The 112,681-nt window shown below is 37.0% G+C and overlaps 7 protein-coding genes and 1 long non-coding RNA gene across 8 annotated transcripts; 3 read left to right on the plus strand and 5 right to left on the minus strand.

Annotated features, from left to right (window-relative positions):
- Window positions 1-3,188: 3,188 nt before the first annotated feature.
- LOC100889645 (zinc finger protein 420) lies at window positions 3,189-18,127 on the plus strand. The gene is made up of 3 exons (XM_030991553.1): window positions 3,189-5,546; window positions 13,201-13,276; window positions 15,111-18,127. Exons 1-3 carry the CDS (start codon window positions 3,349-3,351, stop codon window positions 15,285-15,287), a joined length of 2,451 nt encoding a protein of 816 aa, XP_030847413.1. The 5' UTR covers window positions 3,189-3,348; the 3' UTR covers window positions 15,288-18,127.
- A 5,826-nt stretch (window positions 18,128-23,953) lies between these two features.
- LOC581513 (derlin-2) lies at window positions 23,954-30,475 on the minus strand. Its single transcript, XM_030991554.1, has 7 exons — window positions 30,365-30,475; window positions 29,095-29,213; window positions 28,323-28,388; window positions 27,728-27,895; window positions 26,923-27,118; window positions 25,915-26,005; window positions 23,954-25,407 (listed from the first exon to the last, which is right to left on the minus strand). The coding sequence occupies exons 2-7, from the start codon at window positions 29,185-29,187 to the stop codon at window positions 25,263-25,265; spliced, it is 759 nt and encodes a 252-aa protein (XP_030847414.1). The 5' UTR covers window positions 29,188-29,213; window positions 30,365-30,475; the 3' UTR covers window positions 23,954-25,262.
- Window positions 30,476-31,681: 1,206 nt separating this feature from the next.
- Window positions 31,682-52,087, plus strand: LOC755586 (probable ATP-dependent RNA helicase DHX37). Its single transcript, XM_030991555.1, has 29 exons — window positions 31,682-32,066; window positions 33,069-33,169; window positions 33,498-33,891; window positions 34,549-34,697; window positions 35,163-35,252; window positions 35,715-35,811; window positions 36,167-36,280; window positions 36,945-37,046; window positions 37,510-37,593; window positions 37,972-38,071; window positions 38,220-38,385; window positions 38,979-39,093; window positions 39,563-39,763; window positions 40,341-40,465; window positions 40,856-40,952; window positions 42,072-42,137; window positions 42,586-42,664; window positions 43,075-43,220; window positions 43,793-43,837; window positions 44,237-44,299; window positions 45,300-45,456; window positions 45,971-46,038; window positions 46,532-46,584; window positions 47,073-47,233; window positions 47,989-48,126; window positions 48,559-48,653; window positions 49,193-49,266; window positions 50,128-50,225; window positions 50,793-52,087. Exons 1-29 carry the CDS (start codon window positions 31,755-31,757, stop codon window positions 50,879-50,881), a joined length of 3,579 nt encoding a protein of 1,192 aa, XP_030847415.1. The 5' UTR covers window positions 31,682-31,754; the 3' UTR covers window positions 50,882-52,087.
- A 7-nt stretch (window positions 52,088-52,094) lies between these two features.
- LOC585493 (integrator complex subunit 2) lies at window positions 52,095-68,735 on the minus strand. Its single transcript, XM_030991556.1, has 22 exons — window positions 68,333-68,735; window positions 67,566-67,698; window positions 65,896-65,995; window positions 65,280-65,393; window positions 64,737-64,867; window positions 63,830-64,003; window positions 62,857-63,026; window positions 62,098-62,223; window positions 61,552-61,620; window positions 60,887-61,001; window positions 60,307-60,375; window positions 59,592-59,726; window positions 58,668-58,986; window positions 58,026-58,304; window positions 57,234-57,435; window positions 56,525-56,641; window positions 55,950-56,196; window positions 55,297-55,407; window positions 54,724-54,831; window positions 54,116-54,221; window positions 53,533-53,703; window positions 52,095-53,102 (listed from the first exon to the last, which is right to left on the minus strand). The coding sequence occupies exons 1-22, from the start codon at window positions 68,614-68,616 to the stop codon at window positions 52,939-52,941; spliced, it is 3,444 nt and encodes a 1,147-aa protein (XP_030847416.1). The 5' UTR covers window positions 68,617-68,735; the 3' UTR covers window positions 52,095-52,938.
- A 3,249-nt stretch (window positions 68,736-71,984) lies between these two features.
- Window positions 71,985-80,361, plus strand: LOC582278 (probable thiopurine S-methyltransferase). The gene is made up of 9 exons (XM_030991557.1): window positions 71,985-72,172; window positions 74,990-75,081; window positions 75,949-76,038; window positions 77,178-77,310; window positions 77,468-77,520; window positions 77,823-77,897; window positions 78,363-78,454; window positions 78,878-78,922; window positions 79,931-80,361. Exons 2-9 carry the CDS (start codon window positions 75,008-75,010, stop codon window positions 80,047-80,049), a joined length of 681 nt encoding a protein of 226 aa, XP_030847417.1. The 5' UTR covers window positions 71,985-72,172; window positions 74,990-75,007; the 3' UTR covers window positions 80,050-80,361.
- An 8,207-nt stretch (window positions 80,362-88,568) lies between these two features.
- LOC753964 (probable thiopurine S-methyltransferase) lies at window positions 88,569-98,819 on the minus strand. Its single transcript, XM_030991560.1, has 9 exons — window positions 98,698-98,819; window positions 97,066-97,157; window positions 95,257-95,346; window positions 92,814-92,946; window positions 92,516-92,568; window positions 92,139-92,213; window positions 91,573-91,664; window positions 90,498-90,542; window positions 88,569-88,723 (listed from the first exon to the last, which is right to left on the minus strand). The coding sequence occupies exons 2-9, from the start codon at window positions 97,137-97,139 to the stop codon at window positions 88,605-88,607; spliced, it is 681 nt and encodes a 226-aa protein (XP_030847420.1). The 5' UTR covers window positions 97,140-97,157; window positions 98,698-98,819; the 3' UTR covers window positions 88,569-88,604.
- Window positions 98,820-105,492: 6,673 nt separating this feature from the next.
- On the minus strand, window positions 105,493-107,690 carry LOC105443478. Its single transcript, XR_004065181.1, has 2 exons — window positions 107,560-107,690; window positions 105,493-106,754 (listed from the first exon to the last, which is right to left on the minus strand). It is a non-coding gene; the product is annotated as an uncharacterized LOC105443478 (long non-coding RNA).
- Window positions 107,691-107,703: 13 nt separating this feature from the next.
- Window positions 107,704-112,195, minus strand: LOC105443477. Its single transcript, XM_030990972.1, has 8 exons — window positions 111,894-112,195; window positions 110,547-110,636; window positions 110,002-110,088; window positions 109,714-109,811; window positions 109,200-109,320; window positions 108,885-108,914; window positions 107,920-107,991; window positions 107,704-107,738 (listed from the first exon to the last, which is right to left on the minus strand). The coding sequence occupies exons 1-8, from the start codon at window positions 112,093-112,095 to the stop codon at window positions 107,704-107,706; spliced, it is 735 nt and encodes a 244-aa protein (XP_030846832.1). The 5' UTR covers window positions 112,096-112,195.
- Window positions 112,196-112,681: the final 486 nt, after the last annotated feature.

The following is a 112,681-nucleotide window of genomic DNA, read 5'->3' on the forward strand; positions in this document are numbered from 1 at the left end:
CTTAGGCATTTTAATTGATAATTTTAAAAGAAAAGTTTATCATTCACCTTTTAGAGAACCCTTGTTGTCTTTTATGATACACAAAGGTATGTATTAAAAACTAGAGACTTGTGTGACCTGCAACTTTTAGGGCAAAAAAAGGTCATGAAACCTTTTTAAAATAGATTCACTATTTTATAAAGGTTTCATGACCCTTTTTGCCCTAAAAGTTGCAGGTCACACAAGTCTCTTGTTTTTAATACATACCTTGTGTATCATTTGTTAAAGTTTCATGCATGCGGCAGTTTCTGATTTTATAGACTACCGGTAGTAGTTATTGTTTCAAATTATGGAAGTATAGTCTTGACTTAAGACTAAAGTGGATGAGGATAGAGAGATGTGAGATTGACATGTTTTGCATTCTGTGTGTGTAGTTATAAGATATCATATTCCACCCTTCAATTTATCATACCTGAAATACCAAGTGGTAAATTTCACTTGTTGTTGACAGCCTTGGCTCCTAAGTACAAGTCAGAACCATAGGGAAAGCGAGAGATGAGAATGGGAAAGGGAAAGGGGAAGGGGAAAGGGGAAAGGAGAAAGGAGAAAGGAGAAGGAGAAGGAGAAGGAGAAGGTGAAAATCAGGGAAGGGGTAGGAGAAAGAGAGTGGGAAAGGGAGTGGTAGGAAAAGAGAGAAAGAGAGAGAGAGAGAGGGGGGGGGGGGTGAAAAGGAGAATGTCGTAGAAAAAGATAGAAGGGTAAAGGAAGGATTAAAGAGAGGAGACTTTGAGGAAGGGATACAAAGGGTAAAAGATAAAATAAGGGTGTAGTGCAGTGGAAATATGGTATGGCTCAGTAGAGAGAGAAAGAGAGGAGGAAGGTGAGAAAGGTGGAAAGAATTGGGAGATAGTGAGATATTGAGAGAGGGAGAGAGAGAGAGAGAGAGAGAGAGAGAAAGAGAGAGAGAAGGGAGATAGTTGATATCGAAGATGTTGAAAGCAATGGGTTTAGAGATATGAAGAAGGTGAAATATGGTGAGTGACAGAAGGAGAGAGAGAGAGAGAGAGAGAGAGAGGGGAAAATACTGATGGGAAGGGACTAATGGCTTTGTTACCAATATCTTGAAATATTGTCATATCATTTGACTGATTTGTCAGCATCTCAGTACCAAGTTGTCTCGCAAAGTACAACTCGACAAGAAATTAATATATGTTGCTAAATATTATAATACATAAAGTTGTTTAAATCACCAGAGACTACCCAGTATGCCTAATAATCTTGTTAATCATGCATTATCTTGGAGTAGATAAATGTCCTCCAGGAATTCTGAAGAAATGTCTAGAGGTGAATTATTGAATACTGGCATTACGCACACCGGTATAGAAATTGAAACCACATTATCCTTAAATTATGCAATTATTGAAAGTACTTTTGAATGGCGGAAGCCAGCGCACTGAGTCATAGATCACTTTGAATGGGAGTGAACTGTAAAATGTTAAGAACTTCATCTTGTCTCATTGGTAAAGTATAATTAATGCTTCTGAAAGTGGTTTGTACAACAGCTATTTTGTAAATCGTACATGAAGTAACGAGCGATATGGAAGTGTGTCTCTCTTTTGGGGAATGAGACTTTCAAGTGACTTTTTTGTTGTTAGTAACAGTGAAGCATTGAGTCAGTAAGGACTTTTCAAAGGGGATAAAATTAAAAGTTACAAATCTATGTACTCTCCTTCTTTCTTTCAACCTGTAAAAGTCACTATATTTCATTTCTTCTGTCATTTTAGAAGCAAAAAAAGTGGATGCTTTGCATTTGAATTCTTGACAGTGAATTAAGCTTTCATAAGTGCATAATTAAATCAGTCATAAAGTGGATGGAAGGAGTTCAGATTTATCGTTCTAAAGTGCAATGTAAGACCTTGAAGACATTTGAGAAGCAGCTTAGAAACGTATGTAACACCGAGTGTGCATGCAACATGTGTCTGGTCGCGGATGTGGGTGTGTTCACACGTCGTCACCTGCTGGTTGACAGCCACTGGGGATCAACCCGTTGCCCAGAGGGATACAATCCCTTGTAATAACTCCAGAGCCGTATTTTGGTACACGGTTAGCCCACAATTGGGCGTGAATAGCGCAACCGTATCCCCATCCCGAGGGTGGTCGAAGTGGGATTCAATAAAACAAGCTGCTGTCACAATGCTCCACAGATGATGATGATGATGATGCTATCCTTTCTTTTTCTCTCCTCCTTCTTCTCTGGTAAATGCTCTTACATGACATGACTCGTCCACTCTCTCCTCCATCGGCTTGAGAGTGGCTCGTTGATAGTGAACGTGACACGCGGCCGGGCTATTATCCAGAGGGGTTTTACGAATATTACCTCTGCCTTCGATGTTTCCTTTTAAGCGAGATAATATTGTAAAATGCCACTTAGATGTCAAGGAAATCAAGGGGAGTTGGAGGGAAAGGCTGCAGTGTTTGATCGCAACCGTTGATATAAATTCTAGCTGAATGTTTCACCTGGGGTGGTGCAATAAAGACGGCTGCATCCTTTGTCTCTCTGTCCGTTTCTGTTTCGGTAAATGCGCAAACGGAGAGGCATTAATCCATGTGTGGGCATGGAAATATCTCTAAGTATTTGACATGCAATATGAAGTCCCTGCTGTAGTGGTGTCATGCATCCCCATGGAAGAGATAAAAGAGGGAAAAGAGAGAGATGGACTTGTTGGGTTGCAAATTATCAACAATCTGGTGATGATTTTCCAAATGCCATTAGATGACCACTGTTATTTGTTCCCTTAGTGCAGCTGGATTTCTGTCTTATTGAAACACTTCTTTTATTCTCTGCAAATCTGTCATGTTTACTGTGTGTTGTAGGGTTTTCATGTTTTCATGTTTTCTTCTAAAAATGACACTCCTTCTTGTCCTGGATGCTCTGTGTATGTTTGGAAAGCAACAGATTTATTTTCACTTGACTAAAAAAGAAATATCATTACAATCGAAACATCTTCATCGTCAACACTTTTGCAAGTATAGGATATATAGCCTTTAGGCCATATGGATGTTTATCTACATTTACATGTAATAGGATCGTTTTTTTCTTAAATATGATTAGATGAACATATAAATATTAAGTCAGTTATCAATACATCTGTAGAGAAATTAGTTATTTTAAGTGAATGGAATGAAAAGTAACATTTGACTTGAGGAATTTACTCTTACTTTTCATCCTTTTTCTTTTCAGAATCAAAGAATGAGAGTATAGAAGGAGAGACATCCTCATCTTCGTCTCTGGTTGACTCCGGCAGCTTCCTGGACGACTTCAGGAAATGCATCGAAGGCTTTGACCCAGCTGACGCAGCTGTGCTTAAGATGCAGGCCGCCCAGCAGGCCACCACTGAAGCAACGGAAGAAATCCCCAAGGGCAGTACAAATGGACATACGGGTACACACTTTGGGCATATGCCCAAGGTCCTGGAATACTTGAAACTGAAAGAGAATGACCTGAAGGAGGAAGGGAAGAAGTTTGTAAGTAGGATGGGTCCGGTGGATGATGATGATGATGCAGCAATGTTTAAGGAAGTGACGAGATATAACATCGTGGACGGCACCATCATGCACTGTAGAGAGCTGGAAAGACAGGCTGCGGAAGATAGCCAGGATGGTGATGATGATTCCGAAGACAAGCTGTACGACGAAGAGACAGGATCAATGAGTAGCCCAAGCCAACCCATGGAAGAGGAATCAGGAGAGAACTTCTACCCCTGTAAAGTATGCAAGAAGAGATATATTTCCAAGTCAAGTTTACGAAAGCACATATGTCGGGCTGGACCCGAAGCAGAGAAAGGCCAGCCAGCCGAGGAGATAAAGACAGATGATGAAGCCACTGTCACGCTACACCATCCCATCCCACTGCAGATACCCATTCCCATTCCAATCGACTTGAGGAGAGACACAGAGAGCAATGACAGTGAGGTCTTGGATATGAGGTACCACATCCCCATGGCGCAATCCTTGGGCAATGGTCACCCAATAATAAGTCCTGTGACTGGCACCATGTTACCTACCAATGGAGAGTTTTACACGCTAACAGGAGAAGCCCTTGTCATCAATGAGAATGGGAACCTGGTGCCAGAGATCCATGCTTGTCCCATATGCAACATGACGTTCCAGCATGCAAGCCAGCTGATGAGGCATAGAAGAACGCACAGCAACGAGCGTCCCTTTGAGTGTGCAGAATGCCACCAGGCGTTCAGAAGGAAGTGCCACTTAAAGAGGCATTGGCAGCGCATCCACAGTGGGGAGAAGCCTTTCAAGTGTGGTATCTGTGGGAAGGCCTTCAGTGACCGGGACCACCAGAGACAGCACGAAACCATTCATGGACCAGAGACCTACCCTTGCCTCAAATGCCGCAGCGTGTTTCCAACAGAAGCATACCTCGTTGCCCATGTAGCAGAGCATCCTGATTGCAAGGCAGCCTTTGCGAAAGGAGAGGACGGGTCTCCAAAGAGGGTACGCGGGAAGCGTAAGGGATCCCCCGGTTCCTACAGGTGTGGCCTGTGTGGAGACTTCTTCAAGAAGTTACGGCAGATCCAGACCCATCAACGTGTGAGGCATCATGATGTATTTGAAAAGAAGTACAAATGCAATATCTGTGGGAAAGGTTTTGATTTGATATCGGACTTGACACATCACCGCCACACGCATGCAGCCAGAGGAAGTAAATACGATGTGGATAAAGAATCAGAGAGGCCAACCATGCTGAAGCAGATGCTAACAAATGCTGCAGAAAAGAATGTGCAGAATAAACAAGAGCTGATGGGCATGCTGCAACTGTTGGAGCGTCGCATCCAGCAACAACAGAAGCAAGTCAGGAAGATGGAAGACCAACAAGACCGTATCTCCCAGGAGCTCGTTGACAGTACTACCACAGTGGCAACCAACAACAACAACGCTATGGCAGAATCAATACTCAACAACAGCAAGTTAAGGACGCTCCTGGAGAGGAGACCACTCAGCGAATTAACAGTACTTAAGAGAGAATGTGATCTGCAGCAGGGTGGCCCAGATCCTAAGATGCTTCGGACCAACAGGATGGTTCTGGATCTCTCTAACCCCAAATCACCAAAGACACCAACTTCCTTGTCATCTCAACCACGCCCCTCTAATCCTGGTAAATCCGATGTCACCTTCATCGGGGAACAAGCCCCGGAAGAAGCCAACCTCCTCCAATCTTCTGCCATCATGGACTTGATGACAGGGAACAGGCACAAGTGCGAAGAGTGTGGGCTGTCCTTTCTCCTCTACTCAGACTTCCGGACGCATCGTAAGCGGCACGAGAGGGCACGTTTAGCCATGGGGAAAGAGGATGCAGTAGGGGGCACGACAACAGACATGGTCTGTGGCAACCCAGAAGGAGACCGCTCTATGTGTCGGGACTGCTGCAACCAGAACGATTCCTCAGGGACCAAACCAACAATGACAGTGCATCACAAGCACGCTGAAGACACAGGGAGACAACTCCACAAGATGGGACACAAGATATGGAATGGCAAACATAGCTCAACAAGGTGAGTTATCTCTTCTCTATTCTTCATACATTATCTTAGACCTTAGATCTTAGGAAGATCTTAGACCCTGGTCTTACTTCCTCCATTAGTACTGACTTTAGACCAAGGTTAAACCCACAATCTGGTGTCAATTTGAGTAGAATACAGACCAATGTGTAGCCATACTGGTTGATCTTGTCAAGATGGAGGGTATATAGCAATCAATGGAGTGTTTTTTGTGTAAATCAGCAACTTTAAAAAAAAAATTTCTTGTGATGTACCGAAAAATCTAGAGGATTTCTTCCCCTTTTTATTCAAAACATTTATCAAATCATGAGTGAATACTGAATAACTACAGCAGAATAAATTAATAAAAGTCATTTTCCATATGGAAAGTTCTTGTAAATTGAGAATGATCAAGTTTGATACCGTATTTACTGAGTTTTAAATGGAGGAGTTTCTCTTGAATAGAACCCAAGCTGACTTGTGCCTGAACAGAGCTCGAGACATAAAGAATTTAAGCTGACCTTATTTGCCGTTAATAGCTTTAAATACTAATTGTTTTATGATATGGTTTCTATCCTTCAAATTTTATAATCATTGACCATAATAATAAAGGTGTACATCATTCAGGAACTAATCATGTAATTGTTTGGGGATTTATTGTTTGGGGAGTTGATTAAAATTCCAATTTTCCGTTCAGTCAGGGGAATCTTTTTTTTTTCTTCACCTGTAAATCACACTTTAAAGTGAACTCTTATTTGAATGAATATTGCTGTGTTCGATTGAAATTTAAGGTTATTAGGAGGTAATTATGAACTACTCCATCCTCTCGCTCTCTAGTCCTATCAGATCATCTTTCTAGTTTGACTCCATCCTAGTCCTGCGGCGAGATCCATCTCTACGACAATCACACCCTCTGAAATAATTCTCTCTTTAAAGTCTTTGATTTTTTCAAAGCCAGAATCCCCTTCTACGACAGTCTCGGTTGCAAGAAAAGAAACTGAGCCTAAGATTAGTAAAGGATCCGTTGTTTGTGGGATTCGAAGGTGGATTTTGGAGCTCTTCCCGAGCCTTTTACGCTCTTTTCCGAAAGAGATCAGATCATTTTTCTAGTGTAGATTCAATTTAAGCCATTGTTGTTATTGTACAGGCAGATTATTCTACAGTTTTAGCCTATGTATAGAGAGAGCCTTTGAAAACCATAGAGCCAAAAATAATCGCAAGATCTTTAGAAGATATAAGATACCAATTCCTTGAAGTATGCTCTTACTCTCACTCTCAAGTCATTTTTGGGTTTCTTTAAACTGCTTTTCCTTTACTTTTCTTTTCTTTGTTAATTATAATTCTAGACTACCGGTAGTACCCTTTTCCCTAAATCTCTGGAAACTAATTCTTCCCTATAATAAGTTAATACTTCTGAGTGGGTTGGATAGTAACAATATCTAATTTCTCAAATTCGCTTACCTTCGATGAAAAAGAAATCAGGTGTACTGTTTGTCCTTTTATTTATTCAGATTAATCAAAGTTAACCTATTGTTTATTTTACTAAAAGTAAAATATAACTTTTTCATTGATTTTATAGGGCAGCCTTTCTTTTAAGATGAGATGAAGCTCCCATGTACACGTACATGCTCTCTTACCTCTTCCCAGTCATGATAAATATCTTTGCAAATATTGTTAGTCAAGTGTACATGTATATTGGTATGCCTAAAAAATGAAGGCATGAAATGAGTTTGTAGCATTCTACCTTCTTTCTCATAATAAGATCAAATTAATTTCAGTTTGAAGAAAAAAGCTTCAAAATCTAGAATTGCATACTGGCAGTTCCCCACTCATTTTGTGATCTGATTCAGTATGTTCATTGTATGGTTGTGGCACGGAAGGAGAGGGGGGGGGGGGGGGGGGTTAGAAATCCTTGACAGCCTCCTTTTATTAAATGCCCCCCATTTTATGGCACCCCAGCCGATGTTCACCTACATCCGCTCCAGAGCTTCCATGATACCATACTGCAACAATGACCAAATCCTGAAATAGGTCAGTTGGCAATTATTTATGCTCATCCGACACGTTTGATAGTCTGCAACGGATTATGTCGTCTCATCAGCGAAGAAAACCGATCGGGAGCCTTCAATAAAACTGCGATTAAAACAGGGATTTTGGGAAAGCGATCCGGCTCAAAAACGGATGATTTTACCAGAAGTTGCCACGGAGGGTCAGGGAGGATTGATTTTCGCACAGACTGGATGGACACGATCGCTAACGGTTATTGACTGGTGCCGCAGAAACTAAGAGAAAATAAGCAGATATGCGACAAGGAATGGAATATTGCCATGACGCATCTATCACATTTGTTTTTATGACAACCGAAGACAACTAGGAGATTATTGAATTAGGAAGACAAGTTTCAATTTGTTTTTGCCATCCACTGAGGCTCTGAAATCAACTTCAGGGTAGCCTAAAAGTAGAAACTTTCTCTCCGCTTGGGGTTGATCATCCTTATCGGGTCATTTGGGGTATTTATTGTATTCCTTTATTTCCGAGAACCTGACTTGGAAAAAGTTTACTTGAACCAGTGAAGTAACCATCTCTTTTGTATTAGATAGATAATGTAAGCTTAATAGTTAGGTCACAACATTTGATGCACAGAAATAAACTCCAGTTTAAAAACTCAACAATTTCTCTCTTTCATCTCTCTCTCTCACTCTCTCTCTCTCTCTCTCTCTCTCTTTCTCCCTCTCCACCCCCCTCTCCACCCCCTCTCCTCTCTCTCTCTCTCTTTCTTCCTCTCCACCTCTCTCTCTCTCTCTCTCTTTCTTCCTCTCACATGTATGACTTATTTTCTACCTCTTTAACATGTCACAGCTCCAAAATTTCTCAGGTTTACTCTTTCTTCTCTCTCTTTCATTTCTGTTATTCCTGCTTTACTCTCATTTCCCCATCTTTCACCCATCCCCCCCCCCCTCTCTCTCTCTTAAACTAAATTTTTCAACATCTTTTCCAAACATAATTTTTTTGCTTTCTCTCTATCCATTACTTCTTTTTCTCATTTTTCTGTTTCATGTTGTATTCTCCCTCTCCCCCCTACCATTTTCCCTATCTGTCCTTCTACCAACCCCCCCTCTCTCTTCCACTCCTTTCCCTCTATTCTCTCCTATATCCTCTCTCCATCTCTCTCTCGTGATGCATACTCTACCTCTATATTTCTCTCTCTCACCCCTCCCCAATCTATCTTTCAATCCCTCCTCCTCTCCCTTCTCCCCTTCCCTCTTCTCCCCTTCCCTCTTCTATTCCGTCTCCATTTCTCTTTTTTTTATAGGTTCTCCCCTTTTCCTCGACCCACTCCCTCTTTTCTCTCCTCTCTCATCTATCCTCTCACCATCTCTCTCTCGTTATGCATACTCTACCTCTATATATTCTCTCTCACCCCTCCCCAATCTATCTTCCAATCCCTCCCCCTCTCCCCGTCTCCCATTCTCTCTCCCTCTCTCTCTCCCCCTCTCCCACCCTCTCCCCCTCTCCCACCCTCTCCCTCTTCTTCTCCCTCTCTTTCCTGGTAGATGATTAATACATGCACAGGCATAAACAAGATTGGGTTTAAAACATTAGCTGGAGCCTGGCGAAGGTTTGTGAGAAATCAGATCTGCGGCCGGCCAGATCAGTTTCCTTTTCCAATATGATGAAAGTTATCATGTTGCAGGCCCAGTCTGTTTTGCTAATATGCAGTTTGAAAGCTTGCATTACAACATGCAAGAGAGAAAACCAGCAGTGCGGGGCCAGGTGACATGCATGTAAAGCATTGAATTCAAACGCTGAATTGATGGGATATAGATCTCTCCTATTCAGTTTTCGCAATTTGTATTCTTTTTGAAATTCCTTCTTGTGCGTTTCCTCATTTCCAGATTTCCAGATTTTTAAGGGATATGCAGTAGGCATGGGGGTGCAATTTATGTTACAAGTATTCTTCCCACTTTCAGTCAAATTAGTGTGTGCCTGGCTGGTGATTGGTTTTCAAATGCCTTTTAGAAAAGTTCTTTCGAGCATAATTTTTATATTATGGAGTTTAAGATTTGATGAGATATAGATGTGAATCTACAAGTTTAAATCATTATTTCTACTTAAATTTTTAAGCTCAATATTTATGGCTAGTAGAAATGGGTAGGCCTATATATGAAAAGACATCTACTGGTATTCAAAATTTGTTCCCTTCTTGTTTGGATCTGTATTTTTGTATGTCATGGTAAAAAGGAAATTCAATCTAATTTCTCAATTTATATGTATGCTTACTAAATGCTTGGATTAAAATGAAAATGATAATTCATTTTTCTGAAAGACAGAAGAGATACATATAGGCCTAGATGTCAAATTAATTTCCATCAAAGATACTTTTTGAGAATTGAACGAAGAAACAGAACTGAAACTTAAACATATTGACCCTTTTTAGTGCATTTTGATGATTGTTTGTAAACTTATAGCGGCATTGTACAGTGAAGATTAGAATTACCTCACAAATGCCCCCCCCCCCCTGTCCAAGGCCCCCATGCCCCTTGCTGTCTAGACCTAGTAGAAACCTTCCATTCATGACTGTCTGTCATTATAATATAATGCATGCCATTCCTATAGTGCAAATCACTGTTGTCTAATGGCATTCATATTTTGTTGAATACATCAGACTTTGATGATACTTCGTCAACAGGTATGCAATTTTCTTTTCCAATCCCTTTTCCCCTCCTTTTTCTAACTCGAGTTACCTACCCATTACCCCAAAATGCATTTGCGTCCTTCAAAATAAACATTGTTGCGTTTCATAGAGGAAAACTCCAATTTCAGGCTCCATGCTTGGATTCATTTGAATGATCCTTCTGCCAAATTTGATTCGATTCAGCAATTTATTTTTCTTTCTATACCCCTCTGCGGGCACCCCTTCCTCAAGCACAATTACATGTACATACATGCAGCTGTGTGTATTGTGTTGTGGAATTCTTTGTGGGTAGATTTCAAAACAACAAATCAAACAAACACAAAGTTCAATCTAATTCTTCTTCATTTTTTCCTTCCATTTTCAATGCTTTCCCCTTCAATTTCTTGAATAATCTTCTGTTTGTGAGGTATTTTCAAATTGGGGTGGGTGGAATGGGGTAGGGGTAGTCTATGGTTGAGTTTATCTAGCAAATTTTTGGCTAGAATCAGGTTTCTCAAACGTCTTTCAGGCAAATTTAGAAGTAGATAAACGCAAAGCCTTTTTCAAACGTCTTTAGATATGGGCATATCTAAAGACGCAAAAAGGTGCGTTTTGAATGTGACATACAGCCAGAATCACGTTTCTGAGAGATCGATAAACGCAAAGCTGTTTTGAACCTCACATACAAATATGATCACCAAGGTGTTGTGTACAAGCATACGTGTGAAGTTGACCTCCGAGAAACTGTCTGCTTCCCGGGTCAAAACAGCTGGGCAGACACAAGGCCTTTATTTTGAATCATGAAGGGTCGATAAACGCGACATCCCGCAAATCACGATCGTATAGTGGGGTACGATAGTGGGGTTCGATAGTGGGGTACGATATGTACATATCTAGTGGCAAGCCTAGATAAACGCGCTCTATCATTTGTCAATATAAAATGATGTTTCATTCTATTCCACTGCTTTTATAAACATTAAACTTCTAAAAGACATAATACTTTTGTAATACTGGCTCTTTGTATGAATAAATAGTAGGACATTGAGTATCTCTTGCTCAATGAAACTTCCTGTAGAGCATTTCTTGAAGACTAGGGGACAAAGGCCTACCCTAATCTTAGTCAAAACATAATTTTCTTTTAAGTGAAAATCCTTGAAATCAATGCTGAATTACATGGGTACCAGAAGGGTCATATTTCTCGAACAAAAAACAACAATGCAGACTTGATTGACCAGACAACTCTAAAGACATTGATTTTTTTTACACCAAGCACAAATGCATTATGTTCCAACTCAAATTTGTTCCATTCCTTTTCTGTACATAAGAATTACCATTAAGAGGAGTATTTGTTTATGTTTTTCAACCTTTCATGAAAATTTGACTATTAAGGGGGAGTTTTTTCAGATCTGTTTTCGTTATAGTTCCCTGTTCGTGATCTACGACTTGTTGCCCCCATTCAATTGATGGAATGTTGAAACGTTTTTATCTCATCTCGCCCACTCTTTCCTGTTGGAATCATGTGATCGTCCTTTGCATTGTAAAGGAGGAAGCAGGCAGTGTGGGAAGGGGAGGGGATTTAGGGTCTGTTTACACTTGCTAAACCCAATTCTGATCTGATAGATAAAGTTGTGCTCTGTAATATTACACTTTATAGAATGAAAGCAAAAGCTTATAAAGCAGCTAGTAGTAAGTAGGCTTGTGTTGTAAAAGAGGTAATGGGCCCTTTGGGAAGGGGAGATAAAAAGAATGGGAGATGGTCTTTTTATCCTGGTGAAAAACCTTTCCTGATAGACTACCCTTTTTGGTGTAGCATTCAGGGTAGATTTCTGTGATTTGAATAGGAAGAATTATGCCTTGTTATCATGTAAAGAGGGAAACGTTCAGTCTGGGAAGGGGAGATAGAAAAAAAGGTAGGGACTCTAGGGAGTCTATTTACACTAATTGGTAAAAACCTATTTCAGATGCCATAGATAAATTGGTGTTCCGTAATCTACTTTATAGTGTATAGAAGGAAGTCATGGGCTTCCAAAGGAGCTAGTTGACCTGTACTGTAAATGATGAAATGACCAGTGTGGGAAGGAGAGGGGACAATGTGTAGAGGGTCTGTTCAAACCGGTAAAACCCATTTCAGGTTTGATAGATACATTGATGCTTTGAAATGGTTTTTGGCCATCGGCTACTGTGTAACGTAAGAAGAAACCAGTGTTACTGAAAATGGAATGTGGAAAGCTTAGAGAACATGTTTACACTGATCTCAATTCTGGTTCCTTAGAAACTTTTGATTCCTAATCTGAAGACAGTCAATGCTTGCAATACCTGAATGTAATTCAACACAATTAAAATTATTTTGTAGTCTATTTTGTATTTCTCCTTTCTTACTTCTTTATTTCATAATGTGTCTCCGAATAGTTTCACTGTATAGATGGTGCAATTTACGTGTGTTATATTATTATTATATATGTGTACAAGCCTATATACCGGTATGTCATGTATACATCTGCATGTAGGAGTATATAGACAATGTCTTTTTTCACAAAAATTATGAAGAAGTCAACAGTATGCATATTGAGAAAAAGAACAATAGACAAGTTCATACATAGGTCTTTCTGTGTCAAAGTTACAATTTTGTTGGCTGAGTAAACAAAAAACAGGCTGTATTATATACAGTATAAAACAACATTGAAATAGGTATTGACACACTGCTAGTAAATGGAAGTTAATGTTGGCGTTGTTGTTGGAACAATTGTAAAGTAGCTTTACTAGATCAAGACCTTGAATTAACAAAGTTTTGTTTGTTTTTTGTTTTAATGATCTTTATTGATTATCTTTCTCATTATCTCCCTTCTCTCTCTTTCTCTCTCTCTCTCTCTCTCTCTCTCTCTCTTTCTACCTCTCTCTCTTTCTTCCTCTCTCTATTAATGTATGTATGTCTGTCTCTCTGTCTGTCTCTGTCTCTCTCTGTCTCTCTGTCTCTCTCTCTCTCTCTCTCTACAGTAGACATTGTGAAAGGAAGTCAGAAGATGGCAAAGATTGTACTCAATGTACATCACTCAGGGACCAACTCAGCAAGGTGAGAAGATATTTCCTATTTTTATTTCAAAAACTTGTTCATTTAATCATTATGTGGGCATAAAATTTGCAAAAACATGCTCCCGATCTAATGCGTACATCTTCAGTATAAGTATATAGTATACAGGACAGCAATTACGTATAGAGGATAATTCATCTGGAGCCACAAGGGCATTAGTCATACCCCCTGTCCACACACAACATTTTCCGTGATTAGCTATACCGTTTCGCGATCGTGATACCGTTTCGCGATAGTTTTATGATGAAATTGTGTGTGTGGAAGCTCACTAACGATACGTCGTATAACGAAACTAGTCTAACGAAACGCAGGTTTGGGCATCGTTTCGAACTGAAACTCAATAAAGAATCACGCCTAATCACGGAAAATGTTGTGTGTGGACAGGGGGAGTGTAACTAGTGTAACTAATTGGGCGGGGCTTAGCGTGACCTCGAGCGAAAGGAGACCAGACTGTAGAGTTTCAGGATTACTTTCTGCTGTTTATGGACATCCTTGAATTTATACGATGATTATTTATATGACGTTTCTTGTGTGTGGACACTTTGAAATTTATACTATGATTCTTTATACGACGTTTCGTTATAGAGTTTCGGGATAAATTGTTTTGTGTGTGGACACGCTGATATACTGCTATACAGAGTTAATGCCCTTCTGGCTCCAAACAAACAGGTGACCGTATAGTATACTATTATTGAAAAAGAATATCTTCAACTTCCTTGAAAGATTGAGCCAGACGTAGGCATCGATATGAAGGATATCTCTCTTCATCTCTTTCCCAGAAGCTGACAAGATAAGATCATATTCCTTGTTGGAAACATTGCTTTTGTTTTGGGAGTAAAGAAGGAGATCATCTGTTGGGAGCCAGAGAGTGTTAACTCACAGCACTTGGCGTAGAGTTAATGTCCTTTTGGCTTTCAGCGGACAAGATAGAATGAACATGGTGGTGACGCGAATGTCATTGAGCACACAGATCTCACTCAGCATGTAGTCTGGTCTCGGGATCAAATTCTTCGCTCAAACAATAATGTAATTTGTGGAACTAAAGCAACTATGAAATCTAATCAAGCCAAAATATGGCAGCAAAAATTGAGACAGAGTTGCTCACTTTCATCAGCTACTGCTGCGACATGCAAATTTTGGAACGGTTTATTGTCAAGGGATTTCTTGAGTGTTATTGTTCCTGTGTTTTTCAATGCTGTATTTGAATATTGCACGTCCAGAGCCAGAAGGGCATTAAAGCTTTTTATACGAGATGAGTTAATTCATATCTAGCTCCCAGTCAAGTATATTATGTTTGAAACCAAAAGCTTTAAGATAATAACTGATATGAATGAGAAATATCAGTGAGAAGAGATAAGAATAGAAGAGAGAGGAAGAGAGAGAGAGGGAGAGAGAGGGAGAGAGAGGAAGAGAGAGAGGGAGAGAGAGGAAGAGAGGGAGAGAGGAAGAGAGAGAGAAAGAGAGAGAGAGAGAGAGAAAGAGAGAGAGAAAGAGAGAGAGAAGGATTGATAGAGAGGGTGACAGAAGGGAAGATTGACATGAGGAATTAATCAAGATTTACAGACGCAATGACAGGCAGAAATACTGCTTGCCTTTGACATATTGTTCTTACACTTAACCCGAAAGTATTCTTTAAAGGTGGATAATTTTGTCTGCGATTTTTTTCAAGGAATATTTTCAAACATATATCAAATAACCTCAGTTCATTTGAAGATCCCAAGCAAGTTTCATTACAGCATAGTCTTTTAAACCAGGCCTTTCTTGTTGAATCCACTGTGATTTTTAAACGATACATACTTTTTTTCTCTCTCATCAGGAACGGGAGGAGAAAGGTGTGTTGAAGGAGGAGGTGGATCGTCTCCGGGAAGCCCTTGTCAACTTTGCCAAGATGGCATCCACGCACCCTACCCTGGGCGCCAATATAGGCCAGGAGCTCACTGCTCTCTTCAACCGCACAGTCACCATCAAGCAGGAGATACAGGAACTCGTCTAGCGCCCTCTCTTGATGGCGGCCAATTTCCATACGTGTTCACACTTGTGAAAGGCAATGTTTGTTATCTGTTCCTGATCAGTGTTCCTATTGTCAAGCTATGCATACTGTTGTTATGATCATTGTGATGTCAGGCAATATATTGGGCTTGCTTTAATATTTGCTATTAAACAGCATAGACTGCCTGTCTGCACAAGTACAAAGTTCTATGTCTTGAAATATTCTCTTCTATAATTTCTTTTTATTGGTGCTTAGTTGGATCTTGTGTAGATTATATTTTGGGCATTTCGTAAAGCAAAAAAAAGAATTTGGAGGTACGCAAATTATGTGAATTTGGTACTTCTTTCCAGGAAAGTGCAAATGAAGAACACGATTGTAATTTTCCAAAAATATGTTTTGAAATGAAATCTGCTTTTGGAGGATTAGCTTCATATGAGTGATTGCTGATTGAACATGGAAAATAAAGCCCATAAGTATCTTTTTGTGAGGCTCAGCTAAAAGAAGGAATAAGTTCATGAAAATTACAGCTTTTCATTGATTTATGTTCTGTTTTTCTTGTTTTATTCCCCTGCATTCCTAATAGTTTGTATTGTAACTATTCTCAACTCCAAATGGCAAAGAAAGGAGAAAGAAAATAAAATCTAGAGATGGCAGAAGAAATGTCATCTTTTAAAGGAAAAACTATAAAGGATGCTTTAACTTGTGAGGTCATATTATTACAGGCAGAATTGTCATCAAAAGTACAATGTACATTTAAACTTCAAGACATGTGTACTCTTGAAATATGTACTAGAGAATTAATACCAAATATACAGTGTACTCAGTACTTTTGCTTGCTACTATTTTATTGTTTTTGTATCACAATTTGAAAAATACTACTATTGCCATTAGTTTGATGATTATCATCATTTTTATCATCACAGATGTGTGTTTTTATGCATATATTATGCTTCTTTTATCAACCTTTATGAAAAGGTACGACTTATTGCCTCATGTTTATCTCAACATTCTATAGAAATATACAGTACCAAATTTTTTAGTCAGAAGAATACCTATATTGATGATATATATATATCTATATTATGTATACAATGCTTTATTGATATTTGTGTTGCCAGAAAGTACATAGCAAAGACAGTACTAGAATGCGTCAGATGATTTAGTTTGTTTTGTTTTATTTCATTTTGATTTTAATAATGAGAGATTTACTTGAGAGAAAAGAGATGAAGTTATTTGAATTAATTGAAAAAGAATTTGTATGTTAGGACAGAAATAAAAGTAGAAAATCACTTTGAAAACAATGTCCTATATTTATCCATTTCCGCTAGTTTTGTTGCTTAATGAAGACAAACGTTTATAAGTGAATAAGGCTCCTTATGAAAATTGAGAAAAGCAGATTTATTAAATATTTTTTGTAAGCTTAAGTTCAAGATTTGACTCAAATAATCCCGTTTTCTTTTAGATGTAATTGCTTGTAATCTGTTTTCAGACATTCTAACAGAACTTTTTAAAATGTGGACCAAAGTATGATGGGATCCATGGCTTGTGTTTCTTTTTTACAAAAAACTCGCCCATCTTAGCAACATTTTCTTTTTTCCATCGTCTCTAAACTCCATATCAGGAAGAGTCGGTACGGAACAGCTAATTGCTATATTTACCAGCTAATGAAAGCGCCAAGATAAAAACAGGTTTGTCCTTCATTCATGATTGTCTTGTTTTGGATTTTAATTTTACTCTTTGTAATGGTTTTGCTACGAAGATGAAAATAGTGAAACCATACAAAGGAGGACCACCTCCAACAATTTGTTAATACTTTTTAATAAAGTGAATATTTTAAGAAGGAGAAAAACATCAGAAAATAGATTTGGAGTCATTAGTGAGTGTAAAAACAAACTAATAATAATGCAAAAGGGAGCCATGTATAAATAAAGAGATCTGTTTTAAAGAAGATAACAGAATAGGTATAGTTATTTGATTTTTGTTGTTCTTTCTGATGTAAAAGCAACCATATTTGTTATGAGTAGACCCTCATTGATATCATTCCTTTGTCATCTCTTCTGTGTTTCTCTATCTTGAGATTTATGCCTTGCTTCTGAGAGGGGTTCAATTAAAATGTTTTTTGTGGGCAAACAACTCTCTCACACTCTCTCTCTCTCTTTCTCTCTGAGAACAATTTTGCATGTTATTTAGAAAGCTGTCTCTCTCAATTTATATGTTTTACAAATCTATATATCAATGCAAATATTATCTATTGTACTGTCTGCATATTATTTACTTTATCTCTGTATTTTCTTGTCTATAATATTTTATGCATGTTCAGAATTATATTGCAATAGCTATTACTAGAAATTGGTGGAAGGGAAATGAATTCTCCCATAGATGTAATAGACTGTTCCTATTTCTTTGTTGGTGTTTGCATGTGAGCCAATCCACTTCAAAAAATGGGGAGGTGTTTGTATCTTAGGGAAGTATTTGATGGACCAAATGAAAATTCTTTCCAATGAGTTTGTCAAGGAATATATTTCTGCACCAAATATGTTTACCTATCCATGAAATATCAAGCCAATTCGTACTTACAATTAATTATGCTAATATTTTTAAATGATATTTTGAAATGGTATTTTGTTGCATATATACTAACTCAATGAGATACTTTGTCTAGCTTGCCACTTCAAACAGCTCAAACATTTATTTTGATTTCATTTAATTTAATTTGATATTTTGATTTAATTTAATTCAATTCAAAATGAGATATATTGCTGTGTGTAAGCAAGGTACTATTGTTATAAATGTATGGATAGTAAATGTGCATCAAAGAATGCTATTTGTGTTTAAAACGTAAATGAAATTTACACCCTCAGACATGTTGTATGCCAAACACAAAAGTCTTCGAAAAAATGCATCTCAAAATGATCTGCATCTATCAAAAATAATGATACACCCTCCAATTGTCTTAATTGGAGTACTCTTGGTGAAATCTAGAAATTGTAAAGGCAAATACAATATTGAGCTCAGTATTTAGTCCAAATATCTATAAGCATTTGTTCTTTTAAGAGTTAGGAGACCGATTGTACAAAAAATAGACATATTATAATGTTTGTTATATTTTTTGTTTAATTGTTTTTCACACTTTGCAATGAAAGAATCTTGGTTGCAGAAGAAGCTGTACTGTTTATTTTTTATCAATCCCACAACTCAGTTTTTGCTCTGAAACCCTTCAATATTGAAACAACTTTTCAAACAAATGAGGTGCCATTAAAATGTTCAATTATTAATTGTTGTAGTGCTTCTCGGCAATTAAAAAATATCAAAAGGTTAAAGTTCTAAATATAACTCATACTAAGGTGATTTCTGTCTAATCTTTCAAAGAATTAAGACAAGGAAAAAATATTGAAAACTACTCGAGATAAAAATCAATGTTGTTGTGATGGAAACCTGACGATTTGATGCGAGGTAATATTGATTTTGAAATTATATCACAGTGGGCTACTTTGAGATGTTTTTTATTGGTTAATTTGTCTTTGATGAAGAAAATTCAGAGGAAAACTTGGCCAATGTAAAACATTAATCAATCTACTGTCATTGATTTGTTGTTGTTGTAATTCTAATTATTTACACATAAAGTTATCCCTTAGATTTGTGATGTAAATGTGCAAAGAAGAAGAAGTAGTGATTATATTATGGATGAACATAACAAGGTAATGCAAGCACTAACTGGAAGATATAACATAATTCTGAATAGTTCAAATAAAATGCTTTGAAACAGTAGCAGACATTCTAGAAGATTATATCGCGAACAAATCAGTTGTGTACATGTGAACAAATAAAATTAGTTTCATCTCTAATGCTCAGAGTTTACTTGATAAACAAATTGGAACCTGTCATTTGTAAAGAGACATATTATTTTATATTTTGACACCTACATGGAAGCAACTTGTAGAAAGAACCAAGAAAGCTTCAAAAAGAAAAGAAGACTTTCCGATAAGATGTATCTAAACAGCAAATAGCTAGAAATGAAAAGGATAATGTAAAGAAAAAATGGTTTCAGGGTTACTTAAATTAATTTGTAAGAAGGGCATTTGAGCTTTGTTCTTGCCTCCTAGATTAATGTCATGCCGCCTGTCTTGGGAGGATGAAAATAATGGCTGTTTTTTAAAATTTATTTAAAGAATGGATGTATGTTATTTATTCATTAATTCATTAATTTGAACTGATTTTTAGAAATGTACAAATGGAAACACCATCTACTTAATTTCACAGCTTTTGGTAACTTTCCAGTTTAGTTTCCTTTCTTCCTCTTTCATTCTAAAGGATGAGGGTTTAAGCATCTGATTTTTTTGCCACAGTCTGTGGTTAAAATTTTGTTGCAGTTATCATAATACCAAACTGATCAAAAGTCTAGTATTTGCAAATGAAAAAGCAAATTTAGGGGTTGATTTAGCAAAACTTGATAACAAAGTGGATTCAAAGTTGGAGTATGAAATACAGAGCTTGTTGGTATAAAAATTGATATATAATTAATTATATTAGAAATGCATTATTTGTGTGAAATATGAAAATTGACAAAAATATGTCAAGAAAAGACAGCTCATCGAGAGAGAATATTATGATTTATTTGTAAATGTAGGAAATATATATATATCAGTGTAATAGTTTATCTTGTATGCAAAGATATTTAGTAGTGGTGCAAATCTTATCCAGCAAACTTGTTCTGAAAATGATACCGGTATTTCATTTGTCGCTGTGCCTATTTTATTTTAATTATTTTTATTTTGTTTTATCTGTGTACTATGGGCAGAGAATGTGGTATGTCTTGTCATCATGCAACCAAAGATGTGTGTCCTCTGTTAATGTGCATCTCAACATGTTTTTATTTAAATTTTATTTGTTATAGCCATATGATGGCAATGAAACAGTTTTGATCATATGGGAAATATATAACCAAAATTTCTTCTTAAAGCACATTCTGGATTCAAGTGGTTCAAAAAGGGGATGTTTTTTTTTTAAATATTGATTTTTACTCGACAATGTATTTTGAATTCCATATTATAACAAGTTTCAGGGATTATGGAACATGGTTACCATAAAAAGTTTCCTCTCCCCTGGTAATTCATCTGATCCAAGCTACAGTAGGGCAACCAACTTAACCTGTTACCTGCTGGAACCTGGCAGTCTCTGTGTTCAACCTATGGGGGATATGAATATGGAGTAGTCATTGGGTTAATTGAATCATCAGGTATACCTAGTAGTAAAATCTTTGATGAGCTTGGTAACTTGTAAGACAAAATAGTTTGGACTTACTTGCCCATGTTATGTCACAGGTCTGTATACCATTTTGATGAAGTGTATACACTTTGTGGAAAAGACACTAACACACACAAATTTAATTTTTTTTTCAAAACCTTGTTGTCATTTTCTTTTTATGACATTCCCACATTTTATTGAAGTCTGCACTTTTGCAAAACAAACATTTTGGAATTGATGTATTTTAGATGTTTAGTTTTTCACTTTTCTTTGAAAAATATGGTCTGATTTTTAAGAATATACCTTTTATGTGGAAGTACTTTAAAAAAAAAATCTTTATTGTTTTAAAGTCCTGTTGGGTGAGTTTTGTTTTTGACCAAATTCTAGTTCTATTCCAGATTTTTTAGAAGTTCATGTTAGAACATTTCCTAACAATTTTGTTTTAATTCATCATTAGAAAGAGTTGGATTATCATACCAATTTGTGATTGGTCATAATTGCTTTGAAAAAGGAAAAAGCAAGACGTTACTGTTCATTTATGTGAAAACATGTTATTTCATGATTTAATAATTCCTCTTGTTGCAGAAAATCAACGATGATGATTTGTTTGTAACTTGCTTGTGTTAAAAAAATCAACCTTGCCAGGAATTCCATTAAAACATCTGCTTAATTTGTTTGAAAATTATTAAGAAGGGGACTAAGCAGTTGAAATTAATTTGTATACAGCTAGTTTGTATGAATCGACTTTAAAAACTATGGTTATGGATTGTGAAAAAATGAAAACCTCAAATATGGAACCAAAGTCAATCTTAGGTTTCCTTATGTGCCCTTGTGAATGCATGTAGAAATGGGCATGCAATAGGGGTTCCTTACACAGGATTTATGTTAGTGTGTTTATTTATAATCCTTTACAATTAACATATTGAATGGAGGGTTAAGAATTTTGGAATTTATTTTGTACAGACAAGCCATAAATAAAATATTTGTTAGCTTTATAGTCCCCTATAGATTGGCCTCTGCTAATTTCAGTCACTAGTTCAAGATATGTTATTGTTACAACTATAACAAAAACAACTCCTTTAATTTCATTGAATTTCATTCTTCAAATTTGATTGCATTCTCATACATGTCATACGTACTTAATACCTCATCTTTGTCTTGTAATAATGGTGAAAATTTCAACTGTATGTATTGAACAAACTTGCACACGTCTACAGCAATTTCTTTTTTTCATGAAGCTAAAAATCGCTTTTATTTTTGCCATGTTATAATTACATTTTGAAATCTATATGCTTAATAGCTGAAATGTCTTGCTCTATATATTTGTCATGCATTGTAGTAAAACTAATTGTAGAATCTATACAAAGAATAACATATTATTACATTATGAAAATAGATTATTATGTTTGTACTATTAAGTGTTACGTAAAAGTTATTGTTTTTATATGTTCATGTCATGTGTACACTATATATGCCAGTCTAATGCAAAGTACATATATGTATATAACTTGCGATGTTAATCTACTTTTTTAAGGTCACAAAACATAAAAATGACAAAAATATTGTACTATGAAAAGTTACTCCACCTCATCTACGTAGCCATTTTATACTTGAAAGCGTGCATTTTGGAAAGACTGGTTGTTTATCTTGCAATGACCGCTTCTAGCGTCTTATGATTATTTATTATGTTTAGGTCTTTTATTCTTTGATATATAGATGATATAATGCAAAAAAGAGGGATTACTAGTTAAGAACAGGTTAGGCCACATTATGTACTATACTACGACAACTATTATGTAGCGTCAACTCAGTGCTCAGAATATCTATTATATATATTATATATTACCAAATGATCGAATAAAAAAGTACTGTACGGAAGTATATAAGGAACGATTAATTGAAGATGTCTTTCTTTGATTTTTGTGGGTTTTGATATTTCCTTGTGTAGGGGGAAGATAGTGAGGGGAAAAGAGAGAAAGAAAGGAAAAATGAAAGGGAGAGAGAGAGAGAGAAGAAAAGAAGCAAAGGAGAGAAGAGAAAGATACCGTAGAAAGGGACAAAGGGAGAGAGAGAGAGAGAAAGAGACACAAACACGGACGAGAGAGAGAGGAGAGAAGATAGTGATGGGGAATGAGCAAAAGAAAGGAAAATGAGAGGGAGAGAAAGAAAAGGAAAAATCAAAGGAGAGAAAGAGAGAGAAAAGAAAAAGAAGCAAATGAGAGAAGAGAAAGATACTGTAGAAAGAGACAAAGGGATAGAGAGAGAAAGAGACACAAGAAGGACAAGAGAGAGAGAGAGAGAGAGAAGGGGAGGAGAGGAGATGAGAGGAGAGAGGGAGACAGAGGTATGAGAGATGGGGAGAGAGAGGGGAGAAAGAGAGGGAGGACAGTTGCAATGACTACAAGAGACGAACAGCCTTTCAAACAAGATTGTAAATAAATATCTTTCTTCCTAACAGAGACAGAGAAAATACAGGTAAATACCAAGTTGACTGTATTTTAAGTCAAATGCACTGCAGTTAAAAAGAATGAAGACAACACAATTTTGTCTTTCTCATTCAGTCGCAGGGCGGCAGTTTGTCTATCACCTATACATATCTTTTGAGTACCAGTAGGTCCTATACAGCAAATTTGTGTGTGAATATTATTGTATTTTAACTACGCTCAGCTAATTTTAGAGGCCTGTAATGATCGATTCCATTACCAAGACCAGTCCCTTTTTGCCAAACTTGTCAAAGATCATGCACAGATGTTAATTTAAATAATATGCTTTATATTACTGTACTATATGTATAATAGACAAGATTTAATTCTAAACTTTTGAGAATGTGTCACAAACATTTTATTCACCCTTATATGGTGATAGAGGGAGCACTTTCAAAATTTACGGAGGACGTATTGTGCATGATCGAATCTCTTTGAATCCTTGTGTGAATTTATGCCTGTTTTATACATTGGAATGTGCATTCAGGAAAAAGTATGTAATTTGTCCTTGACGTTCAAGTATGACAAGAGTGTGTTTATGGCGAGGTGGTGTCATCCCAATTACAGGGGTTGAGGGGGGTGAGGACCTGAAAGAGAGAAAGAAGGGAAGTAAAGAATATGAAACAATGAAACCAACATTGTATCACTTTTTAATACTGCATACCTGTAGGTATTTTCTTCTTATCAGTATCTTTCTTATTTTTCACTCTCATTCTCTCTCTCTCTTTCTTTCTTTCTCTCACTCAATCTCTCCCTTTTCCTCCATCTCTCTTTATCCCCTCTCTCTGATCTGATGTATACTCTGATGTTGGTCACAAGTTACCTTCCCAGGGTATCGGTACAACTTTCTCCTCTCACTACTCTCTTTCTTAGGCCCACTTTCTTTATTATCCTCTTACCAAAGAAACTTAACAAAAAATAGCTTGGTGATAACAAAAGATATGCTTTTAAACTTGTGTTTTTGCACATTATAGTTTATTTATTCTGAAATTCATTTCAGTTCATAGAGATCTGATGCATTGTTAGCTTTCTTTCCTATATAGCCCCAATACTGGTATTCTACAGTCGTGATATGTCCTATTGGTCCTACCACTTAAAAATTAAAAAACATATTGTAAATCTATAGCTTGATTATTAAACAGTATTTGCAGAAACATCCTACCTACACGTAGATGTGAATATACTAGAAGCTGTCTTACCCAAAGAAATTTTGTATAAATGTTGATAAATCATTATAGGACTACTTCTGTAAAATGGAGAATTACTTCCACTAGTATACATGCAGTAATGCTGAAAGAAAATGAAGCACATGATTTTATAATGCCCTTTTGGATTTGGCATAGAAATAATATAACAATTCATTTGTGACATATACCCATCCACCTTGAACCATATGGTCCTATTCTAATAATTCAGTTAAACTAACTCTGGGTCTAAGCTCACGTTTTACAAAGGCAAAATTAGACCTCAGACTAACTTCCCTTTTCAAACCAAATTTTGAACAAAAGGTTTAATTTTTAAAATAGAATATGGGCCTAAAATTTCTATATCGTTTATTTAGTACTATTAACTCAAAGTTATTCCTTGGTTCATATAAGACGGCAAATTGGCAACCATAATGGTCTCCTATCCTGCGATCTCCCTTCATTTTTTTCTCCACCACTCTTTATTACATCCCTAATCCAACATCAAACCGTGAAGTCCTTCTTCATCAACAATGTGATCATGCCTGAAGTCTTTGAAGTTGTGGAGCTGTGTTTCAGTCTGCGATTATGTTATCATGGACATGGACACTTTTCTATCCATCTGTCTCTCCTCTGTCTTTCTCCTTCTTTGCGAATGTCTGAAATTCGTCTCAAACTCTCTGTGAGGATTTTCTTAAACATCCTTCTCTCTTTTTCTAAACCCTTTTCCCCTTTCTACCTGTCTTTCTTTACATCAATGGTTTTCTCCTTCTCTACATCTTTAAATCTGTCTGCATCTATCTTTCTGTCTTTCTGTCTGTCCATCACTTAATGCAGGCTGCATGAAGGTAGTTGGACATATGAGGCAAGATCTCCAGTACAGACTACATGCAGGTACATCCAGATCCACATTTCCTATTTCAATCTCTATCCATTCTACATCCTGGTCAATTTCCAATCTCCTTCCATCTGTGGTGTCTTTGATAGTCCTTCCAAGATAAGCAGCAATGCAGTCCTAAATCACCACTAGTCCACCAAGCTTCCATCAGAGCTAGTCCAGGCCTTCATCAGTGCTGGTCCTGGTTCTCTTGTGGTTGGTCCTCATCATTCTGTGGTCTCTGATCCTCACCCCAGTCATACCCTCCTGGTCGCTCTTCTTCAGGGAGGGGGTTGTAGTTGGGGTCCTCGGGTGCAGTATCCAATAGCGTTTTTCTGCAAGTTATACAACCAAGAGAAATATGCAGGTAAATCTTGCATGCTTTTAACATGATACCAGATATAATATTCTCTATTTTCATGATCCCTTACAACAACATTTCAAAATTCTCCTTGCAAAAAGAATAAATTTTCGTATTTTGGTATTTACTTCCAATAAAATCTTACAGATTCAAAAACATTCAAATCACAACACAACCAAAGACAATTTATTTTCCAGAATGAAAATGGGATTAAAAAACAAATAAGAAAAATGCAAAATCTTTATTTACAAATTTCTAACATTTTGTTTGAAGAACACAAACATATAAATTAAAAGATCAATGTAATAAGTTTGAGGATAATGCTGATTCAGAAAGACCTCAATATCTTTTTATTTTTCAAGTATGAGTAACAGGAATTTAAGCAATAGTCTGTTAGTCATATCCTATCTTCTACTTCATGATCAGAGCTTTGGAAATGACAGGTTACAGAATTCTTGCTAGTAATGCTACAAGTACTTACAGTATACCAGGTGTTTTGATGAGTTTGAAACCTCCCCTCTGAGTTGGGAATACATCTTCTAGGAAGTAGTATATATGACCAACAACCATACCTGGTGATAAAAGGAACAACATTAAAGATATTTTAATATTTTTACATGTATATTGCATGGATAAAGGTACCTTTTAACATTTTTCCGTACCCGGTATTCAAAGTCATTCTTTTGTGATGTTGTTTTGTCTGCACAATACCTGCACCGTTCCACTTGCAATAGAAGAATTTATACCATAAGGTCACAGTGAGGGCATACTGTCAATGTTCTCAAAATGGCTTATGGCCCTCTCCTACCCCCCGTCCCCCATTAAAAAAAAAATAATCTCCTGGGTATGGAGTGGCAAATAAACATATTAAAGTTTGGCCACATAGATGAGGGTGCAAATGCTTATGGAGTTCCTGAGAGGTAGACAACATGACACAGGCCCAACAGTAAAGGCGGATGTACAGGATAATTTAAGAGACCCAAAACTAACAAACATTGCTGAATTTCCAAAGAAAAACATGTCAATCCATAGAAGGATCCCTCCAAAGCATTGTTAATCAGTTCTTGAATGGGAAAACATCAACAGGCTGATCCACACACATCAATGCTTACCTATTATATCAACAATGATGGATCGTTTCAACCTGAAGAACCCAGAGTAGCTAAGGTTATGAGACCAAAGAATAACAATATAATCCACAGAAGCATCTCCCAGAAAGGCAATTCTAATCTATGATAGTTTCCTTAAAGCCCCACTGCACTACTTATAGCTACTTGCGCCCTCTATATAGCAAACAATGCCTAATCTGTGCATGTTGGTCCCCCATGATCCCCTTTTTATTATGTTAATTGAGAGTTGATTTGATGAGACAACCACCTGTCAGTGACCTTGAAGGGAGGTCAATCCCCTCTGGCCAAACTAGTGCAGACAGGCTTTAAAAGGCAATGAAAGTTCAAGTCAGGCCCCCAAAACAGAGACCAATGCTTACCTATTAGATCAACAATGATGGAGTTTCCAAGCAGCACAGAAAACCCTAGAAGAACCCACGGTAGGTAAGGTGCGGGAAAGTTCATGAGACCAAAGAAGTTCATCCTGATGTAAGGATTCCTCCTGCTCCAGACGTAGACCAGCATGATGGTGAAGGCCTGGCCCAGGAACACCAGGTTGACAAACAGGGCTATAATCTGGACTAAGAGTCAAGGAACGTACTGTATGTATGTCTACAGAATATAACTGATCCACCCTCTGGATAAGGGTATAAAGCAGAGGTTTAAATTATTTAGTAATCCTTTACATAGAATGATTTCTGTCAAAATTTCTGTCACCCCGAAATGGCTAATAATGTCTACCCAAGATATCATTTTCGTCATCACCATTCCCCCCTTCTTATTAAGTACTAGCGATATTATTTTCGATACTATCATGTTTTCAGTCCAGAGTATGCAATATCAAGTCCAGTCCTTATCCCGTCTAAGTAATATCCAAACCTGCCGACCTTCCACAGTAAAAGAAAGGAATCTTTGAAAGCCCACTTCGGAATACCATGTATTGTTACAATTTTCATTCAAACAGAGAATTTTATCAACAGAGAGAGGAATGTAGGGTTCATGGCATTACTTTGAAGATTCCAAAATTGAAATCATTCCTCCATACTAGCACTGGTTGGCAGCTATGACAACCCCATTAATTAGAGCAATTAGATCATGACTGAACCACACATACAAAAAGCAGTGCAAAGGTGTAAGATATGTTTACAGAGTCATAACAATTATCAAGTATTATTGAAAGGATACAGTCATAAGGGTGCCGCCGAAAAAAAACATGAAGAAGAAGTCAGCAGTGCGCCCTCTGAACGATCCCTCCTCCAGCATGCGACAGTATCGGTAGGTGAAGATCATGTTGAAGAGGAAATTGAAGCCTATCGCTCCAAAGTACATGAAGTTTGTTATTAACCGCCATACCTGACAAAGAAAAACAATTTTAAAAGAATGAAGAAAGAAATAAATGAAGAAAGACTTCTTATTCCTATTTTGTTGTATACTTTCAAGCATTTAATGAAGTGGTAAATTACAAATTTGAACCAACTGTCCTAAAACATAAAAAAATAAGTGCCAATTCAACATTACATCTTCAGGTTTTTATAATGGTGCACAATAAATCTTTGTCATATTCTCGGTTCTGCTATAATTCTGTACAGGATAGGTCATTTTTTGTTGAACTTTGTCCAGCAGATGAAACAAGGCAATGTATTACCTTACTGAACAGAAAGAATCTAGAACAGAATGCACAAAGATTTATTTTTCAAGAGAAAAATCGAAGGGATGGTGAATTATGATGTAACATAGTACTTTCTGACAGATAGTAAATAAAGATGAACATTTATCTTACCTCAAAGTGGTTGAAAATAAGATCAGGGTTGAAGTATAACTGGAATGGTGACAAAATATCTAGTTGCTGCAATGAAAGAAACAGAGAAAAACACTTGGTTAGGGCAAAAATATCTGCTTACATAACTTTAAATTATCAATAAGAGATTACCTGGTATTATATTTTCAAACAATAATCTTCTCTCTCAAATCCACTTATAAAGCCTCTTATATTTTTTTCCCCTTCAAAATTGACTCTGTTATTACTTTTCTTCTCTCTTCAAATGATTGTAATCCAATAGAAGACAGCAGCTTTAATTCACCCTTTCCCCCATGCTAAAAGTGGATTGGTTACTCTTTCTAAACGTGTCAGGGGCACAATACAGGCAGACATGCAATATCTACTGGTAGAGAGTAACTATGAATAATCATTTCACACTATCAGTAGAAAAGGTATGTGTCTCTACATCATTGGTTCTCATAATCTCCTACATTTACCTGTAAGATTCTCAACAGTGTACATCCAGCTTAAAAGGCGTTACCTTCAAGCTTGGATGATTTCAAAAGAAAATCACAAAAGGTATCTTGTAGGTAAAATCCGAAAACCGGAAAGGATACTGAAAAGGATAATAAAAACGGTTTATGCACACTGTCAAACTGCACATGTCTTCCCATATGATCCCACTAGAACGTTGCAAGGCCAGTTTACTAAAATGTTGAAGGGGGGGGGGGGGGGGGGTGAGGGGAGAAGGGGTAAACAATTTATTTGTCTTTTTGCCATGAACACTGCTTACCACAGCTAGTGTTGTGAGTACACATGATGTACAATACAGCCTGGTAATGGGTGGAGTCTGCATGTACTCCTGCTGAACAGTTTGCATTGCCATGATGCCTCCTCCTTCTTCCTCTTCACCTGAAAAACAAACAGATGAAGAGCTTATTCAATTACATCATTGAGACAGATTACTGTCAGTACAAGTGCACAACCAATAAGGAAGACTACTTTCTATTTGGGAGATTGTCTCTATTTTCAGATACTTAAGTTTTAAAAAACTTGGTAGCCTATTTGGGAGAGATCGAGTCTCCCATTCTGGATACCTATTTACATTTGGGGCGAAGGGATTATCTCAGATAAAAATAAATGAGGAGATTTCTCAAGACATAGTAAGACCACACTTGGAGTACATGGTAATATCCTATGGCACTCACGCTTGTGTAATCCGTTATTATTGTGTCGGTGGTGGCGAGGGTCACCAATCTGTAATCAAGACCATTACATTTTTTTTACACATTTTCAAATTGTCTTCATTTTAGGAAAAATACTCAAAAAAAGATAATAAAATTGACACGAAACAGGCAAGAAACATGATATAAAACAAATTCTAAATCGTGTCCATTATTTGAACAAATGATGAAGATTTAGTTGATTTCTTCTTCTTCTTCTTCTTCCAGTTAAGTACAGACCGCCGTTGGCGTATTATCGTACTTGTGCTTGTCGAGTGCCCAGATGAATAGTGCAAGTAAAAATCTCACTACAAGTTGATACTATGATATGTGCGGCTAAAAAACAGGAGAGGCTTAACGAAGCCTCATTTGTTGCACCCCCTGCTTGATTTGTATGGTACCTCCACGCCGGAGTTACGGGTCAATGTCTGGATATGATTCTGAACTAGTGCCGAAAATCACAACGCTAAATGGAGGTTGTAAAAAAAGTTAACACTCGGACTCGAGTCTTGACAAGTTGATCATCGATCTGCCGTTAGCGTTGTATTGCTCGTACACACACTTATCACATGCATGATAATCTCTCCCTCTTTCAATTTCAATAACGTCTTTTTTCTTTCATTCTTTTTAATTTGTTTTAAAACTTCATCATCATCATCACTCATCAGGCCAGGTTCAATTCATCACGACATCACAGTCATCAGACAAAAGTTATTTTTCATGTTTTGATTTTTTTTTTTTTTTTTTCCCCAGACCATGCAGACATGTCAATTTCTCTGATTGCTGAAAAATCACTCTTTGATTTGATTGCTTTTTATCTCTTATTCTTGAGTTACTTACGAAATGCCTGTAAACCTTGATAAAGTGGAAGCACTCAGCTCAGCAAATTTCTCAATCTCGTTAGAGTCTCGGCTTCGTATGTACACGCAGACAGACTATGCACGGCAGCTCAGTGCAGTGCATGCAGTGTACCGGTTACTGTGAAACACGTCAGCGCTGCTTTAGCTGTGAAGCTAGCAACCTAATCAATCGTGATGACCGAAGGTATATGTGGCGGGTATAGTAGTCATTCTAGTAATCATATATCTCACCCCAAAATAATTCTAGGTCTTTTCAAATCTTCACTTTTTTTTTATTTCAAATAGAATAATCATGCATCAAACACAAGAGAGCGAGAGAAAACTTGAAGTTCGACTGACATGGTGAGATACCACATGACGAACAAGAATAGATAGAAAGAGAGAGAGAGAGAGAGAGAGAGAGAGAGAGAGAGAGAGAGAATTATTGTGATTTGTTTTCTTCTTTTCTATAAAGGGGGGGGGGGGGGGGGGAAGGGGTATATGGCTATGGGCTAAATACTCATAGAGATTTAAATATATATCTATACTCTGAATCCGCCACAAGATCCAAGACAAGTTGCAGTGATATTAACTTAAACAGCAATTACACTTTCAACCAATCAGATATTCAGTAGTTTGATTGGGTTTGAAATTTTTTGAGGTATTTGTCTATATGACAGCTTCAATATGTTATAATCTGATGGCGAACACATAATATTACCTGACGTCTTATTAGAAAGTTTATACATGAACAATGTGATTTTTTTTACAGCTTAAAAAACAGGGGTGATAGTATATATGAGCCCTAAAAAAAAAAAAAATAGGTGTTTTGTTTTCCCCTCAACCACGCCCCCCTTGAGTAAAAAAAAAAGAAGAGGATTTGCGGGGAAAAAATGGCATCTAACAACATTCCCCCCTTTCGAGTAAAAAAATTGGGGGGAAAATAGGGCAAAATAGGAAAGAATAAAGAAAATAAAGAGGGGAATCGGGAAAATCTGGATGAAATAGGGAATTAAAAAAAATCTGGTAAAAAAAAAAAATTTAAAAAAATTAATTCAAATTTTTTAAATCTGGAAAAAAATCGGGGAAAAAAATAAATCGGGAAACCGATTTAAATCGGGTTTTTATCAGGCCTGGAAAAAATGGTATAAAATAAAGGAAGTACGAATAATTCAAACGACCCATCATACTAAATTGAGGGATACGTTAACATAATGTTCGTTGCCTTAAACCTCTCTCCAGCTCTATAAACAAGGCGACAACTTCAGTTTGATTTAAAGGTCTTATTCACGTGTGCTGTCGCCTACCACGTCCACGATTCTTATTAAATAGAAAGTTGTTTAATATGTATTTGTAATAATTCATGAACAAAAATCGAGCACAAGACTAATATGGGGAAAAGGAAACGCTTTTTCAACGCTAGGGCACGTCAAGTTGTCGATGATTCAGAGGTCAGGAAAGCACATCAAACTCCATGCGTGGCCGTAGACATCGCGGCGGAGGGCCATCAGCTGTCTGCCCCGGAACTTCGGGGTACAAGTCATGGCAGTGAGTTGGACAGCAATGCGCTCATGCTGCCGGGCAAGAAGGCGAATATAGAGACGAAAAAATGGAAGGGAGAGCAAAGTCAGCCTAGGCAACTCAGCAAGAAACAACGGAAAAAACTACAGAAAGTACTGGAGCAGAAAGAAAAGAAAGGGAAGGTAAATAAAATAAATTAAGTGTTCATTCTGCTGTTCAACTTCAGAATTCGGCAGTCTTTTGATTAAGAATAAGATAGTCTTCACGTTCTTCATGTTCTTGTCTTCGCTTCTCCCCTCTCCTCCTCTCCTCCTCTCCCCTCTCCCCTCCCCTCTCCCCTCTCCCCTCCCCTCTCCTCCTCCCCTCTCCTCTCCTCCTCCCCTCCACTCCTCCTCCTCCTCTCCTCCTCCTCTCCTCTCCTCTTCCTCTCCTCTTCCTCTCCTCCTCCCCCCTCTCCTCTCCCTCCCCCTCCCCCTCAATCATCCTTGATCATCCTCCTTTTCCTTATCCTTCTCTTCCTTGTCCTTCTCCCCTTCCTCTCTGACCTGAGTGACCTCTATTTTAAGCTATCTTGCTCTCTGTGTCTGGCTTTGGCTCTTGTAGTTGTATCTATCGAAAGCATTGCCATTGGTGCAGACTGCACTGGTGACTTAAATAGGTTCTTCATAATTTCTAATATATATTTTTTTTAATTGAAAATAATAAATTTAGAAGATGATAAGGCTCATTACTGTGACATTAGACTTTGCTTTCTAACAAGTGGAAAATAATACATTTGATACATGTGGGTTTTTAACATGATAGATGTCTCTTGCCAAAGGACATTTGAGGCTGCAGTGGGACTCCACAGTCCGATGATGTATCCACTTGACCACGACACCTTGAAAATTACTCAGAAAATATCTGGAATGTAACTCTCTTGTTGCACTTTTATGCTTTTTTTCATTTAAAATGTTGAGTCTCATACTATAATCTCGCTTGCAAAGGATTCCTTTTAAAATCATTTCCTTAGTAATCTTTTCTTCACTTAATTAATGAAACTGACCTTGTTGTTCTAAGATTATTAAAATGGGAATCATTTTCCATTTAGCAGCTTCAGGTTTTTGTTCACAGCCACAATCATTTCACAGTTTCTGATATATCATACATATTCATTTTTCATCTTCCTTCCAACCAAATATCAGCGAGCTGGGATTCTTGCTTCTTTGGCTGAGCATCAAGCCTCTACTGAAGAGATGGCAAGGTTTACTTCATTTGCACATATTGGCCAGAAGATCAATAAAAGGTAAAGCAAGATAAACTCCTTGGAAGTTAAAAGATTCTGAATTTGGCAGGGCTCTTTTATTACTGAATCATATATAGAGAAAATAATGATAATATTCACATTTGTTTAGCACTTAATACAATGTTCTGAAGCACTCTAGTCTCTACATTGTAATTATTACTAGATAAGTGCAATAATTTCTAAGTTTGTTTTCTAGTAAGATAGCTCATGCTTAATTTATAGTGGAAACTTGAATTACAGTGGAGAATATTATTCTTAGATCTTATGAAGATGTGGATATATTTTTATTTGGCTCGGATTAATGGCAATTTATCTTTCTCTCTTACAGGAAACTAGATAACACTGGACCAGTGAAAATCAACAGTATCAGTGGCAGTAACAAGAAAAGGAAAATGGGAAAGCAGGATGATGGCAGTGATGGTGATGAAGATGATGCATCATCGTCATCTGAGGAGGAGGAGGAGGAAGTGGAGGAGGAGGAGGGAGACAAAGGAGAAGAAATGCAGGAACAAGGAAGTGATTTAGATGATGGAGAATCGAGCCTTCATGAAGACAAGAACAGTGCATCTGTTTATAGGACTATTGATAAAGAGCAACATTCTGCTAGTGCTTCAGATGATAACAAAGCAAGAACTAAAAGTGAAAGTGATAACGTAGTGAAAGACAATGTCAAAAGCGAGCCAGCTATGTATGTTCAAGTGAAGAGATCACCAGAGATTCAGGTAAGTGGGCCTGAGCAATCACCAATTATTGTATTATTATGGGTCGTTGTATAGCGCTCATGTCTGTCAAACTTGACACTCCTGGTGCTCCACAACAATTACCCCAGCTTTAGTGTGTGTAGTACTTCATGTACATCTTTCTTTTGTTATACGTGGGAGCATACTGAGCTTCAGTAGTTTAAAACTTTTTGCTTTGTGGCTGTAATATACTTGGATGATGGAGGTAATATTAGATCATCTGAAGAATATATCATAATCATTGCTATACTTATGGGCAGCTCAAGGACCAAATACAGGCTTCAAGAGATAGGGGGCCCAACATTCAGTCTGAAATCACTAGTTTTTAATTTGTGTTGTATGTTGAGGTCATCTCCTTCAATGTCAATTAATGTGAAGTAAAATCTGGGAAATCTGCTTTTAAATATATTTGTTGGTTTTATTTAGTTGAGCACTGTATATTGCATCAAGAAGGAGGTACAGTTGACTCTATTCAAAGTTTCAAACTCAGTCCAAAATACCAAAAGTGGATTGAATACAGCTCTTGAATTCTGTGGAAGGTAATCTTGAAAAGGATATGCATGAAAGAGGAAATTGAAGTACTAGATATTTTGGATATCAACTAAAAACATTTGTGTTGTTATTTTTTTCTCATTGCAGGAGGCAAGGCTTAGATTGCCAATTCTTGCTGAGGAGCAGATGGTGATGGAGGGTATCCATGATAACCCAGTAGTTATCATCTGTGGTGAGACAGGGAGTGGAAAGACAACTCAAGTTCCTCAGTTCTTATATGAAGCGGGTTATGCGATGTAAGTACCCTTTGTTTACTCTTGATATGGTCAACTGTCTAAAAATAAATGCTGTGGCAAAATAAATTGGCATGATAATATAGTGCTAGTCACATTTTTATGTATCTAATAATGAACCTTTGCTATCCTTTGTTAGAATGAATGTGTTAATAATAATAATAATAATAATAGTGGGTTCTTGTATAGAGCTCATGTCAGTCAGATTTGACCCTCCTGGCGCTCTCGATTATTACCCTGGCTTTAGCACGGCTGCCATACGGCGCTCTAGCATTTCAAGGAATATATTCCTACCAGGTTCAACAACATTTCAGTCATATACATCCATTTTCCCTCTGTTTCGGATACAACCCTTTAGTGTCCTTTTATTTTTCATAGTAAACTATTGGTTGCAAGCTAAAATTGCAAGCATGGATTTTGAATAACTAAATTGCTGTTATTTACGAATGTTCTCTTGTGATTTTGCAGGAAAGGTTTGATAGGTGTAACTGAACCGAGGCGTGTAGCAGCAGTCAGTATGTCACAACGTGTTGCCAAGGAGATGAACTTACCAACCAGGTAATAATATTGTCTCTTAATTGTGCTCAATAGTTAGGAGTCAATGCTACAAATTGCATTCTTCTTTGATTATACATGTATTCTTTGATCACAAAAAAGTGTGTGAAGATCAACTGTAATCACATTTGAGAGAGGTGAAAAGCTGTTTACAACTTAAAAAACATGCATGTTTTGTGTGTGTGTGTGTGTGTTTGAGAGGGGGGGGGGGGAGGGGGGCTGGAAAGGTACTGGGGATTAACATTTTTAATGAAATTTGCCAACATTACATTTCATCTACATTTTTTTTTTTTTTTGTTGCAATTTATAGATGCCTACTGCTAGATTATCAAGCTATCATTTGTTGTCATAATTAATTGATATTAGTTCTACAATAAGGACAAACAATTGGATGTCTTGGTGTCTTGCCTGTGGTCTTGTGTGTGAAAGTTACAGGGCTGTACTGTGTGTTTCTTTCATTCACAGTGTGGTTTCGTACCAGATCCGTTATGCTGGCAGTGTTTCAGATGAGACTAAGATCAAGTTCATGACGGATGGTGTGTTAATGAAGGAGGTACAGAAGGTAAGTGATCTATTCCAGATCATTAATTATTCTAGAACCCTTATGTCAGTAGGAGTGACTAAATATGAGTATTATTTGTTTTTGGATTTAAACAAATGTTTGACCAACTGCAAAATATCCCATTACATAAGTTACCCCCAATCCTTACACTGATCCTGGAGCCTAAGCTAACCCTAACCTTTATTCAACCCTAATCCAAACCTTATCATAAAGTTAAGCCTATGCTAAAGCCTAACCCTGACCTTTATCCTAATGCTAACCTTATACTAATACCTGGAATGAAATGAGCTAAATTGAACAGTTTTAATTTGTTGTCAACTTCTCTTTTTTAATTTTTTTTTATTCCCTCTTCTAGGATTTCTTACTCACCAAGTACTCAGTCATCATTATTGACGAGGCTCATGAGAGGAGTGTCTATACAGACATTCTGATTGGTCTACTCTCTAGGATTGTACCACTCAGACACAAGGTAGGATATCTTATGAGATGCTTTCATTTTGTGATCAAAGTAAGAGTAATGTGTAGTTCTTGATGTTCCATACAAATGGGAGTGAGACTTGTTATAAAGCAAAGCTGATTGGTTTAAATATCTACAAAATACTTGGAAAGGTCAAGTTGCCATATAAAGGAGACATTTATCTTTTTTTGTATCGGCTACCAGCAGGGCTGAGTTTCCAATTTTGCTTGATTCTCATATTTATCAGATTTTCTTAAACTTTCATCCTATCATGTCTTCTGTTTCTATGTTGCTTTAGTAGAAAGTAACCTTATACATGTAATATGAGGATGGCAGTCCGCTTTAAGAAATACTTTCATCCTCTCTTCCATCTATTATGCAACTCTCTTTTGAAACATATGCCTATCTACAGCTAGGAGGCGCGAGCTCCCGGGTTCCAAACCAAGTCAATGCGCTCATGCCCTTTGGTTAGGCATTAATTATCATTACCAAGTCCCTCAGAGAGGACTTTAAGCCGTCTGTCCCCTGGTTGGTTACTTACTTACAAGCATACACATGCTTTCTTAGCAGTCAGGTAATACAAACAAACAAACAAGTTTTTCACTTCAAGGTTCAACTGATTTTCACTATTATTTATTCACCAAGTATGTTGTATTTGTCTATTGTTCCATTCCAGAAAGGAAACCCTCTGAGGCTTGTTATCATGTCGGCTACCCTGAGAGTTGAAGACTTCACAGAGAACAAGAGACTTTTCAAGGTCACCCCTCCGGTCATTAAGGTACTAAACTTTTCATTTACCTACACTGCTTCTCTCCACCCAGGTGTAGGATGGGTGCCTGGTAGGATGCAAATGTCATTGTCCTTGGAGTAGTATGTGCGTGCCTGTAAAATATGGTGGTTTTTCTAGTGCATTGATGAGTGTTCACTGTATAGTGTAGAATTAAAATTGAATCCACTTTACCAGGATTATAATACACTGGAAGCGCTTTGGTTAGTCATTATCTGGTTAGGTGTTGTATAAGAGCAGTTAGTTTAATTTATATCATTAAAATTGTTCCATAAGTATCACAGTTTGAAAGTTCCCCCTTTTTTTGGGGGGGGGGGGGGGGAGAGTAAAATTGCACAGGTTTTTTTGCATGGGTTGCAATGGAATCAGCCCTCAGCTCTAGAGTTTTGTTAGGAGTTTTCAAATCCAATAAAAAGGCTAAATATATCATACTGTCCTTTTTCTTCTTCTAAAGGTTGAATCTCGACAGTTTCCAGTGACTATTCATTTCAACAAGCGCACACCTGTAGAAGACTACATCACTGAAGTACATCGAAAGGTAAGGATCCATAAAGAAATTAAACTTTGCAAAAAGTCATCAAGTTTACCGCAAACTCATTATGGATTGTCCAGTTATGTTATTAGAATTATTAGGTTTACCTAGTTACTGTAATGTGTTTTTCTTTTGTATCATTTGGGATTTGACGACAATGACTTGACAGCATGACCCCAATATTTGGAATAGAAATATTCAGTGATGAAAATTACAAGAGAAAAAAAGACATATTACCAAGAGGCATGTTTTCAGTGAGATATAAATACAAAAGTCTATAGAAGTTTGGAAGGATGGAAATCAATGATTTAACCAGCAACATATTCTACCATTGGGTATGGAGCAATCGACAATTATCTCTCTCCCTTTCTCTCTTCTTTTCAGGTCTTAAAAATTCACCGGACGTTGCCACCAGGGGGCATCCTTGTCTTTGTTACCGGTCAGCATGAGGTCAACACACTTTGCCGTAAATTCAAGGCTGTGGGTAAGAGAAACATTTCGCATACAAGAATCCATTTCAATCATCAAATTAGTTACATACCGGTACTTATTTTTAATTTAATCAGTGATTATTTTGACTAATTACAAATTAAAGTTTATTTTACATACCTCTCTGTTATATCGTTTTATAGGGAAGAGAGCAGGTCCGAAGAGAGAGCCCGATACATCAGGTACAGGTCCTAATAAAGACCAGGACCCAGATGAAGACCAGGAACCAGTTCACGAAGATCTCAAGAAGGCGGAAGAAGAGAAGAAGGCTTTCAAGAAATGGAAACTACCCAAGATCAGTTTGGACAGGTTCGTCAGTCTTCTCCTATTAAATCTGTTCAAGACAAGAATGTTAAAAGGGATAAATGGATCAGTGGCAATGCTTCAAATTGGCAACACTGGTATTTTATCCTTATTTGTATCTCTCTCTCTAAAAAAAAAAAGGTGCATATATGGACAGATTTTAAATTATTACAAAATTTGAATTCGTATAGAACAAGCAGCAATTTTGGACTTCACAAGATTTTATTTTTTTCCTCTTTCACATGAAGTTTTCTAGGGTAATAATGTTCAACAAAAGTGGGCGCAGGTTATACAACAATTTATATCTCCTGCTCATGCTTCTGCTATTCATTTATTTTTGGCTTAAAAATAAAGTTAATGAACCAACCCAATAAAAGATTATTCAACTGGAATATAGTTAGTTTGATTTTGAGCATTTACACACTATTTCTATGTAACCCAACAAATGATTATTCAACTGGATATAGTTAGTTTGATTTTGAGCATTTACACACTATTTCTATGTAACCCAACAAAACATTATTCAACTGGAATATAGTTAGTTTGATTTTAAGCATTTACACACTATTTCTATTTGTTGTTCAACGCTACTTTTACAGTTACTCAGCCCAGCCCCGTGATGTGGAGAATGATGTCGATGATGAAGTGGATGGTGATGTCGACAGTGACGACCAGTCAGAGGAAGAACTTGAAGATGAAGTTAAAGATGAAGAGGTAGGTGCAAACAATATAATCCTTTTTCTTAATATTTACAATTTCGTATGCACAGTTTAACTGCTCTTATTTTGTATTTTGGCTCAAACTGTACATAAAGCCCTAACTATAGTCCTTATACACAAGCAGACAGTGATGAAAGTTTGCTGCCTTAAGTGAGTCCACTTTTTGTTAAGTTACCATGTGCCTTCTTTCAGTGATTTTAAAAGGAAAATAAAACAGTCAATCTTTTAAATGACAACATGTTGAATAGTTCAAAATTACTGTTTTCTATACACCAATTGGCTACTTTTTAACATATTCTTTACAGCTTCAGTCCATGTACATTTTTAGTTGCATGATTATTTGCAAGAAGAATGTAACAATATAAAAAAAGTTAACATTTAAACAAAAAAAATAAAGCTTTTCAATTTAGTCTTGTAACAGAAGTGATAGCTTGTCCTTTGCCTCTATTTTTCCTCAACAACAGGAGAAGGTCCTGGACTCAGAGGCTGCCGAGGACCAGGTCCCGATGCACGTCCTTCCCATGTACTCCTTGCTGGCCCCTCACAGACAGGCCCAGGTCTTCCAACCACCCCCAGAGGGCAGCAGAATGGTCGTTGTGGCAACCAACGTGGCAGAGACCTCCCTCACTATCCCAGGCATCAAATATGTCGTAGACACTGGCAGGGTATGTCAAGTTATATTTGTATGATGGTATATGATTATGATGATATTGGTGGTTATTTTACCTGACTGCTAAGAAATTATATAGCTTTTAGGTAAGCAACCAGATGGCTAACGGCTTTAGGTCCTCTCCGAGTGACCTGGTAATGTGGATTAATGCCTTACCAAAGGGCACTAGCGCATCGCCTTGGTTTCGAACCCGGGTCACCGGATTATGAGAGCACTGCTCTACCTTGTTATATAATTATGATGATATTGGTGGATCTTTCTTGACAATGTATGTATGCATTTAGAAATGTGTTTAAATTTCATGATAGACATCATGATTTACTGTGTAAGCCAATATTTTCACCTACAGAATTTTTCATGCATGTCACTGACATAGACTTTTTGTGTGAATTGTTGTTTTTGCAATAAATAACACAGACTACTCAGCAATTAAGAAATTCACAAAAAGAAAACCTTTGTGAAAGTAAAGGCTTATTCAGCAGAACCCTGCCTTTATAACTATTTTTTCAGTGTATGTATGCTTTACAGATCGTTATTCCTTATTTTGTCCTTTTGCTGAACTTGTCTTATAGGTCAAAAGGCGTTTCTATGACAAGGTCACAGGTGTGTCCTCCTTCAAGGTTGACTGGACATCTAAGGCCTCGGGCAATCAGAGAGCAGGGCGAGCTGGTAGGACGGAACCTGGACACTGCTACAGGTAACAGTGATCATGACAATGACAAGGATGGGGTCGAGGGTCATCCTGAATAGGGAAAATGTAATCTAAATGAGTTCATACACAATTCATAGGTTGTATACTAGATACATCTTTATTAGAAAATAGAGAGAATGATTATAATTCAATAATGATGTGAAATTTGATACTCAGAAATTATATTTGTATACTGAGCGCTTTTGCCTCTTGGCAGTTTACGTCTTGGTCTGCATTAGGTGTTTGTTCCTGAATGCTTTATGAGAGGTGTTATTTCTAGGACATTTTGATATTTGTGTTGTTATGTATCAATCTTGATTACATTTGAATGCTTAAAACCTCAAACTGATTAACTGATCTATTTGTTGGTCTTGTTTATCTGTTCTTTTTGATCAGGTTGTTTTCATCCGCTGTCTTTGGGAATGACTTTGAGACCTTTGACCCCCCTGAGATCACCAGGCGACCTGTTGAAGACCTCATCCTGCAGATGAAAGTAAGTGCAGCACTTCATTTTCATTCATTTACATTTGTTTTGCCGGATGTACATCATCCCACTGACAAAGATAGTTTCCAAGTTTTATTTTAATTGTTTGAATGATTTGGAATTGAAAATGATTTGAATTGAATTGTATTAAAGTGAAATTACAAATTTTCAGTGCAAGGATATGCACAGAATTATATCAGTGGATTATATATTGTCGACTCGAAAGGATCTTCAGGTAATTCAGAATGACTTTTAAAGAGGTTTTCTAGACCTATTATTACATTTTCAGAAGTCCAGATTAGCTTTACATGAATGTAAGACACTCCAGTCTGTAATTAAAATTTGAGCATAAGTAAGTATCAGTAAAGGTCATTTCATTGTTTGAACTAAACTCGTTGTGAAATATTGTTTTCATGATAGAAACAATCATGGAGCACATCCATTTCTTTCAGAGCAGTTATCAAAAGTTTAAAGAGATCTCCCTGCTTTGCTGACAATTTTATTCAAACAAGCATCATTTCAAAATATGCTTTCCATGAACTGGTCTATCCAGAGTACACTGTGTTGTATTGAGTAAAACCCAAGTTCATATTGGTCTGTTTTAATTGTTTGAATGATTTGGAATTGAAAATGATTTGAATTGAATTGTATTAAAGTGAAATTACAAATTTTCAGTGCAAGGATATGCACAGAATTATATCAGTGGATTATATATTGTCGACTCGAAAGGATCTTCAGGTAATTCAGAATGACTTTTAAAGAGGTTTTCTAGACCTATTATTACATTTTCAGAAGTCCAGATTAGCTTTACATGAATGTAAGACACTCCAGTCTGTAATTAAAATTTGAGCATAAGTAAGTATCAGTAAAGGTCATTTCATTGTTTGAACTAAACTCGTTGTGAAATATTGTTTTCATGATAGAAACAATCATGGAGCACATCCATTTCTTTCAGAGCAGTTATCAAAAGTTTAAAGAGATCTCCCTGCTTTGCTGACAATTTTATTCAAACAAGCATCATTTCAAAATATGCTTTCCATGAACTGGTCTATCCAGAGTACACTGTGTTGTATTGAGTAAAACCCAAGTTCATATTGGTCATATGTTTCCTTTTTGTTTTAATTTTAGGATATGGGCATAGACAAGGTCGTGAACTTTCCTTTCCCAACATGTCCAGATGAAGAGAGTTTGAAGGTAAGCTAGGAAAAATTAAGCATCTTAACCACAAATCCTACTCAAGAATCTGAGTGTTCAACCATGTCAGAAAGTTACATTTATCTAGACGGTTATACCCAAATAATATATTTCAAGTCAATTTATAAATTAATGATAGTGTTGAAAGTAATAAAAAAGTTCATTAATGACAATTATCAAAAAATGTGTTGGCTCATTAAGGTCTGAATTCCATATTTTGTTGGCGATTGTCATTTTCTTAAAAAATGAGTGTATATCAAGATTGTAAAACTGATTGTAAAGATTCGAATTGTTCCATGCAATGTGATTATGAATCATGTGATATTTTAAGTCTAATGATCCCTTTTCCATGTGGCACAGAGTGCACTGAAATGCTGATACCTCTTGATATCTTTGTAAAATTCAACATGTGTCTGATATCTTATATGCAATACTTTTTATTTAATAGGCTGCAGAAAGGTTGCTGATCGCCCTAGGTGCATTAGAACAACCTCCCAAGCCAAAGAGATTCAGAGATATGAAGAAAGGTAAACAACACTTTGATTTTGAAATTTATTGGTTTTTCCTCTCTTTATGATAACGGTATGATTTTTCTGGGAGTACCAATGACGGTTGGAGTAACTTGTAAAGGAATGCAATTTAGCTTGTTTTAGGCCGGAAAAGAAAATACTGTTAGATTGATTAAGTTATGATGATGAGTTTGTGGTTGTATATTTACATGTACATCCGAATTGCAGCGTCAGATACATTAACATCAACATTCCAATTTACTTTCTCCATTTATTGTCATGTTAAGTTGTATATTACATATATTTTCTATTATAAACAGCTTTTGTGGTGTTATGTTTCATCCGCTATGGATATGAAATATGTTAGTAGTGTAAATTGCTGCCGATATCTGTTTATTGATATCTCTTTTTGATATGGCACATAACAGAATTCTTCAGTACAAGGATCACAGATGTTGGTCGAGCTATGGCGTGTTTGCCTGTAGCCCCCTGCTATGCTAAGATGATCTCACTCGGTCAGCAGGAGGGATGTCTGCCCTATGTCATAGCTCTAGTATCAGCCCTCACAGTCAGGGTAAGTACCAGCATGCAGAGTCACAGTCAAAGTTTTGGTATGGGGTCATGAATTCGGTTCAAATGAACATATTGGAAGCATATGCGATCCTATAATAATCAGTGATCGTTGTCTCAGTAGAAATCGAGTCTAAAGTGATGAAATTGTAAATAATAAACTCTTTATGTTGTATAGCTTCCTCTCAAGGTCAATATATTATTTCAGCTATAAAACGATGTTTCTTGACTAAAATCGACTGATTGGCTATTCCCGTTTGGAAATTATATATCACAACTGCATATTCTGACATTTTCATGGTCGCAGCTACCATTGTATGGCCGTAGGCGCTATTTGAAATTTATCATAAGTTACTTTACCGGGAGCACCGGTAAATTTTGATATTCAATTTTTGTTGAAAGCAGAAGTGTTTTAGGGGATCAATTTTCTAGTGCTTATATTACATCCACAGGGGCATCCAAATGTAAAATGTAAAAAATCACTATCCTCCCAATTTTCAAAATTTCCCAAAAATTTGCATAACCTTTAAATGTATCAGTGATTGCATTGTTTGTGTGTATGTTTGACTAATTCAGGAAATCTTTGAGGAGAGCTCAATGCAAGGACACACAGATGCAGAGGTAAGTGGTATCTCAACATTGATGAAAATTCTTTTTTGTGTTTTATGATTAGTTGATCATTATAAGTCTACAGTAATAGAAAATAAATATTAAAAAAACTGTTATAGATCTCTATCATGTTGATTTCTTTACATTTTCCCCAAGTGGTCTCTGAAATTTGATATACAAGCCATTTGTTTTCATTTTAATTATAAGATGTATAAAATAAACTTATATTATTAATCTATTAATATTATTAGTCATATGAAAAAAAATATATAGAGACAATGATTCGTTTTAAAATGAAATTCCTTTTTTATAAAATGTCAGTAAACATTCAGTTAAAGTGTGTAAATAACACAAATCAAAATTAAAGCAGTATGATTTTGTGAGATATGTGTATTTCTTGTATCCTTTCAGAGAGAAGCACACAAGAAGCTTCAAGCAAGAGTGGCACACAACAAAAAGATCTGGGCTGGAAAGGTATGTGATGGATCTTTACTCTCTTTTCAACATTATTCTTCTATGAACATATATAAAAGCAAATACATGAAGTGATTGTGAACAGTTTTACTCACAGCTTGATGGAGACTTCCAAGATGTTACAATTTTTACTTAAATGTTATAATTCCATTTTGCTAGATGGCTAAAAGGGGTCATTTAATGAAGCTTCAGATGCTGCAATTACATTTGCTCTTGGCTTTATGTCACCAGAGATGTAGGGTTAGAGTGAGAGTTGTGATAGGGTTTTTAAAGCCCCACTGCACTACTTATAGCTACTTGCGCCCTCTATATAGCAAACACTGCCTAATCGGTGCCTGTTGGTCCCCTGTGACGATCCCCTTTTTCTCATGTTAATTGAGAGCTGATTTGATGAGATATCCACCTGTCATTGACCTTGCAGGGAGGTCTAATCCCCCCTGGTCAAACTAGTACAGATGGGCTTTAAGGGATAATTAGGTGTAGGGTTAGTTTTAGGTTTATCATTAAAGAAGCGGGCAGTGGAGCAATAATCGCAAGTGTTGTATAACCTTTACATTCGACCTACCTGTAAATATGAAAGTAACTAGCCATTTCCCAATCCTTGCCTCCTGTAGGGGAAGAGTGCTCTTCTAGGAGACGTGATGGTGATGCTGGGGGCTGTGATCCTGTGCTTCACTTAGTCTCTGATACAAAGCCATTATGGAGATTAGACATGATTATATTAGATGGGTTTTATTTATGATTTTAATGTGAAAGTAACCAGCCCTTACCCCTCTTATTTTCTCCCCTAGGGTGACAATGCTCTTCTAGGAGACCTTATGGTGTTGTTGGGTGCAGTGGGTGCATCAGAGTATGCTGGCTGCACCCCTGCCTTCTGTGCCTCACACGGTCTCAGATACAAGTCCATACTTAAGATTAAAAATCGGTAGATTAAACAGGATTTAAATATACCCTATATGAGAAAGTAACCAGTCTTTGCCCCATTTATTTTCTTTCCTAGGGTGACAATGCTCTTCTAGGAGACCTGATGGTGTTGTTGGGTGCGGTGGGTGCATCAGAGTATGTTGGCTGCACCCCTGGCTTCTGTGCTTCACATGGTCTAAGATACAAGGCTATGGTCGAGATCAGAAAACTGAGGAGACTTCTTACCAACGCAGGTAAGCTTCAAATCATTTCCCTGTAAAACCAGACACTATCAATATGTTTATGAATTTAACGATTGGTTCAAATTGTGCAAGTTGTGTCACAAATTTTCTGCTGTTACAGTAGACCATAGAGGAAGAGAATTTAAAGATGTTATTGAGTATCAATCATGCAATTTGCATTTTGCAAGAAACTGTCTTACTGAATGACTGATTATGTAATGATAATATTATGTGTTTATCATATGAGTTTTGCATCATCAAAACACAATAAGAAAGTGTCAAAATCTTGCTGAGTGATGAACTGCCTCTGCTAATTTCAGGATGATAAAGTGCAAGGAAAGAGAGAAAAAGCATGAAAAGAACACTAACATGAAGTCAAACGGAAAGATAAGCTCACAGCGTGACGTGATTACTGTCATTTTGATATATCAATCTGTCATCTCTTTAAATAAAATGTAAGACAGAGTACTTATGGTATGTCATTCAAGCTCATTTTAATCCTCTATTCTAATTTCTTTTCTTTCAGTGAATTCTGTTGATTCCGACTGTGGAGTCTTCATGGATCCTAAGATGTCCCCACCCACTTCCACTCAGGTAATATGACCCAGTGTTTTTCAACAAGGGTGCCGTGACTAAAAAGAAGTTTTAAAATGCTGATATGACTTTTAGCTAGAGATGAAAGAATGCTTGAAGGAAAGTGTATAGATATATTTGGCTGACTTTCATTATATTTAAAGTTATTGACTATTTGGAAGCCTCATGTAACTGGGAAGGGGAAAAGCAAACTGCCCAAAGTAATGTATCAAATAATCTTTGATAATGTGAATGTTTTTCTTCATAAAATTTATCGATGGCTCATAGATTTAAAAATGTGATACTTAAAAAAAAACGGAAATAGGAACCTTGTGGGATCTTATTTGTAATACATGGATGTAAACTACAGTAGGTCTGAAATAATGAAGCTTTCCCCCCCCCCCCCCAAAATGGGTTGGATTCCAAATCTTCTTCATTGCCTCATACATGTAATTAACATAACATTTGGTATTAATCTTAGATCGTCGTTCCTTTTCCTTATATTTATTTTCAGGTGAAGATGCTTCGTCAGATTGTCTTAGCAGGCCTTGGACACCATGTAGCAAAGTAAGTATTCTCTTTCATGAAATTTTGTCTGTGATTCTTTGCAAAGTGGTCCAGATCTTATGTAACCAGACAAATTGCTGTGTAAGTACATTGCAAAATATTAGCTGATGTATACCGCTATTATTCATTTAAAAAATGTCCTTTTTTCTGTAAGAGAAGTATTTTTCCTTGACCAATGGTTTTCCATATACAGTCAAACCTGCTTTAGTGACCACCTGTATAGAAAAACTACCTGTCTACAAAGACTACATTTTTTGTTTCCCATGAAAAAGTTTTCTCATTAAAACATGTATTAAAGGGACCTGTACATAAAGACCACCTGCTTATAAAGACCACTGTGCTTGTTTCCTGTGGGTGGTCTTTATAGACTGGTTTCACTGTATCATGTAAATTGGAAAAGCTCCATTTTTTTTTTAGTGAAGCCATGCTTATCGATAACCCTATTGTAATTCCTTGAACATAACCCACCATTTGTCTCTAACCATCAGACGTATGTCAGCTGATCAGGAGGGCTTCGAGCGAGGAGGTTATCAGAGTGTGGGCATAGAGGGAGCTGTTTTCATCCACCCCAACTCTGCTCTTTTCAAGCAGCTGCCGGACTATGTCGTTTACCAGGAGATCATTGAGACCACCAAGCCTTACATGAGAGGTCAGTTTTGTTATAGTGTATCATGAATGTTGATGATGGGAACTGCATTGCAGAAGAAACTGCCTGAATCTAAGTCGGTTTTACCTAACCCTGGAATATAGGTGGGGTTAAAGGGGGTCTTAACCCAACCTTTACTAAGGGGTTAAGCTTATTCCACTTTCTGTTCAGACACATATTTACCAAAGTGGGCTAGCCCCACCTATAGTACGGGGTTAGTTGGCCCTGCAAAAAAGCAGGGCTAACCCCACAATTGTGGTGCCAATCAAAATGAATGAGAACAGAAAGGAAAGATAGTCCGGTACTACGCAATGGAGCCAATTAATGAATATTCGCGCTATGCAGTTAGAACGGGGCTAACGAACTGCAGTGAGAACAGCCAAAAAAGTTAGTTCGGGTTAAGGATAGTACGGGGCTAAGCAAAGTACGAGGTTAAGCAAAACAAGTGTGAAAAGATCAAATCTGAGTTGTTGCGCAATAGATCAATCGTTTGGATCAACGCAGTGTGAACGAATCCACAGAAATGTGTTTGAAATCACATTCACTGAAATCACATGTTCAGTTGCTCGACACATGTTTGGGACAGCCAGCTTGATTGTCTAATCTTTCTTTTCTGATTACTCAACTGTTTTATATTTTCAACCAAGGCTATGTAGCATAATATATGATTTATTTGCAGTATTGAACAGTCTCTGTAAGTTTGGTTTGAATGTATGAAAGTTCTTTGACTATATTCTTCATTCTTCATGTTATTTCAGGTGTTACTGCTGTTGAAAGAGAGTGGTTACCAGTTCTCTTTCCTAACCTCTGTACTTTCTCCAAGCCTCTTGAAGAACCTTCCCCTTCATACCATTCTTCATCGGGTACAGTCAAATGTCACATGACCTGTACATTCGGTAAGCAGAAACCTTTTTTGTACAATATTGCCAAAACATATTTCTTACTGTATCACCAAAAGTTTTCAGTTCTGTGTACTTCATAAATTCTGAAACTGTGCATGCAGACAATTTATAAGAAAGGTACCCTTAAAATGTGCTTATCACTACTTAAATTGTTCTCTACAGTGTTATTTGTGCTCTTATTCAAATGGATACTAGAATATAATTTTGTAAAGCAAATGCGCGCTATAGATGTATACAATTCATAAGGCTAATTGCCCTTTTTGTTAACCCACATTCCCATAAAATTTTGTTTGCTCCTTCCCTTTGTATTTTTCTTGTAATTAAATTTTTATCTGTATCATGTTTGTATGTTTGAATGTTTTTTTATGGAGAATGAAATGAAATGGAAAATGAAATAATAATAATTGTTGTTGTTATTTCACCCAGGGAGGAATGCATGGCCTCTTCCAGCCCAGGAGTTGGACTACCCGAAGAGTCTCGACAAAGTCAAATGGTTTGGCAGATTTCTTCTAGAGGGAAAGGTGGGTATGATATTAAAGGCAGTGCATTATTTAGGACTGGTGAAATCCAGAAATATATGAATTCATGCAATAAATTGAAACGGCCGATTCACTTGACTGTTTAGATATTAATTCACCTAATATGTGACATACAAGTTCATTTTCGTAATGTTTCATTTTCTGTTGCAGCCGGGATTAAAGCTTTCAGTCACTCAACATAATTCCCCTCCTAAATACTGGAAACTAAAAGTCGTTCATATACAACTGTCTGATGGAACTTCTAGTCATTTAGACGCACTCACTGTGTTTTATGATACTTTTATACAATTTCTCAATATCCTCCAGAATTCATCATACTATGAAGAAAAATTAGCAAGAATTGTTAATATATTTCTCTCATGTTTAAAAATATCAACTGTTATTCAGTATACTTATACTGAATAACAGTTGATATTTTTAAACAATTGATAAGTTATTATGAAGTGATAAATGATTACATATGTTTTACCTATCTGATTATGGAGAGCAGTGATTACTTATTCTCTTCTATGTTGTTTTAGGTGATACCTGGACTGAAGAAGTTTACCCCATCTCTTCTATCCACGCCCAGTACTATGATCAAAACATGGGCAAAGTAAGTATACCAGTCTCTTTTTTCTTTTGTGTGTGGGGAAAGGAGGGGGGGGGGGGTGCCCCTCTCTTTTCCTCCATTTTTAATGCATACTTTTTGCCTGTTTCACTCTGTCCCTCTCTGTCTCTCATTGTTTTTGCACATTTTACACCAGATACCTTTTTTGTACCCTCTGTATCTCTGCACCTGTCTGTATTAATCTGTCTCCTAGATGTAATAATAATAATAATAATAATGAACGTTATTTGTATAGTGCATATCACTCACATAAAGAAAGTCCCTATGCGCTTAGAAAAGAAGGAAAAGGGCGGAATAGAAATGAACATTTATGCCTGATACATGAAAATAATTAATTACAAACAACAATAATGATACACAATTCCTACATAGCTTACATGTAATACATTGTAAATTCAGGTAATACAAATTTAAACATGAAGAAAACCTGAAAATTAAATGAAAAATAAATTAAATATTAAATATGTACTGTTTTGTCTTTGTACATGTACCATAAGCTCATTTATCTTTGTTTTGGGAATTTTCATTGTTATTTCTTACCTTTTTATTTCCTTTTTTCTGTGATACAGGTATCTATTCATTTAAGATGCATTTTTTTAAAAATGTATTTTGTGATTTTTAATTGATATTTAAATAAAAAATTGTCTTTGATGGGAGAATTTTTGATTGTTGTAGAGAATTATATGACTTGCACTCAGTATATAAAGATTGTTTGATCGATCTTGTGATTGAAGATCAGTAAAAGATTTTTTGCATATCTATTAAAACTAGACTTGAAAATTGCTCTGAAAATTCAAATTTGTTAATTCTAATTATCTATCCTCCATGATGATTGTACATTTACAGACTTCAACCAAGAACAGAGGTCATACTGAAAGCCCTGGCAGGGAAAGGAGTATATAACAAATCATCACTCATTGAAGTATGGAGAAAAGACAGACAATGTAAGTATTTCATGTGTATACATTGCAAATATCATCTGTTGGGAACCAGAAGGGTGTTAAGTCTCTGTAAAAAGATAACACCCTTCTGGCTCTCATTACGCTGTATGATGTTCTCTTCCTTGCTCATTAGTATTTCTTTTCATATTTCCCAGAGAGAGGGGCGGGGGAGAAAGAAATGAAATTTTTGAAAGAGCATTAACCAGCATTGTACAATGCAGAGCTGCCAACCTTGTGCGACCAAAAAAAAAGAATTTCAAGCAAAAAAAAGGATTTCATTAAAACAAACTTACAACCACGCACGACACCCTTCCAAGGCAGAAAAGTCTGGGAGAAACGGAATTGTTGGCAGCTCTGACAATGGATTGAGGAGAGGTCTTTGTGCCAGATACATGATTTTAGCCGGCAGAGATGTGAATTTCTTCTTACGAAATATGCTTCAATTCCCCACATATTCAGATACAAGTTTTTTTAATAGTTCCTGAGCTTGGTGGTGAATTAGATCAATGAATTACATGTTATTCAGAAATTTGCTTCAATGTAATTGTGTTGGTTTTCTCTTTCAATCAGACTTGCTACTTGCCTACCAAGAATGGTTACCCAAAGATCTGCATGCGGACCTGATGATGTCATGGCCTCCGATCAAGCTAGATGAGTGATGCCATTCCCCATACAGACTTGATATCATCATGGCAACAAGTATATGAATGGATGAGTGATCCATGAATAATTGTGGAGCGCCAGGAGTGTCAAGTCTTACAGATATGAGCGCTATGCAAGAACCCACTATTATTATTATTATATAGACCTGATGTTGTCATGGTAGTCAGACTAGATGAGCGAGACCATTCTCCATACAGGCATGTTCTCATTGTCATGGCAACCAGTTATTCTCCAGGTGGACCATCAGTCCCCACCAAACCCTCCTTGTGGAAATACTGCATCATGAACCTTCCAAACCATGATTACATTGGTTATTTCTTTCAAAATTCTGGCTCTAATGAAGATATAGCCAGGATTCCTTACTCCCAATTTTTATACAAAGGATTTTGCATGGTGCTATGTACAATTGGATTTATCAGGGTTTGCCTGCAATGATAAACCTAAGCACAGTCTAATAAACAGGTGGGATTGGTATCATTGATTTGAATTGATCGCAACTTGATATAGATTACAACTGTAACAGGGATAAGAGTTGTAAGTTTGTAATTTAGTCAAGGACTTGCGATCAATCTCATCTCTTTAGGCACTGGCCTAAATTTGTGGTTGTCCTTGTAAGGCAACATATTAATTGCCCAAATTCAAGATATGGTTCCCCAAAATTGAACACCAAAATAATGATTTTGGTTAGTGCATGTTAAAACTTAAATTATCAAGGTCCTGAAATACTCAGACCACAATAGTGGGTTCTTTGATTACCATGCTTTATATCCTGGTCTGAGGAATAGGAAAGAAAATATTCTCAAAAATTCTCAAATCTTACATCTTTCTAGAAACTTTGTGAAATTTTTTCTCTTGTTATTAGTGAAATGATTTCATCATAACAAGTTTCAAGTTAATGACTCTGGATGGGTGAAAGACTGGTGTAAACACCAGTGAAAGTCACAATATAAATTGTATGATGATCAAAACAATATCACTTTAATCCAGATTAAATCATTTCCAAAATTCCACCCTGGAAATATATTGGCAGTTGTCCAAGCATATGATGAAGTAGACTTGGATGTTATTTAAAAGTTTTTGACATCTCAAGTGCAATTATCCACTTGAATATCATGTCATGAGATTTGTAAATCATTATATATCTTTATGAAGATACAACCTAGTGATGTTTGTTTTTTAATAAATGAATATGTAACAACAAATCATTTTTGTGTAGCATTTGAGTTTTATTTGCAAAATATATATACAAATAATTGTACATGTATTTACATGTATATACAGAAACATTTTGAGAGATAATTCAGGCACATTCATGCATTATCCATCCAGGTAAGGTTTATCGCAACTTTCAAATGGGGTAAGATATCTTTGCATGATTTTAGATATGACAACAGGATGTCATTACTACTCACTCACTGGAATATTCCTGGAATATATGAGACAAAGAGATACAAAGAATAAATCCCCCAACAAGGGTAATTACTATTTGAATGAAATGAATATGGATGTCAAAAATTCTCATAAGCATTACCAGGGTCCTTATTTGTAAAAATCTGATTAAGCTTAGTTGTTGGCCAATTACAAACTAGTAATCAGATGACAGCCAGTTTAAAGTATTAAGAAATTGGGTTTAAACTCATAGAGTATCTTTAATTCCAGAAATATAAATTCTTTCTACCTAGCACAATAGTCGGTGTAAATCCATTGTAAGGAAAAGTTATCACACATGACAATTCAACAATATCTGAGGTACAGAAAGAGAGAGAGAGGGGGGGGGGGGGGATAGACAGGAACATCTGAAATAAAACTTCATACATGATTACTAGATAATGAAGCAAATTATATGGACAAAAAATATTAGCATTGGACTTGTCCATTTGTTCAACTTAAATGGACTCCAATCGTTTAGTGGACTTTGGACTGTCTGCTCATGCAGATTGTCAGGCAAGTTTGCAGCTTTCCAAATCAAGTATCGAAACTCTCAAATAACTTTATTCTTGATGATAAACACTAATATCGATGGTTTCTTCCAACCTCCCCGCTGTTGACTTGCTCATGCTTCACAGTCCTTCTGCAGTATGGCAAGTCTCACGATTTCAGCAAACGTGTCTTCTACCGACTTCAGAAGCACCCTGTCACTGTTCTTCTCGTTGCTCCTGAGGGCACTAGCCGCCTGTCCGCCCGTGCTCATCATCTGTGCCAGCTCTGCATCGCTCCCTGAGAAAATATTTAGAAACAACAACAAAACGGTGATAACTTGATCAAAACATACTGAGCATCAAAGGAAACATCTCACATATCTAGAAAGATAGTTAATATTCACAAATCAAAATTGAAGAAGAATATAACATGGGACACCTATATGAACTATTTCTCAGTAAATGAACAATTGCCTCGATCAAAAACAAAAATTTTACATGAAAACATGGTCACAACATGGTAAAATTTTAATACACATTGAGACAAAAAAGTATCCTCATTAAAATGTGATATTAGTTTGAACAAGAAGGTACATGAACCACATGAGGCTACATGAAACAAAACTGATATTGAGGAAAGGAAGGAGCCTATTCATGTCATGAAATTTGTTGAACCAGTTGCAAGTTTCTTTTTAGCGCGTGTCCTACTAAAGATGCGAGTGTCTCACCGATATAATCAGGGCTGTTGCCTGCTGTAGCTATCCTAGATGCACACACCCTTCCAAGCTGGACAAGGATCGATGTGATGTCCTCGTAGAGTGGAGGGAATGCTCGGCAGATACGAACTATGGAGGGCAGTGTGGCCTTGTAGAAGATTGCCCATCGCTCACCAGTCAAAACTAAAAGATAGAGATAGAGAGTGTTAAAGGGAGATGGGTAGAGAAGTAAGAGAGAGAGAGAGAGAGAGAGGCAGATAGAGAACACCATGAATAGGAAGGCAAGAGGTCAATATCAGTAAAAGAGATGGAGAAGGGGAAGACAAAAGCAGAAGATATAAAAAACTTGGGGGGAAATTCAGTAATTTTCGTAAATTTTGTGATAAAAACTTTAATAATTTAATGTGCTTGAAACATCAATTTTCCCAGTAATTTGAAATCCGCCCTCTAAGTAAGTAGGAAAGCAGGATCCCAGAATTCTTCTATATATCTTCAAAGTGTATGGAACCTTAGATGAACTGACATATCTGAGCAAATTAATAAAGAGAGAATTATAAGCTGCACTATCAAACACAATTAATGTCAATGAACCTACCTGTAAGTAATGATGACATCACGTTGATGGCTAATCGAGCTACACTCAGTGACTTGGGTAGGGCATACTGGAGACATAGATGAGATGTGAGTTCAATTGCAAACACCTGGTTAAAAAAACAAGGGGAAAAGAAAACCTTTTTTAATTGATTTACTGTTGGTCATAGAATCTGCTAAAATCCTTAGTTGACCTTTTTACAATGATTTGTGCTGTTAATAATTGAAAATTATGTATCTGTATTACCATCTCTCTCTACTTCCTCCTATCTCCTTCTTTTTTCCTTTTTTCCTTTCTCTTCATATCTCTCTCCCTTCTTACTCTGTCTGCCTGCTTTCTCTCTCTCTTTTTTTTTTCTCTCTCTCTCTCTCACTCTCTCTCTCTCTCAACCTCCTTATTATCAATAAGATTCTCAGACTTGATCTACTCCCTCATGCAGAAACAAACTTCAAATGAAACAAGTAAAGAAAATCAGAAATTATTGCAGAATACACTAATCTTAACCCTGACCCAAACCCGAATCCTAACCCTACCTGTAAAACATTGTACTGATGCATGGTGAATATTTATGCAGAAGGCCAAGGATATGTGAAAAGCATGAGAGTACAGACCTGTTTGGCCATGTCAGGCTGGGCCAGTAGCTCGGGGATGAAATCAAGACAGATGTGCATCGAAGGAACACCTGCTACTGTCACGGGTAGAAGCTCACTCGCGTAACCCTGGACAAGAGAGTCAAATTAACATGAGATGATTTAGCTATTATCACAAGAAGAAACTCCTTCACATCATCCTATAAGAGATTCACATAAGATTAGGCTACTGGCATGAGAAACACCCCATTCATATTGTAAAATATAAGAAAAACAATAATAGAGAGTACAAAGACTCTGAACACCAAATTTGCATTTCCAAAACCTTGAGTAAAGAAAAAAGATTAGTTAATATTCCACAATTGCACCCTCTAATCAAAGCAAAAGTATGGAGCAAAACAGCTACATCACATGCTGCCTTTATCATCCAGAAGCTTGCACATGATAAAGCGACATTCTTAAATTTTTGGATACAACATGACTTATGGAGCATTTAGTACACTTCATAACAATGTTCATGGCAGTAATGTGCTATCTGTAAAACGGTTACAATAATTGTAAGAGCCATTACAGTCAAAATGGTTTCATAGTTACCTGAAAGTGGATCAGCTTTGCTAGGTTTGGGTCAGCAATGAACATCTGATGTAACAATGAACACACCTGGCACTGAATCTCTCTCAGGCAGGACAGACGACTCTCTTCAACCTACAAGGCAAGGAAAATTACATCTTTATTAACTCCTTCTATAATGAACTTCTACTGTGAGGGGTTGGTTATCAGATGGCAGACATATATCTAGAAGTATCTGAATAGTAGCATTCTCAACAATCACCATGGAACCAATGAATCTCCAGTTCTGTTCACACAATAACCATACACTTTAGCAAAAGTGCAAGGGCCAATATGCTATGCACACTGATTAATCTGTCTAAATATCATGTTACTACAAAGATTACTTTGTGCTGAAAAATTGCAATCAAGACTCCTTACTCTTAATAAAATCCTTCAAAATAGCACTATTTGTAATTTACTAATCGGGAACTCAAGACTCCTTACTCATAATAAAATCCTTAAAAAGAGCACTACTTGTAATGTATTAAATGGTAACTGACATCATGAAAATGTTCCTTTTACATGTACTACACTGCCATTCTAATAATATGATTGCAGGGCCCTCAGGGAGAACAGTATGAATACTGATGAGGCTTCCCTGGGTAAACAAGACATATTATTATTATTCTACTTACCTTCTCATTATCAAATGGCATACAGATCTCGAGCAGTATCTGCATGGCCGCGCTCTCCTGTGTGATGAGCAGTGCCGCCTTGAGTTCTTCCCTCTCTAACTGAGAGGGGAGGGCCGTGGGGCTGCTGGTGTCTGGTCTAGCCCGTGCCACGGTGGGGTTGGAGAGGATGTGTGAGGAGAGGTACGCCCTGCATGCTGCTAGGTAGGCTCTTAGGGTCTGCAGCACCAGCTCCAGGACGGGCGGACATCTATTAAGGAAAGAACACGTGAAGTGAAGATGAACACAGATGCTGTTGATATATATACAAGCTATTTTTGCATACATAATGAGCTACATGACCTTTGTTCTCATATTCCCAAAATCGAATAAATTCATTGGCTCTGCAAAAAAATTACATGACACAAGTGTGCCGGTAATCTATCGATCAGTTCTTGAGGTAACGTGATCATGAGACAAGACGTACAGACATATGGACAACCAGAAAACATGATGCCTCCAGCTTCTTTGTAGCAGAGGTATACAACTACCACACCATCTCTTCAATGTCACATCTCCTTTCTATATATTCTGCTTACCTGAATACCCGCAGGTCACACCTTAGTACTATGAGGGGGTCAAGGGTCAAATCTTCCTCACTGAATGGCGTCACTGGTGCGGTCTCGCCTAATGCATTGACTGTCATCACATGTAATCTGTAGAATAGAATACACATCATTAATTAATAATAATAATAATATTTTAACTTTATAGAGCGCACACACCATCCAGGGATGCTCATGGCGCTAGCTCAGCAACAGCTCTCTTTAATACATGTACAAGTAAAGTAAATGTTTATTTGATAATAGAGTTATACTATCAGAAACTCAAAAACAATTTTGCAATATTTGTATCACCCATTTCAATTCCTCAGCTCTGCCTGGTAGGGCCCGGTGCCCTCCAATTGAGATTAATATACACCTATGAATATTTTGCTTATGAACAAAGATATTTAAAAAATATCCAAAAAAAAGGAAAAGAAAAAAGAAAGCAACAATGAAGACAGCGATGATGACGATGAAGATGGTGGGGACAACGATGACAACAACAATATTTATAATAACAATACCTATAATGGTAATAGCAATGGCAACAACAATAAACATTTATACTATATCTTTCCTGGTGCTAATAGGTAACACATGAAATAATATCCTGCATGTTATTTATAACACTTTGAATTCAGCACATCATCAGTTGTTTTTTCTGGATATTCAATGAAAAGCAGGAATTGTTGCAATCACTCACTTTCTTGGCATGACAGTGTTGAGTTTGTGCCACAGACTGACCGCCATACTGGTCACCTTCCTAGGTACCTGTGGGTCAAGCAGTCCCAAGAGACTGGCCACCAGGGTGTCAGAATACTCCATCAGCTGAGGGTTGTCTCTGTCAAGCAGTGATTCCAAGATTAGAACGGCCGGGGTGGGGTTGGTCAAGACCATGGACAAAGCTAGGAGGGAAGACAAAATTGTCAATTGTCAGTAACATTCATTAAACTCGTTGTAGGTGCATAATTTAACATCTTTAAGCTTGTGCTAGAATTTTTAAAGCAAATTCCCACTTTTATGTTGTACATTAAGTACAACAAAGCATCCTTTCCTACTTGTCGTCATATTTCATTTCTCTACTATCATTGAAACAATATTTTTTGTTTTTCATCACCAATACCACCATCACTATCACCAACACCCACACAAATATCACCACCACCATGATTATCATCACTATCAATGTTGTCACTGTCATCATCATTATCATCATCATCATTACCAGCATCATCATCTTTAACATCATCATCTTCTTCAACGTCATCATCTCATCATCATGTCACCATCAGGGCTTAAATTAATCCAAGGCCACCAAGGCCATGGCTGTGGATGCCCCTTTGATTGGCCTTAATGCCCCTCTCATTAGCCTTGAAGATTTTTTGTGCCTTGCCCTAAAAATATTGAAATTTAAGGCCTGCACCATTATAATCATCATCATCATCATCATCATCATCATCATCATCATCATCTCCATCATCACCATCAATTGTACCTTTCTTGAGTTCCTCTGGTGTACAATTCTCTCTCACCGCCCTCCTCCCACCGATCTTCCTCTTCCTCGTCCTCTGTCGTGTCCTCTCCTCCACCTCGTCCGCCAGCCACTCCTCCACCAGGCACAGGTGTGGGTAGTGGGTCGACACGCAGCGCAGCAGGATGGGATAGAGGGCGCCGTACTCTGTCTGCTTGGTCTGGGCGTGTCGCACCAGGTACTTGATGGGCAGCTGGGAGATGAGTTGGCTGGAGTAGGTCAAGGGTCGCTCGTTGATGATCACTGGAGAAAAATACCCACAAAAGATTTTTTTAAATACATTTTTTACATGTAATTTGTGTGATATCTTCAATGTGCTTGGATGAAATAATGCACCTACATAATATGTTCTAGCTGTCACTTAAAAAACAATTGATGAAATAAACAGTCTGCAGTCTCAGTTCTAACTCCGAAGTAAACAGATACAAAAAAAAAAAAGAGTAGAGATGCTAAGATTCTCAAGGTGAAGTCTGTATTTTGATGGCTAAGAGTCAGTATATTGTCGATATTGACATAAAGTATGCAAAATAACATGTGTATCAATTCACAATAACATGCATATAAATAACAAATATTGCCTAGAAGCAGGTAGGGTTTCGCACTCACTGAGATGTTTCATATTATTCAGCACGCAATCTTCATAGAGTAGCACATAGTAGAGCATGAGCAGCTGTGCCGTCATTCGCTCTTCCTCTCCAATCTCTGTCTTCTCATCCACCTCCATGGCTTCCGACCCACTCACAAAGGACACAGCGGATGATTTAAAAACAGACAGGATCTCCCTCTCAGAGAGTGGAGCGTTCCGCAGGTGCTTGGAGCCTGACTGGGTGGGCATGACGACCGAGGTCACAAACACTTCAATGAGAGGGGGAAGCAGAGGGTGGAGGGGAGGGGTCGCATTGCAAATCTGTCTGAACAGCCAATCCTTTGGACAAGAAAAATAACAAATCAGCAGTAAGTAGGGATTAATAAAGATATCTATATTTTGGTTGTAATTGCATGAATACATTCCATAGAGGGGCTGCTCTAGTAAAATGTGTAAAGCAATATATCTAAGATATACAAAGTATGAGGACCTTTTTTGTTCTTTGAATATAAAGAGGAATTTTACAAAAACTGCTGTACAATACAGGAGAGCTCCTTGCAAGCTAAATAACGAATTCTCCAATTTATGTATGTCTATCAAATATTAACAATATTGTAATTTTCTTATCCTGCATTGGGTTATTAGAAATTTTCACTCATCTCTTTCTTATAATCTTTGCTTTATTCAAACCAACCAAGGGTAAACTTTGGTGGTTGTATGCAAATGCTCTCGCGACAATTCCTCTGCAGTCAATGGCCTAGACTGAACATAGGATAATTTTCACCCATTTACCACACACTATACCTAACCATAATAATAACCCAAACCCTAAACACAATGACAAAAAATATGTTACCCTAAACCATGTCTTTGCCAAAATTAAATCCTGAAGCAATTATCACCAGAACATATGTTGGAGCACCTAAACTTGCCTACAAACTTACTTTGATTGGAATGTTGTGTTTGGTGAATGCCCTGCTCTTGAGTAGATGGAACACACAGTGTACCGGTAGGAAACCTGTCGTCGATGCACTCAGCTTAGGTGTGACAGCTACCGTTACAGCATGTGCTGCCGCAACCTATAATACAGGCAATTGGTAAGGCAATATGTAAGGCAATAGGTAAGGCAATAGGTAAGACTAACAAGTTATGGAAGCCTAAAATCATACACATCACAACCATAAGACATAATGAATAATGAGAAAACCTGTCTGATCTTGATGAAGGTGTGTTATAGTGGTCATGCAAAATTCATTTTCAAAATAACTACCAATATCTAAAAGTAGTCCTGAATGGTTTATTTTGTAGTAAAATGGGAACAACTGTGTATTTTCAGACTTTGGAAGTACTTTGGAAGATTACTATATCAAATATGCACACTAGAATAAAAACATACAGAACACAACAAAGGGTTCAATTATGATACCAAGATCATATCACCTAGAGTTTTTAATACTAGAGAATATGTATTTTAACATTATGATGATTCTAGTCTTCAACTGCCTCAATGTCTGCTCAAAAAAATTGACAAACTGAATTCAATGCAATGCCAAGCTTTGTATTCAATCAATCTATAATGTACATTTGGTCTTGTACAATACAAGGGAGTGTTTTAATGGGTGCCATCACTATTCACAACATATACAAAGATGTACAAACCTGTTCTGTGAATATGTCTTGAATGAAGAGGAGCCTCATCTTGGCAAGGGAGTTTGTTCTCATGGCAATCTAAGAGAGAAATACAGAACAAAAATTGAATTAATTATTCATTATTGAGTAATTCTTTGATGTGGGGCTCTGTTCTGCGATTATGTCTTGAATAAAAAGGAGCATCCAAGATTTATGGGGGTATATGTGCATTGTACATATCTCATTTTAATTTCATTAGAATATTAATCCATACCTCCCTAAGACTCATTTTATCTCTATCAAACTAATGATACTGAAACAGTCAGAATATTACAGATGACCAATTATAATGCTGTTTCTTTTTAACCACTAGTTTTGCAAAGCAACCTATGACAGAATTTTCAGGAAGATTTTTCGAAACTAGGTTTTCTTTTAAGCACAATGTGGCAAAAGAGATCTCTTTTGAATGGCACATAAAAAGTCAAGCATCACTTGAGGTAACATTTGTACATGAACTAACAGATAACAAAGTCACTGGCTCTATGCATAACATATCATTTTATAGAACTAAAAAGATAAGAGGGAAAAGATAGCATGCAAACGTTTATACCTTCATTCCAAGAGTGGTGCAAACTAAATCCACGATAGCCTGCATCTGATTCGCATGGAAGTGAATGGCCATCAGGAGCAACATCTCACTGAAGGAAGCGCTTACACCACTCTCCCTGAAAAATTAAGCACATATCACACAGGGATGTTCAGTTTAAAATGTTGCAAAACTTCCTTTCTTTATCATAAAAATATCCACTACTTATTCCTCTCCAGACTTGTTAGAAAGACTGTAATATAGTAAATACAGTATACTCTTCCAGGTCTGTATTAAAAGTGTGAGCCATTCATAGGTTAACATTTGAATAAAACTAAACAATCCCTAAGCATGACTAATGTATGTTTTTTATCATCGTTTTTTTGCCAGTCAGATTCAGCCCAGTTGAGCTGCAGAGTTGATATTTGAGAAACTATGCTCTACACTTGCACAGCATTAGAGTCACAACACCTGTCTAACAGAGTAATTACTGTAAAAACAAGATACTTTTGCAGCAAGAAATATATTCATGAATTCCAAAATCCAGCATTGACATTCAATTATTAAAGTGGCATGCAGCACATCAAATCTGGACCACTCAAGGAATCTGGGAAAACTGTTGGTTTTTAATTGGGCACATTCTCATACAGATCATGAAAGAACAGGCAGTGGAAATGTGATCTACTTACGTCTCAAATCTGGGTCCTTCCTTGACCAACCAATTAATCCATTGTGTCACTATCTTCTCATCATCAACACTGTATTAAGACAAACAACATTCAAGAAATTGGTTAAAGCAGTTCTACGAAAGATGAAAGTAATGTTCTATTTAATGTGTAATTTAATGTGTGTTTATCCTGTTGATTATCACAAGGTATATTTAGAGGGTTGAAATATGTCCCTTTCATTATAACTTCACCCAAACCATGTGCATTAAACCCCTTATCGTAAGTATTCCATACAAATATAGCTTCAGTCTATTAAACTAGTAAGGTCTGACCAGAAAGTGTAGTCATTTCTAACTATATTATCATATTTCTAGAAATAGTAGTGCACAAGTCTTATCACTGCAATTGCAAATGTACAATTATACAACACTTCTCAATTAGGCCAACATACACAGCGGTAGAATGGTAAAATCCAAATCGGGCTTAAAGACAAGACACATACTCTTATTGGGAAGTATATGAATAGGGGAACAAATGGCAGTTACAATGAGCAAGTTTGCCCCCTACCTGACTAAGAATGGACAAGCAAGTAGCATACAGAGTCCCATGGAGATGAACCTAATGCCCGCTGCTGTTGGAGGAGGGTGGCTGGTCAAGAGACGTAATAGCTGCTTGGTTTCTATCTCACTGAACCTAGGATAGAAAACAAAAGGACAGACGGAAGAGAAAGTGATTAAATGATCAATCCATATTTGCAGTTGGACAGACTGAAACCACTGATTTGCTTTAAAACAAAAGGTGTTCTTTATAAGCCAACTGCAGTCTATAATCTAACTGCCATCTGATTTTAGAAGAACTTTACCTGTTGTAGGACTTTCATTTTCAATGACAAGTATATAACAAGGGCTTGAAGCAGACCATTCTTGGGTTCAATTCTGAACAAGTCGGTGGTAAGCGTCTGCACCACATCTGAGCACTGTTTTGTACATTTTTAAATGAATTTACAAAAGGCAAAGTTCTGAAATTGAATGGACAAATTTTCCATGGATCTAAAAAAGAATATTGCATAAAGAAAGAAAGATAGAGCCATAAAATAGGGTGGCTTCCCCAGCGGGATTCAAATGGACAACTTCTTATTTTTTCAACTTTTTGAATTACGATTACACAATCACATGATATCTACCGGTACTTCTTTATTCACCCTCATTAATTGTATCGTCCTTTCTTTAAAAACAGTTTTGTTAAACTACAACAATAATACATATAAATGAATAAATAAATAAATATATAAATAAATATAATCTAAAATTGGTTGGTATTTCTTACTTCATGCCTGCAATCCCCTTGAGTGCACAGTAGAGCCTCATGAATGCGCTGGCCTGTACTACATTCCTGGCGGGGAGGTCCCTGAAGTGTTCCTTGGACGGAGTGATGGATTTGAGCTCTTGAAGAAGATGATCCCTGAGGCATTGCAACATTGTGTTCTCTTGCTTCAACTAGAATATGTAAAGATATGCAAATTGTTGTTAATCGTTTAGCCTGTACCATTTTCCAGGAGGGGAGGTACCAAAAGAGATACTTGGAGGGAAAGAAGCATGAGGATACATGAGATTTAAAGGGAGAGACAGGTGAAAAATAGGAATGAAACAAAACATAATACAAACATTGTGGAGAATATAGGAGAAAATATGTTACTTGAGAAATGGTTGAGGAGAGACATGACTAAGAATATGATAGACAGGGAACAGAAGTATGATGGAAAGATGGATTTTGGAAAGGTAGAGATAGAGAAAGAAGAACAACAGAAATTGGATAAAAGACAAGGATAAAGAGGTATGATGCGAATGTGAATTCACTTAAAGGCCCACTGCACTACTTGTAGCTACTTGCGCCCTCTATATAACAAACAATGCCTAATCGGTGACTATTGGTCCCCCATGATCCTCTTTTTCTTATGTTAACTGAGAGCTGAGTTGATGAGATAGCCACCTGTCCAGTGACCTTGCAGGGCGCTCTAATCCCTCCTGTAAACTATGGCAGATAAGCTTTAAAGCCCGTCTGTACTAGTTTGCCCAGAAGGGATTAGACCATCCAGCATGGTCACTGACAGGTGGTTATCTCATCAAATCAGCTCTCAATTAACATAAGAAAAAGAGGATCATGGGAGACCAATGGGCACCGCTTAGGTATTGTTTTCTATATAGAGGGAGCAAGTAGCTATAAGTGGTGCAGTAGGTCTTTAAAAGACAGGGATAAAGAGGTATAATGCAAGTATGAAGGCACATAAATATAAACTGACCTTCTGACTGGAGCGTACAAACTGAGCAAACCAGTTGCGTACCGTAGAGCTGCTTCCCAGGAGCAGACCACTCAGGAAGCTCACCATGTCCCCCTGGCCCCCGGCAGCTTTACTCCTCACTGCATGGTCTAAGGATAGAGCTACAGCTAGACCAGGTAGACGACACTGCTCAACCTGAAACAAAGAGACACCATAAAGATGTTTATATCTTTGAATTTATTAAAGTATTATTACTTGTAATGTTCAAAGTGTGGTCTAGACAAAGAGACAGCTAGACCAGGTAGACGACATTGTTCAACCTGAAACCAAGAAACACCATAAAAATGTTTTATCTTTGAATCTATTAAAGTATTACTTGTAATGTACTTCAAAGTGTGGTCTAGACAGAGAGACAGCTAGACGACATTGCTCAATTTGAAACAACAAGGATGACAACGATTTAAAAAAAAATCTTTTTGAAGATTACAAGTAATGATCAAATTATGGTTTAGAGACAGAGTTATAGGTAGACATGTCTCAACCTTACACAACAATCACAAAAATAGAAATGTTTACATTTTATAATTCTATAAAGATTAATGGTCATGTGTCTAGATATGGTATAGACATAGAAATGCAGCTAAACCTGGTACATGACAGTGCTCAACCTGTAACATAAATCACCAAAACGACAATGTTTGCATCTTTGAAGTCTATCTTATACTGCAGACATTATGAGCTCAAATAATACTATTCTATCATGGTATCTTCTCTCAGCATTGTTGTCGTAATCAACCTGATTAGAAAAACTACAGTTGGTGCCCTGAACTTGAGTGTCCGACTGAACACTTACATCTGATGCCCTGACACTGAGTGTTCAACACTCTGACTGAATAATTTGAATTAAATGTACGGCTAGGATACTTACAGCTAGGGCTCTGAGTTTGAGTGTCTGACTGGGATTCATGGCTGCTAGTAGTCTCAAGCTTTCAGTCCTTCTTCTACCGCCGATGCTGTCCTCATCCTGACGCTCTCCACTCTTGATCAGAACATTGCACACTGAAGGAAACAAAAATGCATAAAACGAAATGATGTTTTAAAAAGTGCATAAACTAATTCAAGTCCATATTCATGGCTGCCAAATGATTGAGAAAGACTTTTAAAACCAATTCACAAATCTCTTTAGATATCATTTGTAATAAAACAGGCAATGCTGTCTACAAATAAGACTCCATTTGAAAGAAGCCTTTTATCACTTGGAAGCACAGGAAGTGTGCAAATTTCCCCCAGAAAGCAGTTTTGAGAAAACAATATCACTACATTTTTATCGCTCATCATAAAAAAAATTGTAAAACCGAGTAACTGACACAGAGTATTTAAAGGGTTTATCAGATCAAATTACCTGAACCATGAAGTTATTACTAATTTCAATAGATTTACTGCAAAATTAAACTATTTTATCTCTACTCACCTTGAAAGAAGCTATCTGGAATATTAGCTACAAGTCTGCATAGCATGGTTGGTCCTAGCTTAACTCTCAGCAGCACCTCAGCCAGTCTATTCACAGGAAGCAAGGACGGCAACTCTAGAGAAGGAAATGCAAGTTCAGATTACAAACAAAATTTATCAAAAAGGTACCTTTTCTGTGGAATTGGAAAATAAAAGTAAATTTAACAATTGCCCATATCATTATTTCTAAATTATCAAGAAGTATTCATATTCAGGTAACAAACAGATACAAATAATTTGTGATCCCTGATATTGGAACTAGTATTTCATTGCAAATTTGTTAGGTGTAAATGGTAATGTTCTGCTTCAAATTGACAACAAGTTGAATGAATTAAAACCTGGGGCTATATTCTGAAACCGATGTTATCTTTAAAGTTAAGGAAAATGATGTCATAAACACGCATTTTTCGGAATTAACACTTCTCATATTGCTTGCGAAGATGTCTCTTTTAACCTTTTCGCAAACGCAGCCAGATTTGTGCAGACATTAACTAATGACTCGTTATCCTTTTCATAATACCACCCCAGGTTTTTAGAAAGTTGTCTGGTGTACAAAAGTGCAAGTACATCGTTTTTACCTGCTTGAGCAATACAGAGAACATCAGAAACCTCTTCCCTGTAAACCTCATTCTCAAACAGCTCACAAGTCCGGGGAGTGAAATCTGTTGGTTCCTTGATCTGCAAGATAAATTTAAATCATAAAAACATTACAACACTTTACAGGTGACAGTATATGTATATAAACATGATGCAGCTAATATTATGAATACTAAAAAAAAAAAATTTAAAAAAAAAAATTCTTTCTTTCATTAACTTCCCACAAGTAACTTCCCACAAGTAACAGTATTCACTTTCATTTATGGCACATTTTATACAATTTATTCTTGAGTGCTTACCTAAATAATGGTAGACTTTAAGAGGCACCATGATATCATTTCTGGTTTATTCAGTTGTATTTTATTGAACCTGTTTCACGTAGAAAGGGTGAGGTTTCTTATACCCTTTTCACATCTACCAAATATTGCTTAACCCCGGGAAATAGGTGGGGCTAAGGGGGCTCTTAGCCCCACCAATTCCTTCCTTAGCCCCACCAATTACCCGGGGTAATTTTAGCCGGCTTTCTGTTCACATTACGTTTTGCCAAAGTGGGCTAACCCCACAAATAGTACGGGACTATCTGGCCCTGCAAAATAGCAGGGTTACCCGGGCAATTGCGGGGTTAGCCGGGCAATTGTGGTGCTAAGCTGCGTAGTGTGAATCCGAACCGGGCTAAGGAGAAGCGGGGCTAAGCAACAGCCAATCACAGACAGCGTGGTCGTGTGGTCGTGAATTTGCATTTATCGCGCGCTATGCATGCAGTTCACGTTACGCATGCATGCAGTTCACGTTACGCATGCATGCTCTCTATATTGACGTTTAGTCTTTTACGAGGCAGAGGTCATTATGAAAAAATCTTTATTATAAAATTGATTAAAAAAAATAGTGAAAGAACATGTAGCTCATAATTTTTTATTGCATTTATTATTATCAGTCATATTTACGTAGGTAAATTTATCAAGTGAATTGGATGAAAAATGGGTAATTGATTTGTATCGGTAAAATAATAAAGGGAAAACGCTTTGCGCAAGGCTGGATAACACAACACGAGCGAGCTAAAATTATTACGTACGCTCTTCTCCTTGCTAGGGCATTCCTTCTAGAATTCTCCCGAACTCGCCTCTTCATGAAATAGATGTTCAAGAGCAGAACGATCGCACTCAACATTTCATTCGGAGCCATGATTACTAGTATGCGTCGAGATCGAGATCGTTTACTACGTAGGCCTAGAACTACTTCCAATTCCGATCGATCGGAATTGAATTTATATTTATATTGAATTTAGCGCGCGGGTTTTTCCCCTTCATTTAGTCGAAAGGCGCATGCGCGGTAGCAAAAGCATTAATATTCATGAGCTATCGAATAGTCCGGGGCTAAGGCGAACGTAGTGTGAATCGCGTGAAATTTCTTAACCCCGGCTAAGCACATAGTCCGGGGTTAAGAAAATAGATGTGAACAGCAAAAAAAATAGTATGGGGTTAAGGATAGTATGGGGTTAAGGATAGTCCGGGGTTAAGAAAAATAGATGTGAAAAGGGTATTAGTGCATATTTAGTCCTTTGATCTTTTCCAGAGCTAAATTAATTTCAATAACATGTAATTTATTACTGGTAGATAATTCTGTGTCAGCTTCTCGATCAAAGATGACTAACCTGACTGGATATAAAGAGAAGTTCACTGATGAGTAACCTCAAACGTCTGGCAGAATCACTCTTCTCAAACTCCAGAGCTAAACCATGCTGAATGTGAGCCGTCAAGTGGTTTTCTGCATCTCCTAGTTTTTGCCTAGTAAAAGGGAAAGGAAACAAACAAACAAACAAACATTTATCTCCAAATGCGTATGATACAAAGACCTCATCATCAGGCCATGTGTTTAAACATCTGATATATTAGAGTATATCACCGTTTATCAAGTTTTCTTCGGAGTGCATTAAAAACAAATCTCTTTTACAATGTTTGTGACGTTATTTGTTTTGTTTTCTCATGTATAGGGGGATTAGCTTTTAATAAGACCTCTATCTTCTTGCTAATCCCAACACTTCATAATAAGCTGCTGTTTTTAAGATAAAGTTTATTTTCTATTTTGAATTTTGATACTGTAACTGGAATAGTCTAGTCTACTTTTGAATACCTGTGATGTTTTAGATGAAATAGGAGAAGACTGCCGAAGCAGCCGAATTTGCTGTAGATCTACTTGCCCGACATAAGACAGACCTTCTAGTTTAGATTCTTAGTGAGAAAAAAAAATGATTGACATGACAAATTCACAATTGTCTTATTTTAAAAAATTCTAGATCTAGATCTACATCATAAACTTGTACATTTCAGCAATAAAACAAAACATAATGCATAGACCCCTATATCTGAATCTCACTCTCAGCTTATCATTTTTTATTCAATTGGAAATTCAAGAACTCACCTCATTTTCGCTTCTTTCAAAGCATCTTGTTCGAGCGTACTGAAATCGACCGACAAAAGGGCTACGATAGAGTTGACGACTTCCAGGCCGGAGAGAACCCGTAGAAGCTTCTTGCGTCCCTGGACCCAAATGTTGCTGGTGTCCAGCGGCGCACAGAGCGACATGCGAACAAGACATGGCAGCAAAACTCTCAGTTTTTTCTCTCCTAGCTTCACAATAGCATCGATGTCGACATTTTGCATCGCCTGGAAGGCTTCTGGCGATACAACAGGCTTCGAAGACATAACTTTGAAAGATGATTTTTATTTTACAGATAGAAATTAATAATAATTCGGCGTAACAGTATTTCCATTTTTGGAGCGAGCAATATATATTATGGTATCGTTGAAGAAAAAATGGATCTACGTGGAAAAGAAAACACTTGACCGGGTATTCTGTATTGCATTAATTAATCAGCTCAGTAGGCTACAAATGAAAAATCATATATCAAAATCTAAAGAAAAATTGTAAAGACCTCAGAAATAAATAATTTAGTTAAATACCGTTAGTACATAATGTCTTCAAATCAACTTACTGAATGAATATTATCAGTTCAAAGCAGTGGCGTACCTGGGGTACTCCGTCAGGGGGGGCAAGCGACCGAAAAAAAAAAAAAAAGGCGATGCTAATTTTCACTTCTGGCGAGCGAGCGAGCAAAAAAAAATCTTTAAGTAACGTTTGGTATATAAACTGATATTGTTGCAAGTTGGGGGTGGGAACATTAACTTGTTAGCGACGTTAATTTCATTTTTTTGCAAAGGAGCGTAGCGAGCAAGAAAAAAATCACTTCTTTTTTAATAATTGCCACTTAAACTTGGTTCAATTGTCCCATGCAGGGCGCAAGATATGGTGTTTAGGGTGATTTTATACCCATTTTAGCTAGCGAGCCAAAATACATCTTTCTCTCCATGAATTGCTATATAAAATTTGTTTCATTGTTGCAGGTCGGGGGCGGGCACAATCGTGTTTAAGGCAATGTCAATCCCATTTTGGCGGGCAGGCAACCCCCTACATTTCTCTTTTTAAAGATATTGTAGCAGGTTAGTGGTGGGTACATAATTCTACGAGCTAGCGAGCGTATAGCTAGCGAGCGAGCGAAAGAAAATCACTTCTCTTTTATAGGGAAAATATGGTATGGTGATTTTATACCCATTTTAGCTAGCGAGCCAAAATACATCTTTCTCTCAATGAATTGCTATATAAAATTTGTTTCATTGTTGCAGGTCGGGGGCGGGCACAATCGTGTTTAAGGCAATGTCAATCCCATTTTGGCGGGCAGGCAACCCCCTACATTTCTCTTTTTAATGATATTGTAGCAGGTTAGTGGTGGGTACATAATTCCACGAGCTATAGCGAGCGTATAGCTAGCGAGCGAGCGAAAAAAAATCACTTCTCTTTTATAGGGAAAATATGGTACATAAAACTTGGGTTCATTGTTCCATGTCAGGGACGTGATTATTAAAAGCGGTGTTATTTCTATTTTGGCGAGCGAGCGTAGCGAGCGAGCAAAAAAAATCACTTCTCTTCTATAGGGAAAATATGGTACATAAAATTGGGTTCATTGTTCCATGTCAGGGACGTGATTATTAAAAGCGATGTTATTTCTATTTTGGCGAGCGAGCGTAGCGAGCGAGCAAAATTTTTGTAATGATAATTGGTTCATAAATTTCAGATTTTTTTGTTGCAGGGCAGGGCTTACACAATCATGTCTAAGGTGATGTTAATTCCGTTTTGGCGAGCACGAGCACACCAAAACCTCTTTGAATAACGTTTGGTACATAATTATTAACTGGTTGTTGCAGATTGGGGCGGGCACGTTAGCGGTGTCAATTCCATTTTGGCGAGCGAGCATAGCGAGCAAGCAAAAAAAAAATCTCTTTTAATAGAAATTAATAAATAAACTTGTTTTTATTGGTGCAGGTCAGGATGGACGCAATCGCGTTTAACGCGATTCAATTCCTTTTTGGCGAGAGGGCGAAAAACTCTTCCATGTTTAATGATATTGTTGCAGGTCAAGGGTGGGCACAATTGTTTCCAAAGCAATATCTATTCATTTTATTCGCGAGCAAGTGTAGCGAGCGAGAAAAATGAATTACTCTCTTTTAGTAACATTTGGTACATACACTGTGTGTTATTGTTGCCATGGTTGCAGGTCGGGGCAGGCACAATTGTATTCTAGGCAATGCTAATCCTTTTCTTTTTTCAGGGGGACGAGCAAGTGAAAACATTTAATACAAAATAGGCTAGCAAGCAGTTCGCGCCAGCGAAGAGTTTCGAATTTGTTATATCACTTATATTTTCCTATTTTCATTTGTCTTAATTTTTCAGGGCCATATGCGGAATATTTTTCTGGTGGGGGAGGGGGAAAGATGCGTTAAAAGTTTTCGAAGAATCTCAAAAGCAAAAGGAGTGAAGGGAGTTCGAGCGACCGAACTGGTCATGAGGGTACTTTTGCATTTTCAAAAGTAGAATTGAAGGATTTGGTATAGGCCTACACTACATTTTCAGGAAAAAAATTGTACGTTTTCAAAATATCTGGGGTCAACTGCCCCCCCCCCCCCCCCTGGTGCGTACGGCCATGGTATTTTTTTAAAATTTTCCCCATTTTTTCCCTTTCCTTTTCTTTTCCCTTTTTCTTCCTTTTCTCTTCTTCTTCCTTTTTTCTCTTTTTTTCCTTTTTTTCTTCCCTTTTCTTTTTTTCTTTTTCTTTCCTTTCCTTCTTTTCTTTTCTTTCCCCTTTTCCTTTTTCCCCCTGGAGCCCGTCAGGGGGGGGGGCACTCTGCCCCCCCTGCCCCCCCATAGGTACGCCAGTGGTTCAAAGCCTTCTCCTCCCCCCCCCCCCGGCCCCGACAAACAAACAAAACAGACAAACAGAAAGAAGAGAAGAGAATTAATTGGTGTTATGTAACATATATTTTCCGACGAGGGATAAAGAGAAGCCGAAAAGAATTGAATTCAAAATAAATTTACAGGAACTACCCAGTGCGTCCCAGAAGAAACCGAGAATTATCGATGTTTTATCATATAACTTGATCACAATTAAAATTAATAAATGACACATGTCACATATTTGTAAAAAATTAGATCCTCCTCTTTCATTTGATGCAACTCATAAGTCTCATATGCACGCATGAGTGATTGATAACAATCAGAAGAGTGGGTGCCAAAAAGTCATATGACACCTCAATCAGGAAAAATGAGCCAGGATAAGTTCTGTTTGTTTATAGTAATGCTTGCATTTCCATAAATTTGATTAAAAGGAATTGGTTTTTACATGGTTGCCTGTCGTAGCAACAAACATAGTCGACAAAAGTTTCGTTGACGATCAGCCATGCTTCAAGTCCTTGTAAATATATTCGTTCACTTTTGTTTGAAAACTGCGGAATTTTACAGGAATAGTTAAAGTTTATGAATGCAATTTCGACCAATCAGATGGCTGGATTTCTAAAGTGAGGTATATAAAACTATTAGACCGTTCAGGGTCATACAAGTTGTCCTTGATAGTTGTATGGTTATATAGTTTCCTGCATTCTGATTGGTTAAAACTATTCCATTCGACCCGCCAGCTCTCTTCACTTCTACGCCCACTTCTACTTGTAGTGCCCGCAGCACCCACACCTTGCCCGCCCTCACAGGCCCTATGTTTCTATTTCTGTTAGTACCACTCCTCACATTCACAACATCTCGATCATCCGCATCCGACACGGACTCAGCTCTGATCTGCACTCTGCCTTGATTTCTCTTAATCAGCTGTTATCCTGGTTATCAGTACAATTTATTCGGCTGACAATTTCCATTTGCGTAAGTAGACGGTAGACCTACATGTAAAGTCAATCATATTAAGAATTTAAATGTATTTTCCATCGTTCGTTCGTGCTTCATTTTGTCACACGACTACACGAGCAGATATTTTAACTAATTTTAGCAAAGTCATTCGAACTCTGATATTTGTCTAGACTAGTCTAAACTCTAGGCTTTAAACTCGTATACTTTTATATACTTGTGCAGGCGCGTACGCAGGGGGGGGGGGTTTGGGGGGTTAAACCCCCCCCTTTGGAAATTTTTTGTGTGTAAACCCCCCTAAAAAAAACCTAAAACCCCCCCCTTTTGGATTTTTTTTTTTTTTTTTTTTTTTTTTTTTTTTTAATTATTAAAAAAAAAAAAAAAAAAAAAAAAAAATTATTCCCATGGCCGACCTAAAAAAGGTGACCTTACCCCCCCCCCCAACGGAGCAAAATGTCAAATTTCCAAATTTCGAGACCAAAAAAAAAAAAAAAAGTGTCCTCTTACCCCCCCCCCCCCCCCCCCCCCCCCCCCCCCCCCCCCGCTTATTCAGCGGTCGGCTGAGTCGTTGCGATTTTTTTGGGACCAAAAAAAAAAAAAATGTGTCCTCTTACCCCCCCCCCCCCCCCCCCCCCCGCTTATTCAGCGGCTGGCTGAGTCGTTGCGAAATTTTCGGACCGATTTATAAATGTTAAAACCCCCCCCTTGAAAAAATCCTGCGTACGCGCCTGTACTTGTGTATACTTTTTGTTTTGTTTGTCTTATTACATTATATTCCATTATGTTTTTGTTTGTCCAATGGACGATTATGGCGTATTTTGTTAGTCTGCATATATCTTAACAATCCAATCACAACTCACTTACATGTACAAAAATGAAACTTATAATTTCTTTTTTAGTTAAGACAATAATGTATTTAAACAACAAAAAAAAATTGTAAAATTATTTTTTGTTTTTATCTTTCTTTTTCTTTGTGTTTGTATTTAGATTGTTCATGTGGTATTTTCCACTTTTCATGTATGCTTGCCATATTGTATAATATTGTATTTATGTTTAGCATAGGCTAGGTTTAGATCATTCCTATTTATCGTTATACTTTTATATTGTTGTTTTGTTGTATACTGTATTCTTTGTATTATTAAGCTATGTTTGTATTCTTTATTATGTATCATTATCATGACATGTACATGTGTTGTACTCTCATACCCCAGAAGGGGGTCGAATGAGTCAATAAATTCTATTCTATTCTATTCTATTCTATTCTAACTCGGACAAGGAGTCAGAGAGCGAGAGAGAATGAGGACATTCTGATCAGAATGAATTATTAAATTTAAACCAGGGCTGCATGTCAATAAAGGCCGGACTTTGTTGCGTGGGTGGGGGCTCGGGGGGGGGGGGGTGGCATGATAAGAGAGAGAGAGAGAGAGAGAAGAGAAAAAAGTAAGAGGACGTAGGAAGAAAAAGGAGCAGACAAAGAAACATATAAAACAAGACTAGAGTGAAAGAAGGTCTATGCAAATATCCTTTTATTTAAAAATGTAATTAGTTCGCCTTTCATCGATCAGCTCGACACAATGTATCATGCGTGCCTCAGACACGTACGCAGGGGGGGGGGTTTGGGGGTTAAACCCCCCCCCCCCCCCCTCTCCTAGATTTTTTTTATGTGTGTATTTTGGAGAACCCCCCCCCCCCTTTTTTTTTTTTTTTCATTTATAATAAAAAAATAATTATGGTAATGGTTGACCTAAAAAGGTGACCTAACCCCCCCCCCCCCCACCCCCCCCCCCCTCCGCTTATTCAGCGGCTGGCTGAGTCGTTGCAAAATTTTTGGGACCCTTATACTCTTATATTTATCACATGCACAATGCTTATTTCTGAAGATATTCGTTAAAAAATATATATATAATATCACTGGCGAAGCCTACTGGTGATTGCCTCCCCCCCTCCCCAATAATATGAAAATTTGGTTCCATACCAATTTGATTCCAGCGATTTACAAATGTTGCTGAAATGACATGATTTTCTTGCATTTCTTCTCACTTTTTGGAAATTATACATTTTTATGTGTTTGCTGGAAAATGACAAATTCCCAAATATACAGTCGGGCACAAAATATAGTTATTTAGAAGCCTAAGTGTCAGAGCCCGCTAAACGACTGGGCCGATGGGGGCTCGAGCACCTCCCCTCCCCACACACTCTTTTTTGAAAAAGTATGTTAAAGAGAAAAAGAAAGAAAGAAAGAATATTGACTAGCCAGTGTCACATAATAAATATGAGGTATCAAAATATGCTCATCTGACCATAATCAAATGTCTAAAACCCCTGAGCAGGGGCTCTGCACCCTGAACCCTATTAGGGGCCCTGAGGCGGGCCCCTGAATTGAATTCCCATCTCAACTTAACGCCCTTAAATTTCAAGGGACATCATATGCTTCCTAAAAAAGTAAATGGAAATTAAAGGAAAAGCTAAATCGGCTCTGCCTCAGGAATGGTGGTAGTAGTGACGTCGGACCAGGTATGGGTCGGGTGTCTGGACACTTAACAAACATAAAGACTTCACTGTTCATCAAATATAACTAAACATCATGAATATTCGTCCTTTATTATATTGTCCAACATAATTCAGTCTTCAAAGATTTTTATGAAATATTGCTTGTAAACTTCTTCAAATTACTGGTTTAAGATAACTGTCTGCATATACACAACCTTCCCAGACACACAACATCTGTATATATTTCCATACCATATACCAATGTTTTATGAGTGGATAGACAAATCTGTATTTAATCTTTATTCCAATCAATTGTTTCAATTGTTAATTGTCTTTTGATTGTAGGATATATCCTGTTTGATAATGTCAAGACTAGAAGGATGGTCAGAAGGATGGGCAGCGGGCAGGACTTCATTTCACCGGACATTTGTTGACAAGTATGTGGCTTGATCGATTAAGTTGATTCCACTGTTTATTCATTATTTTGAGTCAGAAGGGTATTAACTCATGTACTTTAGCTTAGTGTTATCAATGCTCTTCTGTTTCTCAACTGACAATTTTATTTTTGACTCTCACTAAATGTTTATATGTTAATTTGCACAAAATTTTGGGCTTTCTATTTGTCTTTAAAGATAATGGCCCATTTTTCTTGAAAGCATTTCAAGTTAAATGTAGCTTAAATTAGTCCACTGATGTATGGAAAGCCAAATATCAGCCTTTCCATTCCCTACAAATTATTTCAAGTATTTTTCTGGAAATAATAAACAAAAATAATTTTGTAATTAAAGATTAGAATTAAAAATGTCATAGTTAATTCTTTGTATTTCCACATAGTTAAAGAATGTTAGCAGGTTGCAATGGATAAAAAGGTTGACATTAGGCACTTCATAAATCAATGGACTAATTCTAGATGCACTTTGGCGAGGATTAAACTTGGCTTAAAGTTTGTTAATTAGCTATTGAGGATTCATTTTTTCTTTTCTGAGTTAAACCCACCCTGAGTTCAAACGCAATTAAGATAACTTAGATCATGGACCTACAGACAACGCACGTATATCATAACTGTAGCTTGTAGGTCTATATCTCTTTTTGTTGTGTGCTTTGACTATCACATTTTCTCATTTCTCCACTTAGTTGAGCTTGGATATTAAATTTACGGTACTTATGATATGCCACAGATTTTGCAATGTTCAAAAATAAATAATCACCCTCTATCTACAATTGCCCAAGCCAATCTAGTATACCTGCATGGTGACTACACTGTTCAGAAAATGATGTTTTGCAACAACAAAAATTAATTTCAGGTCACTGCTGGAGTTCCAGAGCAAACTTTTGGTGAAGAAGCCTAGTCGAGTGTTGGTGCCATTGTGCGGTAAAACATTGGACATGAAATGGTATGTACTATGGAAGGAGAAAAAAGAAGAACCTACCTATTAAACAGTGATTTGAAATTGTAAAAGACTTTAATTTTCAAGTAGCATCTTTGCTAGCCATGATTACATAGTCGTTCACAATTGAATATGTTTTACTACAAATTTGATAATCATTTTCAATTTCGATACCTTTTCAATGCAGCTGAAAAAAGAAAAGGAGATCAAACATGAGATATTCATTATGTGGATAGCTGATTATACTTTTTAAGATTCAAGTTCAGAATAATGTATGAAAGTATGATTTTGATAATTTGATATGTGCAAGTAACATCTATAATATTTTGAGAAGGAAAGTAAGTAAGTAAGTAGTAGCTCTATACAGAGCGAAGTTATTTTTCATTTCTTTTCACATAATATAAACAATGACAAACAATAATAAACGTAATCAGTGGCAGATCCAGGGGGGGGGGGGCACAGGGGGCATGTGCCCCCCGGCCACCCAAAAAGTCTAAATCAGCCCCAAATTCGCCAAAAATGTACTGACAAACAGGAACATGCCCCCCCAGCCCCCCCCCCCCAAAAAAAAATGTGCTCTTACACCCCCCCCCCTTATTCAGCGGCTGGCTGAGTCGTTGCGATTTTTTGGGGACAAAAAAAAAATGTGCTCTTACCCCCCCCCCCCCCCCCCCCCCCCTCGCTTATTTAGCGGCTGGCTGAGTCATTGCGATTTTTTTGGGACCAACAAAAAATATATATATATGTCCTCTTATCCCCTGTGTGCCCCCCCCCCCCCCCCCCCTCTCTGGGAAATTCCTGGATCCGCCCCTGGTAATGAAATAACAGAAGTGAGCATTGAAATATCTTTGACATTGTTTTTGGTCATTGTAATGTAAAATGATTTGGTTACAGGAAATGAAAAAACGAACCATCAAAAAACTACTAATAAGATATCAATTAGTCATGAATTCGATGGAGTTTTAACAATTTAAGATAGTAGAATAGTTATTGGTGTGGTAACAAATAAAAGTAAAGACAACATAGCTATTTTTAGTATGTTACACATTTAGGGTGGGAGTAGTTAAGATATTTCATAGTGGAGTGACTTTTGTGAACATTTTTGCATTTTAAGGCAACTATTTTAATCTTTCCTGTTAATTAAGGCTTGCTGATGAAGGTCATGAGGTAGTCGGCGTAGAGGGGGTGCTCCAGGCTGTCATGGAATTCTTTCAAGAACAAGAGCTCCCATACAAAGAGAGTGATGTCCCTGGGCTCAAGGGTGCAAAACTTTTTGAGGTTTGTCTGAGCTAGGCTTCTTACAATCTGATATATTTCATGATAATTACTGCAGTTACTGTACCGGTATGCACATTTGTAGTGGATTTCCATATGAGCTGCTGTTTCATATCTTCAATCATTTGATATCCTTGTTACCCTTCTTCTTTTTTTCCAGAATGAGGACAAGAAGATCAAAATATACCTGTGTGACTTCTTCCAATTCTCTAAGTAAGTGCAATTATTAGATTATATGTGTGGCATTGTTATGAATTCATCTATTTGTGAGTTGAGACTGTTTTCCTCAATAAATTGTGTAAGTGGTACTTTTCTATATATTTATATGGCAGGGCTGATGAAAGATAAAGCATTTTACAAACTGAACTGATATTGAATTGCACTGCCTCATATAATGTGTTTGAATGATTCAAAGATATTTATAAGTATGAGGAATGAAAACTACTCATTTATTGCACTCTTGCTAAAAAGTATGATTAAACTGTGTTTTGTATTTGTTCCTTGTAACAACGCAGAGATATTGCAGGTCAGTTTGATGCCATTTGGGACAGAGGTGCTCTTGTTGCTATTGATCCCTCATTGCGAAAACAGTGAGTACCAGTTCTTCTTCGTCTTCTTCTTCTTCTTCTTCTTCTTCTTCTTCCTTTTCTCCGTCTTCTCCTCTTTCTTCTTCTTTTTCTTCTTCTTTCTCGTTTTCTTATCCTTCCTCATATTTTTTCTGTACTTCCTCTTCTTGTTCTTGTCAGAAACCATGTCGTGTTCTTATACTTGTCATCCTTTTAAATCTTTTCAATTAAAGAACGGTGACAAGAATTCCCGTTTTTGGATGTATGTCATATTTCTGAATGTCTTCTTCCACCATCTCCATACAGAGCAGCAAAAAGTAATAGATCTGATTAGCTCTGAAAGATATCTGGAAAAAAAGAAAAGAGCTCAGGTGAGAAAAACAACCCAGAAATATTAATAACAGCTTTCACAAGAAAAATCTACTTTTCCTATATTAATCTCACGATGACAAACTAAAGCTTGATTAATTCATATATTACTATCCTCAGGTACACAGACGTCCTTCTGTCGGTACTATCTCCAGGTGGACGAATTCTTAATGAGGTGTTTGAGTACAACCCAGAAGAAAGGGAACCAAAAGGTGAGAAATCTATGGTCATTTCTATTTCTCTTGAGCCCCGTTCAGCCTGGGGTTTCCACTGGTAAGGGGTCAATTTACCACCCCCCCCCCCCAATTTTCATCAAAGGGGTAGTCCAAATATGTTCCAGATGCAAAATTATTTTGTGTACATTGACGTAAGTGCTTGCCTGTTCATTTTTGTTTTGCTTTTGTATTTTTTAAAGAAAATTGCTCTTTCTTTACTACTTAGAATTTATTCAAATTTGGTGTCTCTTTTTGTACATGTTTATAGATATTTGATTGAAAATGAAATACTGAATGAATTTCAGTGTTTTGCCAGTCTGTTTAGAAGCAAAGTCAACAACATTTTGTTTGCACCTTATGAAAGAATAGCAGTATTGGAATCTTGTTCGTCATAATCATTTGTATCCAATTTTCTTACAGGTCCTCCTGAATCTGTACCTGAGGAAGATATACAGAAGTTTTTTGGTGAGAATTTTTTTATTTATACAAATTTTGTAGGGAAAACACTTTTTATGTCTTTTATTTTTCAGCATTCAGCAAGTGGAATATATTGTTTAAAAATCTGCTAAAATCTTGGAATTTCTTGTGCTTATCCCTTTGCATTATGCTGATCCTGTATACATGAAGACATTAAATTTACTCTTAAAATCCAATAGACAAATGAATATAACATGATTTACAATACAACTTGAGATACGATAAAATGTAAGCTTTAAAGGAAACGGCCTCACCCCAAGAAATAACTTTACTTATTCTGAGAGATATATTGTATTCTTGCCAATAAATCAACAAGATTCTCCACCAAAGTTGATGAAAGAATAATGTGCAGTTTCTCAGTACAACATGGATATTGCCACTTTCATTATAATGTGACGTACTATTCGAGGTTGTTTATCAAGTAAATGTATTTAAATTTTTTGATGCTTCCTTCACAGGTGTTTGTGGTGATGAAGTATTTCAATCACCTACTATTATCCTGCGTACTAAAATTGCCAAAATGCAAATTGCATGAATGAATTGGTGCCCTTCTGGGGTGAAGGTTTTGTATAAATGAAATAGATTTTTCAACTGTTATATTTTAGTATTTTTTAATAAATGAGTTACAGTTGGTCCCCTGTTATATATTCTTACCTAATATAATTTTTACCTTCTCAGCTATAATATCCGTCATTAAAAAAGTAAAGGTGGTGTGATTTCACCAAGTAATTCAATGTAATTTTATTTTTAAATTTCATATCCTTGTGAGGGGGGGGGGGGGGTGTTACATATTTGGTTGAGTGTAGCTTGTGAATGTAGTACCTACAAATATCTTCCTCACCTTGTATTCATTCATTTCTATTACCAGTATCTTTAATGTCTCTTTGTGTTGTTTTTGTATCGTTTTTGTGTATTTGTGAATACCTTTTCATCTTTCTCTACCCTTTCTTTTATTCTGTCATTTCAAATTATTTCTTTTGCCTCCCATTGTTCCAGGAGAGAAGTTTACCACAGAGGTGCTACATGACTATGATCACTTGGAAGGGAATGTAAAATACAGAGAGCGTGGACTAACATGGATGAGACAAAAGATTCGCTTTATGGTCCTCAAGTAGCTCCGTCATTGTGTTCCAAGACTGTCTTCGGATCTCAGACTACCTGAAGCCCAAAATTAGACACAGGATTTTCTATCGGACATGAATATAGCAACAATCTCAATTTTGTATTAGTTACCAATTTCCATTTTTTCTTTCTTCTCATCCATATTTTTCTGGCCTTCCATTGCTACTGCTTCCATCTCAAATTGCAGGAGAGCGATTTTCCATCCAGCTTTTGGTAAATGTTGATATCTTGGAGGATGTCCCGTATTTCAAAGATGTCGGGCTAACATGGATAAAGCAAAAGATTCGCATCATGACCCCCCAGTAACTTCATCATCTCATTGCAGGATTCATCACTCAGGGAGCCAGTGAGTAAATCTGGAAACATCATCTTAGATATGATAGTTATTCCTGTCATATTAATGATATTGATATTACATATTCATATTCATAGTATTCATTTTTTAATTTTTTAAATTTTGTTTGCCCACTTCCCCATATTAAATAATGCAAAATCAGGAACGTATGTGATTCGTTAACGATTGCAATTTTTGCTGCAAGAAATTAGTATGGATTGCAAAAGTTCAATGTTTTTATTCAATAATTTCAAGGCATTTGGATTTCTCAAAAGATTGTGGTTTTACAGTATTCCTTCCTTGAGTAATTACCTCTTGAACTTTAAGTTCAGGAGTGAATCTTTAAGGGTCCATGTGTACAGAATGGCTGTTTGTTAAGTCAAGCCTTGGTATGCTCAGTGGCTGACAATTATGTAAATTCAGAAACATGTCTGAACTAGCCAATTAAGAACCCCTCCTAGAGAATATGTGACATGTGTGAGGAAAAAGATTAAATCTGGATTTAAAGGGCACTTAACAAAAGATGTAGCACTTTGTGGTATTATTACCCTGGTGACTGGTCATGGGATTGATTCAAGCAGACAATTTTTGCATCATCTCCACTATATGTTGAGTATTCCTACCATGTGGTCTTTCGGAGGGCACTTGGCAACTATGATCACAATGTATGGCTTTATCATCCTATATCCCTTACGGAAATTTACAAGAGATATATAAATGAATATATTCTTGACATGATGTGATGCCTTATATGACATGGGCGCAGCCATTTTCTTGAAAATGTGACATACTATTACCAGTTGAAGTTGTACTTGTATCATGCACCAAGCTTTAGTTGGAAAGACTTTTAAAATTAATAACAATAACAACTTGTGCAGAGTTAACTGTATATCTTATACAGTCTTAACAACTAAATTATTCATTCTTTCTGCCTACATTCTTTCTGCCTCTATCAATATCTATCCAATCCTCTTTTCTAGGAGAGAAATATTCTATTGAGCTATTGGCCGGTGACGAGGGAGTGACCCGTTTGAGAAAGATTCGCAATATATTATCCTCAAATAGCCTTTGCATGCATCAGTACCAGACCAGTGTGATCAGGGTGTAGGAAATGCTGTCGCTGATTCAGGTGGTGGGGGAACAAGAAAGTGTCAAAATATCCAATGACTACCTCAAAAATAAAGTATTGTGCTTATGTCATTTAAATGCAACAATCAAGAAAAGGCTGAATTTCATCATTTAAGTGAACTAGCATAACTGGTATCATTATCCTCATTAGCCTTTGCATGCATGCTTCAGTACAGGACCAGCTTATTAGTGTGTAGGGAAGTGCTGAGGCAGATTCGGGTTGTGGGGGGGGGGGGGGGTATGTAAAGTATAACTTATGATGCTTGTTATTTTCTATGAATGTAAACTGTGCACATTTCAATTAAGTTACCATTTTGGATTTGTAATCATGTTTTCAGTCACGAATATGTTAAAGAAGCATAGTAGTGGGTTCTCATAGGGAATTCAACACCACTCAGGTGTTTACCCAATAACAGGTGTTGTCAATCACCAGGATTAGCCTTCAGTTTTATGATCACCTGGCCTTAATTATGTAATGCTCTGCATTTTCCACCTATCCCCCATATGGTAAAGCCTTTACATTACATTTCCCTCACCGAAAGACTATCTGAGAGAATAATGGCTGTAAGGGGTATAATATACACCCATCAATGGTATTTCCACCAAGTCTGGTGTCAGCAAATCTGAAGACCACCTCCCTTTAAAGGTAATACAAAGTTTTGGGAAATTTTGAAAATTGGGTGGATAGTGAATCTTTACAATTTTGATATATTTGGATGCCCCTCTGGATGTATTATAAGCACTAAAAAAATTAGCCCCTAAAACCCTTCTGTTTTCGAGAAAAATTGAATATAAAAATTTACCGGTGCTCCCGGTAAATTTTGATAAATTTCAAATAGCGCCTATGGCCGAACACTCGTAGCTGCGACCGTGAAAATCTCAGAATGTGTAGTTGGGATATATAATTTCCAAACGGGAATAGCTAATCGGTCGATTTCAGTCAAGAAACATTGTTTCATAGCTAAATTAATATCTTGACCTTGAGAGGGAGCTATACAACATGAACAGTTTATTATTTATAATTTCATAACTTTAGACTCGATTTCAACCGCGACAACGATCAATGTATATTGTAGGAACGCATATGCTTCCAATATGTTAATTTGAACCAAATTCATGACCCCATACCAAAACTTTGTAATACCTTTAATGAGAACAATTGGTATCTAATTATGAAAGAAAAAATCATGAAATTTGTGATAAATTTTAGTGTGCAAGAAGTCATTGACTATCAGTAGATGTATAAAGTGATATGTAGTTATCATAGTACTATTTGGGGTAATTGTTTTTTATATACATAAATGTCAATATACACTGTATTTTTATGATTAAAATGATTGATCTTTACAAATATGTATTGTCTGTTCTTTGTATACCTTGAAAGGAAAAATGTAATGTTAAAAAAGAGGGAGAAAGAGAGAGAGAAGAGAGAGCAAGGAGAACAGGAGAGAGAGAGAGAGAGAGAGAGAGATAAGGGGAAGATCAAGAAAGATGGGAAAGGCTAGAGAAAGAGAGAGAGAGAGAGAGAGAGAGAGAGAGAGGGTGAAGGAAAAGTTAGAAGTGAAAGCAGGATCCTGTAAATTGTAAAATTTAGTAAAAACCTGTTTGTACAGTCCCTGCATGGTTTGGAGAGCTCAGGCGAGGGGATAGAGAGAGAGAGAACTTGGGGAAATGTGAAATTGATAGGCTCGTTATGTATGAAAGATATAGATTAATGATTAATCACTTAATATTGAAAGATGGTACACAAATTAACGTGAGATTAATGAAGAGTTAATCTTATGTTTTAAAGGGGTATCTTCATTCTCGTTATTTCGTCATATAAATCGACATTTTCTGGTAGATCCTACTAAATTCCTCGCCAAAGTGCCAAACATGTGTTATTTGAAAACTGTAAACTGAAATCTATTATTATTTATTAATTTTTTTCTACACCATGAAAGCGCCCAAGCAGGTAATATAATATTTCGTTTCTTGTTTAAGTGCAAAAATACTTGCGTTAGCCGGGAATCGATCCCGGGTCAATTGCTTGGAATTATGTTGACCACTATACCACCAACGCTTTACACTTATATTGCTGGAGACTGTATTACCCGATTTTCACACTCAAAATCTCATTTTACTGATGGATGTTGCAAACTTGCAATATCATGTATATATGTTAATCATAGTTATCGGCAAGAAACTAGATGTACAGATATATATCCTTTTTTTTCAAAAAAAGAAAGAGAAGAAGAAGTAAAGGCAGAGGAAGAAATTAGGGGAAGCAGACAAACAAAAGAATAAGAGAAAGAAGAAAGACAATTAACCGATTCAAATCTTTATCCTAAAAATAAGATGTTAAAGGTATTACAAAGTTTTGGCATGGGGTCATGAATTTGGTTCAAATGAACATATTGGAAGCATATGCGATCCGACAACATTCAGTGATCGTTGACGCGGTTGAAATCGAGTCTAAAGTTATGAAATTGTAAATAATAAACCCTTTAAGTTGTTAGCTCCCTCTCAAGGTCAAGATATTAATTAAGCTATAAAACAATGTTTTTTGACTAAAAATCGACCAATTAGCTATTCCCTTTGGAAATGTATATCACAACTACATATTCTGAGATTGTCATGGTCGCAGCTAACATTTTACGGCCATAGGCGCTATTTGAAATTCATAAAAATTTACCAGGAGCACCGGTAAATTTTTATATTCAAGCCTTTTCTCGAAAGCAGAAGTGTTTTAGGGGCTAAAGTTTCTAGTGCTTGTGATATATCCACAGGGGCATCCAAATTAATCAAAATTGTAAAGAATCAATATCCACCCAATTTTCGAGGGCCTCCCCCCAAAAAATGCTAACCACCCCCTCCCCCTTCTCCTGTCTCATCTCTTTTTGTGTTCAGTATCCCTCCAGATAATTCCTTTCCTTCGTCTATATAGCCTAGCCTAGCTATTGCAACAGTTTCCCCTTTCCTTTCGAGCTTGGCCTGTCACATAATGTTCACCAAAATGTCCAAAAAATCTCATCTGCCAATAAATTTAACTTACATCAGTTTCCTATTTCTTCTTGATATGCTCGATGTTCCCAATTTCTATCGGGCCAAGGGATCTTTATCATCCTTCTCCCAAAAAAATATTTGCTCAACTTTCGCTTTCTCAAGTCTGATATGTTACCGATAATATAATCAATAAATGAATAAACAAAGTAATTGAAAATCCCAATTTCATTCCCCTTTTTTCCTTCAAATTTTTAACCATTGATGTCAGCAAAGGAAGCCCCGGTATAGGCAGTTATTATTGCTTTTTGGGGCTCACCGTAGGCCTAACTATATTTCACCAACATAAAATAAAAAGAAATATATAAAACCTAGCTGATTAACCAAGTTAAAGGAAAGAAAATATCAGAAATCTGACTAATTATTCAAAATTTCTTTACCCCCTTGGATTTTTTTCTTTCCTTTACTTCTTGTTCTTTTTGTTTTCCTTTTGATGGTGTCTGTACGTACGAGCTCTCTCTCTCTCTCTCTCTCTCTCTTTCCCTCCCTCTCTCTCTCTCTCCCTCCCCCTCTCTCTCTCTTACTCTCTCTCTTTCTCTCTCTCTCTCTCTCTCTCCAGCATTCCTATACGCCCCAATTGCTTACTATGTTTAGAATTTTAAAAATGACTGTCATATACAGTGCGTCCAAGAAAAAACAAAACCGAGAATTATCGATGTTTTATCATAACTTAAGGCGGCGTCACTTAGAAAAATCCCTTAAAAAAAATCCCTCGAAAAATCCTTTCAAGGGAGAATTTTCTTGTTTCGTTAAAGGAGTTTTAATGGATCTCAGTTTTAACCAGGGACTGTATATATTATTAATTTTATAATTCACAGGTCCCTGCTCTCTCGATCTTCTAACTTTCTCTTCACCCGCCCCCCCCTCTCTCTCTCTCTCTCTCGCCTTTCCGGGAGGCGGGGGTATACCTTTAATTGTACAGCAGGGGGGGGGGGGGGGGGGGGGGGCGGGGGGGGGGGGGGGGGGGGGGGGGGGTAAGCGGACACTTTTTTTTGGGGGGGGGGGAGTAAAAAAAAATCGCACCAACTAAGCCAGCCGAAAAGTCGCTCAGTGGGGGGGGGGGGGGGGGGGGGGGGGTAAGAGGACACTTTTTTATTACAAAAAAAAAAACAAAAATCAAAAGGGGGGAGTCTTAACAAAAATCATACACAAAACATACACATAAAAAAACTCAAGGGGGGGGTTAACCCCCCCCCCCCCCCCTGCGTACGAGCCTTCCCCTGTTTAAAACAGACCACAATAATTGATGATAAAAATTGGGACAACTAATCTGATCGATTCCAAAATTGTCCCTCCTATATTATTATAGTTTAATTAAATTTTTAGATGAATGTAAATCATCACAAAGCAGTGAATTGGCTCTATATACCATCCAAACATTTAAGTATTGAAAGATTTTAAAAAGCCCGTTTCATGTCTTATTTTCATGGAAAGACGGTTGGGAAAATTTAAGAATAAACTCTTCATTAATCTCACATGTTGTTTTGTGTACCATCTTTCAATATTAAGTGAATAATCTATATCTTTCGTACATATCAAATTCATATCTCCCAAGTTCTCTCTCTCCCATCAGGGATTGTACATACATGCATTACAATTTTTTACAATTCACAGGTCCCTGCTCTCCCTAACTTTCTCTTAACCCCCCCCCACACTTTCTCTCTCCGTCTCTCTAGCCTAATCCCAATCTCTCTTAATTCCTTTCTTGATCTTCCTCTCCCCTCTCTCTCTCTCCCATGTTCTTCTTGCTCTCTTTCCCCCTCTTTTCCAACATCAAATTTTCCTTTCAAGCTATACAAAATACAGACAATCAATTTTTGTAAAGATCTATCATTTTAATCATAAAAATACAACTTATTATGTTCATTTATGAATATAAAAAATAATTACCCTAAAAAGTACTATGATAACTACATATAAATTCATTTTCTTAATATCATTTTATACATCTACTGATAGTCAATGACTTCTTGTACACTAAAATCTATCACATCTTATGAAGTTTATGAATCTTTTTTTTCATAATTAGATACCAATTACAATACTTTTTAGGGAGATGGTCATCAGAAGGTCATAAATTCCAGACACCAGACTTGGTGGAAATACCATTGATGGGTGTATATTATACTCCTTACGGCCATAATTCTCTCAGATAGTCTTTCGGTGAGGGAAATGTAATGTAATGGCTTTACCAATATAGGGGAATGGATGGAAAATGCAGAGCATTACATAATTAAATCCCGTTGATCATAAACTGAAGGCTAATCCTGGTGATTTCCAACACCAGTTAAACACTTCCCTATGAAAGCCCAGCCCACTACTATGCGTTTTTAAGATATTCATGACTGATGATTACAAATCCAAAATGGTAACTTGAAATGTGCACAAATTACATTCATAGAAAATAATAAGCATCATAAGTTCTACATTCCATACCTGTGCCCCCACAACCTGAATCCACCACAGCACTTCCCTACACAGTAATAAGCTGGTCCTGTACTGAAGCATGCTAAGGCTATTGAGGATAATGATGCCAGGTTATGCTAGTTCACCTTAATGATGAATGATGAATGATGCGTTTTTAAATGGCATAGGCACAATACAGATTTGTATTTTCTAGTTTTGAGGTATAGTCAATGGATATTTTTGACACTTTTTAATTTCAATTTGTGTTTTTTGACGCTTTCCTGTTCCCCCACCACCTGAATCTGCCACAGCACTTCCTACACCCTGATCACACTGGTCCGGTTCTGATGCATGCAAAGGCTATTTGAGGATAATAATGCGAGTCTTACTCAAACAGCCCACTCCCTCGTCACCGGCCAATAGCTCAATAGAATATTTCTCTCCTAGGATAAAGGATTGGATAGATATTGATAGAAGCAGAAAGAATGTGGAAGTTGAAGAAAGATGTAGAAAACAACTACCGGTAAATTATTCATAACCTTACCACTTTTTAAAAAAGTTTTTAAGTATGTGAACAATTTGATTGTCCCGATTTATGTTTCTTGAGAATGTGACATTTTAAAGCTTACATCTAAAAGAATACAACAAAGGCCCTCATTTAACCAGTCCATGAATGGCATCTTTCGACAAAAAACATCAATTTTACAAGGGGTATGAATAATTTAGTTGTTAAGACTGCATAGATATATAAATCTGCATACCCAATTAGGCGTTATTGTTATTAATTCAAAAAATCTTTTTAACAAAAGTTTGGTGCATGGTACAAGTACAACTTCAACTGGTATGTCACATTCTCAAGAAAATGGCTGTGCCCATGTCGTGCTAAAAGGCATCACATCATGCCAAGAATATCTTTATTTATATATATATAAATATATATCTCTTGTACATTTTCGTAAGGAATATAGGATCATAGTGGCCAAGTGCCCTCCTAATGACCACATGGTAGGAATGCTCAAAATAGTGGAGATGGTGCAAAAATTCTCTGCTTTAATAAATCCCATGGCCAGGGTAAAATACCAGTAAAGTACTAAAGGTATATCTTTTGTTAAGTGCCCAGATTTAATCTTTTTCTTTACATATGTCACAGTCTCTAGGAGGGGTTAATTCTTAATTGACTAGTTCAGACATGTTTCTGATTAACATTGCCAGCCACTGAGCATTACCAAGGCTTGACTCAACAAAGGCCATTCTGTACACATGATCCCTCAAAGATTCACTCATGAGCTTAAAGTTCAAAAAGTTACTCAAGGAAGGAGTCCTGTAAAAACCACAACCTTTTGAGCATTCCAGATGCCTTGAAATTATTGAATAAAAACATTGAACTTTTGCAATCTATACTAATTTCTTGCAACAAAAACGGCAATCGTTAACAAATCATGTAAGTCCCTGATTTTGCGTTATATAAAATGGGGAAGAGGGCAAATAAAGAAATAAAAAGAGAAAAATGAATAATATGACTATGAATATGAATATATAATATGAATATAAATAATATGACAGGAATAACTATTATATCAAAGATATGATGTTCCCGATTTACTCTCTGGTTCAGTGATTGAATCCTGCAATGAGATGTTACTGGAGGGTCATGATGCGAATGTTTTGCTTTGTCCATGTAAGTCCGAGGTCTTTGAAAAACTGGTTATGCTCCAGGATATCAACATTTGCCAAAAGCTGGATGGAAAATCTTTCTCCTGCAATGTGAGATGGAAGCAGTAGCAATTGAAGAGGCAATGGAAGGCCGGAAAAATATGGATGATGAGAAGAAAGAAAAGAAAAGAAAAAGAAATCAGTAAATACTCCAATTTGAGATTGTTGCTATATGTATGTCCCATAGAAAATTCTGTCTCTAATTCTGGGCTTCAGGCCTGTACAAGTAGTCTTGGGTCTGAAGGCAGTCTTAGAACACAATGACAGAGCTACTTGAGGACCATAAAGTGAATCTTTTGCCTCATCCATGTAAGTCCACGCTCTCTGAATCTTTCATTTCCTTCCAAGTGATCATTGTCACCTAGTACCTCTATGGTAAACTTCTCTCCTAGAATGATGGGAGTCAAAAGGAAGAATTTGGAATGATAGAATGAAAGAAAGGGTAGAGAAAGATTAAATGGAATTCACAAATACACAAAACAATACAAGACAATTACACAAAGAGATTTTAAAGACAATAGAAATGAATGATTACGAGAAGAGGAAGATATTTGTAGGTACTACATTCACATGCTATACTCAACCAAATAATTAACACCACCCCCCCCCAAGGCTCTGACATTTTAAAATATATATTGAAATACTTGGTGAAATCACACTACTCGTGTAGTACCGTTTCCTTGACAAAGGTGAACCATACACTTGACTAGAAAACTACATAATTAAAACATAACTTTTACAAGAACTCTTGAACAATCCTGACGATTGTCAGAGCATAGAAACTAGGGAAGACAACCCAAATCCCGATTGTCATTAAAGTTTAAAGGAACCCTCGCTCCAAACAATAAGTGAAGGTTTGGTGAAAAATGAGATGCATACTCCTGCTCTTTGATGTACAATATTCCTTACAAAAAAGTACAAAAGATATATAAATGAAGATATTCTTGGCATGATGTAATGCCTATTAGCATGACATGGGCGCAGCCATTTTCTTGAGAATGTGAGGTACCAACCAAACTTAAACATGTATCATGGCACCAAGCTTTAGTTGGGAAGAATTTTAAATTTAATAACAAAACCTTAACTTTTTTTAATGACAGAAGTCATAGCTGAGGAGGTAAAAATTATATTAGGTGAACAATATATAACAGGGGAACAACTGTAACTAATTTCTTTAAAAATACTAAAATATAGCAGTTGAAAATCTATTTCATTTATGCAAAACATTCACCCCAGAAGAGCACCAATTTATTTATGCAATTTGCATTTTGGCAATTGTAGTTCGAAGGATAATAGCAGGTGAATAAAATACTTCATCACCACACACACTTCCTGATAAGGAAGCATCTATAAATTTCAATACATTTACTTGATAATCAACTTTACATAGTAAGTCATATTATAAAGAAGGTGGGGATGTCAATGTTGTACTGAGAAACTGTACATTATTCTTACTTTAAACCTCTCTTATAAACTTTGGTGGGGAATTTTGTTGATTTATTGGCAAGAATACAATAAATCTTTCAGAGTAAAGCTATTTCTTGGGGTAAGGTTTCCTTTTAAAGCTTACATGTTATTGTATCTCAAGGTTAATTGTGATTCATCTGATATCCATTTCTCTAATGGGATTCAAGAGTAAATTTAATTTCTTAATGTATTCATGATCAGCATAATGCAAAGGGATTTCCACAAAAAAAATCCAAGATTTTAGCAGATTTTTAATCAATACATGTATATTCCACTTGCTGAATGCTGAAAAATAAAAGACATAACAACATTTTCCCTTCAAAATTTGTATAAATAAAAGAAAATTCTCACCAAATAACTTCTGTATAACTTCCTCAGGTACACAGTGTGGAGGACCTGTGAGAAAATTGGATACAAATGATTTAAGATGAACAAGATTTCAACACTGTTATTCTTTCATAAGGTATAAACAAACTAATGTTGACTTAGCTTCTAAAGAGACTGGCAAAACACTGAACATTATACAGTATTTCATTTTCAATGAAAAAAACTATAAACATGTTTTAAAAATTAAAAAAAAAAATGAAGTAGTAAAGAAGCAATTTTCTAAAAAAACACAAGCAAAATAAAATGAACAGGCGAGCACTAACGTCAATGTACACAAAATATTTTGCATCTGGAACATCTTTGGACTACCCCTTAGATGAAAGGGGGGGGGGGGTGGTAAATTGACCCCTTACCAGATTAAACCCCAGGCTGAAATGCCCAGGGGGGTCACTCTCATACACAGGGGTGATAGTGAGCACTAAAAAAAAAATAGGTTTTTTGTTTTCCCCTCAACCACGCCCCCCTTGAGTAAAAAAAAAAGAAGACGATTCGCGGGGAAAAAATGGCATCTAACAACATTCCCCCCTTTCGAGTAAGAAAATTGAGACAAACTTAGGAAAATTGGGGGGAAAATTGGGGGAAAAATAGGGAAGAATAGAGATAATAAGAGGGAAATCGGGAAAATCAGGATAAAATCGGGAAGAAAAAAAAAATCGGGAAAAAATCGGGAAAAATAAAAAAAATCGGGAAACCGATTTAAATCGGGTTTTTATCAGGCCTGCATACACAAATGCTACCTGCCCGTGTCCATCAACATCTGAAATGGACCCTAATGGCGTATAGCACCTTTTCTGAAATGACCCTTTTTTAAGAAAACGTTGAAACCTGTGATCCTGAAAAGGTATCTTTTTTGTTTTTTTGTGCGATCAGTGCTTAAACAACACCCCTTTTTAAGGAAAACGTCGACGCCGCCGTATAGCTGGAAAAGACACCCTTTCCACGCTTTTTCTGGAGGTGGGTGGGCAGCCAGTCATGTTGGGAGTGACCCTATGGGCTGAATGGGGCCAAAGAGAAATAGAAATGACCATAGATTTTTCACCTTTTGGTTCCCTTTCTTCTGGGTTGTACTCAAACACCTCATTTAGAATTCGTCCACCTGGAGATAGTACCGACAAAAGGAGGTCTGTGTACCTGAGGATAGTAATGTAGGAATTAATCAAGCTTTAGTTTATCATCGTGGGATTAATATAGAAAAGGTAGATTTTTCTTGTGAAAACTGTTAATATTTCTGTGTTGTTTTTCTTACCTGTGCTCTTCTCTTATTTTCCAGAGATCTTTTAGAACTTATAAGAGCTGTGAGATTAATAAAGGAAAATAGAATTTCCTTGTGACAACTGTTAATATTTTCTGTGTTGTTTTTCTCACTTAACTACCTCTTTTCTTATTTTCCAGATATCTTTTAGAGCTATTACTTTTTTGCTGCTCTGTATGGAGAGGGTGGAAGACACTCAGAAATAGGACAAAACATCGAGAAAAAAACAAAAAACTTTCTGACAAGAACAAGAAGAAGTACAGACAAAAATAAGAAGGACAAAAAAAAGAAAAAGAAGAAGAAGAAGAAGAAGAAGAAGAAGAAGAAGAAGACAAAGTAGAACTGGTACTCACTGCTGTCGTAATGAGGGATCAATAGCAACGAGAGAACCTCTGTCCCAAATGGCATCAAACTGACCTGCAAAATCTCTGCGTTGTTGCAAGGAACAAATGCAAAACACAGTTTGATCATACTTTTTAGCTAGAGTGCAGTTATTGAGTAGTTTTCATTCCTGATACTTATAAATAAATTTGAATCATTCAAACACATTATATGAGGCAGTGCAATTCAATATCAGTTCAGTTTGTATAATGCTTAATCTTTCATTAGCTCTGTCATATAAATATATAGAAAAGTACCACTTACAAAATGTATTGAGAAAAACAGTAACAAGTCACAAATAGATAAATTCATAACAATGCCACACATAGAATGCACTAATTGCACTTACTTGGAGAATTGGAAGAAGTCACACAGGTATATTTTGATCTTCTTGTCCTCATTCTAGAAAAAAGGAAAAGAGGGGTAATAAAACAAGGATATTGATAAGAAACAGCAGCTCATACCATGTTGTAATTGTGCTATCGTCCAACTCAGGGCTTAAACATTTTCTACCTTAGATTTGAGGATTTGAGCAAGCTAGCCCACAAAAACTTTACAAAATTCCTAAAAACCTGAGGCAATGTTGCATCCTTGTGCCCAAGAATCATGAAATATATCAGATTGTAAGAAGCCTAGCTCAGACAAACCTCAAAAAGTTTTGCACCCTTGAGCCCAGGGACATCACTCTCTTTGTAGGGGAGCTCTTGTTCTTGAAAGAATTCCATGACAGCCTGGAGGACACCCTCTACGCCAACCACCTCATGACCTTCTTCAGCAAACCTTAATTAAAGGTAATACAAAGTTTGGGGAAATTTTGAAACTTGGCTGGATAGTGATTCTTTACAATTTTGATATATTTGGATGCCCCCTGTGGATGTATTGTAAGCACTAGAAATTTAGCCCCTAAAACACTTCTGCTTTCGAGAAAAATAGAATATAAAAATTTACCGGTGCTCCAGGTAATTTTTGATAAATTTCAAATAGTGCCTACAGCCATACGATTGTAGCTGCGACCATGAAAATCTCAGAATATCCACTCGTGATATATAACTTCCAAACGGGAATAGCCAATCGGTCAATTTTAATAAAAACACATTGTTTTATAGCTAAATTAATATCTTGACCTTGAGAGGGAGCTATACAACATAAAGAGTTTATTATTTAAAATGTTATCACTTTAGACTCGATTTCAACAGCGACAACGATCACTGATTATTGTAGGATCGCATACATGCTTCCAATATGTTCATTTGAACCAAATTCATGACCCCATACCAAAACTTTGTATAACCTAGAAAATGCAAAAATTTTGACAAAAATCACTCCACTATAAAATATCTTACCTACTCCCAACCTGAATGCGTAACATACTAAAACTAGATGGAATTTTGACTGCGCGCAGTCGAAAATGATGCCTCCGCCATAGAGCAATTTAAACAAGTTTGGAGTTTAAATCTCCAGTGGTTCTTGAGATATCATGATAACAATCTCAATGTATGGAATTTCATAAGTTGACCTCTGTGACCCTTGACCTTTGACCTACGTGCTCCAAAATCTAATCAGATTGTCTTCCTATGGTGATACACACTATCATTAAGTTTGAAGTTTAAATCTCCAGTGGTTCTTGAGATATTATGATATGGTGATACATACTATCATTAAGTTTGAAGTGAAAATTCTCCAGTGGTTCTTGAGATATCGCGATAACGATCTCAATGTATGGAATTTCATAAGTTGACCTCTGTGACCCTTGACCTTTGACCTACGTGCTCCAAAATCTAATCAGATTGTCTTCCTATGGTGATACACACTATCATTAAGTTTGAAGTTTAAATCTCCAGTGGTTCTTGAGATATTATGATAACAATCTCAATGTATGGAATTTCATAAGTTGACCTCTGTGACCCTTGACCTTTGACCTACGTGCTCCAAAATCTAATCAGATCGTCTTCCTATGGTGATACATACTATCCTTAAGTTTGAAGTTTTTACATCTCCAGTGGTTCTTGAGATATCATGATAACAATCTCAATGTATGGAATTTCATAAGTTGACCTCTATGACCCTTGACCTTTGACCTACGTGCTCCAAAATGTAATCAGATTGTTTTCCTATAGTGATACACACTATCACTAAGTTTGAAGTTTAAATCTCCAGTGGTTCTTGAGATATCATGATAACAATCTCAATGTATGGAATTTCATAAGTTGACCTCTGTGACCCTTGACCTTTGACATACGTGCTCCAAAATCTAATCAGATCGTCTTCCTATGGTGATACATACTATCCTTAAGTTTGAAGTTTAAATCTCAAATGGTTCTTGAGATATCGCGCTAACAAACTCAATACAAGGAATTTCATAAGTTGACCTCTGTGACCTGTGACCTTTGACCTACGTACTCCAAAATCTAATCAGATCGTCTTCCTATGGTGATAAATACTATTCCCGAGTCTTAAGTTTAAATCTTAAATGGTTCTTGAGATATTGTGATAACGGTCAAACGGGACGGACGTACGGACGTACGGACGGACGTACAGACGTACGGACGGACGTACGGACGTACGGACGGACAACCTGAAAACATGATGCCTCCGGCACCACCTTCGGTGGCGGAGGCATAAAAATGTAAAAATAGCTATTTTATCTTTACTTTTATTTGTTACCATACTAATTACTATTCTACTATCTTAAACTGTTAAAACTCCACTGAATTCATTACCGATTAATATCTTATTAGTAATTTTTCCTTCTCAAGATAATATAGATGTTACTTGCATATATCAAATTATCAAAATCATATTTTCATACATTATTTTGAACTTGAATCTTAAAAAAGCATAATCAGCTATCCACATACATGTAATAAATATCTCATGTTTGATTTTCTCTTCTTTTCTCTTTTCAGCTGCATTGAAGAGGTATTGAAATTGAAATTATTATCAAATTTTTAGCAAAACATATTCAATTGTCAATGACTGGGTAATCATAGCTAGCAAAGATGCTACTTGAAAACTAAATTCTTTTACAATTTTAAATTACTAGCTGCTAGGTAGGTTCTTCGTTTTTCTCCTTCCTTCCATAGTACATACCATCTCATATCCAATGTTTTTCCACACAATGGCACCAACACTCGACTAGGCTTCTTCACCAAAAGTTTGCTCTGGAACTCCAGCAGTGACCTGAAAGTAATTTTTTTTTTGCAAAAAATTGTTTTCTGAAAAATGTAGTTACCAGGTATACTATATTGCCTTGGGCAACAGACAGAGGGTGATTATATCTTTTTGAACATTACAAAATCTGTGGCATATCATTTATACCGTAAATTTAATATCTAAGCTCAACAAAGTCGAGAAATGAGAAAATGTGATAGTCAAAGCACACAACAAAAAGAGATATAGACCTAAGCTACAGTTATGCTGTACGCTGGTCTAACCAGGAAGCTGTAATGAATGGAGATACCGTCTCGAAAGAATTTTCCGAGGGAAAATTATTCAAGATTAACCTGGCTTAACAAAAAGAAATGTAACCCTCTCCAGCCATCATTTCCATCAACAGCTGTCCGTATCAATGCACAGTCCCTCTCTGGCATTCCGAATAGTACGAAATGTTACGCAACGCCATCTGCTTCCCTAAGTTCTCTATTCACTCGTTTGAAAAAATATGCAAGCATCGGGCTTTGAAGCCATGCATGGCACCGACAAATTAAGTCATGTTCATGGAAGATGTATTTAGCTATAACATATAAAATGCAGAATTCACAACATTATGACCAATGCAACTTTCTATTAGTCATCAAATGCGTTTTCCGTTCTCGGATAGCTCTACTGAAGACATGGCCATTTTAACCAGCGAAATTGACCAAGGAAATCATGAGTTAGAGCGAATGAAAGATTTTCATAATCATGATTTTCTCATCTAATTATTGACATTTTCCGAAAATTTCCGAAATTTGTACATAGCTAGGAAGGTAGTCCAAAGGTTTATCTTCCTAAAGAACTAAATGAAATTGTGTTATATGTTTGCGCATTTATTGATTTAGGGCTAGAAGTTGTCAAGTTAGCACCACTATTCACCCAAAGTACGGGCCGGCAAAGCAAAAGCCGCCGTGCTCGCTGGGCTGGGCTGTGTGTGGAAAGGGAGGACTTAGTGCTACTAGGGAGCTGTAAGGTTTTGGAGGGGGATTAAGGGGATTACGGTAGGGGAAACAAAAGACGCGCGGTGCCACGGATGACTTCAAAGGGGCCTCTTGGACGGGATCTCCATTCATTACAGCTTCCTGGTCTAACACATTCAGCTATCTTAATTGCATTTGAACTCATGATGGGTCTAACTAAAAAAAATGAGTATCCTCAATATAGCTAATTAACTTTGAGCCAAGTTTAATCCTTGTCTGAATGCATCTAGATTTATTCCAGTGATATGAGTGCCAAATATCAACCTTTTCATCCATTGCAACCTTCTAAAATTCTTTACCGGTAACTACCGTACGTGGAAATATAAAGACTTGCAACTATGACATTATTTAATTTTAATTTTTAATGACTAAAGTATTTTTGTCTATTAATTATTTCCAGAAAATACTTAAAAGTAATTTGTAGGGAATGGAAAGGCTGATACTTGGCTTTCCATACATCAGTTGACTAATTCAAGCTATGTTTAACTTGGAATGCTTTCAAGAAAATTGGGCCATTATCTTTAAAGACAAATAGAAAGCCCCAAATCTTGTGCAAACATAAAACATTTAGTAGAGTAAAAACTAAAATTGTCAGTTGAGAAGCATAAGATTAGAGAATTGATAACACTGAGTTAAAGTATTTAAGTATAATGCCTATATCTTCTGGCTCAAAACAGACAAAATAATGAATAAACGATGGAATCAACTTAATCAAGCCACATACTTGTGAACATATGTCCGGTGAAATGAAGTCCTGCCCTCTGCCCATCCTTCTGACCATCTTTCTAGTCTTGACATTATCACACAGGATATATCCTACCATCAAAAGAAAACAATTGAAGCAATTGATTGGAATAAAGATTAAATACACTTAATACAGATTTGTCTATCCACTCATAAAACATTGGTATACGGTTTATAATTATATACAGATGTTGTGTGTCTGGACAGGTTGTGTATGTGGACAACTTTTTTAAAGCAGCAATTTGAAGAAGTTTACAAGCAATATTTCATAAAAATCTTTGAAGACTTAATTACGTCGGACAATATTATAAAGGACGAATATTCATGAGGTTTAGTTATATTTGATGAACAGTGAAGTCTTAATATGTTTGTTAAGTGTCCAGACACCTGGCCCGTACCTGGGCCCCCATCGATCTGGTCCGATGTCACTACTATCGGTATTCCTGAGGCCGAGCCGATTGAGCCTTTTCTTTTAATTTCCAATTCCTTTTTTTAGGAAGCATGACGTGACGTCCCTTGAAATTTATGACTGACCCCAAAATCTTGGAATTTACAGTAGGCCTTTTCAAAAAGATTTTTTTTAAAACCGTTTTTTAGAGAAAAAAAATATTACCATATTAAAGTCCGTAATAAAGCATTCAAAACAGAAATATCAGCCAAAAGAGGGAGAAAAAAAGAAGAAAGATTTCTGACGACTGACCAATGTTTTGGCACCTATAGGCCTTATCACCTAGATCGTATAGTCTAGTGTCTGGTGGGCTTAAATCCCGCATTTTAAGGATCGAGTCTCACACCACCACGCACATTCTCCCAACAGCTCGTAGCGGGAGACTCCCGTCACCACACGCCTAGCTTCTCCCACAAACAATTATATTTTGTAGAATCTCCCGAATAATGAAAAATGAAAATCTCCGCACCAACTTAAAAATATCTATGCAATTTTAATTTGCTCAAAGGGGGGTGGAGGTAGGGGTATGGCAGGGGGTATTGAGAAGGAAAAAAAAAATTAGTGCTCACTACCCCCCCCCCCCCCCCCTATACGAAGGATCCGGTCTAACTCGGACCAGCTGCAATATAAACGGTCATTTTTTGTCATTTTACCCTAACCCTAACCCTAAACTTAACCCTAAAGCTAAACATGCAAAAAATGACCGTTTTTGCATCTGGGCCGAGTTGTCCCCTGGTCCGAATTAGCCCGACTCGAAGTACGCCAGCTCAAAACAGTTCCCCACAGGCAAAGACAACGTTGACAGCCCTGGCTGGCTTAAATTTAATAATTCATTCCGATCAGAACGTCCTCATTCTCTCTCGCTCCTTGACTCTTTGTTGTCCGATCGAGTCTAAAGTAAAGTCTAGCTTCAGACAAATCGGACAAATGACTTTGCTATTCTGCTCATAGTCATAACAGAATGAAGCACGAACGGTGGGAAAATACATTTAAATTCTCAAAACGTAGATCTATTCTAGACTAGAGTCTACATAGACTAATGTAATGATAACTCCGGGAAGCTCCAACATCCGACGCGACGCTGCGCGCCGGTGTTGGCAGGTTGGAGCTTCCCGGAGTTAATGTAGATCTAATGATTGACTTTAGACTCTAGAATGTACTTACACAAATTGTCACTAATAACAGCTGATTTAGCGAAATCGAGGTTACTTTCAGTTTCACGCGTTGTTACTGGAAGCCTCTGAGCTGGGCAGAGTCTCGGCCGGAGGATCGACGATTACAAGGGATGTTGTAAATATGAGAATTACGTAATAACATTTATAGAAACGTGGGGGCGTGCACGCCGCGGGTGTTGCGGGTGCTGTACAAGTGGTTTCAAGTGTATATAGAGAGCTTCTCACGTATGCGTATATGGCAGGCTGTACAGGCCATTAATTATTATGAACAAGTCCATCGAATGGAATAGTTTTAACCAATCAGAGTGCAGGAAACTATATAACCATGTTCTGCCACTATCAAGGGTCTAATTTTCTTTTTATAGAGGACATGATAATATACTATAGTCATGATATATTTTGGGTAATGTCCAAGGCGTTTGGAAGCTAGAAAATAAGAAATTAATGATATTTTTGTATACGCAATTATAGTTTTCATACAATAATATGACCTAATATAGTTACAAGGAAATAGATCGCCTTTCAAATTACGTTTGTATTGTTGTTTAACCTAGATGGTCTTGACGTACCCAATGTCAATGTACCAATTAAAAACCCATGCCCAATTATATAGCCCGGATTAGTAGAATCAGTTTCTTAAAACGTTTTCTAAATTCCTCCGACCATACTAATATTTTGTAGGACTATATACTTCTTAATACAAACGCTTATATATACTTGTCTCTATCAATATTTGCTTACAAGAATAAGCCTAATTTTCCCTATACAATATCACTATATCCCCCCCCCCCGCAAAAAAAAAAACCCTCAGCAAAGGGAAGGCGTGTGAAAGATATTACTACAAGAAGAAGCGGCAATCTGGAGCTTAGTGATGAGAGGAAAAGTAGACACTTTTTGGAGAAAAAAAGGAGCATGTGTCAAAGTACAATTATCAGAGGTGAAAATAGGCACCATTAGCAGGAATGAAAAAGGGCATTTATCATCAAGAATGGGAAATGGGCATTTGTCGACGGAAAAGGGGCACCCATCAGATTTTGATAGGGGCATTTATGAAAAGGGGATAGGTCCCTTATTATAAGGAAAAGGGGCATGTTTCATTGTAAAAAGGGAAATTATAAGAGGTGAAAAGGTGCACTTCATCGCACCTAAAAAGGGGTAATGAACAAATATGAAAAGGGGCACTTATAGTAAAAGAAAATGTGCATTTGTTGAAAGAAAAGGGGCTCCGATCAGATTTAAATAGGGGCATTATCGGAGGTGAAAGGGGGATTTTATGAGAAGGGGATATGGCTCTTATCAAAAAGAAAAAGAGGCATTATGTTAAAATTAACAGGGCACTTATCAGAGATGAAAAGGGGTAATTTTGGGAAGGGAATGGGCACTTATAAGAAGGAAAACGAGCATTTATTAGAAAGGGAAAGGGGCAGTTATTAATGGTGAAAAGGGGCACTCATCTGAGATTAAAAAGGGGATTTATGAGAATGGAAAAGTGCAAAGTGGGAACTAATTGTCGAAGGAAACGGGGCACTTATCAGAGGTAAAACGGGGAAGGGACACTTTTACAAAATAATAGAGGCACTTCTTACAAAGTTAAAGGGGCACTTTGGGGTACTTGAAAAAGTGTGGGGCAGGGGAGGAACTGTGCCCCCGTGCCTCCTCAGGAGCCCTCCCTCTCTCTCCCTAGTGTGCACCCCCAAAGAGACATAGCCTAGGTATGTAGCTTTACCAGAGCTGACCACCTGTTTACAATAGACCATACAAATACCAACATAGAAGTTGCTATGTCAGACGTGCTGTCGCATCACCAGGAAAAGAAAGATAATGTGGAGGTATTTACGAAAGAATGCAATTCTTTTGTTATCATGTGCTGAGATTGGGGAAGTTACATACCTCTGTCTTGACTAAGATCGACTTTTAGTTGGACTTAACTATGGCAGGTCATTAATGCCTCTGGTTGCTCTCTCCATTACTTAGTCTTAGATAATATTTTCTACTTCAATAATGAACTATCAAAAAATGTTGTGAGACCTAATAAGCCAGTTCACGGTTGCAGTCTGAGCATGAGCAGATAAAGGTCATTGCAGAACAAATTTTGAAATACACGGAGACAAATTACTGGATACGTGCTCATGAAAGTTATGTAATCATTATTCATTCATGCACTTTCAGTGCACTCCTTGATACACAGGTGGAAGTATTCTTTGAAAAGGGGAAACAAAGGCTATTTATATAGCACCTCCATCGCTGTAGGAGTGATTATTTCAAAATGTACAAAGTGGGACCTCTTCATATTTTGAAGATCTGTGGATATTCGGGGTCATTGCAGTAATGTGCTAACCGTGAAATCGTCTATTTATACGTCCCTTGACAAGACCAATGCCAGTACATGGTGAGAGCAAACAATATGGCACGAACAGCCTGCCATATTTAAGTCCAACTTTAAGTCGATCTCAGTCTTTGTGAAGCACCCCTCATCCCCCTGTAGCCAATTTTAAGGTGGAGCTTAGTAGGTCTGAGAATTTTTTTTTTTTTTAATCTATTAAATCTATTTAGATATTTGAATAACAAAATTTGAGTTGTATGCAGCCCTGCACATTTGGATGTCAACCGATAAGAAGTTATCAGTTTTTGAAGAAATTACGTTTCAGTGCATTTTGTTCCTTTACCTTGGCATATTCATCTCAGTGAAATCTTTACATATACTTAGTACCGGAATGTGCCCAAACGTGTAATTATATGTGCGTAAAAAATTGGTGAACTAATCCCTAATTTGCATGTATTAAGAAAAACATAAGAAATTTGGGTGCCCCAAGCTTTAGGACCAACTTTATCACATCGTTTTATGGATGCTGTATATTATAAGCAAATATATGGGAGCTTTAAAAAAAAATCCACTCCTTTTATTCATCATGAATTTGTATTCGACCAATCACATGCAAGATACTTTGTAGCCTAATTATGTATTCATACATAAATAATAATTAGTAAAAACAAAGATTTCGTAAAACTGTTTCATAACCTTGTAGCAGACATATCATTGATATTACACACCAGATTTGAGTATTCTCCACTTTGAGTCCCTTCATCCTAAATATATTGACCACAATGTCACCAACTCACTCAAAAACTCCATTCTGGGAAAGCAAAAATATTAAAAAGAAATACACTTTGCACACAAACATCCGTCAACTACACACCGGTACGGCATAATAAACAGACTAAGAAGGTGATGTATACAATATATAAATATATTTAATATTTACAGATATAATAGTTACATGCTTTTCAATGCCAAAATTGGATTAAAACACATTAATGAAAGAGGTTAGTTGCACTAATTACAAATGATGGATGGAAAAGGCCCCTATCAATTATCAGCAGCCAGCGCTGATTCCTGTTCATATTGCTTCTTTCTTATCATTATTATTACTGGTATCTAGAACCCGCTACCGTATTACTATTCGTACGAATTGTTGTCGAAACATGGAAGGTTGACTCCTGAAGCAAAACAAACATTTATTGACAGAGTACAGAAATGGACTAAGAATAGTAGACAGCAGCATGACAATGGAACCTCAAGTATCTGCCCGTGTTAGAACTGTCGTCTACCATTTGAGAAACATTTGCAGGATTCGCGAGCATCTTACTCCACAGGCCACCAAGCAAATAGTTCATGCTCTTGTCACTTTGAGACTGAACTTATAAAATGGTACACTCCACGGATTACCTGACTTGCCAATTAGACGTCTGCAGAAGGTTCAGAACTTGGCAGCGCGCCTCATCACTGGTTCTAAATCCTCGGATCACATCACACCAGTACTCAAACAATTGCACTGGCTCCGAGAGGGACAGAGGCTAGACTACAAACTACTGTCCATGATATTCAAAGTCAAGTCAAATCTGGAAATGTTGACCATACAAAGTACCGCGATGTAAAAGATAATGGGGTGATAGGTCATTTTGCATTGCTGCCCCACGTGCCTGGAATGCCCTAGTGCTTGAAGTTGAGCTCATCAATTAGATCCTTTCAACAAAAATTGAAGATCTTGTTGATGAATAAGGCGTACTGTTGATGTTAGGATTATTATATGAGTTAGAATGTTTGTTTTATTACTTTTGGTTATTAGTAGTATATCTGTATTTATGTTGACCATTTGTTGCCTTTTTCATTTTGTAATATCTTAGTTCTGTTGAATTTTGATTAATGACCATATTCTTGTAATGTGTTTGATTTGTTGATCTGTGCACCAAGGGTGCCTGTTGGCAGAGTCATGTGTGTGATATAAATGTAGAATTATTATTATTATTATTATATGAAGTATGTATGTAATAAATATGTTGAAAAGGGAACAAAGACAGGTACACGTATCGTTGCAGGAATGCTGACTCTCAAGAGGAGCAAGCCTCATCATGCAAAGATAGCGCATTAGAAGTAGAACAACTTGAACAAGCATGTGGAGAGGATGGTAGGGACCTTGGAAAACTGCTGAAAGAAGACATTGCAGGACTTTATAAAAAGAGAAACTATACCATTGACGAACTGTTCAATTATGACCACAAGGACTGGCTTCAAGAACGTCAAAATGAGCTCATCAGTGTCCCGACACTTTTGTGCAAAGTAGATTCCAAAAAGTTTGATGACAAAAATGCTTACCAGCTAGCTAGCAAGGCTTGTGGAACAGATATATCACCTAAAGAACACGCACATTTTGCTTCCGTTGCAGAACATATTGCTGTATTCGTACACTAGCAGCAAACAAGCCACTAACTTTATTAGTAGTGTTGGGCCTGCAGGGATATATAGCTCAATTCTGGGGTGCCTCGATAAGCCAGCCGATGACCCTGTTGAGGTTCCAAAGTGATTATGCAGAGTTGCTTTTGATAACAATCGGGTAATAGGCAAGACATATACTGCGGTGAGTGGGGATAACAAAGTTCCCTCAAGTGATGTGTGCAGCACTGCATATCTGCAGCTAGAAACGAACGATATGCAACATGATGAAAACCTGAAACCAAATAAATGGATGTGGAAGGAATTGATGGAGGAACAAAGAAAGGATTTGCTCATGTTCACTAGTATTTCGTAAGCATGATGACAAATTTTGGAAGAGTAGAGATGTACATATTGATAGAAATGTTACTGAAGTTGTAGGTGAATTGTTGGGTGTAGCAAATGGCCAAATAGATGAATGCGCCGAAAAGCTTACAAATGTCGAAACAGAAAAAATCTGTATGGAATGTGGAGGTGAAAATGACAGATCTTACAATATTTGTAGAAGCTGTCTGGGACATTTAACCTTACCACCAGGTTGAGTTTTCAGCTTTTGAAAGTAATGGAACACTATGTGACCCATATGTTGCTTTTAATGCTATAGACGTTTAGGAAAATTCAGCCAAAGTAATATTCCCGGAGGCCCAATTTAGTTCACCCCAACAGTTACGCGACCATTTTAGAAGTTCTTTGAAATATTGGTCGTCACGCAGGCAGAGTGCAATATTGTGGAGAGGATCGACATTGGTTATACCAGAGCTGCAGTGCTTCAAAAACGTAAAGAATGAGCTCAATGTAGCAAAAGACGGAAAAGTGCTACTCCGTGATCACAGAATTGTGATTCCGTCTATCCTAGGCGATCGCATCATCACAACTGCACACCAAGGACACCAAGGTGTCGTTCGCACGAAAAAAGCTGATTCCCGAGAAAGTGTGGTTTCAACGTATAGACAAGCGCGTGGAAGAAAAGATCAGTCAATGTATTCCATGCCAAGCAACAAGCAGTTCAACTAAGCGTGAACCTATCCAAATGTCATCACTTCCAACACATCCTTGGAAAGAAGTCAGCATAGATTTCTCAGATCTTCCAACCGGAGAGCATCTTCTTGTCATCATCGATGATTATAGCAGATTCCAGTGGTTGAAATTCTCACATCTACTTCTAGTCAAGCCGTCATCCCACATTTACATTGTCCGTACTGATAACAGACAACATTTCAACAGCGAATAGTTCATGAAGTTCGCGAAGTACTTAGGATTCCGACATCGTAACCATAATTACGGTGGTAACATGGACTTCCATACAAGATCATAAGGGATATCATGGACAATGTGTTGTGGTGTTCTTCATGTCAGCAGTCCTACTATGGTCAAGAACAATTTGAGAACCACATGTGCTAGATTCTTGGGAAGGGCACTAGATCTACGGAATTGTCATGGATGGTTTCAGTGGTGGGATTATTCCACCCGGAACTAAATGTAGCAAGAAGTTTCTTGCCCCTGAAATGGGAAATGTTTATTTCCACCCTGGCTATAGGACTCTTGGGTTCATATCGGACAGGGCCCAACAGTACGTAAAGAAAGGCAGCGATCACCACAAGAGATGGAAATTACTTGAAATATTATACCTTGCCCTTCATGCAAATAAAGACCTTGTATAATATTCATATGTCAAAGAATGTCTCGACTCTCAAGAATAGCAAGGAGGGCGCTGCTCAGTGGCAACCAGTTGGTGTTCTTGTTTTTGTACTAGTGTTAATTTTCTGTTTTTGTACGTTCATTATGTGTCGTTTTGTTCTTCGGTATCCTCGTCAATATGTCTACACACGTCTGGTGTGTGTCATGGATTATTGTTATCATGCCAACTATACTCATACCACCCAAATGTGAATATTATTGTCATGCGAACCGGATCTCATATGAACCCTAATTCATATATGAGGTCAATAAAAACGATTTTATATCCGTATTTCCATATGAATATGTCATTGTACATTTGCTACTGTGTATTATCTGTTTGTGTACCGGTATATTATTTCTATTGTATATTGTTCATGTGCTTTATGTAATGCCAACTGAATTTCCAAATGGACCAATCAAATTAATCTGAAGCTGAATGGAGGGGTATTGGAAGTGGAGCGACAGTGATACGAATTACATACACCTACTGACCTATATGCAACAGATGTTAATCACCTACCTTCATGCCCTCATGATGCTACGCACTGGAGCTCGGAGGAACAATGTGGAAGCAATCTCAACAGCAAAGACAAAACTGCTCCATGTAATGTATGCTGGGAATCATCCAAAATACCAGGATATCCTGTATCGCGACATGCATGACCAGGTTTGGCATGATGAAGCATTCTTATATAATTATGAAAGATGAAATATGTACGTGTATGAATGATGTAAAATGATAAATGCAATTACATACTCTAAACAAGGACCATGTTAGAGCATTTAATTATGACAAATTTTGTTCCACATATCTGAAAATATGAATCAACGTCGATAATAATTGATATACTTAAGATTCAAACACATGTTTGTATAAGCTTGTCATGAACTGGTGGAATCGCCAAATTTTTCATAATTTCTTCTATCTTCTTCTCTCCATTATGTATTATTTCATGCAGGTCCTCATGGTTCGGGAGACCCTAGAAAGTTCTTACACCGTATGCAGAACAGGGCGGACTGGCCATCATCAAGGAGGAGATGGTTGTCTTGAAGAAGCTAATAAGCAGGGCAAGTTGGCAAGTCATGGCTGAAGTTAAGGGGAGGTGCGCCTAACAATGATAGGTGGACACTTGTCTTCAGGAACCTGACTAAACCTGAGAAAGTAAGAGTGGGACAGAAAAACTACATCACACAATTCAATTTGCATTTAAAAAGAATAAAAGTTATTAACCGTTCTTTGAATTGATTACTGATGTAAATCACAACCCTTTCTTCTCTTTTTTGTGTTTGTCCTTTTTACTTTCATGTTTTGTATTACTAATGGTTTTCTTCTTTTTTCCTAGGAGCTCCTGCACATTAGATGTAGAAGACGAAATGTGTGATGGGCCAGCCGTGTCACCTGCAACAACCCGTCGCTTGGTTGGGGGATGGGAAGTCGGCCTTTGTGAAGCTTTCGTTATTAGTTGGTAGGTACCTGCTTGAAGTTTGACACTTCTTTGTGCCACTGGGTCGGAATGGTAGGTGTATTGCCGTCCACTCTCGGCCTTCAGATCCAACTTGACCGTAGATCCACACAGGATGTGTATTTCTTTGGCCTGTATAAGTAAACATTTAAGAAAAAGTAAATAGAAACAAATGTGAAAAGAAACAAAACCTAATTTAATTTCTCTTGCGTTATATTTATCAGCTCAGTTAAAACGTAGAAATCCAAGAAAGGATAACAGGTGAAATGAATACCGGTAAGCTCCCTTCTGAACAACCATATCATAAAACAGTACGATCCTGAGTCAACATTGACTTTTACTACCAAGTGTTGGAAAAGCAATGCGACAGAATTTTCCAGAGAACGTTGACAGTGACAAAGACAAGTGACATTACACAGTACACATGTGATTAAAGTAGGCGTAGCATGCCGATTTTTTTAATACCCATTTTATGCTTTTGGGCATAATAAAGATCATGCATACTTGATAAATGATGGTTAATTAGGCCTGTAACCAATCATCGGATCGGAGGTCGATCTTGAGCCGATCAGGCGAGATTGGATAATAATTTCTGATCGCCGATCAATAAATTTCAAGTTTTGGGCTATCAAATGCTTAAAAAAATGCATAGCTGGGATTACTTTGTCATTTGGATTTGATGTAGACCATGCATGTTTGTTGATATTTAGTGTCTTTTCATGACTTTGAAATTAATGATATTGGTCTAAGAGAAGAGGCAAAACATGCGGGCCGCCAAAAATGATTTTTTTTGCTGATAATTTTTGCCGATACCGATCACAGGTGCAAGGGATTCGCTCAAATCTTCGGATCCGATCAAAGCCCCATCTTACAGGGTTATTGTTAATCTAAAGTTAATTAATGCGTACATACATGTGCATATGTCTGTTATTCATACCTTCTCTAAAAGAGTTCTCTTTCTGTCGCAAAACCTTTTTCTTCTCGTGGACGGATCCTTTATATACCCCAGTGGACGAACCTGAACTTCATTCGTATCTGTTAAGAAAAGAGATATTTATTCTATTAGTGCTGTCAAGAAATATCAGGCAATTGTGTATTTCTGCTTTATAGGTATAACTAGGTAATGGAAATGGAATGGAAATATCATGATTTAAAATTGTATTTGGGAATACATTTATCCGTCTTATTGATATTATCTGGATTTAGAATTCTAATTGTCAATTACTTAGCATACATAAAGAACTTTTTAAAAAATATCAAAATGTCAGAAAGGTTTTCTGGCACAATTTAATCATACCTTCATTTTCATAGATCTCGATTTCTGGTATGTCTGTGTTTTGTCCTTTAACAGTAGTAGTACCAGTACTCACTGAATCAAAGAAATAAAAAAAAAAATAATGAATTACTAACTCAATAGCATTGATAGTAGTAGCATGATAAAAATGTGCAGCATGTCATGTCATGTTGATTACATTGTATCATTATTCAAACAAATAATGTGTAACATTTCTATAAAAATATTTGATGTCAAATTATATTTTCCACACAAATAGGCTACATCCCTTTTTTTATTAAATTTTCTTGCCAAGGTATCAGTTCTTGTTTAGCCAATTCAACATGCAGAAGTATTGTTAAGTACTAAATCATGATTCAGATTAAAGATAAACTTTAGTACTGCGGTAATGCGATTGCATTGTGAAAGAAAAGGTGTGGAAAGGATCAGAAACAGTTGATCATGTAGCATGTAAGTATTGGTGTGCACTGCAAGGTTCTGGAGTCATCAAAATCACAATAAATTTGACCGAGTCTTGGTAAAGTAACAAGCACTGTACACAGAAAGCTATATATGGGACAACACACATGGTGTCGGGGCTAGTACTACCTTGATTTCCTTGTCTTTCTATGCTCATTACTCAGCCAGTATACATTTTCTTCCAAAATTGTTTGGCACATGTCATTTATTTGTAATCTTGAACATTCAGTGCAAGTTTCGTTTGATTCTGTGAGAATTAATTTTCTTTTTTTTTACCAGAACTGGAGTTTATCTTTAAATGTGTACTCCAGAACTGTAAAATTATCCCATACACTCCTTCTTAAAATTGTGATGATTGTTAAATGTTAAGTCAAAATGTAATCATTTTGTCTGTATTGATATATTTATACATGTACAGTATAGCCCCTTCAAATGTCCGAAGACAAATTTTATGTATTTTTTTACATGACAATAAATTATCTTGAATCTTGAATCTCTATATATCTTACCTTGCTCAACTTCAACAGTGCTGTTGAGATCTGTGTCATAAGATAAGAAAAACAAGAGATTAAAACCAATGGGAAATGTTCCTGCTTCACAGAAAGAAATACAAAGATGTACTGTATCAATAATAAATCAGAACTTGGCAGCAATTAGTCATACCGGTATGTCAATGCATGTGCAATGTTTCTTTGCTGAGGGTTTTCTTCTTTTTGCCCAGGAGCCCCTGCACATTAGATGAACTAGATGCAATATGTGATGGGCCAGCCGTGTTACCTCATACTTCGGCTTTTGTGAAGCTCTCATTTCTAGTTGGCACTCACCTGCTTGGAGCTTGACATGTCTCTGTGCAACTGGGTGGGAATGGTAGGTGTATTGTCTTCCACTCTCGGCCTTCAGATCAAACTTGACCGTAGATCCACACATGATGTGTATTTCTTTGGCCTGTATACCGGTAAGTAACAATTGCAGAAAAAGTAAATAGAAAGAAATGTGAAAAGAAACAGAACATAATTTATTTCTATTGTGCCATATTTGTCAGCTCTGCGAGGAAACTGTTTATGCAACTCAAACTGGTGAACCTAAACACCAAAAACTGAGGCAGCGGGAAGTAGCAAGAACGCGGGCAACTCTGCAAAAGAGCTAGCGGCTATCTGACAATACCTACAGAGCAAAGAACACAATTGAGGATGGACGGATCAATTCCTCTTCTCTTAACCCAGGGAAGTATTTCACATAGACTAAGATCGACTAACAAAGATCTTGCATACCTGATTAATGATTGATAATTGAAAGTTAATTTATGCGTACATAGCCAGATATGTCTGTTACTCATACCTTCTCTAGAAGAGTTCTCTTTCTGGCACAAAACCTCTTTCTTCTAGTTGATGGGTCCTTTATGTATCCTAGTGGACGAACCTGAACTTCATTTGTATCTGTTAAGAAAAGAGATATTTATTCTATTAGTGCTGTCAAGAAATATCAGCCAATGGTTGTATTCCTGCTTTATAGGTATAACTAGGTAATGGAAATATCATGATCTGAAAAATGTATTTGGGAAAACATGTATCTGTCTTAACGATATATTTGCTGGCTTTATGTCAATGCGTGTGTAATGTTTCTCACCAGGTTGGTTGGAGCTTTCACTCTGCACAGTCTGCAGCTCTTGGGTTTCCTGAACATCATCTCTATCTATCAGTTCTCGGAGGTCATCTTTATGAAATTATAAGAAATAATTGTTTGTCTAGATTCAAATAAAACTTAAGATATGGTATGTAATACTTTAAATGAAGAAGAGAAATGTTCCTGATGCAATGGCCTGTACTACATGAATATTATTACTCACAATAAAGCATAAATGTTGTACAATCGGAAAGTTTTGGAACTTGGCGATAGACAGGCTAAAATAAAAATGAATACTAAAATAAAAATCAATGTTTCAACAAATTATGAATAAAATTAAATAGAGATTAAAATAATTTCTTGATGTTAGTAGTGTTTGTTGACACCGATTGGTACAAGTTTATGGTATCTTTTCAGCTATTTCAAAATCCATCTTGGTTTATCACATTTTATGATTTAAGAATTATTCAGAGAGAGAACAAAGTCACTGTAGACCCTATATAGTAAAAGTAAAATGTTAGATGCTCTATTAATCTGAGGTTTCTCACCATACTGCCCTCTCCCCTCTTCACTTGGCTCCACGTCCACCATGTCAGGTGTTGCCACTGGCTCTACAGACGAGAGCACTCGCAGGTCATCTTTAAAAACAAATATTAAATACAGTGAATCATAACACAACTTGGTTATTGTAAGCACTGCACATATGAATTTGAATTGAATTTATTTACTCATGGTAAAACTCACTTCTTCGCAGGACTCTCTCACCCTGTACCAGGGATGTAAAGTCCAGGGCCTACACAGCCTTAGTGCGCCCCCAAATGGAGTATGCCTCGGAGGCTTGGAACCCACACAGCGTCACGGTCACAAAAATGCTAGAGCAAGTACAAAGAACAGCGGCTCGCTTTGTGTACCGTGACTACAGATACACCACATCACCATCAGCTCTTGTGGCAGCTCTAGGGTGGGACACACTTCACACACGTCGAATCCTCGACCAATGCACCCTTCTCTACAAGATCCATCACCGACTTGTCTCCATACCTGCACCAACTATTGTTATCCCTGCTACATACTTCGGAAGACATGACCACAACCTGAAGTATGTAATTCCTGTTGCAATTATCGACTCCTTCAAGTTCTCATACTACCCAAGAGCAATAAGGATCTGGAACCATCTGCCAGGCTCTGCAGTCAATGCAACAGGAATAACCAACTTCAAGGAGGCTGCTCTACCCTCCATCAGAATGATGCAGCCCCCCGTTGGTTCTCACATCATATAAGCTTACTAGCTTGGTTTTTACTTGCACTGGACTTAGCATATTTTACTGTAAATTGACAAGTGCTTTGTCCACACACCATTCCAGCAATTCATGACACTCCTTGTAGTCACTTGCCTCACCTACCATCCCAGTATAGCTTCCTGAGTGAGCTGCCAAAGGGATTACCCAACCAAAACTCACATTATTGGAATATTGGACATAGGGTCTACCCCAGGTATTGTTGTTTGTATGTAATCAAAATCAGAAACTTTGATAAACGTCTTCACTAATTTTTGTTTGTATACGAGTTTGGTTCAACTGTTCATTTAAAAGCCCTTGCTATTTGTTTTGGGTCATTTAAATACCATGCCACATGCTCAACAACGGATAGCTTAACCACAAAATACAAGATACAGAGTCACAAAAGATGATTGGAAATGATTCGATCATAATCACTTAATCAGTGACATTCATTTGTTAGGGAAGGATTAGAAATGGAAGCAGAGTCTGAAGCAAACCGCGTTGTGCCCCTTGGCAACTCCATCTTGGCCTTGCAATACAATCTCAAAAGTCAAAGTTACACTAAGTTTGCAATCTACAAATTATCAAAAATATTGTTTTATAGCAAGTACATACCTCCCAGACACACGTGAGCCTTTTGCAAAGCAGCTTCAAGTTGTGGGCCACTAATGATGTAGAAACCCCCTAGCTCCCGACGCGGATCCTTACATGTGGGACCAGCATTACAAATTTGGCTGTCACCACACTTCTTCTTCCTCTCTGAAGTTGTTATTTTTTCTGGCAACTCTCCATCATTCATTTTCTTCGTGTGTGACATCTTCCTCTTCTTCTCTTTTTTTTTGAGTTTTGCGAGGCATTTTCAGCTAGATGAAACTATAGGCTAGACACACCAAGCTACATGCAGCAGACAGCTAGATCGCGTGGCAGCAAAACACATGCACAACACTAGTCTAGGCAATCAGACGTTGTTTATCCACTTTCTGCTGATAAATCAAGTTATATTTTGGTTCTGATTTTTATTTTTATATGAATTTTGATATAGAACGAATGCGATTTTCTTGTGAAGGAAGCATGCATAGTCATTAAATACCATGACATACTTAAATGCTTTATTCAAATGTAAATTTAGATTTTTTTTTTAGGCATCCCCCATATAAAAAAAGAAGCCCAAATTACACCCAATTATATAGATACCCCTTATTTAGTTCCTTTCTCGATCTTCCTCTCTCCTCTATCATGTTCTCCTCTGCTCTTAATTTCTCCCTATTTTCCATTATTATATTTCCCTTTCAAGCAATACAAAGACACAGACAATAAAAGTAATGAATATCTGTATAGATCTCTCATTTTAATCATAAAAATATAAGTCAATTTATAAATTAAACAAAACAATTACCCTAAAC

The sequence above is a fragment of the Strongylocentrotus purpuratus genome, unplaced genomic scaffold, assembly GCF_000002235.5.
Source record: "Strongylocentrotus purpuratus isolate Spur 01 unplaced genomic scaffold, Spur_5.0 spur5_scaffold_2, whole genome shotgun sequence".
Lineage (NCBI taxonomy): Eukaryota > Metazoa > Echinodermata > Echinoidea > Camarodonta > Strongylocentrotidae > Strongylocentrotus > Strongylocentrotus purpuratus.

Coding starts and splice junctions, on each gene's coding strand:
- LOC100889645 (XM_030991553.1), top strand. CDS start 3,349: ATGCAGGCCGCCCAGCAGGCCACCACTGAAGCAACGGAAGAAATCCCC. Junction 5,547..13,200: donor GGCAAACATAGCTCAACAAG/GTGAGTTATCTC, acceptor CTCTCTCTACAG/TAGACATTGTGAAAGGAAGT. Junction 13,277..15,110: donor TCAGGGACCAACTCAGCAAG/GTGAGAAGATAT, acceptor CTCTCTCATCAG/GAACGGGAGGAGAAAGGTGT.
- LOC581513 (XM_030991554.1), bottom strand. CDS start 29,187: ATGGCAATGCAAACTGTTCAGCAGGAGTACATGCAGACTCCACCCATT. Junction 27,896..28,322: donor TTATTTTCAACCACTTTGAG/GTAAGATAAATG, acceptor TTTCTTTGTCAG/GTATGGCGGTTAATAACAAA. Junction 25,408..25,914: donor ATCAAAACACCTGGTATACT/GTAAGTACTTGT, acceptor TATAACTTGCAG/AAAAACGCTATTGGATACTG.
- LOC755586 (XM_030991555.1), top strand. CDS start 31,755: ATGGGGAAAAGGAAACGCTTTTTCAACGCTAGGGCACGTCAAGTTGTC. Junction 36,281..36,944: donor TTGTACCACTCAGACACAAG/GTAGGATATCTT, acceptor GTTCCATTCCAG/AAAGGAAACCCTCTGAGGCT. Junction 43,221..43,792: donor TATCAGCCCTCACAGTCAGG/GTAAGTACCAGC, acceptor TGACTAATTCAG/GAAATCTTTGAGGAGAGCTC.
- LOC585493 (XM_030991556.1), bottom strand. CDS start 68,616: ATGTCTTCGAAGCCTGTTGTATCGCCAGAAGCCTTCCAGGCGATGCAA. Junction 61,621..62,097: donor GCTTGTCCATTCTTAGTCAG/GTAGGGGGCAAA, acceptor GTCTTAATACAG/TGTTGATGATGAGAAGATAG. Junction 53,704..54,115: donor GATGTCATCATTACTTACAG/GTAGGTTCATTG, acceptor TCTATCTTTTAG/TTTTGACTGGTGAGCGATGG.
- LOC582278 (XM_030991557.1), top strand. CDS start 75,008: ATGTCAAGACTAGAAGGATGGTCAGAAGGATGGGCAGCGGGCAGGACT. Junction 76,039..77,177: donor AAAACATTGGACATGAAATG/GTATGTACTATG, acceptor CTGTTAATTAAG/GCTTGCTGATGAAGGTCATG. Junction 78,923..79,930: donor AGATATACAGAAGTTTTTTG/GTGAGAATTTTT, acceptor CCATTGTTCCAG/GAGAGAAGTTTACCACAGAG.
- LOC753964 (XM_030991560.1), bottom strand. CDS start 97,139: ATGTCAAGACTAGAAAGATGGTCAGAAGGATGGGCAGAGGGCAGGACT. Junction 92,947..95,256: donor AAAACATTGGATATGAGATG/GTATGTACTATG, acceptor CCTTTAATTAAG/GTTTGCTGAAGAAGGTCATG. Junction 92,214..92,515: donor GACTTCTTCCAATTCTCCAA/GTAAGTGCAATT, acceptor GCAACAACGCAG/AGATTTTGCAGGTCAGTTTG.
- LOC105443477 (XM_030990972.1), bottom strand. CDS start 112,095: ATGTCACACACGAAGAAAATGAATGATGGAGAGTTGCCAGAAAAAATA. Junction 109,812..110,001: donor TGAAAGCTCCAACCAACCTG/GTGAGAAACATT, acceptor TTTTCTTAACAG/ATACAAATGAAGTTCAGGTT. Junction 107,992..108,884: donor CACTGTTGAAGTTGAGCAAG/GTAAGATATATA, acceptor TCTTTGATTCAG/TGAGTACTGGTACTACTACT.